At 31.7% G+C, this 144,179-nt stretch overlaps 2 protein-coding genes across 2 annotated transcripts; one reads left to right on the top strand and one right to left on the bottom strand.

The window, feature by feature from the left end:
- Positions 1-26,903: 26,903 nt before the first annotated feature.
- LOC139491754 (ankyrin-1-like) lies at positions 26,904-41,784 on the top strand. The gene is made up of 6 exons (XM_071279589.1): positions 26,904-27,009; positions 28,328-28,484; positions 31,602-31,858; positions 32,863-33,080; positions 35,094-35,238; positions 37,157-41,784. Exons 3-6 carry the CDS (start codon positions 31,606-31,608, stop codon positions 40,717-40,719), a joined length of 4,179 nt encoding a protein of 1,392 aa, XP_071135690.1. The 5' UTR covers positions 26,904-27,009; positions 28,328-28,484; positions 31,602-31,605; the 3' UTR covers positions 40,720-41,784.
- A 2,287-nt stretch (positions 41,785-44,071) lies between these two features.
- Positions 44,072-140,439, bottom strand: LOC139492935 (uncharacterized). The gene is made up of 23 exons (XM_071281083.1): positions 139,988-140,439; positions 106,293-106,396; positions 102,645-102,781; positions 94,812-94,885; positions 92,113-92,265; positions 83,532-83,686; positions 79,240-79,393; positions 76,465-76,571; positions 75,206-75,443; positions 74,135-74,152; positions 73,151-73,585; positions 72,056-72,226; positions 69,311-69,676; positions 68,286-68,473; positions 61,139-61,580; positions 60,212-60,845; positions 57,272-57,735; positions 53,941-53,958; positions 52,956-53,390; positions 51,883-52,053; positions 49,937-50,302; positions 48,736-48,914; positions 44,072-46,660 (listed from the first exon to the last, which is right to left on the bottom strand). The coding sequence occupies exons 1-23, from the start codon at positions 140,175-140,177 to the stop codon at positions 46,610-46,612; spliced, it is 5,250 nt and encodes a 1,749-aa protein (XP_071137184.1). The 5' UTR covers positions 140,178-140,439; the 3' UTR covers positions 44,072-46,609.
- Positions 140,440-144,179: the final 3,740 nt, after the last annotated feature.

The following is a 144,179-nucleotide window of genomic DNA, read 5'->3' as shown; positions in this document are numbered from 1 at the left end:
GGAAATTTATAAGAGATTTTTCAAAAATTGCTAGTCCATTACATAGATTGACCCAGAAAAATGTTCTTTTTAAATGGACTTCTGAATGTGCCGAAGCATTTCTATTTTTAAAAAATGTTTTGATTACTAGCCCCATACTGATATATCCTACTTTAGATAAAGAATTTATTCTGGATACTGATGCCAGTGGTACAGGAAGTGGAGCAGTTCTTTCTCAAATTGGTGATGATGGCAAAGAACATGTGGTAGCCTATTATAGTAAATCTTTTAGTAAACCTGAAAAGAATTATTGTGTGACTAGACGGGAACTACTGGCAATTATAAATGCAGTAAAGCATTTTCACCATTATTTGTACGGTGTGCATTTCTGTGTTAGAACTGACCATGGCGCATTGACATGGATTACAAATTTTAAGAATCCAGAAGGTCAATTAGCCAGGTGGTTGGAAATTTTGGGCACCTATAATTATACCATAAAATATAGAGCAGGACTTAAACATGGTAATGCTGACGGGTTATCCAGGAGACCATGTAGTAAGTCATGTACACATTGTGAAAAACAGGAAAACCAAAAACAGGCTGATGAGAATTCTGATAGTCTTGAACTCATGGAAATAAGAGCTATGAGGCTGATAACCAAGACAAAGTAGAGTCAAACCCTATTGCTACCAATTGGGTGCAAGGGAAATCACTAAATGAGCTGATGGAGTCTCAAATACAAGACCCTATCATAAAAATTGTTACGGAATGGAAAGTTAATAGTGATGTTAAACCACAATGGCAGGAAATATCTCACCTTAGTAAAATACATAAGGCATACTGGGCTCAATGGGACAGGCTTGTAGTTGTAAATGGAATTTTATATCGTAAATGGATCAATACCATTACCAATACACAAAGTCTCCAATATATTCTACCCCATACCTTTAGACGTGAAGTGTTAAAACTGCTACATGACGACCCTTTAGCTGGACACATGGGCATTAAACGAACTAGTGCTCGTGTGCGCCATAGATTTTATTGGGTAGGCTACCAAACTTTTGTAGACAAGTATTGTCAAAGGTGCATTGAATGTCAAAAACGTAAGGGACCATCAAAGGGTACCAGGGCATCAATGAAAACCTATGTTGTTGGAGAGACCATGGACAGAGTTGCAATTGATTTATTGGGACCTATACCACAAACTTACAATGGCAATAGATATTTGATGGTCATTACAGACTATTTTACTCGTTATGCTGAGGCATATCCAATACCAAATATTTTTGCTTCTACTGTGGCTGATAAAATGGTGACCGAATTTATATGCCGTTACGGAGTACCCACCCAAATCCATACGGATCAAGGTTCCCAGTTCACTTCAGATCTATTTTTACAATTGTGTAAACTTTTACATATAGACAAAACTAGGAATAGCCCCTTCCACCCACAAAGTTCTGGGTTGGTTGAAAGGTTAAATGGTACAATTGAAGATAGGCTGAGCAAAGTAGTCTCCAAAAACCAAAGAGACTGGGATACATATGTTCCTTTATTAATGCTGGCTTACAGATCAGCCCCCCATGAAACCTTAGGAGAATCCCCAAATAACATGATGTTTGGTCGTGAAGTTCACATGCCCATTGATTTAATTTATGGTGTTCAATCCCCTGATGGTAAATTATCGAGACCAGAATATATAGACCAATTGACCAGTCGTATGGACAAAGTGCATACTGTAGTCAGGGATAGATTGGTGCATGCCGCTGCTCGGCAGAAACGCAAATATGACCTCACCAGTAAAAATTCTCAATATAAAGAGGGAGAAGGAGTAATGTTAAGGGACTCAAAGAAATATAAAGGGCGAAGTCCTAAATTTCAGTTCAAATGGGAGGGACCCTTTACTGTAATTAAACAAATTTCAGACATTTTATACCAAATTCAAGAGGGACCAAAGTCTAAGACAAAAATTATTCATGTCAACCGTCTTAAACCATATAAAGGTTATTTAAAAAGGTGGTACCAACCTCCGGGAGAACCTGCCCTAAATACCAGGGGCCAGACAAAGGACAGGACGGATAAATAACGGACAGACCATGACGAATAATTATTTTTAATATAGTGTTATTACCATGTTTAGCATCAATATGATGTTGTGTTTTTATATTTCAAATGTGACCTCATAAATACATATATGGCATTTTGAATCTGAAATAATGTCTTTATGAACAAAAACAAAATATTGAAAAAGATTTTATTGTGTATATATAATTTTGTTTGCAAATCAACTGTGACAGTGTGTAAGTGTTGTTTTCTGCTTGCTTAGTATAAGCAGGGCGAGACAATGATTTACTTTAGTAATTCAAAGCATATTGCATCTGTGAATTTGTTATCAGGTGCTTGTACATGTATATATAATTGAGATATATCTACTCATGAAAGTGTATATATATATATTATTTTATATCACATAACCAGTGATATCATTTTGTGAGTACCATACCAAGGCCTTAAAAGTAGTCGCAAATTATTAATTTCGAATACCAGAGTTAAAATGTTAGTTACAAAACTAAATTAAGGGAAGTGTATAAAATCTTCTATGATCTGTTTTTGTATATTACAATGTATTTTACATTACCAGTAAGAGTACATGTAGTTCGTGTAGTTATCAACTATAATAAGAGTTGGACCATTGCAAGTGTTATGATGTATACACCTGTATGTATATATTTATCTTTTATAAACTAATTCGACACCCTGTAGCTGCCGGGTATTTAACTCATGTTAAATCATTGGATAATATGAAAAATAATTATCGTAGTACCATGTGACCAATGGATCACTGCTTACATTAAATTAGCCTTTGATCATTCTATACTTATGAATTCCTTTCTTTATTTTATAGACTATGGATGTACCAATATGGAACCACCAATGTGAGGATTGTGGTAAAAGATTCCCAAACACAACTAAGTTACATAAGCATAGACGCCACAACCATGGAACCAAAATACAGTGCCGTTACTGCCCCTGGACCTGCAGTGCTGATGATAAGTACCGCCTTCGTCAACATGAGACATCCAGACACAGTTATCATCAGTTCTATCCAGGTGACACACCAAGACATACAGGCAGCTTAAAATCATCAGTGGAAAGAGTGGAAAGGACTTTTCCGTCAAGAATTCAACCTGCTCAGACCTATCCATCAACCAGTGCTAGTCCTAGGCATTCAGAAGCAACCATTCGTCAAATAACAGAACTGCTGCATGAGCAGATGCCTGATTTTGCCGAGCTTCTGAATGAGCCTAGGACACCTTCACCAATGAAGAGGCTGAGAAATGATGAAACGACACCAAACCTATCACCTACACTTTTTGTACCATCAGACATTCTTTTCAGCAAATATCTTGAACCCATATCACCTGAACCATTTAAAGATACTCCAGTTATGACTTATTCTCCATCGGACCAGCCTTTTATTTCCAGACCAGAAACACCTATACCCTCATCACCTATAAACACACCGATAGATTTAACCAAATCAGTTACACCCATTATTGTAGACCAGACTAATGAGGAACCAATGGATTTATCGATGAGTAGTAAAAAAATTTTACCAACCACCTCACCTGTACCACTACCACAACTATCACCATTGCCATCACCTGTACCATCATCATCAAATGTACCATCACCATCACCAGTACCCGTATTATTATCATTACCTTCACAGTCAGATGAAACACCTTTAGACCTATCGAAGAAATCAGACATCAACATCCTTCCAGCTGAAATTGATTGTACTTTACCAACTAACCAGTGGAAGAAGCCGACCGAAATTAAAGTGGATCTTTCAGATAATAATGATGTATCACTCGACCCAAGGCTGTTTTTCGCCGGAGCCCCATCCTCATATATGAAACACCCCCTAGCTAAAACACTGCAAGAGCAAATAAATCTATGTAGAAAAACTCGTGCCTCTCGGTACCAGAGAAGGCTAATACCAATTGGTACCAGCCGGATAATGAAGGAGGAGAGATGCTACCTGCCAGACGGTACAGTCTTAGAACTTAGGGACACTTGGACGGCCAATCACACTGAGGAATAGGTATATTTTGTAGGTAGGATTTTGTAAGTAGTATTTCCTTGTTATTTTTAGTTCGAGGCGAACTCTTCCCGTGGGTGGGGGTAATGTTACAAAATAGGGGTAAGGGTTAAGGGTGACAAGTATATTTATGTAAAGCTTTATGTAAAGCTATTATTATTCTTTTCTTATTATCCAGACTGCACTTTCTCTGTTTTACTTCGTTCGCGGTCGCTGCCGTTTAAGTCTGGATAATTGTGTGACTGAGATTATATGTACGAACACTATTCTATTTCAGGGATCGTGTCCTTATTATATTATTATTGTATGTATTTATTGTTATATTTATTGGGAATGATAGGATATAGAGTTCGTCTCACTGTTTGTCCAAAGGGGGGTCCCGACATGTTTCCATCCTTATTTCTCCCCGGGTTATCATTGTCACGCTTTCTCACCTTTATCGTGTATTTATATAAGGGTTATATATTGTAACTGGGCATATCATTTGTTAATGCTAAGCTTCCATCGTCCCCTTTTCCTATATTGATCTGTATTTCTCCTACGTTTACTGGAGGCCGCCATTTATTTACTTGGATTGCGCATGTGCTTGCCGTGGGAAAAGAAGACGACACACGACCTATAACCCCGTGGGCAACCAACCAATGAAGTGCCGTAGAATTGCCCACGGCTACCATGGGGATGTGGGTTGTGGGCGCTAGTATAAAAAGGGCATCTTCTGTGGGCTCTGGTTAGAACGTTGTAACCCGATACCAGGGACCTTTGATTGTTATATACCATAAATTATACCTACGAAATTACCGCCAACAACTGATAAACATCATTACCAGATAATATTGAGTAGGTTTCCCCGTTTTATAATAGACTGGCCTCTGACCTAGATTATTACTACTATTACTACGGAATTTACAACCGAAACATTATGCTTGACGCTCGACGTTCCACGGGGGGTCTCTAAATCGTTTTTATTCTCTGGGTATTATTATATTTGTATGAAATATTTCTATTATATGTGTATTAAATTGAGTAGGACTTGATTTTGACTCTGTTATTATTTGAAAGTGTTTTATTATATATTTACAAACCAGTGCCTTTATAAGCCATGCTACCAATGGTTGAATACCAGTAACCTACTACCAAGGTTGACTTAAAACTACATAAAACAGTTTGAGGTCTACAGACCCGAACCGTAACAATAGAAAGGCACACTATGAAATATCAAGTGAAATGCCTTAACTCAATCAAATGACATTTTAACACAAGTGAACATACACTGAACGAATAAGTTTGATTGATGTTTAAATGTAAATACAAAATCCATAAAAGAAGGAGTAATATGTTAAACAATTTCAGAAAGAGAACCATTAAAATTGAACAAAATACCGCAAAATATACAAAGGTAAATGAAAATAATTTAGTTATAAGGTATGCAGCATAAATTAAGAACGGAAATACATTTTTATAAAAAAGATAATTTTGTTGTTCAAAGAACTGCTTATCTTTTTCATTTTTAGCCATGACGTTGTCAGTTTATTTTCGATCAATGATTTTGACTGTCCCTCTGCTATCTTTCGTTCCTCTTTTTTTTTGTTCAAAGTACGAGAACAAAGGTATACCAAACACTTATCAATAAAAGAAATTAAAAGGGGCAGACACAATATAACACTGAATAAGCAAACATAAAATAACAAAAAAGCAATGCAAAACACGAGAGTTCGATTTGATCGTACTCGCAGTTACTGCTAACTATTTAAAAGCTTAAAACAATTAGTAATAATAAAAAAATAATGAAACCAGAGACTTAAATCAAATAACACACATCCAAGTGATTTAGTTTTTTAACGTCATGGATTTGCACTGATTTGCAGAGGCTTTTAACTTGGTTGTTTTAATTTTGTAAACCCTTGTTTTTTCTATATTTTACTTAATTCTAATTATGTATGTACAAGACACGATGCTATTTCCATAAATACGACATCGACGATGTCATATCGATATGCTTCTTTTACTGTATGCGTTGCAGCAAACACAACATCTGCCGTCGATATCGATTTGATGTTGTCAGTTCAATATTATATATTATACGTATGTTTTGATTAAACTTGAGGTTGTTGATACCGGCGATATATCAAATGCGATATCGGCAATTTATATTCAAATGTGTGTCTGATACAATATTGTAGTTCGCGAATTAGAATGAGTGGGTCGAGTGTTTAATTGACAATCATGCGAGATTATTGGAGATTTTCATAAAACTGAAGGCAAAGTCATATTTAAACACCGTTTTTCCCGTTTACCTGTGATGCCGTTGAGTGCCAGTTGCTTTTTGTTAATGGTTATGTTTAATAATGAAAAAAACGCATCGTATAAAATTTCAAGACCTTGTGTTTGAAAATTAAGAGATAATATTGGGAAAGAAATATGAAGAAACTCAAAACTTTCCTCACATACAAGAGCAACAAAGTGGTTGATAAAAAAAAATGAGGACCTGCAAGTCCCTTAAAACTTTCAAGTACTTTGAGGGAGGATTGTTGCAGAAATATAATCTTTTGAGATTCATAATAATTTCCTGATACGTGATGACGTAATAGCATCAATAGCCATTCAATGGCGGTACTACACATAACTTCTCTTTGGCTTGTGACCGTCGGATATAAATAAATAGTTTAAATCGTTACACAGCTCGTATGATTGTCATGCAAAACAGAGCTCTTTGAAAAGTTGTAGCTGTTTAAACACAAAGTCAATATCATAAATGACATAAATATGTTCTTAGATAGTCATAAGAGGATCTTGAGACATTTTCTAAGATATGTCGTATGAAACGTATAAGAATTGCTTCGTGAAATCTGCCCCTGACAACTAAATTAACCTCTTAAAAAAATTAATTACGTTGAGACTTTTAGATGACGTTAAGATCTAAAGAGCCTTTATCAGTGCGGACATGAAAGAAAATACAAAATTCCTTCACGCTTTTGCAAAGTTAATAAATGAAAAATATGAATAACAGGAATAATTAATTCCAGGAATATGACAGTTGCTGTCCGTTCGTTTGATGTGTTTTATCATTTGATTTTGCCATTTGATGAGGGACTTTCCGTTTGCAATTTTCCTCTGAGTATTTTTGTAATTTTACTTTTTCCAAGCATAGCCGATATACCATTATTTTTTAAGAAGTAAACTTGAGAAAGGAAATGGTGAATGTGTCAAAGCGACAACAACCCGACCATAGAGCAGACAACAACCGAAGGCCACCAATGGGTCTTCAATGTAGCGAGAAACTCCCGCACCCGGAGGCGGTCTTCAGCTGGCCCCTTGAAAATATTTATATTAGTACAGTGATAATGGACGTCATATTTAACTCCGAATTATACACAAGAAACTAAAATTGAAAATCATACAAGACTGACAAAGGCCAGAGGCTCCTAGCTTGGGACAGGCGCAAAATTGCGGCGGACACATGTTTATGAGATATCAACCCTCCCCCTATACCTCTAGCCAATGTAGAAAAGTAAACGCATAACGATACGCACATTAAAATTCAGTTCAAGAGAAGTCCGCGTCCGATGTCTGTATTTGTTTTGCTTTAATTTTAACAAGTTGTAATCAACGTACAAATACTGTTTAATAAATACATAGAAATAGTGGTAGATTTTCAAAATATGAACTAAAGGCGAATACCAACATTAAGTTACATTATACATCTTTGATATTCATTAAAATAACTTTGACCAAAACATATATAATTCAAGGCATTTATCATTTTCCATGATTTAGTCAAGTGTTTAATAGTAAATTAGATCAGTACAAAAAAAAGGTAAGCATTCGAACACAAAATGAATGCACTAAAATATTTTACTATTGAAATGTAAAATTAATGCAAAGACAATTATGTTTACTATTGTGATGAACTTACTAAAAACAATACAATCATAGCAAAACATAAGAAGTGATATGAATAAAGGTAAACCAACCAATCAAATCGGATAGATAAAAAGCAATCGACAAACTTATTGTTTACAAAGGTCTTGTGGTATCAACAGGATGTTCTTTAGCGATGCGAAGACATTACATCCTTTTATATCTTAATGTATCACATTAATCATTATTGATAATAGATAGATAGATAAATAATAGATTTTGACTTTTAATTGCGTCTGCATCTTTTCTGAAATGTTTTAAGGGAGGTACCATTTGATTTTTTGGGGGGATAAAAGAAATGTCCTGCATTTTATCTATTTGTTATCTCTGTACTGCCTTTTTATATTTCACTCTATTCTGTCCTGTGGGTTTGGTTTTTTTTTTATTTCATCCTAGCCAAAAATGCTGAATGGAAAGTAACCCTGTGAAATGTCAAGGGAAAATGACTGTGGGTGAATCAGAAATAGCTATATATAGCAAAAATAGCTTCCTTTTTTGAAGTTGATGTGTTTCCCTCGGTTTCGGTTTGTTAACGGGATTTTGTTCTTCTCACTTAATCGATTTATGACTATTGAACAGTGGAATACTACTGTTGCCTTTATTTAAAGTAAGGAAAGGAAAAATTAACTGGTCTATGTCATTTTTTTCTACAGGAAGTACATGTAGCAAATCATATCCCTTATTTCATTCAAAAGCATTCAGAAATCATATATAATTTGTATTCCTTTAGAGGCAACCAATAAGTTGACGCCAAGAGTAATTTTCAGTAATCCGAAAATGGTTTCTTGGACAAAATATTTCCTTGACCAAGTTTTATTGAAAGTTTTAAAATGTACCTTTACTATAAAACCCATGAACATTTCTTGACGGATAGTAAAGATCTCTATAATTTATTTTTTCGCCACATACTTTGCCAAAAAAATTGATTTCAAGGGTTGGTAGTTAGTTTCATACTATATTTATTTATTTATTTATTTTTTAAGAGTTGCGGAGACTTTTTTTATTTAATCGTCTTGTTTTAGTTTCTATCTAGGAGTTTCATTGCTGTTTTCCCTCATTCTTTATCATATTATTAGTTCATTCAAAAAATTAAATTTTAAAGACCGATCATTGAACATTCAGTTAATTAATTCTAGATTTACATGGTTCCGTGCCTTCTGTCATGTTTTGACATTTATATGTACATATGTTAGATGCTAATTGACTTATACGATTTTATTATTTATGATTAATTGCGTTTGAGACTTTCAATGTTTACTTTTGATTGCTTTTTTAGCTTTGTATTACACCGTTCTCTCTAGAAAAGTAAATATAGAATGGTATGACTGTAAACAGTGCAACAGATAGAATAAACGATATTTAAAAAGTCTCTATTTACGATTTTGTTCATCAATTGATGTTGATCATACTTTTTATTTTAGTACTGTAGAGGTAGTATGGAAATGGCAAACACGTTCACTTAGTGTGTTATAATAGCATGTGAACATCAAATAGAAAGTCTGATCAGTCTTATTAACTAGCAGTGATACAAACAAATTAGTCCAAAACTTGGTCTGCAGAAATTATCTTTATAATACATTTTGTTTACAGTCATCTGTAAAATGTTCACAAATGTCTCGCCTATGTTTGGAATTAAAAAGACAATTAAGAAGGTGTCACATTGGCACTCATACCAAATCTTTTTACATCTTCGGAACTTTATTTGAGAGGTTGAAAACGGTGTTTAAAGACTGTATGAAGAAATAAAAGATGTGAACGCGACGGGTGTCCCATATGGAGCAGGTTCTGCCTACCCTTCCGTAGCACCTGCGATCACCCCCAGTTTTTAGTTTTCTGTGTTGTGTCCGTCTTGTATACTATTATCTGTCTGTTTGTCCTTTAATTTTTTATCCATGGCATTGTCAGTTTATTTTCCAACTATGAGTTTGACTGTCCTTCGGGTATGTTCCCCCCCCCTCCCCCCACCTGTTTGAAATCAAGTCATAGATTGAAATTATAATACGAATTTAATAACAATTTTGAAACAAAATACCTTTAATTAGGGACTGTTTGTCTTGGTGGAGTTTAAATACAAAGCGAAATTTATCGATTATACTGAGCAACAGTATCTATTCATGATACCGAGCTAATAATAATTCCTCAACCACAATCAAATAAGTCTTACAAATGAGAGCTTACCCTTTTAAATCCTTTTTTTTTGTAATTAAGCTCTCATTTGTAAGACTTATTTGACTGTGGTTGAGGAATTATTATTTAGGAAGTTTAAGGAATTTAGGTCCTCAATGTTTTTCATCTTCGTTCTTTATTTGGCCTTTTTTTTTACTTTTTTCGATTCGAGCGTCACTGATGAGTCTTTTGTAGACGAAACGCGCGTCTGGCGTAAATAAAAATAAATCCTGGTATCTATGATGAGTTTATGAACACCAAATGGATTCGAAGAAGAAAATTGAACGTACTTGGTTCATTACACACCCAAAGCACTTACTAAGGAGAAATCCAGCAACGGTATCGACCTAGAACTATTCAAAATATAAGCAACACTAATAAGATGTAAGCGTCTGTTGCGATTCTTGGTCAACTTTCATCTAGGATGTTCAAAGCTGAATATTTGAACGCAAGTATGTTTAAGATACAAAACAGTTTCGAATGATAGTTTCTGCTAAAGCGACATAACTCAGATCAATAAGGTTAAAGCTGTATGTGTTTTACAATTAATGTTATTTACTCTTCTCGTTCTTCTTGTACCACATCTAAAAAAGGAAACAAAATTAAGAAATCCGACACCTTTATGTTTGTTTGTCTTTTTCGTGTTTAGTTATGGCGTCAGTTTGTTTTGAATTTATGAGTTTGAATGCCTCTCTGATATCTTTCGTATTTCTTGCGTGGTATTTGAGTTCGTGTTATAATCATTTATACGTTTGACTGATCGGACGGATCGGACGGATTATTCCATCTGTATATTTGAAACTACATTCCCTTATGTAAATCAGAATTAGGTATAAGAAAAATGTTAAAGAGATAATTAGTACATAAACAATCTATCTACCCTCTCATTTGAAATACATTTTACACTTAGTCTAGTTTTCCTCATCCAGTACTGTATGAAAGTGTCGAAAAAAATAGTAAATTTTGTTTCATAAATACGAGCAGCCAACGTTAATCAATAAACTTGTTGTGAGAAGAGATAATCCAGTCTTTGTATAAAGCACTTTGATTAAGAAAACAATCATGTAAAGATAACATCTTTGGGATACTTTAATTTCTTATACTAATAACGCAGATTTGCTATGTTTGGAGTGTTTGGCTTTTTTTTTTTTAAACAATTGCTTGTAATTACCATAATATCCCTCAAAAGACAAGATACAAACTTTTTTTCCATTAAGAACTTACAATTTCGATGTAGCAACATTCCAGTAACGCTTGCATACTGTGGATTCATTTATTTTCGTTGGTACCAATTTTCGTGGATTAGGGAAAACTTGCAAGATAATGGATATTTAATTTCGAAGTTTTGCTGAAGTCTGTATACAAGCCTATAGAAAATTTGTTATTCGTTGAACATTTAATTTCGTGGTTCAACAGTACCCACGAAAGCCACGAAAATTGGTATCCAACGAATAATAATGAATCCACAGTATTACGAGTTGACACGATATTCAAGAACCTGCAAATTCTATCATGATTTGTTTGATAAAGGTTTGTAGTTCACAAGGACGCTATTTACGTTTTCGCAGGTGTAAAGATGGTGTTAGTTAGAACTAAAGAAGTCATGATTTGGTTAACCGTCATTAAACAACATCATCACAGATGGCCACAGATATGTTCCACAATACATTTATTCTATATTGTGACTGAACTAACCATACAATCAACGTATGTATTCTTATAATTAGTAAATCGACGGGTGCAATATAAGGAGCAGAACGTGTTTAACCCCGCCATATTAGGTATGTATGTGCCTGTCCCAAGTCAGGAGCCTGTAATTCAGTGGTTGACGTTTGTTTATGTGTTACATGTTTGTTTTTCGTTCATTTTTTGTACATAAATAAGGCCGTTAGTTTCTCGTTTGAATTGTTTTACATTGTCATTTCGAGTCCTTTTATAGCTGACTATGTGGTATGGGCTCTGCTCATTGTTAAAAGCCATACGTTGACCTATAGTTGTCAATTTCTGTGTCATTTTGGCACCTTGTGGAGAGTTGTCTCATTGGCATTCATACCACAACTTCTTTTTTTTATAGAATCTGCTAAACTAAATTTATCATACATTCAAAATGTAAGGAAACACGGTCATGTAAAAAATATGAATGTCATTTAATCATAAACATTTGGTGATAAGGTACCAACAAAAGGCAAAAGTTGTAGTTGTAGAAAAAAGACCATGCATATGTGATGACTAACATGCAGAACACATGCAATGACACTGTGTTTTGTTGGGTTTTGTGTTTATCTGTTTTAGTTTTTAAGAGTTTTTTTTTTGTTTTTCTCCGTAAAATGTCGGTTTCTTTTCGACATGATAATATATTTCCTTTCTAACTCTGTCAGATGTTTGTTTTCAACTTTAAAGTAATAATTAAAGTCATAAAATCAATACAAAATATCTTTATTCGAGTTCTTTGCAGCAAACCAAAGGAATGGAAACAAAGAACACAATCTTCATATGTATACACATTCAAAATGTTTTCAATCTTTTTCGTCAGTTCATAATCTTAATTCCAATCATTTCTCTCATATATATCATCCCTATCAGGTCTCTCATATCTGTCATCCCAATCCCTACCGTTGTTATTATAGCCTACAAAGAAACAATCACAATACTAAAATTGCGTAACAACATGTACAATATATTGCTTTTCAAAGGCTGTTATTTCAAAATTGAAATTCAGTTGAGGTCAGGTTACATAAAAACACCTGATTACCAATTCTATATTTTTCTAGAAGCATTTAGAAGATTTAATAGTTATTTATCCTCAATGAGATACCTTTAATTAGCAGTTTGCTTCTGTGCATAATCTATGCGTCTAAAGAATTATTTTGAATAAAACACGTGTATTTGTAAACAAAATTAAGTCGTGATGCTTCGGACCGTTGATAATAAATAACTTGACTAAAGAATGCAAGTATAACTATATTAGACAGTTTAACTGAAATCTCACGAGGTATATAAAAGCATGATAATTTATTTCAAAATAAATGTATACATTTAATGGTTCTTCACTTTGGAAATCTATTGACAAGATAACTTATCTAATAGTTGTCAAAGGTACCAAGCTTATACTTTTGTACGCCACACGCGCGTTTAATCTACATAAGCCTCATCATTGACGCACATATTTAAAACGTTTGAAAGCAAAAACAAGTACAAAGCTAAAGAGTATTGAGGACCCAAAATTCCAAAAAGTTGTGTAAAATCCGGCTTAGGTAATCTATCCCTGGGATAAGAAAATTCTTAGTATTTCGTATAATTTATACTTTTGCAACCAGTAAATAAACTTATCATAGATACCAGGACTAAATTTAGTATATACACCAGACATTTATAAAATGACAACATAATTGATATTCATGTCAACACCGAAGTGCTGACTACTTGGCATGTGATACTCCGATGACGAAACGTCCACCAGCAATGGCATCGACCCAGTGGTGTAAATAATATAAAAAGGTACAAGTGTGTCTATAATAAATGTATAGTCACTATACTTACTTTTAGCACAACAAGTTTGTCTATTCCAGCAGCCGCTTACACCTCTAACCACGTAATATCCTGTACCACATCTTCCATTACTGCAATATCCTCCTACGCTACCACAGGTCCTAGTACAACCTTAGAAAACACGTATAAAAAGATAATAGTTATCAAAGGTACCAGGATTGTAATTTAGTACGCCAGACGCGCGTTTCGCAATATATGTAACGTTAAAATCTACAATATATGTAACGTTTAAGATAACAGGTCCTAGCACAACCTTAGAAAACATATAAAGCAAGATATAATCTATGATTTATGTAACGTTCATGATAACTGGTCCAGCACAACATTAGAGAACATGTTTAAAAGATGTACTTAGAAAGAAACTAAACTTAATACTATAAGTAAAAACAAAATAAGCTAAAAAAAATTATTAATAGGTTAAGGAGCTGCTTTTTGAAATATTTGAGTTTTAAAAAATCGCAGGAAAAAGCTCAACCTTATATTTGAAATTATTTGGGTCTCAGATCGAAAGAAAAAGAAATCAAGAATCATCTAAAAAATAATAAATGACCTTCGATGAGCTATATTGAAGTCCTTTATAAAATAAAAAAAAATAGGTGTTATGATGCAAAACATTTTACCCTTTATGGTCCGACTACACAGTTATTTCGTAGTGCATTTCCTTTAGACAATAAATGGAAATAAAATAAATTCCACCTGCGCTTTCCCCATAATATTTTTACAGTGTGTTGTACTACTTTTGGGACAAATTATATCAAAATTATAGAAAACTTCATCAGCTCTAACTCAAAATATGGACAATTTTATGTGAAGGGGGTCTTGAAATCTTTTGACAGCTTCCGAAATGCTAATTTTTGACCTTTTTCAACTGGACCAAATCACTACTTTACATTATAATTCATGAATCAAATTTTTTTACAGTGTAATTTTATCCCCCTTCTTGCTACTTGAGGCATAAAACATAAATAAATTAATTTGGAAGGGGTATAAAAAAAAATTGACAAGTAACACACTGTCTACACTAGGGACTATATTCGTGGACAACGAAAATCAAGGGACAATAAAAAAATTTATCTGCAAACCCCTTTTTATCAATTTAATTATTTTTATAAAAATAGCTTCTAATTTGAATATGATTTAAAAGATATATATAACAGAAATAATTTATTTGGGTTGTATAACATTGAGTCCTTGTTTTTTAATGAAGGTGTTAGAAAACGCACACGTACGTTAATACGCGAAAATATACTAATATTTATAACATAATTATAATTAGTTATCCTAACACGACTAGGAATATTATATTTTCTTCTTAAAACTTCAGACATTGAAATATTTTTAACATAACACACAATATTTAGATAATAATGGTTGATGAAAAGATTATATTTGCGTTTTTGAAAAATTTGATTTTTCAATATAATCACGATGATGTGCTAGAGATTTCTTATTCATCTGTCATTCCGATGCACTATTTATGTAGCTGTTCTACGCCAGTCTTTGATCCGGGTAATTTTGATTACTATTTGCCATTCAAAAAATGTTTTCGTTAGCATGTATCCGTACAACCATCCCGTAACTATCATTTAGACTTTTATGGAAAGTTGTCTTATTAAAAATTGAACTTTATTTTTTGTATTTTAGATGTATAAGGATATATCTTTTAGTCGTTAAATACAAGACAAAAGAAAGAACTAAATCAAAAAAGATTTTAAATATGGACATAAATTTTTAAAAAATCAAATTAAAAGTATCCAATATACATAATTGAGAAAAATAAAAGAAAAATATTATTAATAAGAACTGGTTTTCGTTATTTATAGTAACAAACTATCCAAATGTACAGTAGCTGTCGGAATATTTATTTGACTATGATATAAACAATGAATTGATTTAGCGGGACATAATTTCGAGAAAAAAAACATAAAAATTTGCGAGATATAACTTTAGCTGTATTTATTGCTTAATAACTGCCTCCCAATAAAACAAAAACAAACATACATTCTTACTATAAATATTTTAAAAAATAATAGATAAAATATAAGAAAAGACATGCAAATTATTACATCTACGATTATTTATGTTAAACATTAGGCTTACCTATTCCAATCAATGTTGAAAGAAGAAACACTGTTAGCAGAACCTTCATTATCGTCATTGTGTTGTGAAAATACCATCGAACCTTCTTTCTTATATATGCAAAGACTTGTCAAATATTCCATGCCTAATTATTTGACGAGTGTTGTCAAAGTGAATATGTTAATTACAAAAATATATGCATCGATCAACAGATCAAGGTAAATAAGTTCAAGAAAAAACAAAATTAACCAGAAGGCCAATATTATTATGAATTTGTTGAATGTCCCTTCCGTTTGTTAAAATTCCAAGACACAAGTAGAAAAAACAACAAAATAACCAGTTCATTATAAGAAAAATAGAATTTTCCTCGGAGTTTTTTTTTGTTATTTTACTTCGGATAAATTGCTTGTGTCCGAAACAATTTACTAGATAGGCACTGATGTTCTTCTCATAAAAGATCGTTTATTATTGTAGTGAGTGGTTTATATTGCCAAATAATGAATATGGACCACACAATCCTCGGGAAAACAAACCTCATTTTTTATACTAGTGTTTTGCCATCTTTAGATTTTAGGAACACTAATACATTGCAAGTAATTTTGTATATTTGTCTTCCAATAAGCATTACAGCAAAACCATCCATGGTCAACTTTGCATGAGGAAGATTTTATTAACATGATACCATAATACTATTTGCTCAAAATTTGACATTTATTTTATAACTGTATCAACATACAAACTCTCTTTCTCTTGTTGCAGAAAAATATATTGATCCGCAGAAAACATCATAACATCTAGAAGTACAACGGGCAAACACCAATATTTATTATTTCAATCACTTTAAAGGAGTAAATTAAAGGCGATTACTCCATGTACTTAAGCTTATAAAAACAGAAAGTAACATTAAAACTTGTAATTGATTAATTATAGAATATTAAGAAAGGTATAGACTTAAACAAACACATACAAGTTTTTATTTGTTTTATTCTTAGCATTTATCGATATTTTTTAAATTGTTTGTTAAACAAAGAAAAGTAATAGGTTGGCCTACATGTACTTAAAACCGCAAGGATGAAAAACTAGACACCTGGTACAATACATAGGTACCGTTGATGATTTGACACACTTTGTAAGATTGATTATAATTAACAGGTTGTCTATATGCATTCTGACTATTGATTTGTTCATAAAGTGAAATATGACAGTTGTTACATATCACGTGGTACAGATAAGCGGTCGTATGCAAATGATATTACAATGTAAAAAAAGTAAATAAGGCTTATTTATTCAGTACATGCTTTAAATAGCTTCCTTATTACTATTCTATTTTTCAAAACCGCCGTGAAATTTTATACACGTCATGAAACCTCAAACTGCAATACCGGTTTAAACGGAATAATTAGATTGAATGGACCACAATGTGGTATTTTATAAATCAAATTATAAAATATGATATAATATAACCAATTACATATGGTAAAGGACGGAAGGAAAAATATTACCAAACATCTTATTACTTGTCTGACAATCTTATTTTAAAATTTACACTCAACGCATGCATTTCAACGTCCAGATATTTATACCATGTGAATTAATAAATGCATAGTAGTTCATAATATTTGTAGAATTATTGTTTATGGAGCACATTAAGTTGCCCAATATTTGAATTTTACGAAACTGTTGACCAAATTACAGTACAAACGTTGGTATATATTCATAATCTTGGAAATTAGATAGTATACGGACACATGATTTTTTTTAACCATTAACATTATAATATTATGATAAAAAAAATATGTCATTGTTTAAACTGCATTTCTTATACGAGAGGAAAACTGTCATGTAGCGGTTGAATGCTGTCCAATATTTCATAAAGCAAATAAAGGCAACAGTAATGTAATAAGAACGGTACATCTAAATGAAAGTACAAATTACTTAAATTAAAAGTGATATGCCAAAGATAAGGCACCCTTAGAATGAAAGATTTAGGGATATTGCGAGTAGATTGTGTTTAACGAGTGCGTATTATAAAAAGAAATATCACATCTAGAATATTTTGCGCGGAAGCCCTTTCTAAATTAGCAATAGTTTCATGTGTCCGACTCGCTTTGGATAAGCTTTCATGAGTGAAGCTTAAAAATCCAAACATTTGAAACACAAAAAATTATAAGACGAAAAGTGAAGAGTTGCATGCCAAAAGGAAACTTAAATTGAATAACATTATTTTAAACGAAAGTTTGATAACGACCTTTTTAGAAAATCACCCTTATTGTTGACTTATATCCAAAAATAGAGGCTCTAAAGAGCCTGCGTCGCTCACCTTGGTCTATGAAGGACACAGATGGATTCATGACAAAATTGTGTTTGTAGATCATACTTGAATAAACATTCTTGCTACTTACAATTTTCTCTATCTATGATAAATGTAGCCCTTTAAATACAGAGGAAAATATGTTGTAAAAATTTCAAAAATTTACCAAATTAATGAAAATTGTTATAATTGACTATAAAGGACAATAACTCCTTCAGGGGTCAATTGACCATTTTGGTCATGTTGTCTTATTTTTTAGATCTTACTTTGCTGAACATTATAGCTGTGTACAGTTTATCTCTATCTATAACAGTATTCAAGATAATAACCAAAAACGGCAAAATTTCTTTTAAAATTACCAATTCAGGACAGCAACCCAACAACCAGTTGTCCAATTCATCTGAAAATGTATGGGCAGATTTGCTCTAAATGCTTTGGTTTCACAGTTATGAGCCAAAATCTACTTTTTACCCCTATGATCTATTTTTAGCAATGGCAGCCATCTTGATTGGTTGGCTGGGCACCGTACAATTTTGTTGATCTAAATACCCTAATAATAATTGTGGCTAAGTTTGATTAAATTTGACCCAGTAGTTTCAGGGGAGAAGATTTTTGTAAAAGATCAAAAAATTTACGAAAAATTGGTAAAAAAATGACTATAAAGGACAATAACTCCTTAAGGGTCAACTGACCATTTTGGTTATATTGTCTTATTTGTAGATCTTAGTTTCCTGAACATTATTGTTGTTGTCATCAGTTTATCTCTATCAATATTGGTATTCAAGATAATAACCAAAAAACGGCAAAATTTCCTTAAAATAACCAATTTAGGGGCAGCAACCCAACAACGGGTGGTCCAATTCATCTGAAAATTTCGGGCCAGGTGAACTAAAAGGGGATATATCATGTGCTGAACGGGTAAGCAGATCCTACTCTACTTTTTGCACCCATTGTGTTGCATGTGTAAATAAAATCCAGGTGATAAGTCTAATTATGTAGGTCACTTCAGTTTTGTCTATTGAATTTTTTCTGAATCGCTATCCTTTTAATTGATGGAATGAAAACATCATTGCACAAAAACACATTGATTATAGTTCCCCTTTTTTAATTCCTAATCCTGCTTGTTTTGTATAAGTTGACTATCCTCATATGTATTAAGTACACTATAAAATGTATATCCCAAGTAATATTATTTGCTATTGCACTGCAATCGGCACACCAAATATTAAAACAACAAATGCGTGTTAATTTATTTGATAATGAGAAAAAAAATATATGTGTTGTTTATTACTCCATACAGTTGATACACGAAAGCAAGCAAATACACTTCAATATAACTGACTTTGAAATTGCTATATTAGCAATTATTTCATTATGATATTTTTACAGCGGAATGTCAGAAAATATATTATTCATTCGTAAGAGATATAAATGTAGAAACAGAAAGAAATGCATGGATTGACAATAATTAATCATGTCAAATAACGATTTCTAATAAATCACAAATTTTGGAAAGAAAAAAAATTACAGTTATATATCGTATGTTACCAGGCAATAGTATAACCTTGTCGCTTTATGTTTCGTACAAGTTCAAATACATCTAAAGCATAATTATGTATATTGTGGGAAAATATAAAAAAAAAGGATTTGTACGATTTTTTAAAAACAGGACGAAAAGGGCAGCTTGTCGAGTTTTTCTCCTGTTTAATTAGGTCTTTCCATCTTTCCGTGGAAAGACCTGTTGATTTTGTTCTGATTATTATTATTTTTTCTTCCGACTAATTTTTTTCTTGCGTCGTTTTGTGGTTTTATAAGATGTCGCTTAAATATTTGGAATATGATATCGTATAATTTATACGCTTTTAAAATTGACAACCGCTTAACCAAATACTGCACGCTGTTAGAGTTGTCTCCTCGAACACTGTTTTTCTTGTGACCACTACTCCTTCGCAACCGTAAAAGATTACGACAAAATTATTTTACCAAACTGCTCGATACATCTTCAGGATTAGTATTTTTCATTTGACCGAAGCTATCCGGAGACTTCATATGAGAGTTATACCCCCTTTTGTATTTGATATAAATGATATGCGTTTCTAAATAGTAAACCGTAAGTGTACAGGCCTAGGGTCTTTGGATTTGAGGTCCTTTGTTCAAATAAAATGAAAATTAGGTCAAGGTCAAAGGTTAAGGTCATATTCTAAATTTTGATTTTGACTTATTTTCTCTTATTTTCAAAAACCGTAAAAGATATTGATAAATTATTTTTACTAAATTGTTAGTTTCGTAACACTTCAATTTTGATTGTGACGGTACGTTGACTATAAATGGGCGTTTTCTCCTCTTTTATATTAAGAATGATGCGTAAAGTGATATTACTCATTAACCATACATATTACAGACCTAGGGTCTTTTGATTTGAGATCCTTGGTTTATGACCTTGAAATTGAGGTCAAGGTCTTATTAAAATTGGACGTTCTAGAATTTGACCTTTGCTTTAAATTTATATTTATACATCATAAAGCCATAGGAAATGACATTTAAACTGAATTTCAATGTTTTCATATCAAAATATATTGTTAGTGGTGGAAAGACCTTCAATTGTTCTCTGAACAATTGGTTTTTAATTGTCTTTGTATTCTGACTTATAAAATAAATCTCCAAAAAAAAAGGTTATGCATATCATTCTGTATTGTGATCTCCTCAACAATATTTAATTAGTTTTAATCTTGTGGAATACAAGATCGATGGTCTGGAAATCGAGAAAATATGTCATTGTTAAATTGTATTCTGCTGCAATAAATTTCCTGAAAAATTGTGACCGTTTGTGTTATCAATGGTCCCATAATGACTTGATAATTATGATTATGTTTTGGCATTAGCTTAACTGAATCATCGTATACATCAATAGTTTTGGTGTTTATAAAAAAACTTAAAACAATTTGCATGTCATTCAGTCATGACAACAATTGATGAAAAAGTTTAAATTGACATTTTTATAATAATAGTAAGCCTCATCTCATTTCTACAGAGTATAGATAAATCAACATATTGTACGTGTAAAATTATAGTTTGAGTTATGAAAAGCTGAAAGGTCAAGCGTGTAAAAAATATGATTGATTATCGTCTAACTAACAACACTAGACCCGAATGTTTTAATTCAAATTACCCCCATGACCAATTAATATTGCATATTCAAAATCAAATACGAAGTTCAAGATCATTAAAAATAAAAGTTCAAAAATTGTTTTGCCGAATACTTTTAAGACAGGTTATGCCCGATGAGAAAATCTTGGGTTTTGCGACATTTCAAGTAACAGTGTTAGCAACTAGGCTTGTGGTACCATTGAGGACGAATGTCCATCAACAGTTAGATCAAGCTGACAATTTCAATTTCGAATTAAAACAATTGCATAGTTAATACTTATATGAAGATCATTAAAATGTTTATCAACAAACCTGCCTACTATAAAATCTGGAACAAAAACAATTGTTTGACTATTTAACCGATGGAACGCAGTATCATCGAAAATGTCTTTGTCAAACTTATAAAGGAGACCAGGCTGTTGATTACCGTATCTAGACGTACATCTAGTCTGCATAAGACTCACCATTTGCCCTCGAAAGTTGGAAGGTTACATCGTTACCATATACGTAGTTGAACTTTATTTAAACGCTAAAATTCCTAAAAAGATATGTCGAAAAGTGTATGGCAATCTATGACTTTAGCAAGAAAATCTTAGTGTTCCGAATGATTCAACGTTTTAAAAGCAGATTGTTCACGAAAATAGCGTATCAATTATGTTTCATGTCAACAAAAAAATGTGCATTGAGAAAGCTCGGGTACGAAATAAAATTTAAAACAAATAGTGATTTCTAAGGTTAGCTCAAGAGAGAGAAGTTCATAAATCCTAGAGAAAATATGTCCGGCTATTTTAACCAAATGAAACAAAGCGCCAAATGACAGTGTCATCGATCAAGCAAAGATACAAGGCATATAATTTACTATGCCAGACGCGATATTATTTTGCGCAAGACGCCTCGACATAAAACAGTTAAACAGGATAAATCATATACGTAGTTAAATTTAAATTGAAAATTTAAATTTAAATAGAAAAACGAAAATTCTTTGAAAAGTAAAACAAATAATTAATAAGTCAGGTTCTATCTTTTATTCAACATATTCATACAATTCTCTTCAGTCTTTCGAGTTATATTTAGTAGATTTGCAGACAAGTCAGTGTGTTTTTAATGTTAACATGTGAATGGCCTTACTGAACAACTAAACATATACTTAAACAAATATAAATTGACTGCAAGCGAATTGCCTGAAGGAATTGATTATATCGTAACAATCAGTCTGGGAATTGACTAAAATCAGTCTGGAAATTGACTAAAATCAATCTGGAAATTGACTAAAATCAATCTGAGAATTGACTAAAATCAATCTGGAAATTGACTAAAATCAATCTGGAAATTGACTAAAATCAATCTGGAAATTGACTAAAATCAGTCTGGAAATTGACTAAAATCATTCTGGGAATTGACTAAAATCAATCTGGAAATTGACTAAAATCAATCTGGAAATTGACTAAAATCAGTCTGGAAATTGACTAAAATCAATCTGGAAATTGACTAAAATCAATCTGGAAATTGACTTTAATCATTCTGGGAATTGACTAAAATCAATCTGGCAATTGACTAAAATCAATCTGGAAATTGACTAAAATCAGTCTGGAAATTGACTAAAATCATTCTGGGAATTGACTAAAATCAATCTGGAAATTGACTAAAATCAGGCTGGAAATTCACTATAAATATCCTGCCATTTCCCCTCTGTGTTTTTGTTTTTTGTGTTTTTTGCTTTGTATCCATATGACACAACTGGTTTGAATGTTTGTTCTAATGTTGTAACGTAACACAACTGTTTCAGTAATTAGGAGGGTTGGCGCCATCAATCTAGTTAAACCCCGCAAATTTCTCTGAGTGCCTATCCCAAGTCAGGAGTCTATAATTCAATGGTTTTCTTTGTTGCTGTATGTCATGTTTGTTTTTTCGTTCATAATTTTATTCATAAATGTTAGTTTTCTCGTATGAATTGTTTGAATTTGTTTACATTTGCCATTTCAGGTCCTTTAAAAGCCGAATATGCTGTTTGGGTTTAATTTTAATGTCGACCAGAATAATGTGCCTACTAGTAGACTGTTGAAACATTAGAAACCGAAAAATGTATTTAAAACGCTTCCAAAAGAAGAAATCCATAAAAACCTAACGAAACAAGACTTTATCAACCAAGTAACGACAGCAACAAAATGTCCGCCAGCAGAGTCTTCGACCAAAATATTCATCAAAGATACCTGGCCTTTAAGTTGGTAAAAGATTTAACTAATAGACATATATCATTTAATAGTAACAAAACATTAATCGAATCAGTTACGGATATATTTGACAGACTGACCATAAGTCGTTGAATAAAAAAAATTCACCACTTAATTATCAACAGCTATCAATCAGTCCATAACACTTTTCCAACTAAATGATGGAATGAAACTGTCTGATCTGTATTAACGTAAGGGTTAGCGATGCAGTAAGAGAGATATTTTTACGGTATACAAAATGGCATAATGGTAAAAAAAAATTGTGATTGCAAGTGTAGATTGTGGATGTAAAAGTATACGGAAATATGGCACAACTTCCAATGAGACAACTAAGCATATTGAACAAAACGATATTAATGTTAGGTCATTTTTGTGTATATCAAATTGATTGATTCGAATTATTTGAAAGGCAAAGAAAGAGACCTTTTTTGAAGGTTTTATTTTCGATTAAGTACCAGTGACAAAAACAATAATAATTCAAGCCGTGAAACATATACAGTGTTTGCCAATTCTATCTTAGTTATGCCGCTTTGTCCGACGAATATCACTATAAACAACTTAAACTAACGAATATCATATATCGTTTTCATACCTTTACTTAAATGTCCTTTAACAGTGTAATTTGTAACTATTGTCATTATCATTATGTATTACAAGAATTGATTCGAAGCTCGTTTGTTTTATTTTTCTGAATGCTTATGATGACCGTTTCAAAAAAATCATTAATTTCAATTTTGCTTCGACGTTTTAATTAACACTAAGAATGTATTTGTCATGAATAATAAAAATGAAAGATCCTGCATTTTAAGCAATTCTTACAAGAGAAAGTAGGCAGCAACTAAAATAAAAGATGAAACTCTCATTATATTCACAGAAGTTAGCAGGTCTTTAGACGAAGGTAACATATAAATTTGTAACAAAAAATGTTATTTAAAGAATTAAGCAGAACCCTCCTGATCACATGTGAGCACTCCGGTTGGTTTTATTTTGTGTTTTCGTATAGATAAGTCCTTTGGTTTTCTTGGTTTTTATGTTGTTGTTTGTCTTTTTTTTCCAAGGCGTTGTCAGTTCAATGAAGTCCAATTGGTATCTGTCGCCGCTAATTAAAGTCCTAGAGAACTACGATCATAGAATTCTAGTGATAATGTCCGCATTTATGTAATGTTATAACAATGACGGTACCAATTTATCTGCACCAGATGCGCATTTCGACATTACATGTCTCTTCAGTGATGCTCGTGGCCAAAATATTTGAAATCCAAAGCTTATATAAAAGATGAAGAGCTATAATCAAAAAGGTCCAAAAAGTATAGCCAAATCCGTGAAAGGAATCAGAATTTTGCATGAGGGAGATACATTCCTTAATTTATAATAATTTCTAACATTTTGTAACAGCAAATTTTAATAACACAAAAAATCCGTATTTTCATGCCAGTACCGAAGTACTGGCTACTGGGCTAGTGATACCCTCGGGGACTAACAGTTCACCAGCAGAGGCATCGACTCAGTGGTAGTAATAACATTAACGGTACCAATTTATCTGCACCAGATGCGTATTTCGACAGTACATGTCTCTTCAGTGATGCTCGTGGCCAACATATTTGAAATCCAAAGCTTATATAAAAGATGAAGAGCTATAATCCAAAAGGTTCAAAAAGTATAGACAAATCCGTAAAAGGAATCAGAGCTTTGCATGAGAGATATCACATTCCTTAATTTATAATGGTTTCTAACATTTTGTAACAGCAAATTTTAATAACACAAAAAATCCGTATCATACACCACATCTTCCTATGTCTATTTGACCACAAATACATATCAATACGTATGCTTGTTTTCATAAAACAGAATGCGTTAACCAAAATGCATTAACTACACAAAATATTAACAATACATTTACTTGTTATCATCATTATCATACTACATACTTAAGTTAAGATATTGTTTTCAATAAAATCGTTTGAATAATGTAACCGTTACAGTATACGTTATACGTCAAATTATGTTCGATTTGAAAGAAATATTATACTATTATAGACATTGCCATGTTTGATACATATAAATTCTACCACTGCATCGAGTGTGATACGATATTTACCCACTGTAGAAAGTTAAATTTTCAAATCTTAAACGAGCGTTTTAAATGTTTAATATTTAACTGTTGAGATTGGATGAATATCGTATGGTTAAATCTGCTTTCCTGATAATTTTTAGTCGATAGTCGATATGCAGAGAATCTTATATTTTCTCTTCGACGACCTGCAAACACCTGCGTTATTTCCATGTAACGCCATTAAGCATGGTAGCAGTGTATGGGCTGCATTAATTCTTCTATTAAGCTTTCTGCCATTTTGTACATAAAGAGGAAACTTTCTGCTATTTTTGTACATAAAGAAGAAGCTTTCTGCTATTTCGTACATAAAGAGGAAACTTTCTGCTATTTTGTACATAAAGAAGAAGCTTTCTGCTATTTTGTACATAAAGAGAAAGCTTTCTGCTATTTTGAACATAAAGAGGAAGTTTTCTGCTATTTTGTACATAAAGAGAAAGCTTTCTGCTACTTTGTACATAAAGAGGAAGTTTTCTGCTATTTTGTACATAAAGAGGAAACTTTCTGCTATATTGTACATAAAGAGGAAGTTTTCTGCTATTTTGTACATAAAGAGGAAGTTTTCTGCTATTTTGTACATAAAGAGGAAGTTTTCTGCTATTTTGTACATAAAGAGGAAGTTTTCTGCTATTTTGTACATAAAGAGAAAGCTTTCTGCTATTTTGTACATAAAGAGGAAGTTTTCTGCTATTTTGTACATAAAGAGGAAGTTTTCTACTATTTTGTACATAAGAGGAAGTTTTCTACTATTTTGTACATAAAGAGGAAGTTTTCTACTATTTTGTACATAAAGAGGAAGCTTTCTGCTATTTTTTACATAAAGAGGAAGCTTTCTGATATTTCGTACATAAAGAGGAATCTTTCTGTGTTGAAGGCAATTTTGTGAGCTAGAATTGATAAATGTTTATGCATTGGGACTTAGATGGAGAGTTTTCCCATTGAAACTCATACCACATATTTCTATTATTCAATATATGAATTGAATGCATGGTTTCAAAAATTTCCTTACCTTTAAATGTAATGCCACTTATTTTGATATGAGCGTCACTGATGAGTCTTATGTAGACGAAACGCGCGTCTGGCGTATTAAATTATAAGCCTGGTACCTTTGATAACTATTTACTGTTGGTACTTTTTGATAAAGATTTTACATTTTGTATGAGCCAGTGAAACATATCTTGCTTATAATAAACGTATGATTTCTTTCATTTTAATTGGCGTTCTTTCACTGATTACCTTTAAATATTCCCAATAATAAAAGTTCAAATAAGCGTTAATCCATAAACCGCTAGCTATTTTTAAAAGTTATTCATTGTTATAAATGATTTTATCAGTTGTCTACCTTAGAGACATATAGTTAATAAATAATACACATTATAGGTGCTAATCAAAGGCAGGAGTTTCACATTTTTTTGTGGTAAGATAGCTAAGATAAGCTAATAAGTATGGAACATTTATGAATTTCTGCGGAGTTGAGTATTTTTGTGATTTTACTTTTTAATGTATGAAAACGTAATTATTCTGTTTCAAAATGCTTAGAGCGCTCCAAAAATTTACCTTTTGATTGAAAATAGCGGTGATATTTCACTTAAACTCTCTCTTTCAATGATTTGTTAATGAACTCAAACAATAGTCCGTATATTATTGTGCAGTTTCATATTAATTATCGAATTCAATATTCTGGTATAAAATTAAAAGTGTATTTGAATTGTTAGGAATTCTAATATGACGTGCTTCTTTCGCTTTATGAATAAACACATGCTCTAATTCCAATAACAGTTATTGGCACATGCGTACTACTGCAGAATAATAAATTTTATCAAAATGGCATACATTCAATAAATTTCATTAACGTAAAACACTTGCAAACTCTTAAATGATTCACAACTTGTTACTAATTCATTTAATATGACTGTTATGTGTTGCAATTAGAAATTGACATATTTGACCTAGATACGACAACCGTTCATGCTGGCTGTTTAAAAACTCCTTCTTTCTGAAAAATCACATTACCAGTCGTTTGCATATTTAACTGAAACAAATAAGGGAGGTCCATGGAAGAGCCTACACAAATATAATGCCTACCAACTACAATAAAGTATAGCTTGCATCAATTATTTCTTAAATATTTTGGAGCTTGTTAATCTTCATGAAAAAATTAAGATCTCCCATTATAAGGCTTAATTGCAAATGAATCAGATTTCCTTTGTGATGTCACCAATGTAAACAACTTAAACTTAGTTGTCTAATTGAGATAATTATCTAATGTTGAGAAGTCGAATGTTTAAACGTTCTGAATCATACATATTGATTTCATTGTTTGATAAATAAATCAAATAAAAGGAATAACGACAGTTATCAAATGTACCAGGATTATAATTTAATACGCCAGACGCGCGTTTCGTCTACATAAGACTCATCAGTGACACTCAGATCAAAATAGTTTTAAAGCCAAACAAGTACAAAGTTGAAGAGCATTGAGTCAGCAAAATTCCAAAATGAAATTCTTTTGACTGACCAAATCAGTTGATCTGCAAAAGTTAACCAACCTTCATCCTGTACCGTGTTCCAATACTGTTTTGAGCCGCAAAAGGAAAAACGGCCTTACTCAAATAGTTTTAGCAGATTATAGATAAACCTAGTCTTTGAAGTTTGAATATTTAGACGTTCTAAGTTAGTGTGCTATGCTGTTTCTTTTGTACTATTATTTGTCTGTTTCTCTTTTTCTTTGTAAGTCATGGTGTTACCAGTTTATTTTCGATCTATGAGTTTGACTGTCTCCCTGGTATATTTCGCCCCTCCTTTTGAAACAGTTCAAGCGAGCTGCTACAATGAAGCAAAGAATAAGCAACAATCCTGATTATCAAAGGCCTTGAATTTAAAAAAAAATAGGTAAGAATATTAGAAGAACCAATATTAGTTCAACATATATAAGGAGAAACCTAAAACTTCTCAGATATAACATTTAATGTAATGACATGAAATCAATCATCAAATAATCCATACATGTCTCAATTCAATGAAAACTAAATAATTACAATTACTTGTATTATTTGCTTTTTGGGGTAGAAAATATGAATAGATTATTGTCGTATTACTTTTATAAAAGAAAGTATATAAGTGAACAATTCAGTAGTTAACTTTGTTCTATTGTCATTTAATTTAAATGTATGTTGTCTGCTTTTTAGACCGTTTTACTTTCTATTTCGTCTTTATTCAGCATGGTTTCATGTTTCTGGTGTTACTTCTTGATACAAAGCATTCAATGACAATTATTCCATTGTGAATTCAATTCTTACGAATCAGTTGATAAACTATACAATATAAAGTGTCAAAATTTAACACTCCGATGTTTTTTTAAATGACAACTTCTAAACATTCTGATTCATAATTTTGACAAGGAGAACGTTATAAAAGAAATATTTGTCTTTCACAAGTAGTCTGACGTAAAAAGCAAATGACGAACTGTGCTATTTTATTATCAGTAATTCATTACTTTCATTTTTTTAGAACTTAAATTTTTACTTTCATTTTACCTTTATTTGATTGTACTTTCACTTTCACTTTTACTTTTTCTTTGTTGATTTCCTGTTCCCTGTTACAAATTGCAATCAACAATTATATCGAACCAATGTTAAAGAGCTGTAACTTTATCATTTATTTGTGGCAAACCACTATGCAAGTTAAATATTTATTACTAAAATTTAAATTTTATATGTGCACATTCATTTTTTGTTTCAAATAAGTTAATAATCATTTTTTATATGATATTTGGAGTGAGGAACCCCGTCTGAGTTTTACTTTTAGTGTCATTGTAATGTTTGTCAAGTTTGAATAGTTCTCATATACAGTAAAACCTTATACACCGACCGACTATGGGACTATACAAAAAAAAACGAATTTGGGACAGTGGGTCGGTTAAAGATGTACACCGCTGAGAAGCTAAAAATTTCTAGAATTAAACTTTTTTTCTTAACCTGATTTTTGGGTTATTAAGACTGTAACAAAATAATTGGTGAAGAAAAAATAATATGGCGGTGCACTTCTTTTTTTTTGCTACGGACCTTTGAAAATGCCTAATTTTGATGATTTTCCCATTTTTCATTGATTTTTACCTATTTTTGGGCTATTATCGTGAAAAAAATCACAGTTCCACAATTAAACTTTTTTTCTTACTTTCTATTAAGATGATGTAGACCAATCTGAATAAATATTACTTACAAAAAACTATAGGTAGGTGTTAATATAAGAAAGTTTTATCATATTTTGACACTTTTTTGTGTAAAATTTACCATGCTCTCAATTTTGTATTTTTGTGATTTTTCTCAGTTTTAAGAACAAAATGCATATTATTTCAATTTTTTTGTTATAAATGATTGAAAAATACATATCTAAGAAATTTGAAAAGACCAAAATGATATGGGATGTACATGATTCATGTAAAATCATTTTTGGTATCTCTCATCCATTTTCGCAAAATTTTGGCTAAAAATACTGACTTGATTGGTTGTAAAATTTGAAAACTGAATTACTCAAAAACCATTTATTGTAAATGCACAATTTTTTCACAGATTTATGTTTGATTATAATATTTTTAAAATTCATTGATATTTTCCACTTCTATCACATGTTTTGGAAATAATTCAAGAACGAGATTTCAACGAGACTGAAAAGTCAGAAGAATACATCCTTAATTCAAGTTTCCACTTTGACTGGTAGTTATTGACTTGTGACGTCAAATACTTTGCATTCAATTATGAGATTTGTCTCACTTTTAATTATTATAATATACTAATGAATACAAGTACCGTAATTATCTATTTATTAAAAATATATGTTATCATTTGTGTGACATTGTGGCATTGAACATAACAAGTGTCCAAGGAAAATTCAAATTGGAAAGTCCTGTATCAAATGGCAAAATCAAAAGCTCTAACACATCAAACGAATGAAAAAACAATTGTCATATTCCTGACTCGTTGCAAACATTTCCTTATGTAGAAAATGGTAAATCAAACCTAATTGCATAGCTACATAAACCTCTCATGTGTATGGCAGTCGCTGATATTTGTAAATGTTTCAATTTTCATCAATTAAAGTGAACAAAATTTAAAATAATGGGTGTATAACGCACACTGTTTAAGTGAAAACTTTTTATATCATTCATTATTTAAAAATACCACAGTACCCATACTAAATCAACAACCACATGCACACATATTACATTAAATTAGGATATAGCGAAGCAGTTCAAAGCTTTTTAGAAATCTCAAATTGTTTCTGATTAATCTTGTTTTCATAACAAAATATTCTTTACATGTACTGGTTATTTTTACTGCATACGCATTTTTTGTCACTTTTCATATCTTTGGAAATATAATCATGTAATTACTGTTATTAATGTTTCTAAAACCCGGGATAAATCTGACAGTAAGATTATTTCCTTATATTTGTCACTCGAGATTCTTTTGTTTCGGTTGTTATTAAGGAAAATAAATTTTAAAGGATGATAAACAATAATTTACAACGCTTGCATGTTACCGCTACTTCGTCATGGACGTTTCATGTTCAAACATTTTGTAAATTTTCGTTTATAAATTTCAACTCCCTCAAACAAGATTAACACTGCATATATGTGGCTATTTAGTTTAACTTCATTTTGGTTATATAACTCTGCAGTTGTTTTCGGTCTTTTTGCATCCTTGGCTATGCAAATGAATAATTTTAGATTAAGATGTGGCATACAACAATATGTAGCACTCAGATGTTTCCCTAGCAAATATGAATCTAAATGTACGAAAATAAGCACTCAACGAAAAGTGGTATATATTTGGTTTTACTTAGTAGTAAAATGTTTTAATGTTGACTTCTCCAATGGTCCTCTGATTTCATGAAGTTGACAAAAAGAAAAGAAAAGAAATTTTAGTTGACTTAAAAAAAATAACATTTACATTTCAGGTTTGTTTTATGTCTAAATATTTATCTAAAGAAACATCGTGATTATTTCAGGAATATGGCAGAGTCATCTGCACCACCAAGTCACGGAAACATATCCGTTTTATCATCAGAAGAAATAAACTACCTCCGATTATCGAATTTGATACTAAGAGTGGCTCCAACTGCTGTAAAAACTAAGTTTGACTATGAGTTTCATCCTACAGTATTACAGAGAGTTCTCAATCAGAACAAAATGAAAGTAATAGAGCCTCTATACAAACAGAGAATTATCAATAAAACTCAGTGGGATTTGCTCTTCCCAGTATCAGGTAAAGGCATACTTTTAATCTCAAAAATCAATATGAAAACTAATACGGAAACAAGTCGTCTTAAGCCGATACATTTCATATTTATAGCAATCAAGAGGAACACATTTTTTTTTCACAAACTTCTCATTTTATAAGAAACAGTTGTAACTTATGCATTTCTGCAGTAACTTATTTTTGTCGTTTAAAATTTACTAGCTTTATTATACACATAGTTTAATGATACACTTTAGAAATGGTAACCACAAACGTTTAAAACAAATATTGATAGTTTCGAAACAACAGTCAAAGACATGTAAGGTAAACTGCATGTTGCAGTTGAAACCTTGAACGTATAATCTCCCTTTGAATATTGAAAAAAAAATTAAGTATATACTATAATAATGGCTCACTTTTGGTCATTTTTCTTTAAAATTACACAAATCGATTGCTACATGTTCGTTGCCAGATAATGCACTTTCGACTAATAAAATGTTACATAGAGTTAAAAGATTTTTAAGGCATTGCTATTTCTTTTGTACATATTTACATGATTAATGAAAATATGCAAGCATTTTTGTGTATTAAACAAGATCATATGTCTTTACAGTTATTAAATTTTTCCCTCAGTACATAAAAGAAGATATAAAGCTATTGAGAGTCGTAAAAAATAGCAACGGTAGATGATCCTTTCTTTAGGTGCATACGGAAATTATTGGCGAGTTTGTGTACGGAAAAACAATGATTGAATAGCAGTTATTTTAAGAAGATGTTTATAGTGTAAAAGTTTGTTTATAAGAAAATTTGACTACAATTGTTTCATAGTAAATTTAGCCATTCAAGAACAAAGAACATATTTGTTTTTATTCTTAATTTAAAGTTTCATTTGATTTTGATAACCATAATTCAAAATATCTAGTTTAAAAAAAAATACATTAGTTTGAGCAGAACCGGTGCAACGGGGGAGGCAAACACTGCTTTAGTTTCCTTGACAGCTACGTTCAATAATATATTAAATAATATTGCAGGGTCAGCATGTTCAACGGAATTCGATTTGACATTAATGATTTGTCTTATAAGAAATCTGACAACAATATCAATAGGAGATGCGTTACCAGTGGCATCAGATACAAGTCAAGGAGCTGATTTATCTAGACTAAAACATTACAGGAACAAGATAGTTCACTGTGGAGTTGGTATACTATCAGACAAAGAGTTTGAAGAGTGCTGGACCGAAATTAGTCAGGTATTATACATTTATTTCATTAAATTAATGTAATTAATTATATACGAATGCTTTAAAAATCACATGAAACGTTTAAGCCTTTGAAAAGTGTGTGTAGACGAAATACTAGTCTGGAGTCAAACATTTTAAGCCTTGTGTCTTTGATGTATATATTGACAACCTTTTTTTATTATTTTATTGTAACATCACTGATATATTTTTTTGTAGACGAAACGCTCGACTGGCGTACAGAATTTTGAGCCGTGAATCTTATGATGAATGTATTTTCAATAATATGATGCATCATAAAAACGGATAAAACTGTTTTTCAATCGATATTTATATATCAAATGATTAACATATTATTCGATTCACAGCAAAGAAAGGGGTTATTTCTTTTTATTGTCCAATTTAAATTTTCATTACAAATCTCAATATATCTGTAATTCAATTTACTGAAGAAACATTTATTTGTGCACCTCCTGGTTGCGATATATCATCTTCTCTGCAAGTTCATTGTTTTCTGTTTGCTTTTAAATTAATAATCAAGATCCATGTTACATCTGGTAATCAATGTATTTGGAAATCGCCAATTGCAGTCAGCAGGGTATAAGAACATCCGTTTTTCGACCTGTTAGTCAAATGCATTTTGTTAAAATATACTTTTCACTTTTTTCGAAAATGTTTGTGCTGTGTTTAGACCCCTCTACGAAGAAAATTGTTTTACATACACAAGTATAGAAATTACGGTTTTTATCAAACTCAATCATAGGTTTCAATGTTGTTTTAAACTTGGACTTGTAAAACATTTTATTGTATATCTCATTATTTATCTCATAATAAATAGTATTTGGTTTTTCTTACCGCTTAAATGACGAATCAACGTGTACGTTTTTAAAACCAACACATTGAAAGTAATAACAACAATGAACAAACAATTTGAAGGTGAAAACCAAAGTGTACAAAGTAAAAACCTAACGGTCGAAGTAACAACCAGTGCTTGGAAAGTTAAACCAACGCGTGAAAAGGGAAAACCAATGCATTGAAAATAATCATACGGTATGTTCAAACCATTAATGACAAGAACGGCTACTCATACAAATAGACAACACGAAAACCAAACACAAAACTTCATCTGTCACGTTACTTATTGTACAATTTGGTGATGTAAATTTCAAATATGTCAAAATTTAGGGACATATAGAACCTGAACGAACTATCACACTTGAGCGACAACATCAGTAAACTTATCATTTCATAAACAATAACTTAGATTAAATAACATATGACTTTTACTGTATGATAATAGCATTAATTAAACGTAAATTCCATATTATTCGAATTGGTGCTTAGCGGGCTGCTATGAAAAGTTTACCACATGCTTCGACTATTATCAAATGCCTTTCCGTAACGTTACCGCATGGCATTCCGGTGATACTCGGCAAATTCCAGAAAATACACCTAAATGCTACGTTTTCAGTGAAAAACATTACAAAGTAGTGTACAAAATAATTATTTGGATACTGTAAAATTATAAACAAACAAAAAACAAAATATAAAATAAATGCCTAATTTAGCAGTTTCAAACATAATTTAGAAAGTGACTTTAAAAAAAAGTTGACTTTTCCAAACAGTATTCATTATGTATATTGTGGATTTTTTTGATTTATTTTTTTGTCGATTCGTCCATCTTAAAATGTTTTTCGAATGTGTTGAGGCATATATTAGAAAGATTTCATTTGGAATGTACTAAATTTGGTTTCAACGTTCGTAAACTTTCACTCTTTTAACTTCTATTTGGGAACCACGTAAAAGGATCAATATATAGATCTGTTATTTTTCTCCATTGTTGAAGCATATGATAAAAAGATCATAACATGTCATTTTTCATATCGCATGTATTATCAGCCCTCGGTCAATATCAGCCCTCGAGCCATGCAGCTCTTGGGCTGATATCAAACCTAGGTCTGATAATACATGCGATATGAAAAATGCCAAGTAATAATCTGATATACTATCTTCATTTTTTACAAGGCAATTATAAGATTGGGCGGTACAAGATTTGAGCAAAGATGCTCTGATTTGAAGATCAGCATAATGAACAATACTGATAAAGAAATATTGAAAGAACTTAGAAATATAGAGAGATCCAGTGATCCTGTTCCAAAAGGTGTAAGGAGTAAGTGTTTCTGTTGTATGTTTATTAACGAAATACTAAAAAGCAAGCTTATTTATATACTTATTGTTTGTTTTGCATAATAAACTGTCAATGAACTATTTGTCTAAGTATGTATAACTCATGAATTTTTAATTTAAGATAACCTAAACTGACTGTGACAGAGTTTCATTTACCATGTTATGTTAAAAGACAGGTTTCTCCGTACCCTTGTGGGGTCTAGAATAGCTGTTTGAAATAATCATATGTTCTTCATATTGATTGTTGTAAAAACGTCGTTGTTGACGGCTTATCATACTTTTCTTTCTCGCATCAATCACATAAATAATTATAAGGAACTATCATCAAATAATTAGTTTGACCTAATATGCTCTAGATTTTTTTTTAATATTGAAAAAATGTAAATTTGATAAAATACTAATTCCAAGAAAAAAAACATAACAGATACTAGTAGTTCTTTAGCAAAATCAAACGATCAAGCACATAAACAAATGAAGAACAACTGTTCTATTCCTGGCTTGGTACAGGCATTTCGTTTTGTAGAAAAATTCTGGATTAAACCTTATGTTATAGCCATCTAAAACCTCATCAAACTAAAATAATATACGACAATCGTAACGTTTTTATCTTTTCCTTTGAGATATTTCCATTTCTCGCATTAATTCATCATCCGTTCCCTCGAATAGCATTTACTTTTTTTTCAACGTTGCGTGATTGCGGGAATTTATTGTTTTTCTTGGAATGATTGCTTACTGAAACAACTGCACAGACTGTGATTGGTACTACAAAACGTACGGTCACCAATATAAATTAGTAGACTGATACAATGTACCTGTGTCCCAAAGTACTCATGACATGTGTTCATCGTCCTAGGTCTCTAGATGTGATGATATTGGTCTTATCTAAACAAATAATTAATATGATTACCAAAGGAAAACACCTACCAACAAGTGACCACATGACATGTATATTATATATAACATCGGCCTTCAGCAATTAGCAAAATCCATAACCACATAGTCAGCTATAGAAGATCCCGAAATAACTAATGTAAATCAACAAAGACGAGAAAACTAACGGCCTTATTTATGTACAAAATAACGAACGAAAACAAAATATGGTAAACAGAGACACACGACAGCCCCTGAGCCCCTGACTTTTGGACATGTCCTTACAGATTGTGACGAGGTTGCACATGGTAGCGTGAGCAAAACTCTTCCCATAACCTGTAACAGTCCGGGATATACATAGTCTTGTGCAATGCCAAGGTACAGGTACATGTAATGATAGATTATAATATCAAGTTGAATGTTATATACTGATAACAAAGTCAATGTAAATTCCTTTAAAAACCATAGTCAAAGATTTTATTATATTGTTAAATTGGTAATTTTTTAGGACAAGTTTATTCAAAGGATCTGTACTTTTACAGTTTTGTCCTTTTTTTCGTCATTTTCATTGTGACATGTTTTTATCTGGCGATAAATGCATAGCATGACACTTTTTGATGCACTCGGTTTTACTCTGTTTTTCTGTCATTTTAATTCATTTAAGTTTTGCGATATTACTTTAATATATATGTTCGGAATGGATTCACGAGATTTGAAAACGATTTTGTCAACGATCAAATTCTAGATGCATACAACATCAATACGTGTTCATTTCTAATTGTTCTTTTATGGCAGTTAACACAAAATTTCGAAGACTTTACTTTGGTAGTTTAACAACCTGTTTTTGACTTTTATTGGTAGTTATTTAAAAGAAAAGAAAACATGAATTGAGATATCCAATGTTAAGAACGTTGACAGTTGATTAATTTTAGGTAAAACCATGTAAAAATCAAATATAAACTATTGTCCATAAACTTAATATAACATAACATTGTTTATTCGCATTATCAGATTTTTCTGAATTGCTTCAGGAATAAACGGCGAACTTATTGAAGACTGGGAAAAGGGAAACGTGGCAGAGACCAGGGCTATCAAACGCATAGCTGAGCTGATCGAAACACAAAACTTTGTGGTGGCAGTGGGATCATCGGGATGTGGTAAATCTACTTCAATTCATTATGTGGCTCTTCAATTATATCATCAGCAAGGTTTTGATATAATACCTGTATACAACCCGGAGGAAGTTAGACAATATTATAATCCTGATTGTAAACAAGTTTATGTAATAGATGATATATGTGGTAAATCTACCATTGATATAAATCTTGTTAATTGTTGGGAAAGGCAATTAACCGAAATCCAAAAAATACTAAAAGTTCAACGGGTAAAACTTTTATCCTCATGTAGAACTCATATTTTCAAAAATCGGCTGTTCAAAAAGCTTTCTTCCTTGTTCGCAATATCCTGTGATTTGACATCAGATTATGGATTGACTCGTGATGAAAGAAAGGCAATAGCTAGTATTTATCTAACAAATGATGAAATAAAACTGATACATGGAACCGCATTAACAGAAAAGTTTGACTTCTTTCCTCTTCTTTGTAGCATTTTTTCAACACAAAAATTGTCGAATATTCGCGATTTTTTTAACAATCCTGTGCAGGTTTTTAGACATGAATTAACTCTGTTGATGAATGCTGATGATCAAAAAACAATTGCTACCCTGATGCTTTTTACCGTTTACAACAATACTATCAACGAAACTTTATTATCTCGGACCTCTAGTATAACACAGGTTCTTGAAACTATTTCAGATAATTTCCATTTGCAGCAATGCTTTTCAATTCAATGTATTAAAACAGAGCTAGATAATTTGAACCGTTCCTACGTCAAAAAGATAGGACAAATATATAGGGTTCAGCATGACAAATTATATGAAATTTTAGTAATTTTCTTAGGTGAACACAAGTTCGACGTTTTACTTGATGTTGCCCATACAAATATTATACGTGATATGTTCCTTCTAAAACCATCACATGAAACAGAAAATGATAGTGTCGACCACGTTATAACTTTTGTAGAAGTCTCCAAAAAAAATGAACCCAGTTATTTCAATCGTCTTATAAGAGATATAAATGATGGGTTTGTAAAAAACGTTTTGAATAATAAACAAATGAAACATTTTTCCTTTCGTAATAAAATATTAAAAAAAATTAAAAGCGAATCAAACATAATTAGGGAATTAAAAAGCCTTTCTAGATCTGATTTATCTTCATTGTTCATATCAATGATTCATTTGGGCTTTTGCGAAATGGTCTCAATTTTGATAGATAATTTTGATTTAAATATTATCCCGGAGAATGCTTTGTACATTGCTTCAGATTTAGGGTCTACAAGTATTGTGAAATTGCTATTAGATCGTGGTATTAATCCTAATGAATGTATTTCTAAACAAAATGGTGTAAAAAAAACACCAATATTTGTTGCTTCCAAAAACGGTTATACAGAAATTGTAAAATTATTACTTGAAAATGGAAGCGATGCTAGTATGAATTTTTGGAGGAGAGTTAAAAACACTCCTTTGTATGTAGCTTCCAAAGGAGGCTATATTGATATTGTTAAATTATTACTAAACTATGGGGCTGATCCTAATATACCTCTAATGCATTTCGGTATTCCCGAATCGCCATTATATGCAGCTATTGATAATGAACATTCTGAAGTCGTTAAGATTTTGCTAGATCACAAAGCTGACCCCAGTATTAAAGGATGGGACGACACTCCTTTGTACTTGGCTGTCAAGAAAAGAAATTCTGAAATTGTAAAATCATTGTTAATTCAAAAAGCGGATCCTAATTATGTCAGTGATAATAAAAAACCTCCTCTTTATATGGCTTCAGAAAATGGAGATACTGAGATTGTTAAATTGTTTCTCAATTTTAAAGGGAATTCAAATATACGTTGTCATGGAGATAAAAAGTCACCTCTTCATATAGCTATTGAAAAGAATCATATTGAGGTTGTGTGTTTATTAATTTCTCATAACGCCAATCCGTTTGCCGTTGATACAGAGAATATAACACCGATGTTTATTGCTTTGGACCATGGAAACATTGCTGCATGTCGTTTACTAGCGGCAACTAAAAAAACTATTACGGTTGATACTGAGTATATGCTATCAATTATTTTGTATCTAGCCTCTAAATACGGTAAAACTGGTGTAGTTAAATCAATGTTAGAGCAGACAAATGTTGATGGTGACGATAATACTCATAATGAATACAAATTAACACCATTAGGTGTTGCTTCATTGGTAGGAAATAAGGAAGTAGTTACTACATTACTAGATTATAGGTGTAATCCTAATATTGCTAACATGTATAAAGAAACGTCGCTTTTCACTGCGTCACAGTTTGGTCGTACTGACATAGTGCAACTTCTTTTGAATGCATATGCTAATCCAAATAAGTATAATAAAAACAATCTCACACCTGTGTATACTGCATTAATGTTAGGTCATATTAAGATAGTAAAAATATTGTTAGAAAATAACAGCGATATCAATATTACGGATAAGTACCATGAACCTCTAGTTTTTGTAGCTGCATCGAAAGGTCATACAGAAATTGTTAAGTTGTTATTAGACAGCGGTTGCGATCCTTGTGTTTGTAATAAATTCAACACAACTGCACTTCATGAGGCATCATATCAAGGTCATTCCGAAACTGTAAAAGTACTGCTAGAAAAAAACTCCAACCCTTGTATTATTGACATGGAAAATGATAGTCCTCTTACTGAAACGTTTGCAGGTCAGATGAAGCGTGTAGAGTTGATAAAAAAGCACAAGGCGGATCCTAGTTTTTTAAGTTGGTATCAGAAAACACCTTTGTGTATAGCTACATACCTTGGTCATACAGAGACTGTTAAGCTGTTATTGCAATATAATACCGATTCAACATTTAAAAATAAAATCTTTTTAAAGACAAATAATAATCGACATATGTCTTGGTTTATTCAAACACCACTCCTGCATGCTACATGGGCAGGCTATATTGACATTGTAAAGTTATACTTAGAGCATTCCTGGGACCCTAATGTTTCAAACAGCGATAACCAAACACCACTCTATATAGCTGCTTGTATTAATAATACGGAGGCGGCGAAAATATTACTTGAATATGAGGGTAATCCTTATATTTATTCGAAGGACAAAAAAACTCCGCTATTCGTAGCCTCAGCTAATGGATATAACAAAATTGTTAAACTTTTATTAGAACATAACTGTAATCCTAATTTCATAGATTCGCATGGAACAACAGCCATCTACAAAGCCTCAGAAAAAGGTCATGTCGATACCGTGAAGTTGTTGTTAGAGTATAAAAGTGATCCAAATATATGCAATGAATTCGGTGAAACACCTCTTCATGTTTCTGCTTTAAATGGTTCTATTGAAATAGTGAAATTATTATTAGCCAGCAAGTGCAATGAAAACAAGTTTAATACCCGAAATGAAACACCTGTAGATATGGCTAAAAGAGGAGGGCATACAGACATTTTGACATTGTTACAAAATTCAAATACAGCAGCCAAATGATATAGTGTATATTGATAATGGCATAGATATAGGAAGATGTGGTATGAGTGCCAATGAGACAATTCTCCATCCAAATAACAATGTATAAAAGTAAACCACTATAGGTCAATGTACGGCCTATCAACACGGAGCCTTGGCTCACACCGAACAACAAGCTATAAAGGGCCCCAAAATTACTAGTGTAAAACCATTCAAACGGGAATACCAACGGTCTAATACACATTAGGCAATGGGCGTTATATTTTAATTTGATTCTATAAAATTTTTAAAAAGTTTCAGTTTTAACGTAGATCCCAGAGGATTCCGCTACTCCTTATATCTGTTAACTTGTCTAGCTACTTATATAACATTGGCTCTTAATGTATTATTTTGATCAATCTTGATGAAGGTTATCTATAAACAACTTCAGATGCAAAAAAATGATAAAGGTTAATAATCATACTAAAACTGTGTTCACACGATACAAGCTACTGTTTGTGTTACAAAATTTAATATTTAAAGGCAGTTGCTTTAAATTTGAACAACAGAAGTTCTCTAATTTATAGTATTAAGAAAATGTAAAATGTTGGAGTTTTTGTCTGCATTGTGGTTTTTTTGGTCGTATCTTATAATATAGATTTATGAAATTTATTTCGAAATACAGTTGCTAAACTAATATTTCAGGAGTTGTCAGCTTTTTTATTATAGTACTTATTAATGTATTTCATGTATCTGTGTTACTGTTGTGTAATTATACCCGTATTTAATAGATCGAATTTTTAACTCATGTTTATTAAATGTTCTATGTACATGATGTACCTATAGTTATTATTATGACTGAAAGTAGATGGAAACCACTGAGTGATCAGAAATATTTTATAAGTATGCTTTTTTGTTGTCATACTTTATTCAAACTGTATAATAAAATGACATATGTTATGATCGTATCCATAATCAATGTATTGTTATGATGTTTTTTATTTCACTAAAATATGTTTGATCTAGATCTAAAAAGTGTTTTAACAGACTAATAGTACTAGTTTTAGATAATAAATTAAATAAATATACATTTTATTCTTTATAGTCCAATTTGATTTCACTTTGAATTTTCATTTTTCAAAAAAAATACCCTACTTTTTCGACAGATTTGTCCCCGAGATGAGAGAGATCAAAATAGTCAATGTTATAACTTCGTACTTATTTGGCCTTTTTAACTTTTTTGGATTGGAGCGTCACTGATGAGTCTTTTGTAGACGAAACGCGCGTCTGGCGTATATGCTAAATTTAGTCCTGGTATCTATGATGAGTTTATTTACAACCACTGGGTCGATGCCACTGCTGGTGGAGATTTATTTCCCCCGAGGGTATCACAAGCCCAGTAGTCGGCACTGTTTGTGCTGACATGAATTGTCATTGATATGGTTATATTTATAAATTTACTGTTTACAAATTCTTGAATTTTTTGAAATACTAAGGCTTTTCTACCTCAGGCATAGATCACCTTAGCTGTATTTGGCAAAACTTTTAGGAATTTTGGTTCTCAATGCTGTTCAACTTCGTACTTTATTTGGCCTTTTTAACTTTTTTGGATTCGAGCGTCACTGATGAGTCTTTTGTAGACGAAACGCGCGTCTGGCGTATATACTAAATTTAGTCCTGGTATCTATGATGAGTTTATTTATATACATTGACTGTCATTTCTTATAGTAGAGGTTATCATCGTTTTACCTTGTATCCATCTATCAAAATGATATGTTCGCAGACAAATGTTTGAATATACAAACATAATTTTTAGGGAATGATTGTAGATAAAGTTTTGTATAAAATTGAATAAGTTTAGATACTATTATCTTCGCAGGAATAAAGTGTTAATAAAAAGTGGAAAATCATCTTCGTGTCATAGTATTCTAAAACGGCCGTAAATTCTTTGCATTTCCATATATCTTGGTATTGGAAGAACTTCCCGTTATTAAATTATTTTCTCACTTTTTTAGAACGTCTAACAAAATAAATTACTCAATGAATTTTGAAAAGAAAGACGGGAATTACCAAAAGTATGATACAAATAAAGAGAGAGAGATACAAATGTGTTTTCACTTTCTGAATACTTTATTTACGTTTGCTATTTTTTACGTACTCAATCATCAAACTCAAATGTACAACAACTATAATCCATGCGGCTGTTTCCATAGTTACAGAATATTGTTTTTGTTTCTGTCATTTTGGTTCGGATTAAATAGTTACTCTGTGTTTTTTATAATGTCAAGTTGATTAAGCATGTGACCATGTTAAAAGTGTTATTGTGTGCAAAGATTTTTTATTCGTGATTAGTGGCAAATAGTCCATACATGTTCAGGACGAGAACAAGCTATAATAAAAACAATAGGTAGGTAATTCAATATGGGATAAACAGGGATGACAGACGAGAAAAATGGTATACCCAGAAAATAAAGATATATTGAGAAGAGCCAGAAATGTCGCCGTGCAACAAGCCACCTATATGGACCACTAATAGCGTGGTTTGTTTCAAGGGTTCATAACGTGTAGATATTATGGTACTCTCTCCTCACGACGGATCATATTTAATGTTTCCATTCTGACTTGCGTATTTATACATCCCTCACATCAAAATATACACGTCATGTAGGTAATGATTTTACTACCGGTCGGAAGTAATGTGTTTGATGGTAGCTTGCGTTCTTCTTTTTAGGCTGGCATTAAAGGAATGCACGTCAAGATTGTTTTTAAATTCGTCTGGTTTTTACAAAGCTGATTGGAATTACCGATTGGGAGAATCTGCTCTCTGCTTTGTGATATATTTTTTTTTTCATTCTTTTTAAACATTTGAATTGATGTTTTTCTTTATAGTTGTGATTTCACTTTTGATATAACTTCTTCATATTAGAAAAGCTGTTTTCGTCTGGATCATGAGTTCAACTATTTGCTACGCATTGCCAGAATGATAGCCTGAGCTGTTTGTGTACCTTTTGTTTATGTTGTTAAAATTTGTATTTCTTGTCGTCATTTCCAGATTTTTTTAGCTACTTATATAATCGATCTATGTCTTTTTTATTTGTTTACCCTTGTTTTTTTTACTGACCAAATCCCAAACTTAAAATATTGTAGTAATTAGCACGTATAAATTTGTACTTCGTCGAGACCAGATGAACATCCAAAGATAACCCAGCATAAGCGTTGACATTATGATTTAAAAAAAGTCTAAAGGCTGACATTAACAAAACTAAAACATGACGAGAAGTCTGGTAGCAAAATAGGCAATAATAATGAATGAAGAAATTTAAATAGAAATATATAAAATTCGTTTTTACACAAGAAGTGTGTTAAATGATATACATGACAAAATGCAAACATCGGTTTTCACAACTTTTTAATGAACAAAATATACAAAACATATAAATGAAAAGAAATATTATTTTGCAGAGGTGAAACAAGGATAATAAACGATTGTTTTATTTTGACAGTCTTGATATCTGGTCTCATAAAACATGACCATCTCTACGAGTTGTGTTATGTAAAAACCGGGCCATCTTTAAAATATATGGTCATTTAAAAGAAAATATAAAATTCTTGTAGTTTGTCATAACTATTCTTATCAAAGAGAATCCATTATACAAAAGCAATATATGAATAAACTCATCCCGGATAACGGGATTGAAATATTTTACACCATTCGCGTGTTTTGTCCACAAAGGCGCTCAAATGAAAATAATTATTAACCATTGTAGATCCCAAATCCAGAAAGATTTGTCAACTTTTGCTGACTTATTTCATATATTTTTTCAGATATTATCGTATTTTCACTGTTTGGACAAACAATAAGACGACACAATTACACTTTCGCATCTCTTCTTATTTTCGAATATAATTTTTTATGATAATAAATGTCCGAAATTGACCCTTTTTATATTTTGAATAGAATATTAGTATCTTCTTATTCTTGAAATTTCTTTCAATGAGTTACACACACACGTTTTATATCAGGAAAATTAAGTGTTATTGTAGATAACGACAGTGCATATACAATACCTCTGTTCTAACAAAAGAATAACTTTTTTAACATATGTCTAATATTTTCATGCAATCAAAATAAATTCTTTTGAATATTTTGAATATATCTTCAACTGAACAGTACAAAATATTCAAATATTTTATAGTCGGATTGAAAGACAAGTAATTTGCTTATATTGATTTCTACTATTGTATTTAAGACAGAAAAATTGTTTATAATCAGTTTGTTTCGTGGAGGAATAAAACCTCATAAATGATAACGAAATTCATAATGTATTCACATACATGCAACTACTATGTATTTATGTGGATCTTGATGTGCGTTCTCCGCTTAACACTTCACAAAAATATTCAAACAAATGTTATTTTTTTCGAAAATATTCGAAATGTTAAAACCATGTCAGTCCCATAACTGACAAGTCTTCGTCTATAAGCTATCTCTCCATATTTCATTTTGAGATCCGCACTACCATTAAACAAGACTTAACTCTAGTGAACATACATTGATTTAATAAGTCTGCATCATTATGTATAGTCTTATAAGCAGTGCTTAGTCTCCAATATAAGGATTTCTTTTACGGATATTGGCTTAGATATATGACTACTACGAAAACTTTCGCATTTTGAAGTTTTACAGATACAAAATAACAATAAAATGAAACACAAATGGAAATAGATATAATATATAACAACATATAAATATAAATAATAAAAACATTCATTAAAATTCAATTACACACATCTAATTTGCTTCCACACATTCACAACCATCATAAAACAATCTTCATTTTCACAAGTTTCACACAGTTTTTGTATGTTATCATATTGTATACATCTTACGTTCAGAATCGCAGAAGGTTACTTTTTTAACACATAATTGTATATGTTATTTGAATGTGAACTAACAGTGGTAGACAGTAGGCAGCCTTGTATTGTATGCTTCATAATTTGGAATAGTGGTAAATTTTTTCTGTTAATAAAAACCTGTTAATACAACTTTGTGAATCTTTCTAATGTTATGATCGACCTATTTAACTGATTATTAATTAAACAATATAAAAGATACGTTAAAACAGTTTAACAATATACACATTAATTAGTCAAATGTTCAGATGGATTATTAAAAATTACTTTGGTATTGACATTGAAGTAGTGTTATAAAATAAAGCGGCTGTTAAGATATTATACATAGTTTCAATATATTTGGGGTTATTTCAATACCGAATGTGATAAGTTATACATTTTTATCTACCAATATTATTTAGTGATAAATACCAACTTGATGTACTTGTACTTTATTCATCATACAGAATACAAAATGCATGCAAACCAATGTAATCGGTCTTTGTTGTGATATATAAATCTCATCCAAACAACCAACTCAGGATGACACTCATTCATTATCTATTTTACTCACAGAAACTTACATAATATTTACAGATTAAACAATAATATTATTTGTGATTTTTTTATAAAAGCACAAAACACTGGCCAAAATACTAGTTTGTCAGCCGATTGTTTTATGTTAGCACTTTTTATTATCGATTGACGTTCAATAAGAATGTCACTACCAAGTCCATTTTAAGATGAAACCAAAACATTGCACAATCAATTCACGTTTAACATCAATCAGAATATACATTATAATCATTAGTACGTCTTACTCGTTGTATTGTTATGTTTATGCAAATTTCTTGTGGCAATTGGATATATCTAGCATATAACAGATTTAACACACCAATTAAAATTGAAAGACCTGATTTAGTACCCATTTATAGGTATTTCGTTGCGTTTTGAAAACACAGTTTACATGTACACGATATGAGGTATGAGGTTACGCTGCTGCCACTAACTTATAGGGAGTCTGTTAAGGAAATCAGCGTCAACGTCGTCCAAATGAAACAGACATTGCATCTCTCATCATTTTCTCCATCTGAAACCAAATAAAACAAATTAAGGATGACGTAAAACCGGATACTAATAGTTTGAAACAAGGAGTTATGAATAAATAAATAATGTTTTGATGTTATGATCGAACTATTTGACAAAAAATGATTATCACGAGGGGTTTGCTTTTAGTGGAATTAAGATGACTTTGTATCGCTATCCTCATTCTAAGAACGCTCTAAACAACGGCAACAGTAGTAAACCGCTGTTCGAAATTCATAAATCGATTGAGAAAAAAACAAATTCGGGTTACAAACTAAAACTAAGGGAAACAAATCAAATATAAGAGGAGAACTACGACACAACAGAAACACAACACTAAAATGTAACACACATAGAAACGAACTACAAGATAACAATGGTCATTTTCCTGACTTGGTACGGGACATTTTACGAAAAAAATGGTTGGGTTGAACCTGGTTTTGCGGCTAGCCAAACCTCGCGCTTTTATGGCAATGTTACATATAACATTACAATGACAACATTACATGACAGGACTACAGTACAAATAAATGCAAGGACATTCAGGACAAAAAAATCCACAAATAAACATTACAAGTGTAACAACCATTGACACCTGTAAACTAACTGCACCACAAGTACACCGTAAATTATTTCTCTTTTTTTCTTTTTTAATTGAGCAATAACCAAGAAATGAATCAAATCTTTTCTGTAACTTCAATGATAATGTTAAATAGAGCTATGCAAACACTTTTTTCTTAAATTTTGTTCAGGTGAAAATTGTTTTCTACAGTTAGCACAGGAATAGATTACCATAGCTGTATTTGGCAAAATATTTCAGAAGCTTCGGTTCTCAATGATCCTGTACTCTACACAATAATTGACCTTTTTAAATGTTTGTATTAGAGCTTCACTGATGAGTCTTTTGTAGACGAAACGCCCGTCTGTCGAACTTAGTTTTAGCCCGGTATCCATTATGAGTTTATTAATAATTAATAGAGATCCATCTGATCATGAGTACTTTTGTTAATTCAGTTAAATTTCTTAAATAGTTATCAAAGGTACCCGGATTATAATTAAGTACGCCAGACGCGCGTTTCGTCTACATAAGACTCATCAGTGACGCTCAAATCAAAATATTTATAAAGCAAAACAAGTACAAAGTTGAAGAGCATTGATGATCCAAAATTCCAAAAAGCTGAGTCAAATACGGCTAAGGTAATATATGACTGGGATAAGAAACGCATTATGATTATATTCAAATAAAAGGTGACAGCTTAGAAAATTTGTAAGTAAGGATTCTCTAATGTGTTAATTCGCTTAACTGTATTAAGTTAGATCATGTTTTACTTATTCCGTTATGAGGGATGACACAAATTTGGTAAAACCTGAAAGGCGAAAGATTCCAAAGGATTTTCAACCTTAGAAGTCGAATACAGACTGACAATACTATGGCAAAGCAAAAAACAATCGGGTTTTGTGTAGATGTACATCATTTACATATAAATCTAATTACGAGGGAGTTGCGGAAGAGTGCTGAAAAAATGTAAATTTATTACTACAAGAAAAGATAATGATTGTATGCTTGCAATTAAGACAGCTCTCCACAAAAGACCAGAATGACACACAAATTAACAACTATAGGTCACCGTACAGCCTTCATTAATGAGCAAAGCACATACCGCATAGTCAGCTATAAAAGGCCCCGAAATTACAATGTAAAACAATTCAAACGTACAAAAAGAAGAACGAAAAACAAAAAGGTAACACATGAACTTATTACGTCTATTTCACATGCTTTAGTTGTAGCTTAAATTACTGTTAAATATGAAAATGCCATTTATGTCATGTTCATAAACGCGCATTGTACATGTTGTAATGCACATTGTACATGTATCTCTTTTTTGTCATCTCAATTTTTGTAAAGAAAACTTTAAGAATCAGGTTAGATGTTAGTTCTTATTCATGTCAGTGAGTTTTGATTTTATATTGACATCATTTATTTGTTAATAATTTGTTAGTTTTCTGTTAAAAGAATTAAAAAATGAGGATCTGAGAGATCGAAGCTTACATCTGAGGGTTCTTATTTTAGGATCTTACATCAGCTTTAGGACACATCGGCACTACACATCGTCTCTTTTGTCTATGAGAAGGACAATCCATCCCGCCACGTCTTGGCTTTTTAAATATTTTTCGTCTTCGTTTTTGAACTGCATTATCACCACATGATTGTGAGCATGGTGACCATGGTCCCCATTCTCCAACTTGGCAATCTATAGCTAGAAAGATAATATTGTTAATAAAATGTATGTTCTATTCTAAATTTCTGAAAAAGCTTTGGAATTTTAAATAATTTCATGTAAGAGTAATAATCTAGTTAATTATAAAATAAAAAAGTGAGAATCTTTAAAAGTTTCGAAAATTCACGATGTCCGCTACTCTGCTCCAAAACAACAAGCTTTTTGAAAGTCTGTTATAAATTGATAGTATATAGATAAAGAAAACTAAAAAAGAAAAGAAAATGAAGCGTCTGTGTACTTGTTTTCCAGATATAAGCCATTGAAAATTTGGTTTGAAATAATTCTCTCTGAATTGTTCAAGCACTTAACATTGGTACTTTTTTATTTCTAAAACAATGAAATAATAGCATGGCTTTTATAAGATTTTGAAAGATGACATTTTAAACTATATGTAACCAAACTATGGAAGGAAAAGGAGGGGTTTGTGGGCCACATTTTCAATAACACTACATGGATAAAACCAGAGGATTCCCAAAATCTGACAAAAATTCAAAAACAAGAGGAGCGAACATCCTTAATGTGTTATTAATTGGCCGTTTCAGAATCTAAAGCATCATGGGTAATTTCATTGTCCGTACCCCAAAGTGAAAATAACGTTACGTCATTGGTTTAATTTCCATTGTTTATAACGTTTTAAACCAATCAAAACGCTTTGGTGTACGCTTTTGAAAATATTACCCAGGTTGCATTAGATTCTGAAACGGCGAATTGTCAATAACGTGATACCCATAAATATAGAGGGTTGTTTTCATTTTTTCGTTTTTCATTAAATGGCTTATTTCAGACACTTATTTTTTTAGAAATGGGTATTGCATTCGATTACGTTGTTACGCTTAGTATGTGTGTTTAAACTCGCCTTTTATAGACACATAATACTTGGGGCCTTTCTCCTTCATTACTTTATTAAAACAATTTTTATTTTTACAGTTCAAATGCAATGAATCTACAAAATTGGCATATACCCTCAAACCATTTTATAATGGGAAGAGAGAAATACTTACGACATTTCGGTGATTTACATTTCTTCTTTCTCATTAATTTTCTAGGACATGGCTTTCCACCATTCGAATCTTTGGTAATAACTTTCCTTGATTTCGTCACTAGGCCACGGCCGCACGTGACCGAACATCTTGACCAATCAGACCATTCAGTTACTTTACAGTTTATTGCTGGTCCTAAGCTTGGGTCATGTTTAGTGCGTTTGTTTTTTCGAAATCGATTATTTTTATTTTTCCTTTTCTGTTTTTTCTTATTTTTCCGTTTTTCTTTTTTCTTTCGTTTAGATTCGTCATCAGACATTTTATCTTTCTTTTTTGGAATCATCAATTCTTCTACAATAACAGAGTTTAATCTAGGATCAACTTTTTCTGAAGAAAAAGAACAATGAAAATTTAACATGGTGTGTGATATCATGTTTTATCTATCCCCATGCCATTCCAGATATAATGCAGTCCAGCACCTTCGATGTTTTGTATAAAAATAATAATTCTAGTAATATCTTAACGTGCAAACCATGCCAAGAATAAACGCAAATCTAATACATAATATGACCTAAAATTAAGACCAAATCAATAACAAAGATGAAGAACATTAAAAAAAAAAAATAATAAATAAAAGTGCAATTTCTACCTAGGCAAGCTGGATAATGGGGTAGAAAACCTTATTGTTTCAAATTATCGAAAGTACACTTTTAAACTGAAAGTTTTATGAATAGTTTATGCCTGTACAGAGTAGCGCTGGCTTCTCAGCTTCTGATACCCTTGGGAACAATACGTCCACCAGCAGTTGCATCGATTTTTCAGCTGAAACCATGTTTATAATTAATTACTTCAGACGAGTGAACAGGAGTCTCATTGAAAATGGCGGATGTCAACACGTACATTCTGATGAGGAATTCTTAATATCATCGAACTATCATTGGAATATATATATATGACATAAATTTATCCAACGGTCGAATTTAAGTCAATTTCTTTGTAAAACATAATTGCATTTCAATGATTATAACTGGTCATTATATTCATATCATTGAGCTACTAGCTGTTAATAAATAATTATCTATAATACTAAAATTACGAGGTCCAATTTGTCAGCCGTCATCGGGTAAAAACGACAAATCAAAGAATTCAACTCTATATAGAACTAATATAGGACAATGGTGTAGATTAAAAATTACACCACTCCAGACCCTTTTGTTTTCCACATAATTAATATTGCCAATAATTAACAAGTTCCGGGTCGAATCCGATACCGATACCAATAGTATATTCACCTGTTAGCTATTACCTTATCTCTACGTTCCGCATTTGACAGACGCACCACCAATCGGTGTATTTAGGATTTTGCTATATTCACGGGTCATAATCAAAGGGCTGAAAATACTCCATTCCTGGATAGCCAGGACCTTTTGTTTGCCAAATAATTAATATTACCAATAATTGATAAGTTCCAGGTCGACGGGTTCAAACAGAAAGATTTGAAAGCAAAAAAACCTGTGTATCTCATAATCGACATGACTTTTATCAGATGACAATACCAATTACTAAAATAAGGCTTAGGCATAGTTATATACTTTAAGTCAGTCACGGACCCGCGGTATCATGGATGTGTACTTGTGTTATAGATAATTAGTTTTAGTACCCATATGATCCCTAATTTGTCCAACGGTCGAATTTAACTGAGTTTCATTGTAAAACATAATTTCATTTCAATGATAATACTGGTCATTATATTCATATCATTGAGCTAGATGTTAATAAATAATTATGTTATGGATACATAACTAGTTTCAGTACCCATATGAACCCTAATTTGTCCAACGGTCGAATTTAACTTAATTTCTTTGAAAAACATAATTTCATTGCAATGATAATTACTGATCATTATATTCATATCATTGAGCTAGATGTTAATAAATAATTATGTTATACATAAATAGTTTTAGTACCCATATGATCCCTGCAGTACATGTTACATTCATTCTCAGTTTCAAATTTATTTTCATTGCCACGGCATCCACCATAATTAAATTGCAAGCACGTCATCAGTGAATGGTTATAGTAATAACGTAGGAAATGACCGGTACATGGTCCATTGTAAGATGGTTGTAAACATATTGCTGAAAATAAAAGGTCAGTTTTGAAGAAAAGAAAATTGGAAAAGTGTCCCAAATGTTTATGTATATTAAAAAAGAAGATGTGGTAAAATCGACAATGAGACAACTCTTCACAAGAGACCAAAATGACACAGAAATTAGTAACTAGAGGTCATCGTACGGCCTTTAACAATGAGCAAATCGTTTGATGATAAGGTATGACCTTTTTTTCTTTAATGTTATATAAAAAGAATAACGGGAATAACTAAAAGTATTGGATACTAAAACTAACTACACTGCCCACCAACTCTTTAAAGTTTTTATATAACAACATTGAATGTACTCATTTTGTTTATAAAGTCGGTTTGAACGAGTTTACTTGATACCATTTCATTTGAAAGACAAGAGTTCCAACTACAAAAAGAGATATAAAAGGAGCAAGTGGCGAAAAGAAATGAGCATAACTGATGATCTTTTATTGGGAAATGAATTGCATTCGTCATTTAAAACACAGTGGCAAACAACGTAAAATTTCAGCAATAAATAAGAATAGGACAGACCAACAGATTACACCAGCCACTTACACCACAGGTCCCCAAATAAAACAAAGGATAAAGAACAGCACATAGTCTATATTGCCTGACTATATGTACAATCAAAACATGTCTTGGCGCTTTACTAGTTTAAATTCATATCATCCCTTCTTTTGAGTATCTAGAACACATGACGGAAAAGTATTTCATACAAACTGTATATTAAACAAACGTACTGCTAGTGTTGAAATAGAGTAATACCTAACACCTCAATAGTTGCATGCATCAATTGTAATACAAGTATATTTTTACTGAAATCACCAATAACAAAAATAAAAAACATACTAAAATCAGGACTGCTAAAATATGGAATATATAGATATGAATATTTACCTGTAAAGTTTTTCATTTTTTGTGCTAGTTTACAATCTTTTATTTTGCCAACACAAACATCTTTTTCCATGAGATGGAGTCCACAGTTATCTGTGAGGTTACTTTTTCGAAGAAACATTCGCCATTTTTCTCTTATACCGATGCCGCACGTGACACTACAGGGCGACCAATCAGACCAGGGTGTTATAGCACAAATGTCGTCCACCTTCCTGATTGGATCATGTCTTACAACGAAGTCGTCAGGAAGCTCTTTCTGCACTCGGTCTTTTTTACAGTTTCCTAAACAGGATTTCGTTTCCGTAAGATCTATTCCACATATGGATGGTTGAATTTGTGGATTCCTTAAAAATCTCCTCCGTTCTATGGACCCAACTCCACATGGAGTATTACAATCTGTCCATTCAGTCCAATCACTCGTTGCACACTTTTCTTGCTCTGAAATAGTTTTCTCGTTTATCAACAAAGAGTATATGCAATGTAAACACTACAAAAATTGGCATGAATCATTTTTCAATTAAGTTTAAATTGGCAAAGTCCTTATACTATCTTTATAAAATGTTTACTTTTGTATCCATTTATCTTTTCCATTCTGTTGACTTAATCTCTAACCAGAAAGAAAAAATTCTACATATCCTCAAAACAAATTAATTTAAACGATTGACAAGTTTTCTATCAAAAAGATAAATTTCCAAGAATTGTTTAAAAGTAAATAAAAAACTGTCATAGTGACAAAGTGCTGTTAAATTAGGTTCCCTGTATCTTAAATGCCATCAACCCTTGACCTTTTATATATGAATTTTAATGGTTTAATTAATATAATGAAGACGTCCTAAACCTAAAATTAATTTTCGTATATTAATCTGAAAATAAAGTAAGTACTGAAAAAAATATTTCATGCAAAAAGTACACTTAAAATGCATTCGATCGCCATGCATCATGCTGAAGTTACGTCCCTTGGTAAAACGCAAAACAACTTGCTACTTACTTTGCCGTAAACGCTCAGCTGTAAGGGGAGATAATACATAAAATGGGAACATAAATATGCAGTTTTATGTATAATATGTCAGCTTTTTACTTGTCTTAACTGTATCGTCGAAGCGGATTTTTTACAAATTGTCTATAAATGTTCAAAACATTGTTATATCACACCTGGTTTATTTCAAAGTCTTCACTAAATTTTTGTCTGGATTATTTAAAAATTATTCTAAATACAATTAAGTGTAAATGTCGTAAATATTTTAGATATTGTTTTAAAACTAATAAATATTATATTTGGTCCTCAATGCCCTTCAACTTCGTACTTTATTTGGACTTTTTAACATTTTTAGATTCGAGCATCACTATGAGTCTTTTGTAGACGAAACGCGCGTCTGGCGTAAATACAAAATTTTAATCCTTGTATCTATAATTAGTTTATGTACAAAATAAATATAAATATGCTTGCAGAAATGGAAACGATATAAGAAAGCTAGGCCATAGGCTATTTCATTTATATCCTTCGATACACTTTGACAGTATTTCTCTGTATGTGTCCATTGATAACATATTTTATTTCTTGTCTTTGACAAATAACAAACATTTTGTAGGCTATCTGAAAATCTGGATATTGATGACAATAAACTACTGAGAAGTCCCAACATAGCCATAGAGAGCATATACAGCAAAGCGTCCAGTGATATCCCAAATGTAAAGAAAATTTGTTATCAGAACTGCATATTCAAAATGCTTAAAGCCATTTTTCCATATATAACAAAGTCCAAGTTGTGAGAAAATGGTGTATTTATATTGAGTGTCAAAGGGGTCAAATTTGATTTACAGCCTGGTGAAAATATCAGATTTGCAGATATTAACTAATATGTTCCGCAGCAATGGAATGTTTTAGAAAATACAACAACTACACTAACATTAGGATATCTTTCTATTGAAAAATTCAATGGAAATTCAGTTCTTATGGAGTTGAAAATAGGTAGTGATAGACTAATTGGGCTTTTTGTGGCTGGGAAAGCCATAAATCTTTCTGACTTTTTCATTGGCAAAAGTATCACATTCACTTTAAAATCGTTAAAGGGTCTATTTAAAAGTTTAAGAACAGTTGGTCTATGTTATGGTGCTACTCTTGAAACAAATGAATCTGATATATTTTCTTCAAGCAAACTGTGTGTTAAAGAAATCTGCTTAACAGACACCAAGTCTAAGACTGTAATAAGACATGTAGAGTGTTTGAGAACTGTCCAAATAAATTCTCAATCTCATACTTGTATTAAATGTTCTGAGCACAAGCGTCATAAAATATATGATCAATCAAAGATGCTGTTAAACTCTGACAAGGAAAATGTTAATCCAGCAACCCAGCAAAAAACAGATGTAACTGATCAATTGAGGAAAATTGCACCAAATTTAAGTGACAATCAAATTTTACTTATTACAAGTCAAATTGAATCTTTATCACATAATCATTCTTAAGGTGTTAGATGGCCAAAGGAAATAATATGCATGGCACTGACCATATACAACAGAAATCCTTCTGCATACAAAGACATCACAAGAAATGGTTGGCTAAACTTGCCATCTGAAAGTCTTCTATATTTATATAAAAATGCTGTAAAACAAAAACCCGGTATAATTCCTACCATGATGGCATGGATGAAAAATGAGGCTGTTAGGCTGAGGGTTGAAACAGAAGGCTATTATGGTGGTGTTTTATTAGATGAAATGTCCATACAAGAGGACCTGCAAATAGTTAACCATGGGAATGGTACCTCATTGTTTGGATAGGTAGATTGTGAACCTGAGGTCATGTTAATGCACTGTTCCAATAAAGGTAAATGTGAAAGTAAATTAGCAAATCATGTAATGCAGTACATTTTCCATGGAATAAATGGCTTCTGTTTGCCATTTGCTAATTATCCTAATGCACAAGCTGCACCTGCTGACATATTTATCACAACCTGGAAATGCATTGATGCATAATATGAATGGGGTTTTAAACCCATTTACTTATGTATGGACGGTTCTAGCAATAACCGTGCTTTCCTGAAAATGCATTTTCCTGAAAATGACCCCCTTTTGACAAAAATGGTGGCTTCAAATTACAAAAACCCTTTAAGAAAAATGATCTTTATCATGGACCCCTGCCATCTTATCAAAAAAATCCGTAATAGTGTGTTATCCAGTGGAATAAAAGCTCATGACCAGAGACTATTATCATTTGAAAGCTGTACAATTCAATGGCAGATGTGGATCGATGCATATAACCGGGATCGTAATACCCATAGGTTTCCAATACACAATAAATTAACTCAGGAGCACATCTTCCCTAACAATGCTCAAAAAATGAGAAACAAGCTGGCATTTGAAACACTTAATGTTGACATGTTGCATTTAATGAAAATGAATAGAAAGTCTCTCAGTGGTGAAGCTGGTCATCAGGCATTAAGTGGAGTTATCCAATTTCTTGAACACTCTAGTACATTGGTGGAGTTTTTCACTGATCAGCGGCCTGTAAAAGATATGAGTGATGAAAGAATAATGAAATTAAGTATTGCATATAATTGGTATAAATCATGGGAAAAACAAGTTTGTCAAAATGACACTATAAGTAGGCGATACAGGAGTCTTCTTACCATGGAAACAAGAGAAGACCTTGATTTTATGTACCATGGGATAATGTCGCTCATCACCTTTTGCATTGAAGTCCTAAAGACTGAAGTTGTACCAGCACGACTGAACAGTGATATAATTGAAAATATTTTTTGTCAACAAAGATCACTCTACCATGGACCTACTACCCATCCAATATATAACTCATATAGAACTGGTATAAACAGTGTCCGATATCATTTGAGTTTCTAAATTTAAGGTTAAGAAAATATGCCTTTGAAGCACAGGCACTGGTCTCAGAATTAAGGTATATAGGAATATTTTTCTGCGACAAGTTCCTGTGCTATTAAGGTTTCCCTCATAGAATAGAAAAAAAATAGCAGTCTTTTTTAAGTAATCAAATTGATAAAACTTAACACAAAAACTTACTGAAATGTTTTGGTGATCTATTCACAGCACTTCATGCAATACCAATCATCTTCTGTTTTATCTATCAATTGATCAGCTGTAATATTCTGACATTCTTTGTGATACCAGTTGTCACATATGTCACATTGTATCCTTTCATCAACACTGTTAAACTTGCAACTACAGATTGAGCAAACAATTTCATCTTTTCTAATTTTTTCCGAATTTTTCTTTCTTGTAATCCTTCTTTTAGAAGTGTATGATTTTCTTTTTCTCTTACTTCCTTTTTTTTGCCGCAGATTGTTTACGGTCTTCAACAACTGGTACATGTTCAAGGTTTTCAACAACTTGTGCTTGTTCAAGGTTTTCAACAACTTGTGCTTGTTCAAGGTCTTCAACAACTTGTGCTTGTTCAAGGTCTTCAACAACTTGTGCTTGTTCAAGGTTTTCAACTACTTGTGCTTGTTCAAGGTTTTCAACAACTTGTGCTTGTTCAAGGTTTTCAACAACTTGTGCTTGTTCAAGGTTTTCAACAACTTGTGCTTGTTCAAGGTCTTCAACAACTTGTTCAAGGTTTTCAACTACTTGTGCTTGTTCAAGGTTTTCAACAACTTGTGCTTGTTCAAGGTTTTCAACAACTTGTGCTTGTTCAAGGTTTTCAACAACTTGTGCTTGTTCAAGGTCTTCAACAACTTGTGCTTGTTCAAGGTTTTCAACAACTTGTGTTTGTTCATGGTCTTCAGATTTTGCAAGTGGACCCGCATTTGGAATACTAATAAAATTAGGCACAGTGGCTAGTAAATTATCACACATAGCTTGTGTGTTATCTTTTATAGACATGTTTGTGTCATATGCTTTTCCTAGACACATTAATTGCTTTTTTGTAAAACATTTTAAAAGTAATGTACCAGAATCACAAATGCAGGATTGCAGTTTTAATTTTATTTTCAGATTTATCATTTAAAATGTATGACATCGAAATTTGTTTACTGGTGTTGTCTCTTTTTGCTGTTTCAACAACCCTTTTTCTAAGAGTTTCAGATTTTTGCATTCCAAAACTTTTAATTAAGTCTTTTCGAAATTGGTTGTCAGATACTCGACAAAATCTCAAAATTAAGTCTGAATATAGATCTTTTAAACAAGCCATTGCTAAGTCCTCATCCACTCTTACAAAGGGAGCTGTGAGATCAAAATTCTGTTATAATTTCTGAAAATTAGTAAAAAGTGTCTTGCTGCTTAATAATTTCTCATGAACAAAATTAAATATGTAACACTCCCAAACGTGTCCTGTCTCCCAAACGTGTCCGATTCCCCCAAACGTGTCTATTCTTCCGAAACGTGTCCGTAATATCCAATATTCCCCAAACGTGTCTGATTTTATAACCCCCAAACGTGTCCGATAACTGTTATTCGCCAAAACGTGTCCACTAATAAACGCCAGAACGTCTCTCGACTTTTAGCGCTAATACATGAATAAAATCAATAACGTTTACGGCAATTCTATAATGGGGGACACAGTTGATGAAGTGGTCATTTATTAGTATTAGTTGGTTCAATGTCGGTTGTTATTGCAAATTTAACCTGTAACATATAAATCAACTTTTGACTGAAATTGCTTATATTCAAGTTGCAAGTATTATGCTCGTTTAGAGAGCATACATGTACAAACAATTTTAGTTCAGTTGAATTAATCGTTTACTATGTAATTATTCTGTACTAATAAACTCCGATGATGCCTTTTATATTACAGCTAATTTCCTAATGCATGTAGAACAAAACTTTGGTTAGCTTGCTTGCTTGGTTTTTATATTGTACAATCCATAGGATAACACCCAATTAAATTCAAATATAATATATTCAGGTTAAACAATGCCTATATATATTGTTTAAAGACGTCAATCTTATTTACAAAGCTTGTATTAACAATTATACAAACAAAGCAAGCAAGCCAAACAAAGTTTTACTTTGCAAGCATTAGGAAATCAGCTGTAATCCGCGAATACTGCACGATGGGCTTTTAAAAGAATTTACTTCCTTTTTTTTAATAGTTCTGATATTTTAAAAGATATTCAAATCATAAACTGGTTATCAGGTATTTTAATAAATTTTAGGTTTCCAGCATCACTACTAAAGTGAAGACATACACACAAAAGTGATAAGTCCAGTGCCAAATATTTCATGCATTATTTAAACGATATAATATTAACAATAAATACTATACATAAGTTTTATTATCATACCGGGGATTTAGGATTGGGCCTAAATTTGTTTACGATTATTCGGGATTAACATTAGTTAAACTTAAAAATCTAAAGAGCCAGTAAAGACCGATTTTTTTTATAACTTCACTAAGAAACTATTTGATTCTCTCAAAAAATATAAAAAAACCTCTTAAAATTATAAAGTGGTAGTAAGGTTTTATATTATGAACTTTTGGTTTCGAGCATCACTTAAATACACGCAAACAAGATACTTTACGTCCAGTGGCAAATAGTTCATTATATTTGCCGGAACTCTTGGATAGTACCTTAATTATTCCGGGAATTTGGGATTAGGCCTAAATGTGTACAGTTGTAAGAATTTACACTTTACGGTTATTAAGAATTTACACTAATCGTAACTCTGAATTAAATTATATTTTTTTGGAGCTGAAAAGGACAGTTTTATTTTTACGGAATATCAGTATAACAATCTTTTATTTCCCTTTATATTATAGGTGATTGGGGAATTGGGCACGTTTGAAGGATTGGGCACGTTTTGGGTGTTCATTAAAAAATGTTTAGGCGTTTGAATAATACAAATGACACGCTTTGACGCCCTTTTAACAACTAGACATGTTTTGCAGTTCAGTGACGTCGATGTGGACACGTTTGGGAGTATCGGACACGTTTGGGGGGAAGGACACGTTTCTGAGTGTTACAAATATATTAGAGCCATGTTTATGAAACATTTTTTCATTCTGATAATTTATTCGGTTCCTATCAATATCCACAAAGAAGTCTAATACATCATCTTTTATGTCAGTTAATCCTTGTGTTAAATTCTGTTTTCTTTTGGTTCCTTCAAGGCTTTCTTTGTATGAACTACTCTCCAATAAATCAGCATATGTTGTTGTCATATAATCCAATATTTTTACTTAAAGGAAGCAATCAGTCACACAGGACTGTTTGTTTTTCTTATACATGTTATTTTTTCCTATTGTCTTGTAATGATACTTGGATTTTGCAATACATCTTCCAGCAATATACCTAAGTTTTCCCAAGCCTGCATCATCATTTGAGTATGCACTTTGTTGATGTGACAATTCAGTTGAATCCTTAACGTTACTAGTTTTATTTTCTATAATAAAATGTGAAACAAAGTCAAAAATTCTACTAAAAACTGTGAAGTCATCAGATTCTGTCTTCCTATTGCAACAATTTTCAATGAGAGAAATATGTTCATTGGAATGTGAAAACTTATAGAGTTTGCTGAAATAGTTTGTCCATGATTTTGAATCTGTCTTTTTTTCAGTAGATTCACTACCAAAAACCTGTTCATATATATCTGAAATGTTTTCAAAAATTGTCGTCAGAAATAAATTTAGTTGTAATTTATGCTTTTCTAGCAGTAAATTTAATCGCTCATTTATAGAAACCTGTTCATCAGTCACCAGCATATCAGGTAAACATGACCGTATGTCATCTAAACTTATTGGACAGTCATTTAAATTCACTTGTACATTGTGTATCTCATCTTCAGATGCAACACTATTTATTGGATCACCCACATTTTCATTAACATGTACCATTTTCTCAATTTCATCACTTTCTTCATAAGTGAATTCTGATAATTCTGATTCTGATAAAACATTTTCTTCAAACTCTAAATTAAATTCTGTTGCTAAGGATTATGAAATATTGCAGCATTCCAAATCACTCAGAAATTGAACAGAATTTAGTTCATAAAATCCAAATAGGGATTTCTCAGGTTTTATTACATTTCTAGTATGAAAATCAATCAATCTCAGTCCTTTCTTTTTTCTTACCCTACCAACTGCCACACCCAGTTGTTCGGCTTTAAAAATATTTGAAGAATCAACTTCAACTCTATCCAAAGTTAGCCCTTGTGCCTTATGAATAGTCGCACCATATGACAAGACTAATGGTATTTCTCTTTTATGTCCGTTATCAAACCATTAAAGTTAACAGTGACATTGTTATTGTCAGTATTTATTTCCTGCACAGTTCCTTGTAACCCATTGACAAGATTTTTACTTAAATTTTTCACCAACATTACTGGACAGTTTATTTTTAAATGTAAAGATTGACCAACAGACATTTTCCTTAATTTAGTTGGGTGTCCTTCATCAAGAGAATGAAATGATTTTAAATCTCCTTCTAGATCAAGAAGGCGCGACGCATTATACACTTCTCTGTCAAAATTTCTTGCAAAGAGTCTGATGGGGTCATTGCCAGGAGGAAGTGGCCTTTGGAGACGTTTTAACAAGTTATGCGTATCAGTTGGTAGCTCTCCTCTTGAAATATCATGTATGGCCTTCACAAAATCAGGTTCATCTTGACGCATTACTTTATCGAGCACTATTTTGTGTCTAAATACATTTTTAAAAACATCAGACTTGAAACAAAATTCTCAAGGGTCTTGGTTAAGTAAATCTGGAACTTGGGGGAGCTGAAAAAAATCTCCTGACCCAATAATTTGTATACCTCCAAAATAAAGATCACTATCTCTGATTTTTCTACATATAAATTCAATCTGATTAAACATTTTAGCAGAAAGCATTGATATTTCATCTAAAATCAAAACATCTGTTTGCCTGATGTTCAATTTGTATTTTTGAAAATGTTCATCAATAGTCAATTTTTGTAATAGTTTGTCGTTAGAAAAATGACTATCTGCTATACCGGACCATGAATGGACAGTAATCCCACCTATATTCAAGGAAGCCACTCCCGTTGTTCCTGTGACTGCGACCGTTTTCCCCCTTTTATTTAGTTCTTGTTCTATAGTACAGACCAAATGGCTCTTCCCCGTTCCACTTTGCCCAAAAAGCAAAAGGTTATGACCATTTTTTACCTCATTCAATGCTATAAGCTGTTTGACATTCATTTTGTTATGAAACACACGTGTACACAACGACATTAATGTACAGTTATAAATTGACCAAAATTTCCCACATTTATTTTTAGCCAGACGATTGACCAATGAGAAACCAGTATAAAATTACATGCGGACTGGGTATTGCCAAAGTTTGAGAAGAATGCAAAAAAACATCCCGTTGACCGACTTCTGAGTCCTGCTACTGATGATCCCGACAACAAGGATAGTCGTGTCATATACCATTGTGTAGATAAATCAATTTAGATTTACGGCATATTAAGTTTAAGTAGGTTTGACAACCGAATAAAAAATTACGGGAATTCGGGACTGGGTGTCATTTTTCAAAAAATTTAGTTAAGTACCTTGTGTTATATTAAGGTATATAGGATTTTTTTTTTCTGAGACAAGTGCCTGTGGTATCCCGTCGTACTTTGAACCACACAATTGTTTTATTTATTGTTATAAGTTTTACTGTTTAAGTCTGTTTTTTATTATATCTACTTTACCTGACTCTGTATTTATGTATCCCGTCATACTATGAATGACAAAATTATTTTGTCTACCTGTGCGAATTTCAAACGCGCAATTTTACACCAGTACATAAAACCTTCCATCCGTTATGGGTGGATTTTAAATAGATAAATAAAATCGTATAATATAAGAAAATGAGGATGTTAAATTTGATGTATTCCTTTTTCTGCATCTTCGTTACATTTGTTATTTTTATAGTGATTAAGACGACAACACAATGTTGACTGCTGTACCCCTATTTTTGACATTTTTACCTATTGTGTCTGTTTGTTTTGTTCACGCATCGTTGACAGTATAATGGAATTTGATGCGACTGTCATACAAGTGAGAGGTTTATCTAGCTATAAAACCAGGTTCAGTCCACCATTTTCTACATAAGAAAATGCCTGTACCAAGTCAGGAATATGACAGTTGTTATCCATTCGTTTAATGTGTTTGAACTTTTGATTTTGCCATTTGATTTGGGACTTTCCTTTTTAAATTTTCCTCGGAGTTCAGTATTTTTGTGTTTTGACTTTTTTCAGTGCCTAGTTGGTTTATCTTCGTTTTAATTTCTAACCAAAGACCTCCGTTAATATTTCCATGTTATGTATGTTGTAGGCTATGTGGGTTTTTTTTTATGTTTCAAGTTATATTGAACTATATCAAAAACATATCTTATTAAGAATCTAGGCCTGATTCGACTCGAGAAAACGATTTTGTAGCTTTGTTATCATACGTATCATACAATTATATGATTTCCTTCAATTTTTTATGGTTGTTCGATTAACTGTTTATATTTAGTGTCAATCAACACATTACCAAAAGGAGAGTGTATTTTTGGTGAGTAGATATAATAATTAATTTTCCGAATCTCTACCTCGAGGATTCAAGTTTCCTCTGTTTACACATGATTGATTCAATTTCAGTTGGTTTTTTTTTAAGATGTAGGATTATAATAGCCTGATACCCTTAGGAAAAAGGAAGTGAAGTCTTTAATAAAAAAAAAATAACAATCTGGAAGAAAGAAAGGAAGAATCAACAAAACGACATTAATTCCTTTAAAAGAAGACTTTATCAAATTGATAACAACTGTCATATTCTTGAATTGGTACATGCCTTTTCTTATGTAGAAAATGGTTAATTAAACTTGGTTTTATAGCTAGCTAAACCTCTCCCTTGTATGACAGTCGTAAAAAATCCATTATATTGACAACGATGTGTAATCAAAACAAACACACATAATAGGTAAAAATGTCAAATATAGTGATACAGCAGTCAACATTTCTTCGTCAGGGTCAGACAAAAGATAAATTAGAAACCTGGTAATATTTGTTTACGGCAGTCACAAACAATGATAAAAACCAATAAAGTATATAGGAAGACACGAAATATATCAAAAGAAGAATACAAAAAAGCCCGGCAACACATTAACATACCAAACAAAGCAAATTGCAAGCACTGCCAATTTCATAAAAGGAATAACTCAGAGAGATAAATCACAACTAAAACATGTAATGAAACACATGAAACTCTATAATCAGTGGAAATAACATGGTCATGCAGGCAATACCTAAATAAAATAAGAAACATAGACAATTGGTGTTGACTTGATAGACATGAAAAATATGCAAACTTCGGTTTTTACAACTTTTTAATGAACAAAATATACAAAACATATAAATGAAAAGAAATATTATTTTGCAGAGGTGAAACAGGGATAATAACGATTTGTGTACTTTTACCATTTTTATATATAAAAACATGACCATCTCTATTTATTGTCTTGTGTGAAATATGTCCATCTTTTGTACGTGGTTTTTTCAAATCAAATATAAAAGTTGTGTAATGTTACCTAACAATTTTATCAAAAGGTTCTAGATTCTACATTTTGTTTTGGCGTCAACCAATGAAATCTCTGACTTAATTGATTTGTCATTTGGAGAACTGGAGTACCAAATATGTTTTCAAAACTAAAACCCATCATCAATGATAACGGGAAATATATGTTGAGCAATCTCAAACATGCTGCTTGGGGATTTTTAAACAATATTTGGTTGTGAGTTCTTTATTTAAAACTTTCAAAAAATTTCAAAATATCAGATTTATCGAAAACACCTCAAATGTTAAATACCATTTTAGTCTCATGATCAATACGACCATACTAAAAGTTCACGCCTCTCCCTATAGCATATAGTCTGCTTCTTCATATTCAATTTCGTGATTTGCACTAGTTCAATTAACAAAACTTCAATTCAGTGTTATTAATTTGATAAGTCTTCTACATGATTGTTTATAGTCATATAAGCATTGTTCATTCTCCAATATAAGGATTTCATTTTCGGATATTGGCTTAAATATAATTATGACTACTACGAAAACTTTCGCATTTTGAAATTTTACAGATACAAAGTAACAATAAAATGAAATACAAATGGAAATAGATATAATATATAACAACATATAAATATAAATAATAAAAACATTCATTAAAATTCAAATACACACATCCAATTTGCTTCCACACATTCACAACCATCATAAAACAATCTTCATTTTCACAAGTTTCACACAGTTTTTGTATGTCATCATATTGTATACATCTTCAGTTCATAATCGCAGAAGGTTACTTTTTTAACACATAATTGTATATGTTATTTGAATGTGTGCTCACAGTGGTAGACAGTAGGCAGCCTTGTATTGCATGCTTCATAATTTGGAATAGTGGTAATTTTTTTTCTGTTAATAAAAACCTGTTAATACAACTGTGTGAATCTTTCTAATGTTATGATCGACCTATTTAACTGATTATTAATTAAACAATATAAAAGATACGTTAAAACAGTTTAACAATATACACATTAATTAGTCAAATGTTCAGATGGATTTTTAAAAATTACTTTGGCATTGACATTGAAGTAGTGTTATAAAATAAAACGGCTGTTAAGATATTATATATAGTTTCAATATATTTGGGGTTATTTCAATACCAAATGTGATAAGTTATACATTTTTATCTACCAATATTATTTAGTGATAAATACCAACTTGATGTACTTATACGTTATTCATCATACAGAATACAAAATGCATGCAAACAAATGTAATCGGTCATTGTTGTGATATATAAATCTCATCCAAACAACCAACTCAGGATGACACTCATTCATTATCTATTTTACTCACAGAAACTTACATAATATTTACAGATTAAACAATAATATTATTTGTGATTTTTTTATAAAAGCACAAAACACTGGCCAAAATACTAGTTTGTCAGCCGATTGTTTTATGTTAGCACTTTTTAAGATGAAACCAAAACATTGCACAATCAATTCACGTTTAACATCAATCAGAATATACATTATAATCATTAGTACGTCTTACTCGTTGTATTGTTATGTTTATGCAAATTTCTTGTGGCAATTGGATATATCTAGCATATAACAGATTTAACACACCAATTAAAATTGAAAGACCTGATTTAGTACCCATTTATAGGTATTTCGTTGCGTTTTGAAAACACAGTTTACATGTACACGATATGAGGTATGAGGTTACGCTGCTGCCACTAACTTATAGGAAGTCTGTTAAGGAAATCAGCGTCAACGTCGTCCAAATGAAACAGACATTGCATCTCTCATCATTTTCTCCATCTGAAACCAAATAAAACAAATTAAGGATGACGTTAAACCGGATACTAATAGTTTGAAACAAGGAGTTATAAATAAATAAATAATGTTTTGATGTTTTGATCGAACTATTTGACAAAAAATGATTATCACGAGGGGTTTGCTTTTAGTGGAATTAAGATGACTTTGTATCGCCATCCTCATTCTAAGAACGCTCTAAACAACGGCAACAGTAGTAAACCGCTGTTCGAAATTCATAAATCGATTGAGAAAAAAACAAATTCGGGTTACAAACTAAAACTAAGGTAAACAAATCAAATATAAGAGGGGAACTACGACACAACAGAAACACAACACTAAAATGTAGCACACATAGAAACGAACTACAAGATAACAATGGTCATTTTCCTGACTTGGTACAGGACATTTTACGAAAAAAACTGTTGGGTTGAACCTGGTTTTGCGGCTAGCCAAACCTCGCGCTTTTATGGCAATGTTACATATAACATTAAAATGACAACATTACATGACAGTACAAATAAATGCAAGGACATTCAGGACAAAGAAATCCACAAATAAACATTACAAGTGTAACAACCTTTGACACGTGTAAACTAACTGAACCACAAGTACACCGTAAATTATTTCTCTTTTTTTTTTTTTGATTGAGCAATAACCAAGAAATGAATCAAATCTTTTTCTGTAACTTCAATGATAATGTTAAATAGAGCTATGCAAACATTTTTTTCTTAAATTTTGTTCAGGTAAAAATTGTTTTCTACAGTTAGCACAGGAATAGATTACCATAGCTGTATTTGGCAAAATATTTCAGAAGCTTCGGTTCTCAATGATCCTGTACTCTACACAATAATTGACCTTTTTAAATGTTTGTATTAGAGCTTCACTGATGAGTCTTTTGTAGACGAAACGCCCGTCTGTCGAACTTAGTTTTAGCCCGGTATCCATTATGAGTTTATTAATAATTAATAGAGATCCATCTGAGAATGAGTACTTTTGTTAATTCAGTTAAATTTCTTAAATAGTTATCAAAGGTACCCGGATTATAATTTAGTACGCCAGACGCGCGTTTCGTCTACATAAGACTCATCAGTGACGCTCAAATCAAAATATTTATAAATCCAAACAAGTACAAAGTTGAAGAGCATTGATGATCCAAAATTCCAAAAAGCTGAGCCAAATACGGCTAAGGTAACCTATGCCTGGGATAAGAAACGCATTATGATCATATTCAAATAAAAGGTGACAGCTTAGAAAATTTGTAAGCAAGGATTCTCTAATATGTTAATTTTCTTAACTGTATTAAGTTAGATGATGTTTTACTTATTCCGTTATGAGGGATGACACAAATTTGGTAAAACCTGAACGGCGAAAGATTCCAAAGGATTTTCAACCTTAGAAGTCGAATACAGACTGACAATACTATGGCAAAGCAAAAAACAATCGGGTTTTATGTAGATGTACATCACTTACATATAAATCTAATTACGAGGGAGTTGCGGAAGAGTGCTGAAAAATGTAAATTTATTACTACAAGAAAAGAAGATGATTGTATGCTTGCAATTTAGACAGCTCTCCACAAAAGACCAAAATGACACACAAATTAACAACTATAGGTCACCGTACAGCCTTCATTAATGAGCAAAGCACATACCGCATAGTCAGCTAAAAAAGGCCCCGAAATGACAATGTAAAACAATTCAAACGTACAAAAGAAGAACGAAAAACAAAAAGGTAACGCATGAACTTATTACGTCTATTTCACATGCTTTAGTTGTAGCTTAAATTACTGTTAAATATGAAAATGCCATTTATGTCATGTTCATAAACGCGCATTGTACATGTTGTAATGCACATTGTACATGTATCACTTTTTTGTCATCTCAATTTTTGTAAAGAAAACTTTAAGAATCAGGTTAGATGTTAGTTCTTATTTATGTCAGTGAGTTTTGATTTTATATTGATATCATTTATTTGTTAATAATTTGTTAGTTTTCTGTTAAAAGAATTAAAAAATGAGGATCTGAGAGATCGAAGCTTACATCTGAGGGTTCTTATTTTAGGATCTTACATCAGCTTTAGGACACATCGGCACTACACATCGTCTCTTTTGTCTATGAGAAGGACAATCCATCCCGCCACGTCTTGGCTTTTTAAGTATTTTTCGCCTTCGTTTTTGAACTGCATTATCACCACATGATTGTGAGCACGGTGACCATGGTCCCCATTCTCCAACTTGGCAATCTATAGCTAGAAAGATAATATTGTTAATAAAATGTATGTTCTATTCTATATTTCTGAAAAAGCTTTGGAATTTTAAATAATTTCATGTAAGAGTAATAATCTAGTTAATTATAAAATAAAAAGTGGGAATCTTAAAATTTTCGAAAATTCACGATGTTCGCTACTCTGCTCCAAAACAACAAGCTTTTTGAAAGTCTGTTATAAATTGATAGTATATAGATAAAGAAAACTAAAAAAGAAAAGAAAATGAAGCGTCTGTGTACTTGTTTTCCAGATATAAGCCATTGAAAATTTGGTTTGAAATAATTCTCTCTGAATTGTTCAAGCACTTAACATGGGTACTTTTTTATTTCTAAAACAATGAAATAATAGCATGGTTTTTATAAGATTTTGAAAGATGACATGTTAAACAATATGTAACCAAACTATGGAAGGAAAAGGAGGGGTTTGTGGGCCACATTTTCAATACACTACATGGATAAAACCAGAGGATTCCCAAAATCTGACAAAAATTCAAAACCAAGAGGAGCGAACATCCTTAATGTGTTATTATTTGTCAATCACGTGATACCCATATATAGAGGGTTGTTTTAATTTTTTCGTTTTTCATTCAATGGCTTATTTCAGACACTTATTTTTTAGAAATGGGTATTGCATTCGATTACGCTGTTACGCTTAGTATATGTGATTAAACTCGCCTTTTATAGACATATAATACTTGGGGCCTTTCTCCTTCATAACTTTATTAAGACAATTTTTATTTTTACAGTTCAAATGCAATGAATCTACAAAATTGGCATGTACCCTCAAACCATTTTATAATGGGAATAGAGAATTACTTACGACATTTCGGTGATTTACATTTCTTCTTTCTCATTAATTTTCTAGGACATGGTTTCCCACCATTCGAATCTTTGGTAATAACTTTCCTTGATTTCGTCACTAGGCCACGGCCACACGTGACCGAACATCTTGACCAATCAGACCATTCAGTTACTTTACAGTTTATTGCTGGTCCTAAGCTTGGGTCATGTTTAGTGCGTTTGTTTTTACGAAATCGATTATTTTTATTTTTCCTTTTCTGTTTTTTCTTATTTTTCCGTTTTTCTTTTTTCTTTCGTTTAGATTCGTCATCAGACATTTTATCTTTCTTTTTTGGAATCATCAATTCTTCTACAATAACAGAGTTTAATCTAGGATCAACTTTTTCTGAAGAAAAAGAACAATGAAAATTTAACATGGTGTGTGATATCATGTTTTATCTATCCCCATGCCATTCCAGATATAATGCAGTCCAGCACCTTCGATGTTTTGTATAAAAATAATAATTCTAGTAATATCTTAACGTGCAAACCATGCCAGGAATAAACGCAAATCTAATACATAATATGACCTAAAATTAAGACCAATCAATAACAAAGATGAAGACCATTAAAAAAATCAAAAATAAAAGTGCAATTTCTACCTAGGCAAGCTGGGTAATGGAGTAGAAAACCTTATTGTTTCCAATTATCGAAAGTACACTTTTAAACTGAACGTTTTATGAATAGTTTATGCCTGCATACAGGAGCGCTGGCTTCTCAGCTTCTGATACCCTTGGGAACAAAACGTCCACCAGCAGTTGCATCGATTTTTCAGCTGAAACCATGTTTATAATTAATTACTTCAGACGCGTGATTCGTGTACAGGAGTCTCATTGAAAATGGCTGATGTCAACAAGTACATTCTGATGAGCAATTTATGAAAAAAATAAGCAAAGACCCATCGAAACAACATCTGATAAACAAATTTAATAATACTTTTAGATATTTGGATGATATTTTGGCTCTCAATAATGACGACTTCAGTATGTATATTAATGAAATTTATCCTGTTGAACTTACTTTAAATAAAGCTAATACTAACAATGACCACTGCCCTTTTCTCGATCTTGATATATATATCACTAATGGAAAGCTGAATACTAAAATTTATGATAAAAGGGATGATTTTTCATTTCCTATCGTTAATTATCCGTTTTTAGATGGTGACGTTCCCTTGTCACCATCTTATGGTGTTTATATATCTCAACGTGTACGATTCGCTCGGGTATGTAACAATGTTTTAGATTTTAACGAGAGAAATTTATGTATTACTGAAAAATTATTACACCAGGGTTTTCGATATCACAAACTAGTCAAAACATTTACTAAATTTTATCATCGGTATAAAGACATCATTCGTAAATATAGCTCAACATGCAGACTTCTAATACGTTCAGGTATTTCACATCCAATTTTTTATGGAAATATTCTTTATAAAGCACAAAGGTGTCAGTATTCACCTCAGAAACTTACAAAACCTTTGAATAGACTTATTAAGAAAGGATATAATTACGATACTGTTGTCAAGTCATTAAAGATTGCATATTTTGGCGTTAATATTGAGTCACTGATAAGGTCTTTGCATCGGAACTAAACACATTTATTCTAAAAACAGTTATTGGCATGACACGGGTTATGTTCTTCTCATATATGTTATGATGGTATGATACTAAACCCCTAACGGGAAGGATTGTGCCTGATGTTCATATGATGAAATCATAATCTTTCAGTCAGTTTAATTGAAGTCTGGAGCTGGCATGTCAGTTAACTGCTAGTAGTCTGTTGTTATTTATGTATTATTGTCATTTTGTTTATTTTCTTTGGTTACATCTTCTGACATCAGACTCGGACTTCTCTTGAACTGAATTTTAATGTGCGTATTGTTATGCGTTTACTTTTCTACATTGGTTAGAGGTATAGGGGGAGGGTTGAGATCTCACAAACATGTTTAACCCCGCCGCATTTTTGCGCCTGTCCCAAGTCAGGAGCCTCTGGCCTTTGTTAGTCTTGTATTATTTTAATTTTAGTTTCTTGTGTACAATTTGGAAATTAGTATGGCGTTCATTGTCACTGGACTAGTATATATTTGTTTAGGGGCCAGCTGAGGGACGCCTCCGGGTGCGGGAATTTCTCGCTAATTTGAAGACCTGTTGGTGACCCTCTGCTGTTGTTTTTTATTTGGTCGGGTTGTTGTCTCTTTGACACATTCCCCATTTCCATTCTCAATTTTATTAATATCATCGAACTATCATTTGAATATAAATATGGCATAAATTTATCCAACGATCGAATTTAACTTAATTTCTTTGTAAAACATAATTTCATTTCAATAATTATTACTGGTCATTATATTCATATCATTGAGCTACTTACTAGCTGTTAATAAATAATTATATTATAGATAATTAGTTTTAGTACCCATATGATCCTTAATTTGTCCAACGGTCGAATTTAACTGAGTTTCATTGTAAAACATAATTTCATTTCAATGATAATACTGGTCATTATATTCATACCATTGAGCTAGATGTTAATAAATAATTATGTTATGGATACATAACTAGTTTCAGTATCCATATGAACCCTAATTTGTCCAACGGTCGAATTTAACTTAATTTCTTTGAAAAACATAATTTCATTGCAATGATAATTACTGATCATTATATTCATATCATTGAGCTAGATGTTAATAAATAATTATGTTATACATAAATAGTTTTAGTACCCATATGATCCCTGCAGTACATGTTACATTCATTCTCAGTTTCAAATTTATTTTCATTGCCACGGCATCCACCATAATTAAATTGCAAGCACGTCATCAGTGAATGGTTATAGTAATAACGTAGGAAATGACCGGTACATGGTCCATTGTAAGATGGTTGTAAACATATTGCTGAAAATAAAAGGTCAGTTTTGAAGAAAAGAAAATTGGAAAAGTGTCCCAAATATTTATGTATATTAAAAAAGAAGATGTGGTATAATCACCAATGAGACAACTTTTCACAAGAGACCAAAATGACACAGAAATTAGTAACTAGAGGTCATCGTACGGCCTTTAACAATGAGCAAATCGTTTGATGATAAGGTATGACCTTTTTTCTTTAATGTTATATAAAAAGAATAACGGGAATAACTAAAAGTATTGGATACTAAAACTAACTACACTGCCCACCAACTCTTTAAGTTTTTATATCTATCTTTAACAACAAAACAACATTGAATGTACTCATTTTGTTTATAAAGTCGGTTTGAACGAGTTTACTTGATACCATTTCATTTGACAGACAAGAGTTCCAACCAAAACTACAAAAAGAGATATAAAAGGAGCAAGTGGCGAAAAAGAAATGAGCATAACTGATGATCTTTTATTGGGAAACGAATTGCATTCGTCATTTAAAACACAGTGGCAAACAACGTAAAATTTCAGCAATGAATAAGAATAGGACAGACCAACAGATTACACCAGCCACTTATACCACATGTCCCCAAATAAAACAAAGGATAAAGAACAGCACATAGTCTATATTTTCTGACTATATGTACAATCAAAACATGTCTTGGCGCGTTACTAGTTTAAATTCATATCATCCCTTCATTTCAGTTTCTAAAACACATGACTGAAAAGTATTTCATACAAACTGTATATTAAACAAACGTACTGCTAGTGTTGAAATAGAGTAATACCTAACACCTCAATAGTTGCATGCATCAATTGTAATACAAGTATATTTTTAATGAAAATCACCAATAACAAAAATAAAAAACATACTAAAATCAGGACTGCTTAAACATTGAATATATAGATATGAATATTTACCTGTAAAGTTTTTCATTTTTTGTGCTAGTTTACAATCTTTTATTTTGCCAACACAAACATCTTTTTCCATGAGATGGAGTCCACAGTTATCTGTGAGGTTACTTTTTCGAAGAAACATTCGCCATTTTTCTCTTATACCGATGCCGCACGTGACACTACAGGGCGACCAATCAGACCAGGGTGTTATAGCACAAATGTCGTCCACCTTCCTGATTGGATCATGTCTTACAACGAAGTCGTCAGGAAGCTCTTTCTGTACTCGGTCTTTTTTACAGTTTCCTAAACAGGATTTCGTTTCCGTAAGATCTATTCCACATATGGATGGTTGAATTTGTGGATTCCTTAAAAATCTCCTCCGTTCTATGGACCCTACTCCACATGGAGTATTACAATCTGTCCATTCAGTCCAATCACTCGTTGCACACTTTTCTTGCTCTGAAATAGTTTTCTCATTTATCAACAAAGAGTATATGCAATGTAAACACTACAAAAATTGGCATGAATCATTTTTCAATTAAGTTTAAATTGGCAAAGTCCTTATACTATCTTTATAAAATGTTTACTTTTGTATCCATTTATCTTTTCCATTCTGTTGACTTAATCTCTAACTAGAAAGAAAAAATTCTACATATCCTCAAAACAAATAAATTAAAACGATTGACAAGTTTTCTATCAAAAAGATAAATTTCCAAAAAAAAATTAAAAGTAAATAAAAAACTGTCATAGTGACAAAGTGCTGTTAAATTAGGTTCCCTGTATCTTAAATGCCATCAACCTTGACCTTTTATATATTGATTTTAATATTTTAATTAATATAATGAATACGTCCTAAACCTAAAATTAATTTTCGTATATTAATCTGAAAATAAAGTAAGTACTGAAAAAAATATTTCATGCAAAATGTACACTTAAAATGCATTCGATCGCCATGCATCATGCTGAAGTTACGTCCCTTGGTAAAACGCAAAACAACTTGCTACTTACTTTGCCGTAAACGCTCAGCTGTAAGGGGAGATAATACATAAAATGGGAGTATAAATATGCAGTTTTGTGTATAATATGTCAGCTTTTTACTTGTCTTTACTGTATCGTCGAAGCGGATTTTTTACAAATTGTCTAGAAATGTTCAAACATTTTTATATCACACCTGGTTTATTTCAAAGTCCACATTAAATTTTTGTCTGGATTATTTAAAAAATTACTCTAAATACAATTAAGTGTAAATGTCGTAAATATTTTAGATATTGTTTTAAAACTTATAAATATTATATTTGGTCCTCAATGCCTTTCAACTTCGTAATTTATTTGTCCTTCTTAACATTTTTAGATTCGAGCATCACTATGAGTCTTTTGTAGACGAAACGCGCGTCTGGCGTAAATATAAAATTTCAATCCAGGTATCTGTGATGAGTTTATGTACAAAATAAATATAAATATGCTTGCAGAAATGGAAACTATATAAGAAAGCTAGGCCATAGGCTATTTGATTTATATCCTTCGATACACTCTAATAGTATGTCTCTGTATTTTTCCATTGATAACATATTTTATTTAAATGCAGAGCTTACATATATAAATACATGATCTTACTAGCAGCACATTTGACGTGACAAACATAATTTACATGTACATACATGTGGTGTCTAAAACGTTCACATCAAACTGTACTATATCATTCCAACGATGGGTTCATTCAATACCAATCAAATCAAAATACAGATCACGTGTCCAAGATTTGCTGACAAAAGAATTTGACATCACTCCATTCATTTTACTTTCTGTTCTGATGTCATTAAAAAAGCCAATGAAATTCCTGCTTACAACTTTTTGAAAGTGTGCATCATTAGGACAAAGTTAGAGAATCCTGAAAGGCCTTTAAACAGAAAGTAAAACAGAGTGTTGTCTGATCCTTGTGAGCGAAGCTTGGACAAATGGTCTGTATTTTAATAAGATTGACTCAATACTGCAAGCATATATATTATGCATATATTTAGAGATATAAAGACAGGAGGGTTTGACATACTATGTTTTAGAGAAGTTCGAATGAATACCCACCTATTTTCTTTTTCATCATCATCTTCTTCTTCATCATTTCTATCAGGTCTGTTGCACTTGTATCTTCCGATGAATCTTCTGTGTCTCCATTTTTACACACCTCTTTTGTTTTTGTAAAGACTATTTTGGCCATTGGTCTTATTTTTTGTTTACCATAAAATGGAGATTCGGCGTGGTTCGGATATGAGTTAGAAATTTTGTGGATGTTTTCTGGCGGGTCTGTTTCAATATTGTGAGACTAAAACAAAATCGTATATGTAAATTTAACCTGATAAAATTCATTGAAAATTTAGCTGCGTAAGATAGAAATTATCATGTAAAAGACTTTGATTAATTTTGGAACATTCAAATATGATATGATTGATGAAGTTTAGTCTATTTGTAGATTTCCGTATAACACCTCCGTTTTTAAACAGGTCGATTCCTACATAATCGACACAGCCTAAATATTGAAATTTAGAATTTAAAGCAAAACCTTTCCACGCCGCGGTATTACCTTTTAGTATGAAGGCGATATAAAACAACTACCAATCAATCAATCAAAACCTACTGTCTAGTAACAATTTACCAAGAAATAATTACATTAGATGTCTGTTTCAATATGATACGTTATTCTGATTAGCTAACTGCACATCACGTGTTATTCCTTAAGCAATTTCATTACTCAATAAAACTTATCATTCATGATAACACGAGGTCCCATAAGAAAGTGCACGGGTGAATGAAATTAAAAAAATATAAAATTCGTGTTTTCATGATCCTAGCTAAAAAAATGTAATTATAAGTATTGAATGCTTCTTTTTGTAACTTTATAGCTATGGTTGTAAAAGCGTTGACCGTGCGCACATTTTTAGAATGAAGTGCAGTGCTTCATACAAAATGTACTTCTGTCAAAGCTTTTACACCCCAATGAAGTTACAAAAAGAAGCATTCAATTCAAGTACAAAGTGATGCCATTGATTTTTTTTAATCATTTTTTTTTGTAAATTAAAAAAAAAGGTGTATTATAGCCTGTTCTATTCAAGCTATGATCAAATATATATGTCTTCTAGCTTCGATCTTCAACTTACATTTAAAAAAAACATGTAATGCATTATTTCTATTTTGTTCTAAAATGATACAAGATCCTTTAAATTTTTCAAGAAAAAAGGTGTTCGAACAAAGTCAATAATAAAACATTACAAAATTGAATAATCTAGAAACGAAAACATAGACTAAATTAAAATCTCTTTAAGTCTATGCGCTTTTGATATACTTACAAAATATGATAGACCACTATCAGTGCCAGCATCCCATGGATACAGATCTATACTTATTTCATCTTCCCACTTACAATCAGCTCTGCACATGTTCAGCTTACTTACACCTAGTAAAGATACAGTCACTGTTATTTTATAATTAAATCGCTTTGTACCACTTGAAGTCCTCCTTTAAGTCCCTTATAAAAGATGCGGTCACTTTTTTTATAGTTGAACCTCTTTGTAACACCTGAAGTCCCCCTCAGGGTTATTTCATAATTAAATTTTCCATGTATGAATGGGAATAGAGGTAAAATATCTACATATATATTTTTTAAGAAACAGAAATCAGGGGAAATTCTTTTGCCCAATTGTAAAGTACAAATGCTTCGTTATAGATTGGTAGTAACGCATTTCTACGCTAAATTATCTTTCGTTTACATACGGTTAAAGGGATGTAATAAAATTTTACAAATACTATTTACCCTATATTATGTACCGCATACGTCAAAACAATCACTAGTTTTATAACTGTTTTGATGCTCGTTTTTCGTTGGTAATACATTCTGATGTATCTGAAAATTTCTCATAATACCAGGAGGCACAAACGGTTATGTGTTTCCTATATATCCTAAAAAGGCACCGAAAAGAGGGTAAAAGAGAAAAATCCTTGCGCATGTAACAGTGGTGAAATTCATCTGATAAACGACAAGCATGAAACATAAACTAGCTTTTAAACAGTTTAAATCAAAGATACTTATATAAAGTGTAATTGTATTAAAAATAAAAAAAAGGTTTTATTTCTGTTTAACTGACACTGCGCAACAAAAATGTCTTTTTGCAAATTAAATTTTCAAATGGGTGAACAACTTCGCAACACTTTATCCTAGATAAATATTTTTAGACGATTAAACAGTATCATCAGGGTCAAAATGAAAAAGTGAAAATATCCGGAAATAAACGTTTTTTCTAAGTCACAGTATAAAGGATTTTCAACATTAAAACGTATTTAAATTGGAAGTCTCAAAGAAACAAATTTTCCGATAAATAAAGGCAACAGTAGATCGCTGTTCGAAAGTCATAAAACGTTTTTAAAACCATTCTATAGAAAAGAAGTTATCTCCCTCATATAGATTCGTTGTCGGGTTTGACTATACTTGTTGTCATTTTAAGTTTATTAGCTCTTTAAGTTTCAGTGTGTTGCCTGATGTCAATGAAACACAAGCGTCAGAAAAATCTTGAAAAACTTAAATATTCGGCTATTGATACACAATGGTACAGTCTGACTAGAGACAACAAGTTTAAATAGCAAGGACATGAACAGACTATCGCCTTATTCAGGGGCCGTTCGTTGCTAGCGGGAATTTAAGATGGTTTTCTTTTCCCATTTTTTCTTGGTTTGTTTTACTTCTAACAGGCGTAAATAGTTGTTAATTTATGTGTCATGTTGGTCTCTTGTGGAGATTTGTCTCATTACCAATCATAACACAACTTCTTTTCTATATTGTACAAACTTCTTTGAAAAAGCAGCACACATATTTATGATGTAATTTTGGCTTTTCATGAATTATTTTTAATACTTTAGTATGTTCATTATCATTATTGAAATTAAGTATGCTATATTTCTTCCCACTGCATATAATATTGTCACTGATTGACCATGGCAGACTTATCAATTTAGAAGTTTGTTTTGACAACATATCAGAAAAGAATTATCTCTTTTAAGATATTTTGGCCCGTTTTTTTCGTATGTTTGGCGCTTTATCGCCATCGTTCAAAATATCAGCCATTAAAAAGGTATTTATTATTACATAACCGAGATGAAAATAAATATTTAGCTTTCATTTCTGCTCTATCTACAATGTCATAACGTCTAATTTGAAATTATTTTACAGAAAAGCACGTTTGACATGCTGTAATGGATAATTTGTACATGGTCTGCATACCTGTCAAAATCATTAAGAAGCTATTTGATAGGCAAGTACAGATAGCATGTTTGTATTTATTCTATAAATAAGTGCAATCATACAAGAAACGAATTCATAAACGATTTAACATAAAAAGTCATTAGTTGGCATATTAAACAGTTAAATAGTTTATTTTTCTCAGAATTACATTTTCTGTCTAATATTTCATTTTGAACATTTTACATTTAAAATGTCTAAATTCAAATCAACAATAATATTAAGATTGACGTCACCAGCATCTTATTTATGGTCAATTTAGTATTACAAACATCTATTTTGAATGGTTTTTTTTCTTTTCTTTTTTATTAAATGAGCACAATTATTAGAATGCAAATGCAATTATGAATTAAACACTTAAAATCGTCCAATTTATGCATACGTTTAAAAAATAAAACCACGACGCAACTACAACGAAATAAAGTAAAAGAGGGGCGAAAAACCCCATAGTGACAGTCAAACTTAAATATCGAAAACAAACTGACAACGCCATGGCTAAAAAATAAATAGACAAACAGACAAATATAAACAAGACACAAGACACAACATAGAAAACTAAAGACTTAGCAACACGAAACCCCACCAGAAAAGGGGGGGATCTCAGGTGCTGCTCCGGAAGGGTAAGCAGATCCTACTCCACATAAATATATTTGACTTATTTGGCTTCGGAAACGCTTCGTTTTTGCTGATTTCATATCACTTTGACATTTATCGTGTAAGAAACTCATTTCCTTCATTTAAAACTATTAAAGAAATTGGATAATTAATCAATCTTTTGTTTTTCTTCGCGTATGCCTGATTTAAAAAATGTAAAATTGACCACGTGACTTACCTATACACCAATCTGGACTTGGACCAATCATCGACAGTAGAGAAATCAGATGATTATGTTGGTTGACATTTATCTGTGTATCTAGACTTTTCTTAGTTATGTCCCTTTCACCCCATAATGGCTGAGTTTTCACAACTGTCAGTATCTTGTCAGTCTGAAAGATAAAATAAATATCATGACTACTTAACCGGCAGGTTTTAATTCTTTAGCTTGTGGAAGACCTTTTGAGGACTTCTGGACTCCAAAAGTATACGTATAAACAAGCCCTCAAATCTTTAGCTAAGATGCCATCTTAATCACAAGGCAAAATCAAAAAAGGGAAGCTCATGTTAGGAGCAACGACTTTATTATTCATGAAAACAATGTTGCCCGAAAATAGGCGCATTCTAAGCTGGAAAACATATATGTTCATTCCAATTGTTATATCAACACAAGATTATTCGCTCATCCATCAATAATTGTAAATGGTGTAAAATTTTCAAACCAATTCAGTCTTGGAAAACATGACTTAATTGGTTTTCGCAATGAACTAACTTTCAGTAACTGCAAGTACTCCTAGATCAGTATTTGGTATATTAGTATGTTCGTCTTTTTGTAAGTTTATTGTTGTTCTTCGTGCCTCTAACTCGTGGTTTGATATAAGTACTCCGGGAACTATTCATTTTTTTTTGTGGTTATTCCTTCTTCCAACGATTCGTTATTGTTTAGAACCATGATTACATAATCGACATCATTGTTGACATTACGCGATATGTGTGCTTAGTGTAAATGCAATAAAATATGATGAACCACATCATCTTAATGACGAATACCAGTATCTTTTCGGTAATAAAAACGGTATCGGAAGTCTCTGTTATTGTTTTTATTCCTCATTTTGTCGGTTTAATAGAAATTTTAAGATTTTCCCAAGAACTGCTTCACCTGTGAGTCATTGCTTGAAGTAGATGTTAACTATGACGGTGCAAATGATCTAACTCTGCCAGAGTATCTAAATGTCGTATGATTGCCAATGAGACAACTTTACAAATGATTTTTATTTCTGTCGTTGGTTTGATGTCTCATCGGCTCTTACTCCACCCAATCATTTATGCATCTCTTTTTATGCAAGAGTAAAATAATACACAAATCATAGGTTGAAAAAAATCAGAATAGTAACAGTGAAAAATCAAGCTTCTCGTGTCATTAATTTGTTTTTATGCATGTTCCGGTCAACCAAAAGATAGTTTAGTGATCTTTAGTATGAGCCTTGGTCAAAACAGGCAACCCGTTAACAGGTTAAAACAAGTGAACAGTGAAATTTTAAATTAACCCTGACCGTGTAGATTTTTCGACATACATGCACAAAAAGCAGTTATCAAAATGTCATAGCAAAACAAGAAAACGACGATTGTATTATAATAACGATACACAGCTGTAATTTATCATTTTATGTTTAAATTTCATTATTTTTTAAAGTTTTTGACCTGCAGTCATGTATAGCTCATTTCTAAATTCATTTTGTATTATGTTCTTACAGTATTAATAACGACAAAATGTAATAAAACTTGAACCCACAACTTCATGTCTGCCTTAGCATTTGTCAAATTGAAGACCTTTCACCTACAAATGCGTTTATTATAGAAAAATCATTTGTTTCCGATGATGACCTTGGCTCAGTTAAAACGTCACACTTGATTAATTTGCCAAACACGTGATACTAACTGTTTAAAAAAGTCAAATACGGGTATTTGCAAAATCACCAACGCATACACAGAAACAGATCTTACTTATTTGTTTTCTTTTAAAAGTAAACCCTCTTCGTATGATAATCTATCATGTTAATGCAAAAATTGGGGAATTCTTCAAAAACTCGCACCTAATTGTTGATAATTTATTTTATCAAATAATAATTAATATTTCTAAGGGATTTATTGTATATATTTATCAATTGCAATTTGATAAATATGTAATAAATGCCATTTTAACATTTACAGACACATTAACCGGTTGATAAATGTTTGACATTAAGATTTATACGCCAGTTTAGTCTAATATTTAACAAGGACTCGTTTATAATATTATTGTATTGAGGTTTTCCAAGGACAAGCGTGTCTTTTTCTGTTAAACTACATGTAGGTATTTTTCTTACAATACAGTTCAGGGGTGGAAAAGTTACACGATCATAGCTTAAAGGATTTGGGTTTACGAGCAGTCCTATTATTGTCCTAGTTTGCCAGCTTTTTGGTTAATTTTGGTTAGATCTGCACTATTAGGCTCTCTGGTTCTCTTTATAATAACAAAAATCATAAACACTTTAACTGTTTGAAATAATAATTATCATTATTTTTATCAAATTCTTTAATACTGTAGAATTAAACGTTACAGGAAAAGCATAAAACACAATGCATTTTTAAATAAGTCAAATGTAGAATGAACATTATCTGCGATGGGGCCTAAAACAGAATGTTACATCAAGCAACACCTAAGGTTCACATTATGAAAGCAGTCACTTTTCCTGGTTTCCTTATACAAACAGGTTGATATCAAATTCAGTGGGTCAACATTTTATGACATTATTTATAATATATTTCACATAAAACTTTTTTGTAGCATGTACGAAACTTTAAATATACATAATCATAAAAAAAACATTTTATACATCGTGGGATTTCATTCTCGATTATTGTAATCAACTTTTTATTTATTTCCATATCATAATTCGTTGGCGAATATTTTCTTTGATGTGCCATATTTTCCATTATGAAATTGACAAATGTTCAATATTTTTCTTACAAACGACATATTTAATTGAATTTATAGATATCACAAAAGAGTAAAGTCATTGGAGGTTAAAGGACATAACATTAGGTTTTATGAAGTATGAAAGTACAAGACGGTGTGAAAACGAGATTATTTGTATTTGTGTACCAGGTATCCATAGCTAAATAACATACAAAGCTAGCAGTGATTTTCAGCACAATAGTCAGTGAAGTATTTATTGATGAGTTAAACATATTGATGCATCAAAAGGGTTCTTTTCTTCTTTCTGATTACAAAGTTTGTATGTTTGAATGTACATTTGTCATTTCCGGTAAATTAAGTAAGGCTCTGGGAAGTTTCGTCCATTGATCAATCCAAGTAACAGATCTAATTTAACATATATAATCATACATAAGAACGTTTTGCATTAACAAAGTCATTCATAGTTCAAAAATAGTTCAGTAAGGATAATTTATATAAAGATACATAATTTTCGCCGTAAATGCTACCCTCCAACTTTTGACCTACTGTGCTTTATTTTAATGAACATCAATTTAGTATAAACTTGGCTGGGTTTTCTTTTATCAGAATAGCGAAAAAAAATCTATTTGTCACATTTTAACATAACATAGTAAATTTGTGTAACACGAATAGGCCAATAGGGGATGTTATATTGTAGAGAAGATTGAATGTTTCGAAAATTAATTTTCACTGTTCAAATATGATTTAAAATTGCATCTTCCTTCCATTAAACTTCTTTTCTTAGTAAATTTTATTTGAGTTTATATGCATGCACAATCAGAAGAACATTATTACTATAAACAATTCCGAGAAATGTGTATGCTCGTGCGTACACGTGCAAACGTTGAAAATATTGAGAAAGTTTTTTTTTATAATATATTGACCTAAAAGTGAACCTTTTTCATTAAAATGAGGAAATTTATTCTTATTGGTATCATTTATTTATTAATAAACACGCCCCTTTGTGGCCTTTTTATACAAGAATATGTAAATCATATTACCATTTACATATATGGTCAAATTTGATTTTAGTAAAATTCATAAAATTTATATTCTATTGACCTTCAGTTACTTGTGAATTAATTCTTAAAAAAGAAAAAAGACGAAAACGATTATTAGTATCAAGTATTTACATATTTTTTTTCACATTTAAGCCTTTTGATCTAACAGCCACTAGATCAGTGCACAACGTACATATTTTACAATAGTAAAGAGTAATTAAAACATGAAATAAACGACAATGTGATTTTTTATGATAGAAAAAATGTACACTAAATTTAACATATCTTCAAAAAAAAGAAAAAGATTTGAAATTCATGCGAAAATCACGTGTTTCTGTAAGTTATGTCATGATGTTATATGTTTTCTTACTATCATACACAATGAAAGAAGGACGAGATTCTGACTACAACAAATGGAACACAACCGCGGTTTTGTATGAATATGTTTTCAATCAAAGTCCGACTAATGTCTAAACAGTCTGACGAAATTTTATTGAATTATGCATTATAATTAAGTTAAAAAAAACTTACATTTCTTCTCATTTCTTGTTCCATGTGATTGACATATCCATATTCACAGACTTCCTTGACAGCTCTAGATGCTGGTTTACCATACTCCCATATACTGTAGTCTTCACCGTGAGAAGCACCGACTATACTCGACCAATGCAACAGTCGGGTTCTTTCTGTAAATAAAATACGGACAAAATATAAAAAAAGGCAACATTGGTACTAAACCGCTTCATCTTATTTCTACTAACAGTAGTATACCGCTGTTCAAAATAAAGTAAAATCACAAAAATACAGAACTCCGATGAATATTCAAAATGGAAAGTACATTTTAATCAAATGGCAAAATCAAAAGCCCAAACACATCAAAGGAATGGACAACCGTAATATTCCTCAATTGCATTGGTACAGGAATTTTAATTAATTTTGTGGAAAAAGGTGGATTAAACATGATTTTATAGCTAGCTAAACCTCACAATTGTATGACTGTCCCAAAGTCATAAACCGATTAAGAGAAAACGAATCCGGGTTCTAAACTAAAACCGAGGGAAACACATCAGCTGTTTTATCAGTTATAGATACTAGTATATATTGGGATATTAAGTAATTGTTGATGAGACAGCAAACCGAGAATACAAATTACACAATAAAGGACAATATTACAAGTGTAGGGGTTTGCTATCAAACAACTTTGTTGTTTTACCTTATAGAAATCATAGGTATCTTGATTTTACTTGAGGATGTTTGCTTATCTGTTTCAAAATAAAAAAAAAGCTTTTTAAAAAAGTATGCATTTATAGAACATCAATAACAGAACCCGAAAAAGCAGAAAAAAAGCAAGGTCCGTGAACTTGATTTTGATCTAAAAGTCATTGAAAATTTGTCCGGAAATGATTTTCTCTAGACTTTTCTTACGTTTAACATTGGTTGCCTCAAAATGAATGGAAAAATAGAAAGGATTTCATCACATTTTTAAAACTAGCTTTCTATCCAACATTTGATAAGATTATGAAAAGAAAAGTAGGTGTTTACGGACAAAAATTTCTTGGCAGCTCATTGATAAAACTAGATGGTTTCGAATATCTGACATTACGTCAAAAACATGAGAAGCGCACATCCTGAATGTAAGTAATCAAATCATGCTTTTCGCAATGAATTTACAAGTACAAATGTTGAATGAATGAATGAATGAATTTGAAATTAAGAAAAATATCCTAACATAGGTGAAATTGCTTGTTACTGAGCAGCTCCGTAAAAAAAGTAAATATAAGACTGATACATTGTTTTCAATAATCAATACTTCATAAAGACCGTCAAACCCATTTTTACTATAAGAAGAAATTTCTTATCAAGTGGCCACTTCAATTTAAAGAAAAATGAACAACTTCTATCAGAGGTTTGATAAGTTTTCACTTAAGTGAAATCATTTTGATATTTGAAAAAGAATCTCGTGTTATTGTCATTTTAAAAAGTGCAGATTTTAAACATACTATCAGATTTTATAGGAAATAAAATGTTGTTTTTCTAGGTAACAGTAAAATGTGAATCTCCATAATAAAATCTATTTACATCTCTTTAACCTTTCTTGGCTGAAATATTGTTCAATAATTTAATCAAAACTTAACTTTTCTTTTGAAGTTTGCACCCTCGAGTACTACGTTTTCTTCCCTCTGAAAACATATTTCTTCTAGCTAGTAAGTGAGTTTGTATATCAATGTACTTTACGTGTGACATGGATTAAGTAAAGCGACGGCTTATTATAATTGTAACATCAGAACTATGTCATACAATTTTTATTTTTTTATTTTATGTCGATTTCTTTTCCTTTTTTTGTCAACGAGCAGAATTTTAAGATTCCAAAATGTAAGATGTGAAAATTTGATGATAACTGAAAATGATCATACAAAACACCCAACATAACGAGGTAACTTTTGTGTTTCAATTTAAACAGGCGGCAGCACTAGCTCTGGATTGTTCACATAAAAACGCACTCGTGGTCAGTTGCACAAACTTGAGACTGAAAACTATATAACTATTTGGCTTTCTTTGATTATTGTAGCTAGATACCCCCATACCTGCCAACTGTCACTAATTGCGGGGGATTTCCCCCATGGAGGCTCCCAAATTGAAGTTTTTAAAGAGCAATTGTGTCCACAATTTTAACAAAACAATTAATTTTACAATGAATTGAGGCATATACAAGTATGAAGAAGCCAAAAAACAACATGACACTGAATTTGAAGGCCCCCTTGAAGGTTTTTTATGAGTATGGCAGCCATCTTGCACGCAAAACCCCCATGGGCATTTTGAAAACTTGGCAGGTATGTACCCCTTAATTTGAAATTAGTGTGTATATAGTTCACTTTCAAACATGACATTTCTAGTTCTTTGACAACATTTTCCATCTGTAACTCTTAATGTCCAATTAGGACTTTTATTTGTGTTTCTTATTTTCAAATTGCATAAATTACATGATATAATGGTATTCAATTACCAGCTATAATTATAGTTATCAAAAGTACCAGGATTATAATTTTATACGCCAGACGCGCGTTTCGTCTACATAAGACTCATCAGTGACGCTCAGATCAAAATAGTTAAAAAGCCAAATAAATACAAAGTTAAAGAGCATAGCCTTTCCATTTGTCGGTCGATGGCTTGAAAAAAAACCAAATAAAAAACTATAAACAATCAGTTATTAGTATCATATCCTTGTTTTAGACCGCTTCGATGGTCTAGTGACATTGTTGTCTCCTCGAGCACGAGGTGTCGTTGGATCGATCTCCAACTGGGTTAAATTAAAGACTTGGTATTTGCTGGAGGTGTGTGACATTTCTTCCAGTATGCAAAAACTAAAATTTGTTTGTTGTTGTTAAGAGCAAGAATGAAGATTTAATATTTGCTGATGGTGTGTGACATTTATTGTAGTATGCGAAAACGAAAATTTCGAGCAAGAATGAAGATTTCAGCTGTGCGTTTAGGAAGATTACTGAGGTCATACTAAAATGTCAATTTCTGATATTAACACCGACATCAAAATTAAGATGTTTAAAATTTGCAATTACAAAATTGTGACTTACTCTGGAATTTTACAAGGTGTAGTAAAATAACTCGAGACGATTTTTTTTCAACCTTAACTGACTTCAAATTTTCGTGGCTACCTTTAATCACCAGGTATTTGTTATAAATCCCCAGGTGTTTAAATCAAATGACAGACTTTTTTGACGGGTAATTTATAATTTAGGTGACAATATAATTGTTAGAAATATGCACCCCTACTTGCTAGCTATTTTGCTGATGGTATTTATTCTTTTGTTGACTTTATTATTGCGAAACTAGCTAAATTAACTCTTCACTTTTATAAAGAGACCCTGAGTGAATACCGAGTCTCGTCTTCCAAACAAATATCATTTAGAATTTCATTTACGTTTTAAATGTTTTATAAAAAGAACACAGCTGATCTCAGAATAAAACTTTTATGGAATAAAACGAGCACCTGGCTATCATCGTATTATCTACCCAGAGATAATTATGACTGTCACTGCATTATACTTATATATCATATTTTGACGTAATTATATCTATATTATATATACACTTTTATGACTGGAATAATACCTACAAAACAGTTTGACTCTAAGGTGAAATTAAAGTAAGCTGAGAGACTTCGCTGATTTATGGGACATTTTAACGTAAACACAAATATAATTGTGGCTGTATTTGAAGGAATCTATTTCAACAGTTATGAAAGCATAAATGTGCAACTATAGGAATTCACATTCAATTCTTTTCATACTACATTTGAAAACGTAAAAATGTTTTAATTTGTAATCGGTAATTGATTTAGGCAACAGTAGTGTAAATAGAGTACCGATTCCCCAATCTAATAGATCGGGCAAGAAGGCAAATCAAAGCCAGGCAAAATAAAAAAAACCCAGAGAAAACAGTAAGAACTTGAATAGGAGCGAACCAGGTGTGTCGACAGTGTTGGGACCTCCTGCTATGCATGCGCATGCATAAGCTGTACTTTATAATAAAAAAATATATAAGGAAATCGTATTCAGAATGCTTCAAACCATTTGGTTGTGAAACAACAATGATACTACTAAACTTGCTGTTTTAAAAACAATCAGTTCACTATTTGGAATGAATGCTTTCCTTGCCTCGTGTGATTGTTTGCCGAAAAAAATTGTCAGCATATAATATATTTTAGGATTAAAGTATCAAATTTGCACTGCCATATGTGGATATAGTTTAGCTCGACAGATTATACGACTGACTCTGTTTCTAGTTAATAAAACATTCAGGCATTCTCTAAGATGTTCTAAAAGCAGGCATACTCGACAATGATGTTCAGAAATGACGCAGTCAAACTCGACTTTGCTTTAAAGAGAAAACGCAGAAAACTCGAAATTTAAGTTATATTTCATAGTTAACTACATAATACTCAGTTTGCATCTTCCAAAAGAAAAGTTAGCTTTTCATTATTTTGGCTGTTTTGTTTATGGCTTTTTGTTTTTCGATGCTTTGACATATTGCATGTGTTCGACTTTCTATACGTTTGTCCTCAATCGTATTGGAGAAGAATATTCAACAGAAACACGTGTCGTTTTCCCTTGAAATATGAGTCATACTTTCAAAAGTTTTTAATGTTCGAATTTTGTGAAAGAAGATTTCAAAGTTAAAAGATTTTGAAAGATAATTCAAATGATACTTAAAGATATTTGATTATTTTCTGTCATATTTCCTGATTTTGTAGGTAAACATTAAAATATCTATATACCAGATAATATACCACAAATAACGAATTGATAAAGTTGTGGTTAGAAATTTATTGGTTTATACACATGTACATTTAGATGATGTGATTAGATTTGGTTATATGCTTTAAATATGCATTTAAGTGCAAAAAAATAAAATTGCACAAAAAACCGTGTTTTATGAGATCAGAGTAATTTACAAGCATAAAATTTGGAAATTTCTCAATTGGGTGAAAATAAATTGCTGTGAAATGAAAAAAAAACGACATTCAGATCTACATTTCACATGTAATTGTTGATTGTGAATTATGGAAATATAATGAATACACTAAAACTAAGATTGCAACTCCCTCGGGTAAAGTCGACCTGCGAAAGTTCTAATTCTTCATTAAAAAGACTCTTCTGATGTTGTTTTTTTTTCTCACAAACATTATTTTTTTCGTCTTAAGATATATTTTTTTCGATCGTTCCGGTATTTGATGAAAGTTTATTCAACAAACGCGTGTCGTGCAAACGAGAGTCAGTGCTATACTTTGTTGTCCTGTTGTTTTGTGTGTCACAGTTTTAAGACGTGAAATTGTTAAACAGTTACACGGCTGTGTGCTTATTTCAAGCTAAATTTAGAGTTTCTGCGAGCAAACCTAACAAACGATATGTCGATCCCCACTTATGACAATAGTACAATATATATATAACAAGCTTAGAGAAATCATACACTTATAAGCATAATAAAAGCGCCTGCAAATCTCAACACATTATATATACCACCATCCCTACATATGGCAATGGCTAGTTCATGATTTACTATGGGAAACCCTTCAACAATTTGGGATCAAAACACATTGTTTAAATTCTGTGAAATTCAGATGAAATACAAAACAGAAGGGTTACAGTGGCATTATATGGAAAATATCTGTCTTTTTGGCTGAATTAAAAAGTAAATGTGTATCTTTCACAAGAGAGTATACCAGTACACATATCGATTTTATAAAGTTGTTGTTAAGAAAATTTATTGGTTTGATATGTACATGTAGATAACGTGAATAAATTGAGTTATTTATACATATTATAGTCTTTAAATGTGCATTAATGTGCAAAAAACAGAAATTGCAAGAAAAAAATGTTTTATGAGACCAATATAATTTACATGCGGAAAATTTGGTAATTTCACATTTGGATGAGAATAAATGGTTATGAAATTTTAAAAATAACTAGAATAATACAGCCGTTATTTCTCACAGATTTTCGTCGTCTTTTTACCACAACTACTTACTATAATGTTTTTATGATGTAATATATTGACTTAAATTATGCAATAAATAATACGAGATTGATTTATCAAAATAAATACATTTGGATATTCATTTTAAACATTATAACTCATGTTAAAAAAAGTAAAAGTAAGAATACGAGTTATTCCCCTTTTATTCACTTCTGAAGTCAGAGGCACCGCTGAATATTCCTTGTGATTTTTGTTAGAAGGCCAAATTTAAAATTTTTTATTCATAAACTAATACTTTAACATTCTTTTTTTGAATTTTGTTATTACAATGCTGCTTCAGAGAGTAGGATTTTTTTTGGCTTGTTTTAATGTAATGTGAGAAATAGAGCGGTTAAATTGTAGTTATTTCTTATAAGACGGAAAGCTATGATCAAATGATAATATTTTGGGGGAAAAAATGAAAAAATCGTTTATTTCTAAATACCTATATGCGAATATTTGTGAATAATGATCAGATACATACAACAGTACTGGTTCACCGTCTTGCACCAAACAACATTTTTTAAAAGCAACATTAAAACTACGTGAAGATAATATAATTATGCAGTTGAAAAACTTCGCAATGATAATGGGTGTTAAAATCGACCGTTAAGTTAAAACTGTATTCATAAATACCACTTTCTTTTGAATAAATAGCAGAAAAATGAAAGAATAATTTCTAACTTTGTACCTTTCCAGCAATACTTTGACGTACATTTCTGATCTCCGATAAAAGGGCTGTAGTTTGATGTAATTTATATCAAGATATATCAAAGATAAGATCATGAATTAATCAACAATTTGCAGTACATGATACATGAGGGGCTGGATTGGGTGTCCTTCATTTCTGTATTCTTTAGTTTTTAGGACATTTTTTCTCTATTTTTTAAATGTGTCCCTATTAGTCTCTATCCTTTGTATTCTAGCACCTCCTTATTCACTAATCTTAATTTTTGGTCCATTTTTCTCTATTGTTATATTGTTTGCAAAGTGTTCTCTATTTTGTAAACCCCTATCGACACCCTCGTACACCATTGAATCCTTTTTTAAAGAAAATACTGTTATTTACGAGCAGGTGGATCGTTTGATATCAAACAATCAAATACATAATCTATCTTTAAGAAGAAGATTTTCTTTAATGAAGCTTGTAAAAATTAAGTTTAATGTCTTTAACTTTTTATGACGATCGTAACTTAATGAGAGCATAAGCCTCTCTAGTTTAGTCCCTTCCTTGTGACTTTTGTAGTGCAAAACTATTAATTGTAATCAGGTCAGTGAATATTTAGACATGTCAACGACTTCTGCGCATCCTTGTACGCAATAATACATGTTCTAAAGGTGTATTCATGACAATGAATTCTAATACCTGCAATAAATATTCTCAATGAATTGTTTTACCTGTAATTGTAGACAGGATGACGTTTAACATTACATAATTTTAACTTATCCAGTTTCATGTCAATTGCATTTTACGGAAATGGAATTCTGATTTGTTTTGTGGTTTCTCCGAAGATTAATTCATTCTTGTGTGTTTTGTTTATTATTTAACTTTATAAAAACGTCTTTAAAATTCAAATGAAAAGTATACGCGACAGAAGCTAATACCCGATCATTGATATAAAAAAACATATCACATTTCTAAACGATCATATTTCTTTTTTTTTTAACCCAATAACAGTACATCACATGCAATTCGTCCATTAATAAATCAGTTACAGTTTTAAAATTCTGACAGCTCGAAAGTATTGTATTTTGAAAATTTCTCAATACATGCAATAGGGATTAAAAAGTAAAATCACAAAAATAATGAACTCCGAGGAAAATCTAAAACCGAAAGTCCCTAATCAAATGGCAAAATCAAATGATAAAACACATCAAACGAATGGACAACAACTGCCATATTCCTGACTTGGTACATGTATTTTCAAATGTAGAAAATAATGGATTAAACCTGGTTTTATAGCGCTAAACCTCTCATTTTTATGATACACTACAGGTGTCTCAATACAGTGTACCCCCATTTCAAAATCTACGTTTGTATATAAGAAAAACTGAAATAAGGGGAGATTATACTTACAGAGTCATCTAACATATATCATCCTTGAAATGAAGTAATATGTAATATTTGATATGATTCAGCGATATCAAATAAATTTGAGCGGGCTTTTCTGGTGCCTATTTCGACAAAAGTTTTCTTAATGTATTTTTTATGTAAATTTACAAATTATTGGACAAATGTATTCTTTGAATTTTATACATGAAAGATAAAGCTGCTGATTATTACCTGTCCTTTATTATGATATAATACTTAAAACTTAAACCAGTGGATTAACATTTAGATCAGTATAACAAAACAGGATTGCCTGGTTACATTTATTACCATAGCAGAAGACTGTGTACAGCAGATTTTGATATGACACCTGTTGCATCTACTGTACCGATATCCGGGAAAAGAGCGTGATTTTGATGACATGTTTGTGTGAAAAGGCACCTTTGAGGAAGTCGGACACGTTTGTTGGATGGACACCTTTGAAAGTGTTACATACATATGTATCATCATATAAAATGATCGAATACATACCTTCCTTAAGCGGGAAATGTTTTGGGTGGGTCTGTCTGGACCAAATTCCTTTAAAATGCATATGGTATCGGGCATTCCCACAGGCACAACATGTGCTTCTTGGTTCAGAACGATGCTCACCAGTACCATCACCTAATGGAGCCATTGCTGGAACTAAAATTAAAAAAAACGACATTGGTAATTTTGCAGAGATAAATAAGTGTTCAATATATAAAACGCAGCTTAGTCAAACGCTCGCCGAGGAAGAGAGCTTTGTATCACCGAACATCCTTTTTCCACATTGTTAGAAGTCAGGAGGACTGGTCAAGAAAACACTGATGTGTATATCTTTAAGCTGACAATGAATTTCCAATGGTATTTATAAACTCATTGTAAAAAGTTTAATGAATTTCCAATGGTACTTATAAAACGCATTGTGAAAAGTTGAATGAATTTCCAATGGTATCTATAAACGCATTGTGAAAAGTTGACATTCGTGGGATTATAGACGAAGGCTACATTTTTTTTAATTTTAATGTATTTACATGCTAATTTAACTCCCAAAAGTTACACAATTAACGTTACAAAGGAATAAACATAAGAAAAGGAAATGACATCTTTATTAATAAGACGGATTTTACAAAACGACATATATACAATGTTTGAACAATCGACAATGTATTTAAAACGAACTTGACTAAATATGTACGGATATATGTTTAGGTTTCACGTAACTGTCTAGAGTAATCTAAGATAGATATCATTTTGCAGTGTAAAATAAAGCAGGCTAAAATTGGCAAGTTTGTCTCTAATTTGAGACACCTAAATTTATGTTTTTAATCCCGATCTTTTTAATAACGGTATATCTTCTTCAATATTTGGGTGGCATTTACACAATAACGGTGTAAAATTTGATATTTTGATTAATGAGAATTTTTTTTTTCAATGAAAATATTTCGGGATAAAAACAACTCTTTGTAAGATCCTTAGATAAATAAAGAGATTGATAAAGTATTTGTTTTTAATCTGAGATATCATGTCTTTACTAAGATTATACTTTTTATCAGGTGAGAATCGATTAGCTTCACCTTACGAAGTGACAAAGAGTTTGAAAATTTGATTATTTCTCTAGTAGATCATCTTAGAAAATCATCATCTAAAAACTAGGAAACCTATCGTTCTAATCTTCCCTCGCTTATTCGTTTTACGGGGCAATGTTTTAGCTAACAGACCTTTCACCTTGACCTTGTATTCATTTACATGTAACACGTGACAATAAAATTCATACGCTGATCATGTAAGTTAATGAAATTCGTTTTTTTCTTTCTTTTAAAAACGTTTTTATCTTCAGTGTGTTTCCTTCATGTAACCTATTAAGGAAGTATGACATGACCGACATATTTTGTATTAACAGGTTTCATAATTTTGTTATTAAAAAAAATGAACAAATGACAGTCAGATCTTAAACAGTTTGATCTGTGATATTTGTAACCTGTTGACTTTTATGCGTTTTGATGATCAAAGCATTGCCAAATAATACATGCACTTCCGTGTTAGATATGCTATATTTTATCGCGAAATAACGGTAGTTTTTCGATGAAATGTTACATTTTCCTAGCGGAATACCTTACTGAGAATGTTTCACTACAAGTTAGCACGAAAAGGTCTATATTTTTCGTGCTAATTTCTGTGATATTTGGTCTATTGTGGAGAGTTGTCTGATTGGAAATCATACCATATCTTCTTTTTATATATATCATCTTAGACTTTCCAACGCGTTTTGATGAAGGTTGTACCAAAATGGCTCAAATGCCGCCATGTTGGGTTTTTTTATTTTGTTGGTGGTGCTATTTATTTTTTGGATGGGGAGGGTTTACAAATTAATCACCTTCAGCATATGTTTACGATAATCATTTTATTGATGAAATGGGAGATATTAAAAGTTCAAACAGCCATAACTGACAGCGTATTATACAAGAAAGGTTTTAATTATGACAGTTTCTCCATATCCAGTGGAGAACAAGCTGGCAGCTTCGCACATGTTACAAATGACTACAATTGTCAGTTATACCTCCACAAAGTGAGAAAGACGCTGACCTGTCAGATATTTGATATCCATTATTAATTGGTGAAACAGGTGTGAAAAACGAAGATCATCACTAACAGATTTATATAATTAGCTTATTTTAAGAAGTGTTTGAAAGCATGGGGAACAAAACAACAATTAGTGAAATTTTATTTCCGTAATTTATTAGCACCTGTAGGTGTCAGACCCCCAATTCACAATCCCTATCTATTCAACCAAATTTTGCAATTGTCACAGCTTTCTCAACATTTTACCTTAAGGTTAACTTCATATGCCAACGTATATACTGAATGGTACATGTATCACCCTTCTACATTCGAATTTTCAACCTACATTTAAAGTTTTCTAAGAAAGAACTAACTTTCGGAACACAAGTACTACTAAGAATAAACTCTGGTTTCTAGAAATCTTTAATAAGTATACTATGGAGCGCATCAATCCTTAATTTCTATTGCAAACTCATAGACAAGTAAATGTTAGCTCTTACATATTTCCCTTTCATCAAAAGTTTCATTTCTGCAAATGAAGTAAAAATGACACCAAAAGCACTATTTTGTGTCAGTTTAGGACTACTTTTACGTTCTAAATTTGAGGGAGTGAATTGGTGTTCAGTCTGACACCTGTAAATACTAACCATCTTCACAAATAACTTTTGTTAGGTTTCCATCATCTTTAAACCAGATCTCTGGAGCCTCGACAACTGTAGCCCTGTTAATAAAGAGACCAGATCATAATCATAGTAAGTCAACATAGAGGTTTTTATTTGATGCAAAAAGTTCAAGCGAGATGTCAAAGTGTTGCTTTGCTTGACATGCAATGGTTAAAAATACTTCAAACATATTCAAATTTGTATGTGTGTAACTTATGTAATTGCACTGAAACAAAAGTCACAACTCTCTCCTCACGTCCTTCGCAATGTCTTAAAGATAGTTAAAGGTATTAAAGAGATAGCATAGCATTAACATCTGCTATGTATACAAATGACATAAATGCATATTTCATTGCGATGAAAGACAAATTTCATAACGGAATTTTAATGATGACAGATTTTCTTCTTATCTAATTAATGAAGTACCGAATATATACAGAAACAACCGCGACATTGAGTAATTGCCCCTGTTGGCTAACAAACTGCATTTGATAATTAAAACAGTCGGTGACTTATCTAGTGAAAAAATGCAATGATTGCACGCAGCGAACAAACTATCTGTTTTATTACATCGAATTAATGCTTTGATATTTATTTAACAACCATTTAACTTCAAAAGACAAACAGTTTAACGTCAAAACAGCTATCTTTGTGGTATTGAAGCCAATTTTGCACGGAGTATTAAGAGCTATGTTTTAAATCATTTTGAAATTGCTTCCAGAAAAAAATGCTAAAACGATTATGCAAAGCTATAATAATATCATAAATTCATTATTAAAAGTGACTGGCTTATACAACAAATGGTTTTCTCTGACTCTTGGTAATAAAAAAGAGTATATTTTCTAGATGTCAGAATGAAATTATCTTCTCAGTTTTAAAAGTTAAACGAAAGAGGTTATCAAATTATCATTTGATTGACTTTATAACATATGAAAGATATCTTAAGGCCACGTCAGAATTTTCCTTGGTGTTTAATGTATTTGTATCGAGATTTTTGTTTTTGAAAATATACTCTTCAGTGTGTCTCAAGTCATATACTAACCCATCAGATCTGAATTTTTAAAAAAACACCATTAGCGAAGCCAAATGTGAAAAATAAAAGTTTGAAAATAAACAACTGAGTCCATACGATTCAACCATTTGCACGGGTTATTTTTTGTGAATTGTATATTTAGAATTTCACATACAAGCAAGTACAATGTATTATATTGGTAATCTGAATCAGAATGTAACGGCCATCTTGCACTATAAGACAAGAACAGACGATACGATCTGCATTATAAGTCTTGAACTTTAATGCAAAGTCTTAAGTTAACAAAGGTATACGGCTAATGCAGAATTTTATATGATGTTTTGAATCTCATAAGATTATATCTTTAAGGAGGGAGCAATGTTCTATCCCCAGTACAAATATTAATCTTAGCTTGCCTTTTATCTTCATCAACTGATGTTTAAAAATATTCAAAGTTGTTACAGAGAGGAATCTCGCTATGTTTGTGTTTTATATAATTTTATTTTTATTTTTTTTTAGTGGGGGGGGGGAGGGTAAGTGTGTGTCAATTTATGAGTTGCGCCTATGATTTAGTGTTCACATTTGGGGGTCTTTATATACAAGAACGTTTGATTCTTTTCAGCTTGTTCCTTAATTTACTGTATAAGTTAAACTTTTACTTAAAAATTGTCTTTGAAAGTGGATAACCACCGTATTTTTGATAATGATTCGCCTCTGCCTCTTATGCTTCGTTGTGCACGCAAGTCATACATGTATGGTGCAATGACAACGCTTTTCCGGATTTGTGGAAAGTAAAAAAAACAAACAGAAATATTTTCGTTAAAAGGCATGTCTGGTTTTAAGTGATATGTATTTATTTATAATAAATTCATGTCATTCTAATAAAATTTAATGCTGTATAAATGGTTATCGATCGTCATTAAGACGCCATATATAACACTGATAAATGGATAAATTCTTTTTCTCAAACTTTTAAATTTATAAATTTGTTTGATGAAATTATAATTCCTCATTCCATTACTAATGTAAAATCTTACGCTTGACATATACACAGTTTAAATTTTATGTCATAGCTTTCTGATACTTTTTTTTATATCATTGGTATTCCAATAACTTAATTTACCAAACATAAGTATTATATAGCTTTGTACCTTGATGGTGCGGTTTTAAAATAGCATAAATGTCAGTATGAATGTCAAATTTTACATTAAAAGACCACCATAGCGACCAAGAAATAAATATCAAAAGTGGAATACAAATTCTGCTAAACCTGGGCCGTCTTGAATTTACAACAAGAAGTAGGCCTCGCAGTGAGTAGCACCTCCAACCGGGTCGATTTCAAAATTTAGAATGGAAATGGCGTATGCATCAAAGAGGCTTGTAAATCCCGCACCCGGAATTGGGCTTCAGCTGGTCCCCCCAAAAAAGAGTGTAGAAGGGGACTTGCACTGTTGTGAACAGTTTGCTTTATAGTGTCGGTTAGAAAGAAAAGTCAACAAGACATACATGATAAATGTTAACATCATCAATAAAAGGTTACTAACCTTTCAGCCTAGATAAGCATCGGTATACACAGACTATTGTAAAGAGATCTGGTATCTCAGTTGCCACCTTAATGATAATCCGCAATATATTGCGGCCACCTATAAGTTGATATTTTTTTATGTCATGTGAGTTGACAATTTATCTCTTACTATATCATTTAGCTTTTGAAGAAGAGATTAGATCTTAAGGGACCGGTTCCTATTGCGTACGTATATGTTTAGTAATAAAACTCTCATAATTCTTCCGGTTAACATTACAGAAGGACACTTTTAACTATGTATATTCAATGTCAATTTCTTTTTTTCTCGCTCTATGATACGAGTGAGCACAGCATAGTCAACTAAAACTGATTTGTTATTTTCAAACATAAAAGATTACACAATGCCTTAGTTGGTGGCCAAAGGGAACCCTTGTGATATGCAAACGTTAAGTTAAAGATCATAGTCAACCGCATACATTTCTTTCACTTGAACGAGGTAACAAATGGGAAATGTCCCTCTAATAATGTATTGAAACATTTTACAGGTTAAACCATAATATATAAACTTGTCAAGGTAACCGACAAGGTGTATTTATCTACCTGTAAAAACAGGTGTTAGTGAAATATTTGGCTCCATGTCCTGTCGTCTTTAACACGCTGTACTTAGCGAGTGTTGCTACTTTTAAGTTCTGTCTAAGTGTAGTTCATGCCCTAACAATACGTAAACGCATATGTAATCTTTCTCTAGATTTACTGGCGACTAGATATTTTAAATGCCAATCTTTGAAACGTTTGATATTGGCGAATTCTACTTTATCAGATTTTTTTTAAAAGTTTGGCGTACCTTAGAACGAATTCTGTCATATTCTTTAACTTATCAATATTAAAATAACACTGTTTTAAATCGAAGAAGAGTTCATGAAAATTCCAGCGCTGTCGCAATGTAGACTAATAAATCATATATAGTTTATTAAATTATCACAAGATTGCATGTCTGTATATAACAATTATCTTCTCGTTTAATATTTTTCATAAGTTTTGGCACGTTGAATTTAAATAAATGAATTACGAGTTCTTTCGGGTGCAGATCTACTTTTCATGTTATATATAAATGATGACATTTTTAACTGTAATCAGATTGATCATTAGTTTCATTTTTTTAAACTTTTTTTATATTATTTAGGAATAAAAACATTAAGATGAACAGCATTCATTGAATAAGGATATATATTTACATATATCTCTATGGCAACCGTTTTATAAACGTGTCCAAATATTACATCATTCTACGGCCATTGCCGGGGCTTATCTGTTTGGTGATGGATCCTTATTATTCTGCAAACAGTCGTCATTATCGTAACAGATGTTGCTACAGTTATGCAGTCCAAGTAGGAAGTCCCACCCGAATAGCGTATACTAGTAAACTGATTTAAGATGTCTCGATTTTAACAGTATGTAAAATGTTGAAGCATTTATCGTTTGGTTATAGGAATAAACAAGAATGTGTCCATAGCAGATGGATGCCCCACTCGCACTATCATTTTCTATGTTCAATGGACCTTGAAATTGGGATAAAATCTCTTATTTGGCATTAAAATTAGAAAGAGTATATCATAGGGAACACGTGTACTAAGTTTCAAGTTGTTCCGACCTTAACTTCATCAAAAATTACCTTGACAAAACCTTTAACATAAAGCGGGACAGACGGACGGACGAACGAACGGACGGACGCACATACCAGAAAACATAATGCTCTCTACTATCGTAGGTGGGGCATAAAAATTGAAGACAATGAAACAAGCATCGCAAAAAGACCAAACGACAATGATAATAGCACTATGACCTATAGGTAGCCTTATGACCTTTAACAATACCAAAACATATAACCTACAGAAAAAGGGAATAGAACACGTACAACAAACTTCTGTCATCAACTGCACCATATTCCTTAATAAGGATAAATACTTAGATATCGACAAATACAGCCAATGGCATAACGGATAACTGATTGTTGCTCAATCATTTGATTTTGTTAAATATTTACAAGATCTTTAATTTTCCTTTCCATGAGGGATAAGAATAAAATCATTAGAATCATGTTCTGCAAGAAACGTTAACTATTCACCGCAATCTTCTATATTTCAGTTGAGCCGAACTATTTCTCTACTGGTTCTTTATAAATCCGTTATCAAATGGTACTGGGGGACTTAGAAATAATATGATTACAAAATTGCAATATCATGCTTACTAAATTATTATGCTTATTGACTAGGGCGTTTCAATATACATGCAGAGTTGACACTTATTTAAATGCAGATTTTCACAGCAGGAATCAAATCCTCGTCTCTATTTTTGTGTCTAATTACAGAAATCCTAACGGTTTGGTGTTGTGATTCCGTATAACCGTGACGAAAGCATCAAGAAACGTCACTTCCTCCCAAGTAATATTATTGTACACAATCGTAGCGTTAAATTTGAAATATTCCAGCCTGGTACGTCCTAATCATAGCAAAAGCAAGTCATGGGTGATAATATAGTTTATGAATCTTTATAAAACAAATCTTAAAAATATTTGGCTTCATTTGCATATATATTATTCTAAAACCACGTGTTTGAGAACTTTCATTTCATTGGTCTTTTGCCAACTAATGTTGCATTTGAAGCGTTTACTAAAATAAAAATATTTGATATTAATAAATATGTTGGTTTCTATTCAAAGCAAATTGAATACAAAAGAAAAAAGTGTTGCACTCGCTTGTAACATAATGCAAACCTACCGCAATTTCAATTTTACATTTCATTTGAAAGTCATGAAATAAAGAGATTTAGACTACATTAGAATATAGATCCTTAAAAAAAATAGACCAAAGACATGGAAAAGGAGTATCTATAAACATTAGTCAACAACAACAAGAAATATATAGCATGCATGGCATAAAAAACCGAAACACGACGAAAGGACAAAAAGCAGTCCAACACAACACTTCTTAGAAAGACTATGCAACACAGACCGAGTTATCTCAGCTGTACCGGAAAGGGTAAGCAGGTCGATATTCACATGTCATCAGGTGGAACCTGTCTTGTTTCGTATGGAAAGTACATATTCGATGAAAAGTATCAATCGGTGTTACAAAAAACAACAAAACAGATCATTTTCTCTATAAACGGTTGACTTGTGTTTATTCATCTACTTAGTTTAAGATGCACGACAACGTAATTGATAGCATCATAGAAAGAAACGTAAAATGTAATATTTGTTTGGCATTGGCATGCAAAGTAAGGAACACGTAAACCAAAATCTCACTTTCAACAGCTACTATGATGTTTCTTGCTAATTAGCGGAAAAAAATGAAGCTTTCTTGGGTTTTTTTCCTAACTTTTTCAAAACCAACATCAAAGGCAATATCCAACTTGTAGGAAAATCATCTAATTATCCTATCATAATAAACAAACGTTTTTTTGTGTACATAATCAAAGACTAAACAGAGTGTGATATGGATCGGTAATAACGAAAAACACGGCTGCAAATGATGCAAAAAACAAAGTGTTGACGGCTTCAGTTGTAAGATCTACTAGACTTACTATAAGATTGAAAATTAAGTTTCTTTTACAATATATTTGTACAACTACCATTCACTGTGTTTAACAGTTTAACTGAGATTATTTGCCATCGTACCGGCATGTTAAATGGGATCTTGGTTTTTGGATAAAAAAATACATTAAGAATTCTAATTTCAATCGCATGGAAAAAACTGAAAGGAAAACAAATTGGTGATAGTATGCGCTGACAAATGTTACTGAAAAGACTGATGACTAACTGTCATAATAAGGAACATGACAAAATTGTGTTATGCCAAATGTTTCAGCTCAAATCTGTGTTTTGTTGTATTTCAATTTTCTTGAAACTTTAAAAATATACAAAGAACTTGACAATATCTTTGATAAAAAGAGATAGAGGTTTCCGTAAATGACACAACGACTCAATGCGGCAAATGGTTGTAAAATACATCTGTATATCTTCTGTACTCTTGTTTATCAACTTCTTAAAGAGTGTCTTATAATTAACGATTAAATGATTACTCTTTCTGTCATTGTATGATAAGGCAATAGTTCAATATAGTCCTTGTACTGGATGCATGGGAAACGTGTCGCATTTTAGTGGAACATAACGGGGAAACGTTGAATATGATTGCCATCGAAGTCTTTTTGAGCATGACTAATTTTACAACGAAAGGGTCTAATCAGACATACGGAATATATTAGATTGTTATTAATCATGTTCAAATCGTGTTTCAGTTAAACCGGAAACGAGACATCAATAATAACACAAAACTTTAATGGATTATGTGAAAACTTTAAATATAATTTTTAAGATTGAAAATGACCTATATCATCTTTGATTAATGTAACGGACTACTTTTAAGTTATGGTTTCCAATAGGAAATTATAAATTACAATGTTGTACTTTTAAAACTGTTTATCATACCGCGCTAATTCTATCGTCTGCTGCATACCGCCATATCGAATACTCGTTAATGTATGGAAATGTATGTTCACAATGCATAATTTTCAAATAAATTTTCAATCCTTTTGTGCGACTGATATAAAAGAAGTCAAAACGTGGGTATAAATTTGACTAATACCAATTTATCAAGTATAAGATGTAATTCCGTACGCGTGTTGAAATGTATTTGTTTTTTACCCCAAAAGTAAAGAAATAAATTCACAATGATTAAACAGTTTTGTTTATACTGAATTACTACAAAAAGGCTCAGATTTTATGAAACTTTTCTCTCTTATTACATTTATCATTGAAACTCGAAACATTATTCACTTCTGTTACAATATTTGATATTTCCACACACGCTTTGTTTTATTATGTTTTCTTAATTTTTCAATTCGAAGTATTTTACAACAAAAAAATGTAAGTACAAATTAGTGAATTCCGCATTGCATCTCTAACGATATTGTATTGAATAACTTACCTTAACGTTTTTGTTCACAAGAAATGTTTTTATTAAAAAATGTATGTATTTGTAAAACTAACTAAAAGCACACGACATAATTAAATGTTCTTTATGAAATACGCAGACGATCGAATTGGATGCCATATGTTTAACCAAGGAATTATGTATTCTTTATTTCCAGAGCATGCAACCCCCTAAATGACTCAAACGATATCAGCAAAAATAACTAGTAACAAATTTAGACGTTAACACATACATTTTCGTACTTATTTGACTTTTTCTTATTTGATTCATGTTCTACTATATAGACATACCTGAATTCTACACATCCGGAGCCTTTTTCTGGAGCCTGCCATTTAAATTCTAGTCCCTTCTTTCGCATGAGGTAGTGATGAGTGATAACAGTATGGTCACAATCAGAATCAGTTTTCACTTGAGATTCCCAAGATATCTGAAATTAAAAAAGGACAACGTGAATGTAGCAATTTATACTCACAACCCATTGAAACGTTTGATATGGTACTTCTGATGGTGGCAAACTTATATGCCATCAATTGGTTGCATGACTTCACCAGGATATATGCTGCACGTTTGCAGGTCATTTTAGAGTACAATAAAAAAATAGTCTTATGAAAATAGTTGTTTTTCCCGCCTAAATATCAATCGTCATAAGAAATATATCATTTCATAACAGACATAACACTTGACGACAAGTATTATGATAAATAATAGAGGGTGTATGTTTCAGAAACAAATGCAACTCTTGATAACACTTTAAACTGGGCATATCAAAGAAGAAAATTTAGAAATTATTTCCAAGTTTATAAGTGCTACATCGTTTGCATTGTTAAAATAGAACTTGCGAAGATACAATGGCACTTCCTTCCATATACTATTTCTGGTAAGTAATTGACAGACGTTCTTCTCTAACTCGATACACCTGATTAGTTAATAAGATAATTGGGATTTTTGATTTTTTTCAAATTAAAAATATTATTTTAAAACAGAAAATCGAAAATATCGGCGATAAGCCGCTTTCAGTATGCGAAAATCGAGTAATAAAGGAAGGAATTGTGATTACGACAAGAAAGATGATTATGTTTATTATTTGTAAGCATATGACTGCTGCTGCAAAGAAATGGGCAGTTCACAATAGGAAAATTAAAATCATGTATTGTGTCGTTAAATTAAATTTGAAACCGATCCTCATTGTCAATTCCTATGCGTGATTCAAGACATAAAGCAGACTTTACATGTTTATGTGTATCAACTGTATCCTTTATGAAGACTTTTTTGGAGAAAGCGAATGTACTTTTTTTAGATTGCACAAGACAAAGGACCAATAATTGTAAACATCAGTTTTCAGCTAGTGTAGATATTACTTTTTTTTTATGTTAGAACATGTTTATTGGTTGAGAAGATCGTGTTTTCTCAGTAACATCATTTAGAGCAAGAACACCAAAATAGTTCGGCGAGATAGATGCATATCAAAGACTATTCTGTATTGGCTACATTGAATATATTTCAACAATTTTCTTGCTTGAAGATAATGAGTAAAATGATTTATCTACACCAAAACAATATAATAGCTTATCCTGAACTTATCAACCCTCATTTAAGTAAATCACTTCGAATAAAGTGCCTCTTTTATAAGATTATTCCATTACAGCATAAGCGGAGGCAGTTATTGTCTACCCATTTAATGCTCTGCTTTGGTGCAGTAATGAAGTACACAATAATAACATTGTCACCTTGGAAACACTTTAACTAGACACTTCTCTCAAAGAGAGGTCATAAGAGAAATTAGCTTATTGAAGCGGCAATCACAATTGTTTAGTCAGCTTGGAACCCTTCAATCTGCTCTTTTAAAAGAGTTCTTATGCTATTATATTCTGATTTCATAACAAATTTATGACCTGTTAGTAAAGACTTTGTCTTTATTCAAGATTTTGTTAATGCACGGGCGGAGACATCCATTTCAAATAAGTCTTTCATAGTAACATTACGAGTTTACAAAGTGTTATCTTTATAAACGTGTCAGTAAGGAGTTCTAAATGCATAAGCCAGTAGTAAGTGCCGTAGCACTTACAGGATCTATTAATGAAGCATATCTTACATTTTAAAAGTTGATAAATCTAGAAATTACAAAGAAAGTAAGGATTCATCTCCCTCAGCAAAAGTGGCTTTAGATGACGTTTGTTACTCTGTTTAGGACTCTTTTTTTAAACATTCTTCATATATCCACCATGAAATTCTATTTTTTTTATCAAGTCCTTTATAGTGATCTTTTACATGTGTATATCGGGTAGAATTGTTTATTTTTAATTAGTTGTACTTGTAAAGAACTAACCCTTTTTCTGTTGTTCAATTTGTGAACTTATCTTTCATCAATGCTCAGTTATTGTATGAAAGCATTTTCAGAATCTGATGCATTCTGGGTAATATTTTCAAAAGTGTACACCAAAACGTCGTGATTGGTTAAAAACGTCCTAAACAATGGAAATTCAACCAATGACATAACGTTATTTTCATTTTGGGGTACGAACAATGAAATTACCCATAGTCTTTTAGATTCTGAAACGGCCAACTCTTTAAGGAAGTTTAAAGTTTATACTCATTCTCAGTATATTGAATCCAGAAACCAACGACAATGCAACAAAAAAGATGAGAAGCGCGGATCATTCCGGTATTGGATGCATTTGGAGTATAGATCTCCCAGTTGACACGATGTTCCAAGGTCGTTGTTCTTATATTGCTGAAGGCCATTAGCTTTCATTTTGTCGTGCATTTCGTCTTTGTTGGAAATTTGTCTTATTGGCAATCAAAACACATCTTCTAGTCTGAATAACTATAATAATGATTCAGAGAGACACCGTTAAGTCTACAATAGTCATAGTCTATTACTATTATACTATTATGTCTCTCTTCTTTGTTTTAATTTTAAGACTGATTATTAGTTTTTATTTGATTTTTATAGTGTAATAATTGTCATATATTAATCATTTTACAGTCGAGTTAATCAATTAGATGTTAAGATGTCACAGTGTTACAAGGACTGTCAAAAATTAATAATTGCTCTTATACCACAATTGATTTTCAAGACAAAATAACAGCTTCCGGGCAGCTTGTACCGTACTAGGATTTTGTGTGGTAGTAAATTATGTATGGTACACTAATATTGACAATCATATCTTCTAAATAGACATTTATTGTTATAAAATGATACTAATTTGTTTATCAAGACATAACAATGTTGTTAAAAACAACACTCTGGTTGTTTTTATTGAATAATCCTGTTTTTGTAGTAGTTGTCACCAAGAAAAGTGAAATTCCTTTGGTCGCAAAAGCTTGGCTAACACAGCAACTTTGAAATAAAATAACATGGGGATTTAGACTGTTAAAAATCATAAAGCACGAAGTTCTTGAAAGAAAGGTTACATTCCTTTGGTCACAAAAATATTCAGTCACTTTATTTTACAAAGAAGCAACAAGGAGATTTATATTTTAAAAATACAAAACGCCTATAAATCTCCGAGTTTACAGTAAATATAAATATGTAAATCAACTTTCACGTCATTAAAGGGATACTTTCTTTTGACATTAGTTGAAATAGCTTGAATGGACAGAACTAACAATCTTTGTATTTACAGTGCGTTTTAAGATACCATTGAATTTCTATGCAATTATAGAGGTGGCATATGGCGTAATTCTGTTGGCCAATCGTACACATTTCATGGTAAAAACAAATAGAGAAAAGAGAGAAGACTTCACTGGTCCATGACAACACAAAATGGGAAAACGGCACTTCGCAAAACACTCCAATGAAGGAGTTTCAATATTTTTTGTAATTTCAATTAAAGCTCGAATTTGAGCTTTCTTGATAAAAATTTAATCTTGAAAGTTATTTCAATTTTTAGTTGTTACAATAGATGCTATAACCCTTCATATGAATACAATCTTACCTTGGGCGCGCCTAACGTTAATTTCTCGTCTTTGGCTCCTTTTGGTACTACTACTAACATTAAACCCATTAACATCTGGTCATCGTAACTTCCATTAATCTTCACTAAAAATACAAAAAACATACATTATTTTTCAGCATACTGGCACACTGCATTCACTAGTTCTTTTTTATACTTGAGAGTTTTTGTTCCTTTTCATATAAGGGAAACATATCTTTACTTTTCTGATAGACATGTCCATATATACTTTTTATGAGAAAATCATGCGTTTTTAATACTACAAACATTATATAATTTATGCCTTTTTCAGAACACTGAGATATTTTAAAAAAAAAGTATAGCAAATATAACGAACTCCAAGATATATTCAAAAAGGAGAAGTCCGTGCAAATAGGTAACATTAAACGTTATCAACCAATGGAGCAATCAAAAATACACAGAACACCTCTTACAAACAAAACACCTTTGATATCGGGGCACCACCGATTTTTTAAGACCTTTCTACAAAGATATTGAGTGCTACCCAGTATAAAAGTTGACTTCCAAGGATCATTGTGGTGTTAAAAATATTGAAAAGTTGTCACAAATTGAAATACAAACTCATTTCACATGCATATCTTAATTACATGAGTAAGTCATGCGTTTGTAGTCCTTCAAACATTATATAATGTATTCATTTTTTAGAACACTGAGATATTCCAAAAAAACTGACAAAATTAGACGTTTGACTTAATCAACCAATGGACCGAATTAAAGTTGCAAAAACACCTCTTACAAAAAGAGCACTTTTGATATCGGGCCACCGCCAATTTTAAGACCTTTTTTTTAGTGTTACCCAGTATAAAAGTTGAGTTCCAAGGATCATAATGGTGTTAAAAAATATTAAAAAGTTGTCAAAAAAGGATGCACAAACTCTTTTCGCATGCATATCTTATTTACATACAAATATAAAAAGTTGTCAAAAATTGATTCACATGCATATCTTATTCACAGACGATATCAAGACGTGTTGTTATGGATCCATTCCTAAATCAAAAATTATTACGGAAACAAGAGTAGCCCACACACACATGCATTTTACATTTTTCAGTTTCGTGTAGACAATTTGCAAACAAAGCGGACGTTTCCGGATGATACTTGTTACAAAACATTAAACCAAATTCATGTAACTACAATGAAATGATATGGGTGTCTATATTCATCATATTTTATGAATGAGGTGATATTCTAAACGATTAAAACTTTAAAATGAAAGTGATTTTTAATGAAACTCGTGTTGTCACATTAATAAATGTATGAAGTTACGTGTAAACATACTACACATTACATCGTTTTATTCGGTCACCGTACTGTAGGTCTTATGCCTAAAACGAGCGGAGTTAGTATATAATCGAAGACACTATATAAGAAAAGCATACTTTCAAGTTTTTTTCAACACACTATTATTTACATTAATAGCATGTTTGAACGCAAACATTGCGTAATCCGATATTTCGTTTTAATGCTTGAATTGCATATTAAGAAAATAGTTTATATATTTGAGAGTTTTATTTTTGTAAGTAATCTTGCAAATATAAAACGGATCTTTTAATAAAGGTCTTACATGTCAAAGTATCTATTCTGACTAAAATTAATGAATTGCGCATGCAAAGATGTTAAGGGGACTAACTGATAAGAATTGGTATTACTAATCGTCAACTACAGACAACAGGAAGAAAATACCGAATGCAAAGATTAGAAAACGAAATTAAGAAGACAACAGCCGATCGAGGCAAACTAAGTGAAAATAAAGAATTCAAGAGAAAAGACAAACCGCATTTGAAAAAAATAAAATAATTAAAAGTTTATAATGTGGTTGCCGATTGCCATGCCTTTAAGCTGTTGTTATCAAAGTAAAATTAAACTAGCTTTCTCCGTTAAATCTGTCTCCGTAAATCATTTGCAAAACTATAAAACACTAAAAACTTTATAAAACGTACTTTGGGGACAAATAGCGAAAAAAAAGCTGTAATCTGTTAAGTGAGGTGAGTTTCAATTGTATTTTTAAACACATTGTATTCGAACTAAAAAATACATTCTTGAGTGGCAATTGTCACTTCACATATGAAAATTAAATCATTTTGCAAACTTCGTTCCGTTTCATTACTCAAATTTCTGTTGCTATCGTTCATCATCAAATATATTAGAAAAGAATTTGTGTATTGCATATCTGAAACTGAATGTTCTCCTCAATAACACGCTCTTCACTTTCTGATGGTACATGTCATTAAGCGTCAAGAGCCTGTTACTAAAACTTCTTCATGAATAAAACAGATATTTTATAGAAAACAGAAGTTTATAGAGTGTGTAACATGCAAGAAGCTACTGAACAGGTCAAAGGTTATATTATGGAGAAATGTTATTTGAATGAAAATATTCTAAACAGTAAGAAATAAGTCCGACCAACGGCTGCATAATCCGAGGTTTCAATGACTTGGGAGTACGCACATATATTTCAGGCGCGGATCCAGAGGGGGATTCCGGGGATTGGAACCCCCCTTTTTTGGGCGATCAATGCATTTGAATGGGGACATGTAATTGGAACCACCACCACCCCTTTTGTCCTGGGTTAGGAACCCCCCCTTTTTAAAATGGCTGGATCCGCCCCTGTATTTATACCTTCGGTGGTTTTAATAATCTAAGACACTTTTCATAACGTATACTATTAAGTGTGTTATTGTTACTTTGTAAAATTCGCAGTTCTTGAATGTCAATTCGTCAATATCTTAAACTGGCATTAAAAAGCGGAACATCAATAAAGTGTTGTCCCTTTTTGTTAAGCTGTCTCGGCACTATTACTTGGTTCGTTTAAGTTTTATTGAATACAGCAAAAATCTGAAATTGTGCCATAATGCAACTGTTTTTCATTTTGCTCTTGTATTATCAACCGGAAGTAAAGGAAAACATTTTGAATTTCTGATTTTCAATCATTGTAGTCAACTCGACTCTCTAGTATGCGTTCACTCGAGTACAGCGTTTTGACCTTGACTTACAGGAAGTGTTGTCGTTACGTACAAACATCTTACGCGCCATTTAATAATTTTAATAAAAGAAGTACTACATATCTTACCTATTAATCTGTGCTTATGTCTTACTCAAAGCCAAAGTTTTGATTAAATGTGTGAACTATTCATTACGCTGTCTGGTGCACTTAATTTATCAATTTTAATTGCTCTATATTTTGACGAACACATTTTACGTAATATATATCTTAACTCAATAGCGCATCATTTGATATTTATTATTTATAAAATCTAAGTGAATAATTTGCAATGAAGTTTAAAAGTCTTTGAAGAATGAGAAATGTGTTGTATTTCGATTAAATCATTTAAAAATACATTAAAATAACTAATAATATGTATATGCTCAGGGTTAAATATTTATTATATTCAAGACTGACGTTTTTGAGAATATTAATCAAACGAAACATTATCAATATATATACAGTTATATGAACTTTTGCATGAAAACATTTTAAACTAATATAATTCATGTGAATATCTTACTCTAATAAATGTACTTATGATATATTAATTGATTGCGATTTAAAAGAGGTATCAAAGTACATTCCTTTTAAGTGTATTTTTCCCATAGAAATGTAACTCATATCAAGCGTCAAACTCCGTACAGTGGTCGTTTCTGTTCCGGAACTATTTTCCTACACTCCATCATTACATGAGTGTAGAGTAGTATACGGATCGGAGCTGGAACTGTCGGGGAGTTTGATCAAGCGCGAACATTGCGGAACTATTCCATTTATACATTATTTTTTTTGCCACAACGCGTTTAAAAATGTCTGTACCAAGTCCGAGAAATATGACAGTTGTTATCCATGCATTCTTTGGATGTATTTGAGCTTTTGATTTTAATGCCATCTGATTAGGAACTTCCCGTTTTGATATTTCCTCGGAGTTCGGTATTTTTGTGATTTTTCTTTATGGTACGTTAAATTTCGCGCGCATTTAGGATGAAACTTAAATATCTCATGGTGATTGAGATTATTAAAGTTGTTGACTAACAGAAATGAAAAGTTAATGGAGAAAATCATTATAATTGTCAGACCAAAAGAATAAACGGTATTGCCTGATTTCTTAATCGAACACCGCAATATATACAAAAATTTGATTCAGTTGGTACGTAAAGGATAAAAATAGATTTTTTAAAAAGATCATTTATAGTTCTAAAAATACAGGTTAAGTTGTTTTCAACACTATTTTTTAATGTTCGCTTTATTTATGGAAATATATTGTAATGGGATCGATATTGGTACATTTATTGGCACTATTAAATTTATATTTACAATACTGTCATTATAAAACATGTACCTAACTAAATATAGTCAGCTATACCATGTATACTAAAACAAATCAACAAAGATATGTCTCAAGTTTCTATGTTCAAAACAAGTGTTATCAAAACATATCGTTCTATAAAAATAATTTACGAACGCGTGTCAATACAATAAAATAAATAGGGTTCTTTGTAGTCGTCTGTATGGGTGAAAACATGATTGTGGTCTTCAGACAGCACTTCACAATCAACATATTATGTCGTCGTGGTCTGGGTGACCTGTTATAAATCTTACAGTGTAAATCGTATATAGTTATATACTGTCTATAATACATAGAATTTAGAATTTCATTTCGTAATCTGATTTAGTTCTTCAGTTTTAAATAAACTGCTACACTTAAAAAAAATGTAAAAAATAGTGTTCTGATCTTCACTAAGATGTGATATAATTGCTAATGAGACAACTCCTTACCAGAGACCAGATAGCATAGAAGTTAACAACTATAGTTTACTGTACAGCATTCTATAATGTTCGAAACCAATACCGCATAGTCAGCTATATAATACCCCAAAAATTACTAATAGAAAACAATTCAAACGAGAAAACTAACGATTAATGTACAAAATAATAAATGTAAAACAAACATTATACAAGGCAACATTATAAACCACTGTATTACAGGATTCTGGCCTGGGACACCCAAATAGAAAAGGTGACGGGTTAAACATGTTTGCTGGCGCCCAACCCGCCTCGCCTTAATATGGGACAGTGGTGTAACAGCACAACATATGCACAAAATATATAAAAAAAAAAAACCACAAACACACACACAAACGGCAGGTGGCAATATAGACTCATTCCCACAATAATTCAAAACCAATTTAGCTAATTGGTAAAACAGTCAGTTTTATTTTCGTTGTACATATCAATCTTCATACACTAGTACATGTATACTAAAGAGAATCATCAAAGACACTAGATCGAATCGATTATGAGGTTTTTTTTACATTAACAGCTCCGCCTATAATAAAACAAGAGTACTTTTAAAAATCGATACTTTTTTTATTTGTTGAAAGACATGAATAGAATTAGTACGAAGTATTCAGAAATTATAGATCTAATTGATATAATTGCTCAAATTAAACTGCAAAACCGATATGTTAACATATTTGAACATCTATTTTTACATCATTTTGTTAAGATATGCGTACGTATATATATATTCTCATCATTAAGCGGGATTTTTAAACAAATAAGTGGGACAAAGTTTAGTATTAATTGAGTCATTAAAATTTTTCGTTCGATCTCCGTAGCATTTCACAAGTAGTTTACAAGTGCAGCGTGCCGATCTCAAAGAAATTCCTTCACCTTGCCGTGAAAATCAAAAGATAAACGTTGAAAATAAATTGTACTAGATGTATGTTTACTTTCCAGTTTAAAATGTGCATTGTTGAAATGACTCGGTGAAAATAAAAGAATGAATTCGGATCAAACAGAAGTATTATGTCTCGCAAATATCTGCTAATCCCTCTAAATATAGGACGAAGAAGTGAAAGATATCGTTTCCCCGCAGAATATTTCAGTTCTAATCTGGTCCAGTTTTTTTTGTGACACTTCTATGAGGGTGAGAACGGGGTAACCTAATCTGAAAATCATCGGTAAATAGTTTATTTTTTAAATAAGCCTAGCGATATTTTCTTTGTACGTTTGACGCGTACGGTACAAAAATACGATGTGATACTTTTCTATAAAATCAGAAGGCGCGCAACGGCGCCGAATTGTGGGTCCTTGACGCGTCACCGAAAAGGCCTTTTCTACCCTCTGCCCTACCTGCATATCAGTTATAAATTGAATGTATGACTGAATGATAAAAGGTTTCCTCTTGAAAGATTTACAACTGATGACATCAAATCTTATTTGAATCCGTTCTTTTATTATTTACATAGGTTGTATGTTTCTTGTTGATTATAGATCACCTATATTTTTGTTTATTATATCTAGTGGTGTATTTTTATAGAAATTATATAATTTCTTAAAGTTATGATTTACTCATCTTTTCATAAACACGATGATATGTGCTGAGTACTTTGTAAACGTTAAAGGTATAATTATCAAATACTTTCAAAGAATTAGGTTGCAAAGTACATATTAAATTGACGTAAGTTTGACATAAGTCAGCTAAGTACGACTCTCAAATTAGAAGGTATGATGAGGCCATTTTCATTGTCCATTGAATTCTAAAATCACTTAGTGTGATGCATCTATTAAATAGCATTTATGAAAATATGTATCTGTATAAGCTTGACAATGAGAAAAATACTGATCATAGTCAACATGCTAGCGAGGATTTAATTATAGGTCATTCACCACTTATAATAATAATCGAAAACCATACTGTATAGTCGGCTATATATATAAAAGGCATCAACATGAAACAAATAAAATACGACACATAAACAAACGAAAACTACTGAATTAAACGCCCGTGACTTGGGACGGGCACATAATTAAAAACTTCAAAACTATATCAGAAATAAACATGTTAAACAATCAAAATTCTCTTTATAAGTTATCATTGAGTTATATATATAATCTTAAAGGATGTTTTCTTTAAATGGTGCTAGTTTCACCTTTTCTCCATATAGTATGCCCTAGACAGAATAAACACGTTGTGATATGCAGTGTAAATTTATGAGATAATATATAAATATTTCTCAATCTATTTTCATTCAATTAATTTTTAAGTGTCAGTCTCGAATCATGACAATTATCGAAAATTATAAAATAAAATTGAAGCATGTTTGTATATTATTCAACATATAAATATATATCTGCAGAAAATGACATTTTCTCAAAAACGATAACAACTTAGATAAGTAAATATAATTATGTTCCATATTTGGATCCGACACCGCTATTCTTTGTATTTCAAAACTCAATTTCATTTTCGAAAGGTCACACCCAATATATATTTAATTAAATAATTATGAGTTATGTTTTGTATAATTCAGTGCAACTGCGTACAATATGCAATTTGCTGTGGTTATACCTGATAATAATAGACACACAGTCGGTTGGGTATGAACAAGTTTCCGTGAGTTCTTCAGCGTTCTCGATTCGATGTCAGGATACTACCAGGTTGAAAAACACAACATAGACAACTCAAGAGTGAGCAACACAAAATCCAACAACGTAATCCATTCCTGTTCGGACAGCATATAAATCTTATGTTTATTAGACTTAACTGACAATTTTGCAAAGAAAATTTGAGGAAGAAATAGTTCGTTTATGTAGAAGGCAGTGGGCAACTTTATCTCGTAACCAGACATAGCAAACAAGTACTCAATCATATCTTGATGTATAGTTACTGTTCCGATCTACACATGCAACTGTAGGCAACTGTAAACAGTAACAATAGACGATGATTCAGAATAATGCACGATGACCAGGTTCAGTGACATGTCATGTTGCGCCAGTTTCGTTGTGGCCGGGTAAAGTAACATGTCGTATTGAACCAGTTAATTTGTCAGCAAGCAAGTATAGATTAAGGCTTAGCGTGTCGACCTATTACAGAAAATAGTTTATTTTCATAGAAGTGATATTTGTCACTGGACGTTAAACATGGTCTATTGACACAAACAATTTCAACACTATATATATACTACTTTTAAGGGAAAGTAAAAACAAAAATGTCAGGAGAATGGAGCTGGTCATGCTTACTCTATGATCATTGATTCTAAAAGTAGCCCAAAATCCCTCTTGACATTCCTCTTACTAGTATATAATAGACGGTTTTTCATTTCTTATGTAATACGATTAGTATTTTAAATAAAGGTTTTTACAAAGGAATTCCGTGATATCGGATTAGACTGTCCTGGTTTTCTACCCATACGGTTAATTAATTTCGCGTGATCAGCGTCAAGCGTTAAGAACAATCACACACCTGAATAACAGTTCATTAAATCTGAAGTAATTTGGATTTAATCTGTTTTTAATCTGTCTTAATACCAGTCGAATACCAAATATTACACCTGGCGACGGACGTTATTATTGACATCAGTATAATCCAAAGGAACGGGCAGTGAAAATTCACAAAATAACAAAGAATGATTCTAATAACGTTTAATTCGATATAATTCTTTAATACTGATTCAGTGCATGCATGTCATTGGTCATTGGTTAATGTGGACAACGTACTATTAGTATACTTTAATGTACATTAGGATATACTTATACTGGTATATTTACTTGAAGTCTCGGTTAAATTTATTCAAAATGTTTCTACACTTCGAGCGATTTAAAGTTTGACAGATGGTAACTGAAGAAAATGTTGTCCTTTAAATGTTTTTTGCTGGTTTCGTTTGATCATTTAGGTTGTTGTCTTACACAATTCGTGTGATCAGTTTACAAAAGTGTTCTTTACAAACAATAGAACAGTCAATGCCAAATTGTCTTAAACAGTGGTGAAAACAAATCAAAGATGCCATGCATATTGTTTTGTACGACAGAAGCGCGTTTCGTGTACATAAGACTCGTTAATGGCGCTCGAATCTAAGCAAAGTAATACCCGGTTTAAAATAATTCATAAAAGATTTTTTTTATATGCACAGTAATCAATAGTTTCAAAAAATGGGCTCTCTGTAGTAACACAATCATCTGAACGTATGAGAATAAAGCAATCAGATAAAATTCAGTAAATATTCATTGCATACATCAAAACAGAAAACAGATTCGCAATTGTTATATGAAACCGTGATTGCAGTACTGTTTTATCAATAAACTCGTCATAGATACCAGGCATAAATTGTGAACGCCAAACATACGTTACGTCTAATGCTCGAATGAAAAAAGTTAAATGATCAACTAAAGTACTAGGTTAAAGAGCATTAAGGACCCAAAATTGTGTGTTTTGCCAAACCCAGCTAACATATTTGTCAATTCATTTAGTTCTTCTAATGTTTGCCTCAACGCAAAACAAAGGTTCCCGTATCCGAATAATGGAGAGGTGGGATAAGAAGAAGATTTTATTCATGAGTAAACATTTTACAAGTATGCAAGAATAACATCGCTAACAAAGACTTACTTGCAAAAAATAACGTTGCTTACAAAGGCTTACTTGCAAGAACAACTTCTTTTAATAACAGAAAAAAGATCAAAAAGAATCTTAGAATAACTCTACTATTCATATCATTCTTGAAATGATCATAAAGCATGTTTTGTGCATATCTTGCAACTTCGCTGGTCGTTTTGTATAACGACTATTTTAGACGCAGCAAAGTCATAAGTATTGTGTCACGAACTAATAACATAGTGTACTCTTTGAGAAGTGTTTTGGAATGCTAATAACAGAATAACTTTGTTTGAAGTGTAAATGTTAAATTTTTCTTTTCAGCTGTTAATAATAAAGGGTGTGGTGGAAAAATTGTGGCAAACCTTATAATTATGAATATATTTATCTAGATGATATGTAATATTTACACAAGGAACAAGGCCAAATAAAAGTCAATACAAAAATTCTATATTTTCAAATGCAATTATTTATTTTGAAAATCCACATTATGCAATAATGGACCGCTTGCTGGTAGTAGTTTTATAATTTATTATGCACTACATAAACTTTACATTGCAATTGCTACATACTTTATACATATTAAAGTATTAATTCATTTGCTAACAGGGAGTTGTATTATAGTTATTATTTATCTTTCCCAGTTTTTGTTTATCCCAAAAAGGTTGTACCTCCTTCTGTTTACTAAGTTCGCTAAATTTTCATTTAAAGCTTTTGTTATGTGTACTATTACATTGACACCATGTTGACCCTCTTGTATTAATATTGTTTATTCATATAAACATATACATGAGGTTCTGAATGTATACTTATAAATGATGATATACCATTTCCATAAATAAACAATGCATAAGATCTTTGATGGAATGTATGCCTTTTTTTGTATACGTTCTTTCGACACGGTCTAAATGTACGCCGGTTTTATTTTAGTGCAATACAATTTCCTAAAACAGACCTGAAAAAAAACCGTCTTTATATTGTCATGAACGCTTAAATAGCAAATAACAAAATAAAATTGAGAATTATAGGATATGCCATATATGCATAAATACTTATTTTCGAGCAATTTGTTAGACTAGTTCTACTTAGAAATATGTCTGGCAGTTTTATCAAGTGTAGGTTGTAAATAATGTTCAGTGCTAGATATTCATGCAATACTAGCATGCTCTACGGAAATTATATTATAGATAGTTTTTTTAAAAACAAAATTCTGATAAAAATAAAGATCTTATTACTTTGAAAATTGCTCGAGATAAAATAGGTGCAAAGACATTTACTCCTTATTGCATGCAAATATACGGTAGTTATGCGCAAACTCCTATGGTTTTATCATTTTCAGATTGAAGAGCAGATAATATCGTGCCCTACGACAAATGATCGATTCGTTCTCCAATTATAAACTTTTTTGTTGATAAAAGATTAGTGTCATATAACTTAAGTTTGTAAATATAATTTAATATTAACTCTTGTGTATTTATAATTCGTTTACATGAGAAGTATGGGACGGGTCGTCTTGACTTGTGTCTTTGACAAAAGGAAAACATTCTTGCGAACAACTTCTGAATAAAGGAACGATTGCATTGTGAATATTAAATATTACATCACACAGTTGGTCTTAGCGTCGGTATTTTTGCATACTGCGCAAGTGACAAACAGTGATCGGTATAACTTCATTAAAATCTTCCATTTATCTAAATCGCCCTAGGATGTAAACATTTCAACTGTTTAATTTTTGCATCTCCATGTCGTGAAGGCTTATAATACATTCTTATGTAAACGTCCTATCGTTTTTATGTTAAAATAGCGTTTATGCTGTCAAATCGTGGTGTAGATTTCAAACCGAATAAGTAAATAGTCGGATGATTTTACCCAATCACGAAAACAAAATTATAGATTTCGGGTATCTCTAGTTTTTAAAGTGTTAAGATGACTTTGTATGATAGCCGTGTCTTTTTGTTATTTGAGTGTTTGTGAAAATGATATAAACTAAGTACTTATAGAAAATTTAATAATCTAAATGATATCTTGATAAGAGATTGAGATAGACGATTATTTATTTTTGAACAAGCCTTTTATATTCAAAATTGAATCGGAAAAATATAATACAAGTAAATACGATGAGGTAATTGAAACATCGCAAGTCGTAAAACCGACAACACGAGAAAACTTTAGATTCCGGCCAAAACAAACTGTGACTTGGATGGAGAGTTGTCTCATTGGCCCTCATACCACATCTTCTCATATCGATAATATGAACTCAGCTACAATGTACCTCAAAGGGTAAATTATGTACATACACTACAGGCAATTGTTTCTATCAATTGGAAGACCCACTATCAACGTATATTCGTAAATATACGTTGATAGTGGGTCTTCCAATGGATAGAAACAAGTGCCTGTGACATACACCCGCCATGTCAGTATTTTTTTTTCTTTATTTATCATATTCATCTTACAATATAATTGTCTCTATGTACTTGATTTTAATATACAAATAATAATATTATAATGATATCATAGTATGCTCCTTGTAAGCCCATTTTATGGAAATAAAGCATCTTCTTCTTCTTCTATACAGCAACAGATCGAGTGACTCTGATTTGGGAATAGCGAGTCTCCGATTATTGTTTGATTCTTGTCAAATTTTCGATTTGTATTAAAATCGTGTAAAAAGTAAAATTACCCTCTTGATCATCTCTTTAAAGTAAAACACCGATGGATTTGTCCCCGTTCAATAAACATATGTTCAATTTTTTTTTTATATTTTATCTTCAGACTATAATCTCTCATCAAGATCTATAAATATTATGGGTCAGCGTTCTATAAAAAGTTTTTTTAAGAATGAAGCTTGGGAAAACAGTTTGAACACGACATTTGTACCTCTATTTTTTTTTAGTTGCGTGACCTCTTAAACGTGTCAGTGATAATGTTACTGGAAATGTTAGGGTGTCATGGATTATTTATACGTGAGTTCAGTTACCGAAAAACCAGCAGACTTGTTAACCATACGGCGTATCATTTATAAAATGTATTGCTTGAGAAAAACTGGAAATCAATTTGACCAATTTTAGCAGAAAAATAATTTCGCGATTTCTTAATTTGCCGGTGTATTCGCGTAAAAAGAAAGTTCAAGTTTGACATATTCCCGGTGATTATATTCACGTTATTTCAGGTATATTTCAACTAACAGAGAGCGTAACACTATCCGTAAATAAGCGATCGATTCATTGTTCTCATTTAGAGTAGATGCGTTATCATATATCTTGTACTGCTGAACAGACGCTCTTCTTAAGTTTTAGTTGCATTGCCGATAGAAAAAAAATCAGGGTTCTCAGTCATTAAACTTTAACCATTACTCGGAGAAAAACACTAAATCCAGAATTTTGATTGGTTGATTTCTGGATTTTGATTACAGCAATCGCGCTTGAAATTTTAGTGTACGCAAGGCTTGGTGATCTTTACTCTAGTCTATCTTATGAACTGTTTATGTTTGCGAGATTTTTAAGTTGCGAAACTAATAATATCGACGCTGATTTTCCAGATAATCATTTTCGTCAATACCATGGTATTATAAAAATCCTCTGTGATCGCCAAAATCTCAAAATCCCAACATGCTTACTCGCATATTACACAAGTCGTACTTGCTTGAATAAAGCCTCTATTTCAGTTCTACATCGGTAAAAATGAAATAGTACTACATATGCTAGGTAAAATAAGAAACAGTTGAAGACCTACGTATCATATTACAATATATCGGGTCATAAGTTTGACATGTGGTGTATATATATATAGGTATATAACCAAATAAAGTATATGTAGTAACACAAACCTGACCAAACAAAACTGACACGAGATAAATATTTAATTTAGCATGTCCCTGCAACAAAAACCTCTTATGACGGGATCGAGAGAATGTCAAATTCTTATCAAAAAGCTTTCAATGGCCTTCACTTTAAATCAAGGATGGGTAAAAAGTGAATCTTTATTTACAAGGTTTTACACAAAACGGGTAAAATGCCAATCAACCTTTTGAGTATGGGATTTTAGGGATTAAATGCTGAATAATAGGTCTTTATCAAATACAATTACATGTAAATGGAATGAAAGGGGATTCTTAAATGCATTTGGAAATGACAGATGATTCCTTGTTTTACTTAAAGTGAAGCATTTTTAAAAGATCAAAAGAAATATAATTCTAGACATGAAATTCAAAACAGTGTGGCTGTAGCCATTGATTGACACATTAAATTCATCCATTGACTGGGACAATTTACGTGAACGTTTGTCTGTAACGACCACTGTTCACGACGTACCTACGATAGACATTTAAACTGTGGGCTCACCAAAGGTTTCTTAACGCCTTTAATTATAAAATAATTCGAAAAATTAATCAGGAATAACCTGTATGTTTTGATTTATATAATTGATATAAATGAAAACATCGTGTTATTTCTGATTAATTTTTCGAATTACTTTATTAAGATGTTGAGAACCTTTGGTGACCCCACGGTTAAAGTGTCTTTAAAAAGTACATAGTGAGCAGTGGTCGTTGCATACAAACGTTCACCTAAATTGTCCCAGTCAATGGATGAATTTTATGTGTCAATCAATGGCCACAGCCACACTGTTTTGAATTTCATTCTATTAGATAGGTAGAATGATTATGGAATAAAGAAACCAAATGCACTAAATTTTAAGGTCCATTTTGACCTCTATGTCCATTGATAAAAATTAAATTTTACGTGCATTTTTAAATTCAAAGATGGTTGATTACTGAAATACCAGGGATTTAAGGGAGGGTCTATACAGATGGGAAAATACGGGGGGGGGGCAATCAATTAACATAACCTCCAAATAAATTCACAACGATACGAATACAATACTGGAATTGATTGGTCAGGAAAAGAAATGAAAACTTAGGCAACTGCACAAATACACTGATATGAATCTGAAAAGTCGAATATTTGCACTTTACGTGGAATTTGGACAAATATTTAAGAATTCAAGTTATGAGATATGAAATACATTAATTATCCTTTATTATTTTGTTTACATTAAGCTAACAAAAAGATAATAAAATTATAATAAAACAAAATATTCAGCAAGTCTTGCATGAAAAAAAAAACTACAGCAGTCCCCAAGGTATATAAACTAGGAAAAGTTAGATGGTGTCGGAGTGGAAATAGTTTAATCTCCGGAAACGCTAGATTGCGAATTATTCTGATTTGTTACTTTACATTTTATTAATTTTGTTTCACATTTAACACTAAGCACCTATACATATGTCTCGGTATTTTAAATCACCCAAGTAGAAATTAAGTTTTAGTTACCACCCCTTTGTGGTTTGTTTACATCAACATTAATATGTATTCCTCTTTATTCCTTTGAAGGTTTACAATTTGCACTTTTAAACATTTATCATGTATAAATCAGTGTATGAAAATATAATCCTGATCATATCTCTTAGTAATACGATCAAAGATAAAATATTTTTTCATATATATCCCGAAGAAATCGTCATTAGTTTTTTCAACCCCGGAATACCGATATATGAGAGTATCGTTCGTCCGCAAGATATGACCTTGGCATGAATTACCGACCAACAATGGATTCATTTGAAATGACTAATGCTATTGATAAAAACACACAATACAGATATTACCACAAATGATAAAGTAGAATTATCAAATGTAAAATACAGATCATTATATACAGTCCCAATTGCTGAAATGCAGTAAAGATTAAAACAGTCTTTCTAGGCGACGGAGCAACATCATATTGCTGTGCAAGCTTTGTTCGTGTGTCTGATCACAAGAGCAGTACATGTATTCGAATCTATAGGAGTATCATTATGAAAATGGCTGTAAATACATTGTTGTATTTCAGGTAATTTTCTCCTAGCACTATTGTTTCAAAAAAAATTGGTCTAAGTGAGTACTGACAAAAAATCTAAATCTTCATCTTCCCCTTTATCCAATCACTGAGAGTCCATGTAAATTGCTACCCATGACATCAATGCAGAACGGATAAAGGACACATTTTAAATGACAAATTTTATATTTTTCTGGAACCTATCATCATTATAAAAGCTAGGGTAAAAATGTAAGTCGGCAAAAACTACCAAAAACTAAATGTAAACCAAATATTATCTAGCTAAAAAAACGAAGTATTTCCCTAAAAAGAAACACAAACGAGTGCAATTCATCAACATGTCATACCGTCACTTTGAACGTTCTTTTCGATGTTCAATTAGCTCTCACCTTTCACTTTTATCCCTTCTTTACAAACACCAAAGATAAAGGCAAGTTACACTTTATCATTATGAGAGTTGAACAACTTGGCCATCAATTAGTAACGAGATGAAACAACTTGTCGTTTATCCATTTAACCAGGGGTATTTATACTGAAACTTATTTATCGTTCCCCGATCACATCTATTCGGATTTCACGTTCCTTTTATTTCAATTTTTAATGTTCATATGTATATCTTTTTACCTGATTTATTTTAACATCTTCCATGGTGTTATCTCCGAGGAGAACAGTGAATTCAATAAAAATAAAAATTGTTGATATGTAATTTGATTTATACGATATAATGCATAGTAAACTGGTCTAGATGGATATTTGAGAAATGTATAAGGACGTTGGCACTGACGACAAGGCTGTTCAAGTCCTATGGATGCTATGATTATGAGCAATTATCCCTGTAGCTGACCCATCAATCGTGCAACCATTCTTACAACTGACCAAGGAATCAAGCAATCATTCTAATAACTGGCAAAGAAGTCGAGTGGAGTAATCATTCTTGTAACTGACCAATATATTGACCAATCATACTTCTAGATGACCAGGAAATCTAAGAAATAATCTTACAACTGACCAGGAAATCAACCAGCCATGTGGCATCTAGTCAGGATATCAAACAATCACTCTAAGACTTATATCCGAACAAGAAATCGACAAAGCAATAAAGCATTCATTCCATAGCTGACCACGTAATCGACAAATCATTTCCCAAGCTGACAAAGCACCGAGCGTTATTCCAAACATTAAATTGCTTTTTTAGTTCGAGTTGATCGAGGCATAACTATATCACGGTATAAATTTTCAAATATCATATTGGGGTGACCATAGTTCTGTTTTATTTTCTTTGAAGCGTTGACCAATAAAATCTCACAAAAATAATTAAACAATCTTAGAGTAAGAGTGATATATAGTTTAAAAGTTCTTATCCACTAAAATTGTACACAGAAAACTTTACTTTTAAAACCGTTACACAATAAACAGAAAACTTTTCACAATATTCTCACCATAAAAATAAATGTTAGTCATACATGGTCCAAGAATCAAAATACAACTTTTGAAAAAAAAAGTCTCAGTGTTTGGACACTGTAACCATTATTCGTCCCATTACAACTTTTACTTCTTATAAAATTCAAATGTATGTAATTAAGTAGTTGTAAATACGACATAAATCAAAAGTTTTTGATTTCATAAATTAATATGCGATGAGAATGAAAAGGCAATGTTAGTACACATATTCAAAACGTTTTGTATCACGGTCATGAAAATGTACGGAGCACACATAAAAGGTTTTAGAAATAAAAATGGTGTTGGCGAACCGTGTATACCAGGAATGCTTTAATATATATAAAAATCTTTCAAAAAGAGGGTAGATCGGGTTATGAATAGTTAAAGCAAAGTAAATAAATCATTCCAATTCAAACTAGCAAACTGAAAGGCACTTGCAGTTTTATAAAGCTAAGGCAACTGATATACGACTTTTAGCACCATTACCCCTTTTCATATCCCGTGTAAGCAGTACCCCAGCAGTAGCAATCAATGAGTTAAAATGATGTTAATTTTATGTCAGATCTTTTCTATAGAAATCCCAAAGATAGTTCAGTAAGTGTATTCACATATAATTCAATAAAATCTTTTTGCGGTTTTAAATGCAAAGAATAACATACCACATATATTTAAGTTTCTTTTGGTCCTATGGCTCCACATAATTCGAAGTATTTAAACAACCTGGCTTTCAATTTTTAGCGTTCCTGGTTAGGGGAATCAAGAAATGGGTTTCGGACTCACGAATCTCATAATGGTTATTTTCATTTTAAAGAATCATTACCATAACTGTTTGTAGTCAAGTGGATATAATAAAAAGCTGCTTTTATGCAAACCCTTATCTACTATAGTTGTAGTCACAAAACAAAAGTTAGCTATCATGTTCCTAGTTTTATTTTTTTTTAAACCTAGCGCTTGGTTAACTTGTAATTGTGAATATATGGCTCTAACATGGTTTACTGGGAGTTACACTGAATTATCAGATTATGAAATACAAAATGTTTGTCATTCCTACAGAATTTGAAAAGATACATCAGGCCAGTGGCGGATCCAGGGGGGGTCCGGGGGTGCGCACCCCCCCCCCTTTGCCCTGGGTTAGCACCCCCCCCCCCCTTTCGAAAATTCCTGCATCCGCCCCTGCAGGCTTATTTCTCCGTTGATACATCCAGAAAAGTTGACATGGTATAATTTGCTGGGCTACAAATTGTCCTATCGTGGACCATTTTCAATTACAGTTTAGTGATTCTAAAGTTTTGACAGTCAGAAGGTTCTTATTGGATGTCTTATAATCAGGTTGTCCTGTGGTCATAATCTCGTGAAACCCCAGAAAACTAATTAATCACTACGACATAGAAAATAGTCCGTTTTAGAGAGACTGGTTATTATTAAATGGTTTATAAATTCGTTTTATAAAACGTACTTAAGCGAAAATTACTTATGAAATATAACCAACAGTATGATATATATGAGCACATACTTGTATAGTCTATTTTTATAATCCACATTCAATTACTTTAATTAAGGTCGTGTATACGGTATTCGGCTGATTCTTAACATTTTGACACTCTTAGTTTTTATTCCCACCGACAAAAAAAAATGAAAGAATGAAACAGCAAGAAGCGGGCTTAGAATCAATGGATATAAGCGAGAGTGAAGCTATTTAAACAGATGATTAAGGAAACATGTACCCTGTAAGATTTAATGAGACGCTTAGTGTTGTACGATTTCTGCCAAACACCTGTTCCAAAATCAGCTGGATACACTTGTCACTATATTTTCTATTCAAGATTTTACTTTTCTTCTTTTGAATTTTGCGTCAAGTTAGCGGTAAGGTTTTTCACTATAAAAACGAAAAGATCATATAACAAAAGTGAAATTTAGTATTCTGTTAGATAAATGTGTCATATTTTAATCCTCATAAATATTGTTATTTTATACTTATTCATAAAATGTCTACTGAAGAGACCGCCAGAATATGGTTATAACATATGTAAATCTTTGATATAAAACTCTCCTACACGTTAATTGTTAAAAAAAAGTCTAACCTATAGATGTGTAAAATATGAATCGGATGACGGACGTCCGCTTGATGAAAATAGGCGGAAACTTTAACGTTTAAGTGCCGCTAATAATACCTCGTATTGAAATCGAAGTTTTAAAACTCAAGCTCACCTGTCACATTAAAACTGTATATATCTAAAAAGTTTTCAATTAAAATGATAAGATTGAAAGTAAGGCGACAGTGGTTACCTAACTAAACCACGGGTTTTATGATTTCTCAAGAAGTTTACACGTATATATTATTTGACTTTTAAATTTCTATTTAAGGTGCACTAAATTTACATTTTATATTAGGATTACTTGTAGCGTCGATAAAATGCTTACTTTACATTTAAAAGAGTGCTACTAAACTTTAAGACGAATTGTGCCTACAGCAAATCCATTCTAAAATTGCTAAATTGCAAAAACAAAACTGTCAGTTTCTCAGATTTGTATAGAATTATCGTAAAGTAGTTGCTACCCTTGGGAACAATTTTCAAGTCAAGATCTACCTAAACTAAAATCGCGCATCAACTTCTGTGTTCATGGCAGTTAAACTAAAATTGCATATATACACCTTACATATATGTTTGTTTTCTTTTTTTTTTCATTCATTGTCCTAAACATGCATGAAATATTTGCCACTTGACGTTAAGCAACCAAAAATTAATCAATTAATTATTCATCCAAGACTTTTGTCGGTTTTTGGTTCATACGTCAAAGGAGAAGGGATGTGCTAAAAAATAAGCCAGATAATTCCGAAATATGTGAGTGATGGCAACTGTTACTGTAGCAAGCTCTTCTTCTATGCAAGTAATATTTGTGTCAATTATATGAAATTCTATATTGGCCAAACTCGTAGCATTGTAATAAATAAAGATATATTTCCTTGAGCTCAAAAGGTAAATATTTTGTTTCTGTTTTTTTCAAATTATGAACAAATACATAAAATGGAAGCAACACCTGATAAAACACAACATGTCAAAATGTTACTATTTTATGAAATTCTCTTAAAATGCGCTTTTGCTTTGATACCTCGGGGAAAATACCACCCTCCATGAAAAGACATCCGTTCAACTTTAGGTATTTTCTAAAGTATAAACACATCTAATATTATTTAATGTCTCGTATGTTCCCCAATTAACAACACCTTTAGTAATTATATCCACTATTTTGCTAATAAACCGGAAGAAACGAGCTACAGCCTGTTTATTTTTCTACAAAAAATGTTAAATGAGTTCATTAAAATATCTCATATTGATATTGGTATTCATAATAACTTCTACAATATCGTAATTTGTCCATATTATTTCCACCAGAGGTGGTCCATTGAAAAGCTATGACCTTATGACCTTCCGCATGAATGGACAGCCATTTTTTGTTTCGGTCAATTATTCGTTGACAGGTTTACTGACCGTCAAGATATAACAAATTATAGGACAATATTTGTATTTAGTAAAGGGTTTTAATATTTAAGTGGTCACTTAAACCATTAATGTTTAGTATAAAGTTTCGTTTGGGCTTCATTTCAACCATCTCGAATTCGTCCAGCATTTTGTTGAACAACATTTTGTCTCCAATAATATCTTTTTTTTCTATTCCATTAAAATGCGTTGAAAAATACAATTGATAGCTCACAATCTGTGCATGTCTTGTCGTCCTCCATATGTTGTTCCCTTTAGTACTGAATGTGTTCTTTGTAAATGTTAATGTTTTGAACGATAAGATTCGGAATTCGTAACAACCTTTGCACGGAGCGCAGAAATTGTGCTAAACCGGCGCATGATTTCTTACCGCTTCTTTCGCCATAAATGAGTCAAATTAATCCTTTCAATAAGACAGTCAAACTTTTAAATAATAAAGCCTATCATAAGAATGTGTTTCAGGAATCTCTTCCTGGTTTCTTTTAGCTCTGAGTAAACTTATTGATTTGTCAAAAAAAAAATGTGCAAGTCACATTGATGCTAACCTTTTTCAAATATTTGGAACTTTTTAAAAATTCCATATCGTTTATATATGTTCAAATTTCATCAATATGAATCCGACATATATTCTCGGCCCATTAACTCTATACGGGAAGTCAATCTTTAGACAAAATTTGCTCAAATCTTATATTGTATTACAAAAAGATCCCTTTTGATATAAAGACTCCTGTTGGTATTATTTATAGAGCTAATTCAGCAGAAATAATGTTGAATTTTTATTCAAGTGACTTATTAACTATAAAAGGAATGCTTCAGCAAAATGGCGTCGAACAGATAAGGCTTGAAGCAGACGTCAACCTCATTTAAGAAACTATCCTTTCAAAGTGGATTAAATGTTAATAGTTTATTAAAATGTTGTTTATTTTTTCACCACTCCAGTTAAAACATCGATTTAAATATGTTTTGTATGTATTACGTTGCAATGATATTTTTTGATAATCGCGGTAAAAGCCAGTAGATAGATAATTCATGCTGTAATTAAATTTTTAAGTTGTTAAATGATATATGTTTAAAGTTCGATGAGTTCATAAAATAAAATTATCAAATGCATCTATCCGAAGCGCTTTTCTTGATTTGTCTTCACCGGGAACTTTCAAACTTAAACATTTGAAAGTCAATGATATAAACAAGTGAAAAGCTATACGACCAAGAGTGACCGCCAGCATAGCCAAATTGTTCTTAGGTCAACTCTGCCTCAGGGAGTTGTAAATATTGTTTCTTTATTACTTTTAAATTTATCAACGAAAATAATTATGTAGAGTTTGTTCAAAATCATGTAAGTACCGAAGCACTGACTACTGATCTTAGCTGTAAAAGATATCTACCATTACTTAATCATTATCATATGCGAATGCCTTTCTTTGTAACTTGGTACTGAAGCACTGTAAGTACCGAAACACTGACTACTGATCTTAGCTGTAAAAGATATCTACCATTACTTATAAATATGCCTTTCTTTGTATCTTGGTATCGAAGCACTGTAAGTACCGAAGCTCTGGCCATATATCTTAGCTCTAATAGATATCTACCTTTATTTATTCATAGGAGAATGTCTTCGATTATAAAGTACCAAAGCACTCACTACTGATCTTATACCTTAGCTTTGATAGATAGAGGTTTATCAAATAAAAGGAGAATTTCTTTGCTTGTTAGAACCAAAGCACTTATTATTGATCTTAGCTTTAAGAGATATCTAGCTTTATCAAATCATAGGAGAATATCTTTCTGTGTGAGTACCGAAGCACTGCGTACTAATTTTTGCTTTAAACTATGTCTTCCTTTTTCTAATCATAGTAGAATGTCTGTCTTTATAAGTACCGAAGCACTGACTACTGATCTAAGCTTTAAAAGATATCTATACCAGTATCATAGGAGAATGCTTTTCTTTGTTTCAGTATAGAAAGAAGAAAGGCAATATTTATATGCGTTCATGATATGTTATATTTCACCAGAGATTACAGTAATTACTATTGCTAGAAAGTAACAGATGTATTTTAAACTTGTCAGGAAGGAGGATATGTAACGTATAAAATATGGGGAAGAGGGTCATAATACATTACGAAATCTTTATTTGTAAGATAAAAACAGCCATTTCTTTGCAATAATAAGTAACGATAATTTTTCTTTTATGATAAATTTGAACAATTATTGCTCCCACTTAAGTATATCACAAATACATTAGAAAAAGCTACGTTAGATCAGGCATACAGTAAATTTTGTGGCGCCTCAAGTCGCGTTGTGTTAAAATTGAGATGAGTATATAAAAACCCAAGCTTTAGCTATATAACGCATCGCGCATCAAAGGACTTAAATTAAATTGCCTCTGGTAAAATTCTTTTGTAAACTTGCAGTTGTATTTTATTATCTATATTGCGGTTACCGTTCGTTCGGTTTAGCATTTTATATTAATTCCTTGACATTTATGAGAAAAATATGCTCTTAGAATGTGTGTGTTACTATTTGGCGGTAAATTTTCCTCGACAATGTGTAAATGAATTTCAACTTTTATAAAGGTTGTCAATAAACGAGTTTATTATATGATTTCATCATTTTATCTTGTACAACTTAAAAGGAACTAAATACAAGCAAAAAGATCTACCATTTAAAGGAGTTGTGTCTAATATTTTTGCCAAATCTCTCACGGCTTCGAATTAGTCCGGGCATGGAAGTAATTTTAAATATTACTTCCATGGTCCGGGCCACTGGATCTAATAATATTTCCCCCTTTGCCAAAAAAAACCCAACAAGCATTACAAGAAGACCAATACTGACCCCACCTTGAATGAAATTGACAGCGTAACAAAAATGTATATAATCTTGAAAATAATTTCTATTAATTCGACGTCGACAGGCCATATAATATGATGTAATCAAACATAAATATTTCATCAACGTTCACTGTTCACTTGTTGATCGATTAACCTAACCCGCTTCCGTAGCTACTGTAAAATAATTTCATAATTCAGAGAAATGATTAAATGAAGTTGATGCTCGGCGTATCAATGAACTTGCATCAAATTTGACGATACCTCAATAGGCGAAAGACAAATCAAAGCTTTTGACTGGTACAAAGAGCTATTAAGTGTATGCTGTAAAAACGTCTTTGTTGAGACATTCGGCATGTTAATGGTTACACGTAAAGTAACCTCTATCCTCTAAGTCATAATAGGTGCCAGAAAAGAACGCCAATTAACACTATTATAATTAGACTCTATTGCGAAGTTCAAACAAGATTATAATTGTGCTATTAGAGTTATGATCAGATTATAATAGTTATGTTCGAATGAAGACGTCGAATTAAGTTTCATTAAATGCTTGATGCAGATGCAGCGATGAGAATACATTTGTTTAAATTGAAAAACAGCTAGAATTACATTTAGAATTTCTTCGATGCGTTTTAAATTCGACAGAATTTTACTTCAAAGACGCTTTTTCACACCATCAATGATCGACTATCGTAAAGCAAGCTATTAATTTTACGTCAATAATTGCATACAGAACATATTATTACGTATTGAAAATAAATATATAATGATGAAACACATAAGACATTAATTAAACACCCCCAAAGCCCCAGTCAAGTGCCAATTATGGGTTAAATTTGTTTCACTATAAATAAATAAACATATGTGTTTTGTCTAGTTTTCTTTCATAAATAAACAATGCGTCTCTTCGTTGCAATCGAGAAGACCGCTTTACTCCTTCAGATAAGACTATGTCACGTTCAAATGGTGACAAAACAGCAAGAAATGTATAAAAGGAAACAGGTACTTAATAACAAGTATTGATAAATATAAACAAATATTGTGTTACTGCTATATAGACAATAATTCAAGTTAAATCCGGAAGAGAAACTAGAATGCAAGAAATTCATATAATTAAGCATGAATCAGCTGTAATGTTATTTGTCTCCTGTGAAAATAATTGGGACGACAGAGACCAAGTGGACATTCGAAACTCATCAGTCGGGAGGTACTGACAATGCCATGGCAGACAAACGAAAGACGACAAAAGGACAAATAGTTCAAAAAAGACTTAGTAGGAAATCTTAAAATTAGCAACATGAATCCCTCCAAAAGCTGCGGGTGATCTGAAAAATATGGTTCATGTATGCGACCATTTTTTGACCGAAGTTAATGCTAACAAAGCTAGCTCTTGCATATACCAGCCAAATATATAACAAAGGAACGGTTTGACTTTAAGTTGTTTGCCGGGTTTTTTTTCGGGGGGGGGGGGGGGGCGTGGCAGATGTTTGTTTCGTTATTCATATGCTATCAACAGTCTTTTAAAATGTTTGTTATTTTGAATCAAGGCAGTGAATATCCTCTAACCAAAACCTTGTTGTTGTCTGGGTTTTATATAGATAAAATAGTCAACTGTAATCTTGCCTTATAAATGCAAAAAAGGTTAAGTATGTTGTTGACATTTTTGTCAAATGGGGCAAAAAGTGACACATTAAACCGCCTACTATAAAGATATCTGCAACATTTAAGAAATTTATGTTATACACCAAATATTAAAAGATGATTTATTCTGCTGTTGGGAATTTAAAGTTTTTGATCTTTTCACAAAAAACATATCATTATCATTAAATGAACATTAAATATTGTAATATTTATCTGTTTTATTTCAGTATCAAATATGCACTTTGATAATTATAATTTTCTGATTCAGTAAGCCCAAAAGGATCTTGGGAACGACCGTTTAAAATCTGTACAGAAAAAAATATTATTCTGGAATTCAGATTTAGGGGTGATTGTCCCGTAAGCTTCTTTTTTTTTAACATTCCTCTGGTAAAGATTGTATTCTGTATATATCAATATAGGTATTCCATTTCTTTCAAAATCAACTTAAATACTACCAAGGATTTGTATAGTACTATACAATAGAGGGACGTCCGTTTGGCTGTACGGGATGTTGAAATGCACAGCCACTTCCGGTTGAATGGAGAGTCCTTATTCGGATAGGGTCTAATGTAGAGATTTCACTCTACTTTTAAAAACTCTTAAAAGAACTTTCCCAGGGGACCAACTTCAAGGCAAATCATTTGTCCGTTTCCAACATACCTTTTTCGAAAGGCGGTTGCAATTACGGTCTTTCCTCAAACTGCACTCACTTAGCAGACTTAACGTACTTGTTGTTTTACTTATTTTATATTTGTTCTTGTTCTGAATTCGGACGAAATACTTGCCACTGGACATAAAGCAATCAATAAGTTTTAACCAAATACAGCGTTATACAAAACAACACGATGATGTAAGTTTTTACGACCTTAACTGGCTATACACTCGCATGGTCGGACAAAACATCATCAAAGATTCGGTAAGTCGAAATTAAATTGTCAAAATAACAAATATACACCAGGCATTGACCCTACATCAAAAACGGTTGATTAGTGGTTCTATTACGAACTATAAACATAAAATTTTCGATCCGGGTTCTCATTTTATAGTATGAGTCAATGACCCTACGCAAAAAAAACCCTGCTGTTTGGAGGTTCTAGGATGAAATATGAACATAAAACATTCGATCCGCGTTCTCATATTTATCGTATGCGTTGCACTTTTAAATAAAAGGAATATATCATTATGACAAGCAACCGGATGAGGAACAATAATAAAGCTCTCTGTATGGCCATGATATTTTAGAAGAAATTTATTGCATAATATGATTGATCACGTCATTCTTCATTTCAAATCCTAATCTATAATTTTGTTACATTATTTATCTTTTTACTAACTGTGAAAATTATAAACTATTTACAAAAAACAGGCAGTTCTTTGTAATTGTGTTGTCAAATGTCCCGCAGTTTAAAAACACATCTACAAAGCCATTTTCAAATATTAGTTGCAACGTCACAATCATGATTTATTTTCAACCGATAAACATAAGGTTTATGTTTTGTAAATTTTCAACTGAAGAGAGAAATTTAAGATGGAGGATCATCAATATACTTTGTCCTGTAGGGAGATGTATTATATGTGTCAATACATCCACAGTGGGACTTCTCACTTATTTTCACACATAATAGACTCGTGAACAAACAAACCGTCCCACTTGTATAATACTCCCTATACGTCAGGGGCACCACCCTTGTTAACACGCCAACTGTGTGGTAAAAGTCAAATTTCAATAGATTTTTTTAACTGATTGGAGAAATTTTTCACGGCTCTTCACCTCAAATATCTTAAGAATTTTGTAAAGCTTAAAAGCACTTCTTGTAAATTATTGAAAACTTAAAAAACCTGTGTATTTCTGCAAAGTCATTTTATGAATTTTCTATGATAATTTGCCTAATGACCTCATAGAGCGGTTGAAACCACTCAACTTCAAAGAAAATATATCTTTTAAAAGTTACTAATGAAACGGAAAATTTTCCGCTTAGCGCGACTATTTATGTTTTATGAGAAGAAATAAATATATTATCAAAAGTTTAAATAATTTGCATCACCATTTGAAATAGTTATTATAGTTTATAACTAGTTAATTCTATGACCTGCATTATTTTGGAATTTTGTGCATATCACCTATGTCATAAAGAATGCAACCTGTTTTCTAAAATGAAATGACATGGTAAAATATATAGATAAGGTGATGTGGTCTATTCTCATGAGAAAAATACCTTTTTGTAAAACAGGTTGACTACGCAAGAGCGGGAAAAGTAAGAATGCAGATAGTACGTGTCCTTCAAACAATGAATGAATGGACTGCGCGGAGTAAGAATATAGAGTGTTCATCCTGTAAAATTTTATATTGTGGGTTAGCTCGGTCAAATCTTACTAATGGTGTCGTTTTAACCAAGCAGTATTTTCATATTTCACTATCTTATTATAGTCATAAATATGCATGTAATACTTGCTACTGGATATAAAGCGAGGTACCGAGTACAATACAAAAATGCATGCATCCTTCTCCCTAGTCATATTTTGCGACATGATTTGGAAATCTACTATCAGCATGCTAATAAACCCAACAACGAAGTTTGCAAGATATATACACTTTGAAAAATACTACTAGTTTTGTAGTCCGATAAAACTTTGAATAGATAAGGAGTGTATAGCTTAAAATAAAAATCGTAAAAAAGATAAATGGACGGCAATCCCTAAAAAGAGCGTAACGACAACAAGCCTATAATGTGAATAGGTATACGTAGATATATAGTCGTTTATCAACAGGGTGTAATACTCAATTGAGGTGGAAGAAATTTGTCATACTGGGGGATAATGGACGTCTTCATCCATTCGATTGTCACTTTTCTTTTGTAATTTACTTGCCGACTTGGCCTTTGTTGCTATCGGCCATGATATGTGGTAAATATAAACAACATTCTTGACAATGTTTGTTTCAGGGAAAATGCAGAAATGCATAAACTTACTACCACAATTATTTACACAGTGCATGTATTAAATGTGCAAGTTCTCAAGTAACTTTATAAAGGATCGAGCACATCGAGTGCATAAAAAAGGATTTTCACAGCATTCCATCCGTTTCTAAGATTTACCATATACTTATATTACTTTTTCCAATTTGTCTCTCCATATATTTTTTTTTCAATACGTCAGGTAACTATCTAAAATCATCTTTCATTTTTTCAGTACTTGTATTTTGTAAAGTGTAGTGGCACGTGTCGTGCTTTTATTCAGATACCGTCACGTTAAAACGAGACTTGAACATTTGTTTACAAAATATCAATAAAAAAAACTTTTATTAAAAAAACACAAAGTCTAATATGTTTAATCATTGTTTGTATGTTAGACATGATTTTCGATATAACTACTAGTATGTACAAATAACATCAAATAATTCTGTCAAAAAACTCATCAGTCATCTTGTCACAAGGTCACGTGAATTTACATTTATATACTTGCCAAATTTTATTTAAATCCATTATGAAAACTGATGTTTGCAAAACATATAATATTTTATCATTACATAGTCAAAATCATTTATAGAATACTATTTGTGGGTTAAACAAGGTTTTATTATCACCTGAGGTTAAATGTCACGCAATTGTCTACTTTGTAGTGTGAAATTGATTTTTAAGATCTGACCGATGAAAAAGTGTAAGTATAATACGTCCATATAAGTAAAAGGAGCAAAACACATTAGTTCTGTGTCTGCATGGATGAATACATATACTCGACAAATTATATATGATTTATTGATTGTTGTTTGTCTAACGCCAAAAACCAAATACTTTTTACATTTACAGCTAATTTCCAAAAGCTTGTGGAGTAAAACTTTGATAGGCTTGCTTGCTCTGTTTGTATAAATGTTAATTTGACCTATGTAATTAAGATTGATATCTTCAAAATATATATATAGATATATTTTAACCTGTATATATCATATTTAATTTTGATTGGACGTTATTCCGTAAAAAAAAAGCAATAAGCTTACCAAAGTCTTCCTTTACATGCATTAGGAAATTAGCTGTAAACTATTAATTAGGGTCGATGGGGATGAAGGTTGACTCCCACTGGAAAAATCCTGTAAATGCCATGGATATGTATGGACAAAAAATGAAATACCACAAAACAAGTCTGAATTCTTTAAAATGGGACCTGTATGATCGATAGTGCACCATGTAATTAGGAATGCATGTAAAGTGCAGAAGGGTTGAATAAGTACTAGTATATTCTTAAAACACGTGATTACAAGAGGATTTTCTCTAGCTAAAGATAAGCAAAGGTTAATCTGAACTTCCTTAAAATCTTATAATATTCTTATCATTACTAATCGGCTACAATGCATATATAACAATGAAAGTATTGTTGAATAATAAAATACTTTTAAACTGCTAATCCTCTGTGAATTAAACCGCAAGTTTATAAAAATAAATCTATCTTGGATTGTAAAACCAGAGAGACTAATTTATCAAAGGCTTGTAATGATCGTTTAAAAGTATTTGAGTTTTTTGAAAGGTTTTGCTTTTATGTCTGCTTAACTGCATTCCAAAAGATTACATGTTTTATTACATCTGATTTAGACACGAAAGGGAGATAATCTTTCATCTTCCAATGACAGGAATTAATGGCGTATCCTTTCACTAATATGGGCTGATGTAACTTGTTTATGCATCCTTTTGATGATAACCAATTCCTTTTCAATATTATATATCCTTTACATACAAAAACGTCCCTTTTATTTATTTCACACAATGTAAGAATCGAAAAAACTGACTGAGAAACATATGTATATGCGGATTTTAATTTCTGGTTACACTGTGTAGAGTTTTCATTTGCCATTGTAAAATGTATATTTTTTTCAAGATTTTTGATATTTTGTAACTTACGGTAGGAAGGAAGATTGATATAATAGTCAGGTTTTTTTTAAGGGGAGAGGGAGGGATGCAAATTATTTTTTTAGTCACCTGTATTTTTGTGAAAACACTGATGTTCATTATGTACGAACATATTTGACTCAAACTGCTGCTCTCGTCGCAATTTCTATGTCTAAGTTCATCACACGCTCATCAAGTACAATAAGACCCCATTACAATAAAACTTAATTAATCAGCGGTGCGTTCGAGTGTATGTGTAAGGTGTTTAAATCTATACAGTCGCGCTCGAACAAAAAATCAATCACATCAGTCGTTCAAGGTGACTTTTAGAACGCAAGGGCAATTAGGAAAGACCACTTCTTGCATTTATCATGTAGCATGTCCTCAATGTTATACACGTAAATTGAAATTGATCACCTAGTGACACAACAAGAAAACAAATCACAACAGAAGACTTCTATTTTTCATATTGTCATTGTTACGTAGATCGAATTGATACTTCATCGCTCGGGGGCTGTGTGAGTGTTTAAATCATTAATTCCGTCTGAAGCGTGAAAACCCATTACAAATGCAGAAAAAATATACAAATTTATCATATGTTTATATTTTTGACGCCTATTTGTAGTTAAAACATTGGGATTATTCAAATAGAAGTTATTCCTGAATCAATTATCGTCTATAAACCTACATAATGTTCAGATATACATCATGTATGCATAATTTATTTCCTAGCGTAAAAGTGATACACTAAATTACTACTTTATAGATTAATTTATGTTTGGTATTTAACATACCTAAAAATCAGGTTTCTTTGGCGAGGAAAATTATTTGGTTGACATTTCTCCAGACGTTTGGGAATTTCTACATGCATTGCGTTTTTTGTATTGGTATATGCTTTGAACTTTCGCTCTTTCAGTGAAACTTTGCATGTCGATCATATTCATTCATTGTATTCACTTCATTCAAAAGAAACAGGTTTTAAATTTCGTTCAATATAAATAATCAAGAAGTTAAACTTTATTAAAAAAAACATAGATATACAACGCTTTAATCATCTGTATCTTAAACATGAATGAAATATTAGCCACTGAACGACAGGTAAATGATAAATGAATGAAGTATATCTCCTATTTTTAATTGCCTTTCTGACAAATAAAGTTAAAGTTATTGGAAAATCTTTTCATTCACATGAGCGGCACTGTGAGCAGAACGTAAGGTCATAGGTCAATGTTCAAACAAAAGGGGAGATGCAAGTCATGTAATTTGTTAATGATACGTTTAACAGTTTTCTTGTCCTCAACTTACGTAACAATAGTCTGTGCCGTATAATTTATGACCGTATGCATACGTTTGACCTTAAATTGCTTTGATGTTTGTTTATGTTGTCGTCTGCTTGCAATATTTTAAAATAAAGTGTTCATCTTAACAGTTTTTACGCGTATAAAGTTCTTAATGTGACAAAATCAATGAGCCCCTTATTCTAACTAGTGCCAACTCGTCGAAAGAATATTTTTTCTTATGTTTGTATATTCATAACATTTCAATTCGGTTGTTTTATGACCAAAAGATCAAATAAACAATTGTCATTTCTTGTTGTTTTCATAAAATGTAATTTAATTGTGCTCAATCAAAAACTCAAGATAACTAATTGAATAACGGGTGCCGCATGTGGAGCAGGATCTGCTTACCCTTCCGGGGCACATGAGATCACCCCCCGGTTATTTGCCCTGAAACTTCTATGTTTGACAGTTTTGTCGACTGTTGACTGACTTCTTGTCGTTTTTTTGCCATGACTTATGCGCTCTCAGTTTGTCTTCAACTTCCAAGTTTGAATAAAGATATTTCAAACTCAAAATTAATGGGTGCACACAATATGCATAGTAGCCGTTTCTCTTGATCCGTAGATAATTAAAGTTTTAATACAAACCATGCTACCCTTTTTTTAAAGAATAAGTACGCAGATATTTTTTCTTGGTCAAAGTATCCTTTAATGTGTTTTATTGTCTTTCCTAGTATGTAGGAGGTGTAAAAAAGTCTATCATGTTTCAACCATAAAATTTTTAATGGTAAAATTAAATAAAAGGAAGACATTCAATTCTATTATCATCTTTTAAAACATCAAATGCGTACTTACCAGGTATAAATTATTTTATATGTAAAGTGTGATAAGTACATATCCATGATTTTCTTCTCTATATTTCTGTTATCAAAAGACTATAAATTCTTCCAACAGTACGGACTTGAAATTTTTAAAATGAAAACCATTAAAATTCAATAAAGAAAGTTTTGTGGGTTAAAATATGGCCATAATTTATCATTTCTATCTTCCTTTTTTAAAATGCTGTTAGAAATCATGGTGTTGGAACCTATAAAAACTGTTAAAGGCATGAGAAGGCATAGTTGTCTACAGATGTTAACATCATTTCTATTCATAATGTTCGTTTCTTTTATATATACTTGGCAATACCATAAAAAAAGGTTTGAAAAACTTTTGACTTTGCAAGGGTGTATGCTATCTATAAATCTTTAGTTGGTTTCTTCTTATTTAATTCACAGAAGACTAATGTTTTTAGTATCGTAATGAATTTTATTTTATCTACCTAACATGCACATTAAATCAACACTTTAATCTAACTAGCATATACTTTAAATCAACACTTTTAAGAAACAAGCACTTAACTTTATCAAAGAATAATATGCTATCCTATTTCTTAAGTCAGGTCATTTTGATATTGATAAAATCATCCTTTATACTTTATCTAATTAACTTGATGCAATGATAAATCGTGTTAAAAAAGCAGAGAAATACCTACTTGTAAGTAAAGTATATCTTCTTAATGTGAATAATTATTCGATTAGCGTCTTTCCTCCCTCTTCGAGGGCATATTAAAACAATATATCTAGATAATTTCAACATGATCCAACTGTGATTTGTATATTACTGAATAAACTATTCTTAGCCTATAAAATGCCATCCACGTTGATGATAAATATATCATTATGCAAGATTTATAAAACATATTAGATTTAGAACCGTTCACAACATTGTCACTATTCAATTAATCATCGAATAAGTAGTATAATTCAACCAGTTGGTTTGCATTTGGAACTTTGAGATGCTTTAATCTTACAATTCGTTTGATGAAGTTCAAGATTATCATAGCAATTTGCCGTCAAAAAAGTATTCCATTCAAGATTACGAAGCAGACTGTATATGTATACAAATGTATAACTGATTCATTACATGCTTCTTGTAAAATTTAAGTGTTCGGAAACGATCAAATTAAAATTACTTAGTGTATAAAACACGACTAACTAAAGTTAATAAAATGAAAGTATGTACATAAAACTGAAGCAATACGTGTTTTTTATAAATGTTGTAGATAAGTGGTGCAGGAATTTACGTAAGTTGACAATAATGAAATCTTTTATTGTGTCAACATGTTCTGAGCAGTGCATAACCTTGTCAGATAATTTAACAAGCGTGTAGAAGAAAGTCTTTCACCTGAAATATATTTATGCAAAGTTTGTGGTTTTAAAATCACTATATGAGAGAAATTGATTTTGGTCCCTTTACTCGATAGTATTAAGAAATTTTCGCTTAACTGAATTAGTAGAAATAGATATATCAAATATATGAATTCCTTGTCTGAAAGTGGACTTAATCCTTCCATCTTTTTCAATGAACTTTTTCCCGTTAAAATTTATATATAAACGTGAATGTATTGAGGAGTGTCTTTTAAAAAAGGGAGAGGAGGTGATGGGATACGAGATAAAAGTGTTAAAAGTATCAAAACACGGCAAAGAAAACTACAACATCAGCCTGACAGTTCTTGAATTCAAACCTGTGAAACTATCAGACTTTCATACGATTACGCGAGGATTCTAAAGATATCTGAACCTTCAAACTATGTTTACTTGATTAGCATCCATAGTATGCTAATTTATATCACTTTTATCCAAAAACATATTTACACATGCCGTATATAGATATATACATAAGTATAGCATTTGGATATGCCATATTTCAGTATAATATTAACTTCATTTGTACTGTCTGATACATCATTTTCTGTCAGTGGTACTAATAAACAATTGAATCAAATTAAACTTTATAAGCAATCAAAAGATAAGAAAACTCACCTGTGTATATCTCGCCCGGAACGTATTTCTCGTTTTTAGGAAGGTCTAAAATCCTTATTGTAAATCCATTGTCCCCGGGTTTTTGTGTTGCAGTAGTATGAATTGGGGTTCTTTTGCATATACTATAGCACTGTACACTTTGAAAAGTTATAACAAAAAATAATAATCTCGAAATAATATTAAAATCCATGACGAAAATGATGATAATTAAATATACAATCTAAACTACAATAACATATATTATTTTATGCTGATTAATAAAAATCCGAAATGTGTATTTTAATTAAGTCTCCGTATCTGTATCAAAGTAATCCCATAACATATATATATTTGTCCGATACCATAAAAACATCGTCAATATTTATATCCCACTACTATAAAAAGTAAACGAATGTTTCATGAAGAAAATAGTAAGTTGGTGTTTAAAACTCAAGGTAGCAAAACTATATGTCAATCAAATGTTAGTCTCCGCCCCCGAGGTATCTCTATGTTTTTGATAAATGGTATCACATGTTTTATCTACATTTCGTAACGAGATATATTTTTGTAGTTAGAGCTTTAAAAATAAATAATATACCATATGGACAAGCCGCTCCTGTCAAATTGACCACTTAAATTCCAAAACGGGTTATTGTACCGAAACTTTTGTATATATAAATCCTACGGTTTAGGGATAAGTATATTTATTAAATCAATAAGAATTAAAATAATATTTCGATCGTTAACGTGATTCTTATACAATATTTTGACACTCTCCTATTCAATTTGTTTTTCAGATATCATAATTCAATAACCGTGATCTCCGCGTCTCTCAAGATGACAACTTAATACAGCATATATAAAAACTTCAAAAATAAAATTATTAAAGAAGTCATTCACATCTCCGATAAATATATGATAAAGAAGTCATTCACAACTAGCCGCTTTGAATATTCAACATTCTAACATTATTTCCTTGATTATTCTCTTGTGATAACGTGAAATTGTATAAAAATACTTGAACGAAATATTTTACTATTCAATTTCGTGAAATTATATAAAAAAAAAAATACCTGAACGAAATATTTTACTATTCAAATTTGTGTATATCTTGTACCTCATTAGCCTCAAACCCCAACTTCTGCCCTGTAATTAAATTTCATATAATGCTTATTATGATAAAGCATATTAAATTTTGAATGCAGTTATTGAAAAACTATTAGAATGCGTTATACAGTTGCAATACCTAATAGATATGATCATAAATATGACGAAAAGTCATGCAATTCAAAAATATTGGTTGCGTCATGCAAAACAAAAGACAGAAAGACACCAATACAGATTCAACAAATAAGACCAGGAAACAAAACCTATAAAGGGTGAAAAAGACAAAACAAACGAAAATTGGTCACTAAAACACTCAACAGAAAACTTATAAATGAGCAATTCTTGAACCATAAACAATCCGTTTAAGCGGGTATGAAATAAGGCGCTCGGGAAAGCAGATCATATTTTAATGCTTCTTATATTTAGCTTTGCTAGTCACCAGTAAACGGCGGATGATAAGAATGACTTGCTTAAAGGCAAACTCTCAGGCAGTTTCATCTTCGCATGAATTGCATGCTTTTCTACTTGTAGGAAGAAAAGTAGTTCCGAGACGGAATAGATCAATGTGAGGTATCAGGGGCGGATTCAGGCAGGTCGTGGCGGGCGTACCCCCCCCCCCCCCTTCCCCCCTAAAATTTATAGATGAGTTGTCCTCAGCTAAATAAAGAACATTTAAGTTTGCACCCAGCCTTATCTTAAATCCTGAATCCGCACCTGGGTATTGGTATTGGCAGTGTTTGTATCTTTTATAAGTGGCATGATTGCCATGCAATGAGACAAATATTTACCAAAGTTGAAATGACGGATATGTATGTACAACTTTATGTCACCGTACGGCCTTCATCAACGAGAAAACTCGATATTCCGCTATGAAAACCCCCCACATAATAATTGATCGGTTGATTTATTACAAATCGAAAACCACATTCAACAAAAATACGAAACCCCTTGCGTTACAGACTCCTTACTTGAAAGATACATATAAAGAATATGGCGCGCACAGGATTTTATATGTTTTTGACCACTAACATGAGACTGTAGCTGTAGCGTATCAGCACAACATTAGAACAACAGTTGAAAATAGTAAATAAAATTTGAACGAATAACAAAAACTACTAACACATCCAAAGGATTTATTGTATAAACATCATAAACAGTATTAAAAAAGCATTTTATCAACAGAATGTTGCTTCGTTAGTTTCCGTAACTGTATAGCAGTTACACTATTTTCGTTCTATCTCAAACTTTTTTTCATCCGTTCGGCGTCTGTTCGAGCTATCCGGTAAGGTGTGACCATAGCTAAAATTTTCATCCGTTCGGCGTCCGTTCGAGCTATACGGTAAGGCGTGACCATAGCTTTATGTTCACCTCTGTATGTGTCTTTTCTATGTGTTTTGGTTGCTTTCTTATGTAAGCGATTCCATTTTCGTTTATTCATTAACAGGTCATATATCTTAATTATTACAAATCGTCCTGAATATGCATGAAATATTTGCCACTGGACGTTAAGCAACCAACAATCAATCAATTATTACAAATGGTCTTATTGCTATGATCCTCGGTTTAATTCCCGTAACTAAAGAAGGAGAGTAAATTGTGGGTAATAAATGTCAGTAATAGTACAATCAAATATATTTGGGGAAATGCACATACTGAACTATTTGCGCTAAAGTTTTAACCTAGGTGTGCTTGTGTGACTCCCCGGGCTAAGTCTGGTACAATGGTGTATTTTAGTATTGATTTAGATATCCCTTCAACATTAAAATATGTTTGTTTCTCCATACTCGAGACAAACATGACAAATGTTACTACAAGGTGTAGATTTATGTATAGTCGGGGCTAGCTTGTCTTATTTTATGTCCTATACACAGGGCAAGTATCATTACTCATAATGACCGTTCCTAATGGCTCTTTATTCTTGTTTCACCTGGAAGCAACGCGAGGAGTGCCAAATGTCATTTTCATATATTTGCTATTTGAAATATTTATATCAATAAACACACAACGTCGGAAAGTAAAGGTACTGGATATGTTAAAACATTAACTATCTTAATTTCATAAAAGAAGTTAGTTATCACATGCCAAATGCACGTGTAGATTACCAACTGTTTGGAATACCATTTAAATACTAGAAATAATAGAACACGGACAAAGAATATATAGAGGACCTTTTCACAGAGCTTTGCGAGAACAAAACCCGACAGAGGCAACTAACATTTTATTTAGTAAAAAATAATATTCTGAAAGTTTTCTACTTTTTAAAATTTACTTTCCTTACTTCATAGCGAATGTTTGCTAATTCTGCTTTATAAGTGATCTGCATGCTTAATCGTTCTAAGGCACCACAGGTCACTTCGAATTGTTTGGTGGGGTTCTTGTTGCTCAGTCTTTAGTTTTCTGTGTTGTATTGTGGGTAATATTGGTTGTCGGTCTTTTTTCTATTTTTACCATGGCATTGTCAGTTTATTTTAGACTTATGAGTTTGATGTCTCTTTGCAATCTTTTGACTCTCTTTTATATAACTAAACCCTATTAACTGCACTGCATGTAAATATGAAACTGAGTTTATATTTCTTTAAAATTCTTAACTCTTTCATTTATACCAACCTTTGTAAATGAAATTAACACGATATAAATTAGTTGCGTCCAAAGCGCTTTATTAGATTAACGTAAAGCAGGACTTGACGATCAAACAAAAAACTTTGAAGCCAATGATATACCAGAAGCTATATGGTTACGTGCGATTGATTTTTGCGAACCGATAAAATGTTTCAGTACGTATATACTTTGAGAACCGATACGATTGTCAGTTTGGTCTCTTACATTGAACAGCAATGTATAGTGTTACCGGTTTGCAATTATCACAATGCAACCATCTTATTGGTTCGTGTATTCCAAGCAACCATCTTATTGGTTCGTGTATTCCAAGCAACCATCTTATTGGTTCGTGTATTCCAAGCAACCATATTATTGGTTCGTGTATTCCAAGCAACCATTTCTTGATTCGTCCTTTGTCTGCATTGAATTATCAGTTGAGAAAATAACTCCCTTTAAGTGCATACAACTCATTCATACCCGTAGCCAGGGGGTTCGGGGGGTCAGGACG

Source organism: Mytilus edulis, chromosome 10 (genome assembly GCF_963676685.1).
Source record: "Mytilus edulis chromosome 10, xbMytEdul2.2, whole genome shotgun sequence".
NCBI classification, from domain to species: Eukaryota; Metazoa; Mollusca; class Bivalvia; order Mytilida; family Mytilidae; genus Mytilus; species Mytilus edulis.
Note: the sequence above shows the minus strand (reverse complement) of the source record. Positions and strands in the feature narration are given on the sequence as shown.

Excerpts from the sequence above, each read along its gene's own strand:
- LOC139492935 (XM_071281083.1), bottom strand. The coding sequence starts at position 140,177 with ATGGATTTTAATATTATTTCGAGATTATTATTTTTTGTTATAACTTTT. Across the intron at positions 102,782-106,292 it reads TAACGTTAGGCGCGCCCAAG|ATATCTTGGGAATCTCAAGT; the intron begins GTAAGATTGTAT and ends TTTTAATTTCAG. Across the intron at positions 83,687-92,112 it reads ACATTTCCCGCTTAAGGAAG|AAAGAACCCGACTGTTGCAT; the intron begins GTATGTATTCGA and ends TTTTATTTACAG.
- LOC139491754 (XM_071279589.1), top strand. The coding sequence starts at position 31,606 with ATGGCAGAGTCATCTGCACCACCAAGTCACGGAAACATATCCGTTTTA. Across the intron at positions 33,081-35,093 it reads GCTGGACCGAAATTAGTCAG|GCAATTATAAGATTGGGCGG; the intron begins GTATTATACATT and ends ATTTTTTACAAG. Across the intron at positions 35,239-37,156 it reads TGTTCCAAAAGGTGTAAGGA|GAATAAACGGCGAACTTATT; the intron begins GTAAGTGTTTCT and ends GAATTGCTTCAG.